Source organism: Nyctereutes procyonoides, unplaced genomic scaffold (genome assembly GCF_905146905.1).
Source record: "Nyctereutes procyonoides isolate TBG_1078 unplaced genomic scaffold, NYPRO_anot_genome, whole genome shotgun sequence".
Classification (NCBI taxonomy): Eukaryota; Metazoa; Chordata; class Mammalia; order Carnivora; family Canidae; genus Nyctereutes; species Nyctereutes procyonoides.
In genome coordinates this window covers 13,795,114-13,920,279 of record NW_026575128.1, presented here as the reverse complement: position 1 = coordinate 13,920,279, position 125,166 = coordinate 13,795,114, and the positions used below count along the sequence as shown (strand labels likewise).

Genomic DNA, 125,166 nt, shown 5'->3' with positions numbered 1-125,166 from the left:
CTGGGCTTTGACCTGCCACTGACCATCTGACAGGTGTTCAGGAGACTCCCTAAGAAGACAACAAGCCTTGCCACCTTCTGCCCGGGCGTGATCCTGAATAGAGTCCTGCGTCGGGCTCCCCGCGTGGAGCCTGCTTCTCCCTCTGCCTGTGTCTCTCATGAATAAGTTAATTAATTAATTAATTAATTAATTCTTTAAAAAAAAAGAAGAGAACACGCCTGGCCTCCTCTCTCACTGTCCAGCGCCCCCCACATGGGCAGAGCGCTCGGATGACCACAGCTAACTTTAAGACAAGGTAGCGCACACGGATGATAAACTCCGCACGTGAAAATCGATTCGCGCTGTTGGGACTATGAGCCAAACAGCCTGGTGGGGACGGAGTTTCAGGCGGGCCATTGACTGAGCTCCGACCCGGGCACCCGTCGCAGACTCATCCTAACCCCAGACACCGGCTGCGCCCGAGCCGGCGACACGCGCCGCGTCCTGAGCTTTGCCGCAGACGCAACCCCGCAGGTCACAGACCCGGTCCCTGACGAGAGCCCTCAGGAGGCGCTCCCGTCGGCCGTACCTCCGCAGCACCATCGGATCGTGACCGCGGGCCGCTCCGAAGGCCCTGACCTACCCCGTCCCGGGCACACCGACTCGTTCACAGCAGCCCCCTCCCCGCCCCGGGTCTCTAGGAGGGATACCTCGCCACGTCGCCTTTACCTCAGCGGCGGCACCAGTCGCGCGCACCCATCTGCAGGTCGCTCCGAGAACGCGGAAGAGGCGGTGCTAGAGCCGAGGGGCGGGCCCGGCCGGAGGGGGCGGGGCCGCGCGTGCGCCCTGGTGGCTACGTCCCGGGAAGGGACGGGGGGAGGGGGGAGGGGGGAGGGGGGGAGGGGAGGGCCAAGTAAACTGGGAAGACGCGCGGGAGCCGGGCGGGGAGGCCGCCGGGGCGGGGTGGTCGCGGGCGGGGTGGTCGCCGGGGCGGGGTGGGCTGGCTGAGTCCGGCTCCGAGCTGGTGGCGTTTTCAAAGTGAAAGTCGGGAAGTCGGGGAAGCGCCAGGCGGGAGGCGGCCTAGCAGCGGCAGGTGTAATTACCATTTACCTAGAGCTTCCGTGACCTAGGATGGAATTTTTAAAGTGCCTTTTGCACGTGGGGAAATGCTTCCAGTCTTTCCTAAAACGGGGGCTAATTCTGTAAACTTTCAGACGTTTGGGGCAGCCCGGGTGGCTCAGCGGTTTAGCGCCGCCTTCAGCCCAGGGCGTGATCCTGGATCGAGTCCGGCATCGGGCTCCCTGCGTGGAGCCTGCTTCTCCCTCTGCCTGTGTCTCTGCCTCTCTGTCTCATGAATAAATAAAGTCAAGCAAGCAAGCGAGAGGAAGGGAAGGGGAGGGGGGGGGGGGGAGGAGAGAGAAGAGAGAAAGAAAGGAAACTTTCAGACGTTTGTGTACCTAGCATTTTACTGTAAAGGGTTTCCTTGAGTAGAGCGTTACTCCCAGTAGTTCAAAATAAAACACTTAAAAGTTCATTTCTTGGGGAAAATTAATATTTTAACTGCATTCACATTACTATTTCAACCAGCCCCCAGCCCTCCCCAGGCTGCAAGTGTAATGAGGGAATGCGAGTGCTGACTTGGGTTTAATTCAGGTCCTGACTCTTCAGTGTGTTTCCTCCTTATTGAAATGGAAGTAAAATCTCCCTTCCCTGTCTCAGGACTGTTGTGTGGGGGTGGTCAGCACCGCTAGTTAAAAGCCTCTTGAGACTTCCATCCCACCATCGTGATAAAGCTTTGTTCCTTTCCTCTTCTGGGCTCAGTCTTCGCATCTGCATGATGGAAGGAGGTTTGCAACAGGAGAGAACAATCAGGGATTTGCTACATTTCTCAGTCTGAGTGAAGGCTGGACAGGGAGCGTTCTCCCAAGCTTCTGTGTTGAGTCACAGAATCCCGCAGTCCAGCCCGAAGGCCCCTGTATATCCTAACCTCTCCCACCCATCACTTTCTAGGCTCCTCAAGCTTCATGTCCTCAGTGGCCATGCCGACCTGTTCCTCTCTCTCTTCCCTGAATATCTCACTAGCCAGCTGGTCCTGATCTCTCAGGCCTTTGTTTCAGTCCAGTTTTTCAAAATTGCTATGTCTCTATGTTCATGGTGACCAAGTTCAGTTAATACTAGGTGAAGGCTCTGAAGGGCTCTGAGAAGGAAGGGCTCCAGGAGCGCTCCCTAGTCAAGTGGACCTCCAGCCACACTGTGGCTCCCTTCCCCACGCACTACAAACAGCTCCCAGGGGTGGGAGAGTGGGCATGGCAGCAGGAAACCTCACAGAAGAAGCTACGGCGTTCACCAGGGCCAATGTCATGCCTCTGCCCCAAAATGGGGAGAGTGCCTTGGTTCCTCCTCATTCCTTGCTCTAAATATTTTTATGGATCTTGAACAGTCAGGAAAACAAAGCCTTCTGCAGTGGCTGCCCAACCAAACTGCCCCTCTACCCCTAACACGTTGCCTCTCACAAGACCCTCTCCTGCTCAGTCCCACCCTGTGCGGTGGGGGAAATGCTCCCTGCTTTCCTCTGGTCTGCATCCTCCTTTTCCCCTACCTCTGTCCAGTCTTCTCTGAGCATCCCTCTCGGAATTCCTCAAAGCAGTTTTGTGATGTCTTCCTGATGTATTCAGACATTCCCATGATAAATGCGGGCCTTGGCCACACAGTCCTGAGATAAATTTACTTTCTCTGCCATGGTGTTTTCCAAAAGAATTAAGAGCCCAGACACTGAACTTTGAGTCTGAGCTGTCCAGTCATTGAGGAGGTAGTGGGTGACCTGTCACAGGAGGTGTGCAAGCAGAGGCACGTTTTAGAATGCTGGCTGGGCCTCCTCTGGTGAGCCCAAAGAAGGAGCAGCAGAGTGGAGGGCCTTCCAGATAGTACAGCAGTGAAAGCAGGGATACTGGGCACCAGGAAGGGAGCCAGGCAGCTAGCCAAAGACAGACTTGATTTGGTAAGCTATTACATGTCATGCATTTAGAACTGTGCCTGGCACTTAGTATTAGCTATTACTCTTATGATTGTGAATGATCCACAGACTGTGAGTAATAAAGGAGCTCAGAGATAAGTCAGTCTCTTACTCCCACACCTGGTCATGAAACAGACTGGGAAATCAAAGTCTAGAGGGAAAAGAGGCCCACCATCATACCTCAGGGACCGGGCTGGGACTGGACTCCAGGCCTCTGCCTCCCAGGAGGGCCACTGCACAGAGCCGGGCTGTCTCCTCTCAGGGAGAGGAAAGAGCTCTAGGTGGCCCTTTGCTGACTAGTCTGGGCAGCTGGTAGGTAAGAGACAGTGGAATGACAGCAAGTCCTTAGCTACAGGCTCAGCTGTCTCCTGAGGAATAAGCTCAGAGGTCAGCCCCATGTCTTTTTTTTTTTTTTTTTATGATAGTCACAGAGAGAGAGAGAGAGAGAGGCAGAGACACAGGCAGAGGGAGAAGCAGGCTCCATGCACCGGGAGCCCGACGTGGGATTCGATCCCGGGTCTCCAGGATCGCACCCTGGGTCAAAGGCAGGCGCCAAACCGCTGCGCCACCCAGGGATCCCTATGTCTTGCCACCCCCACTCTGAGCTCTAGCCAGCAGCCAACAAACAGCCTTTTCTTGAGAAGAGCTTCCTTTTCTATGATTAGGGTTAGGACTGTATTTTTGCTCTGTGCCTTGGCCCATTAGCTCCAATAAACCACCCAGACTAAGAGGGTGAGGTGAGCATAGCCATGCCAGGGAACCTGAACTGAAACAAGACTCCCAAGACACTGAATTCCCTGAAGGCAAGGGCCAGCCCTCCCTACTCCGGGGGTCCTAGACTAGGCCAGAAATTCTTGGTCCAGAATTCCCAGAGCCCTGGGAAAACTTTGGTGTCTCCACCCTGGAGAGCTAAACCAGACATGACCACACCAGCCAGCCCTCCACATGGCCTGGGATCTCAGGACAAAAAGCCCTCCCTTCTCCATTCTGGCCCAGTTCCCTCCATAGCTTGCCAAGGAGCCATGTGGCACCCAGACCACAGCTTCCCACCAATGTCGCTTTAGTTTGCCTCCTTTATTTTACCAAAAATAACAATAATAAACTCTTCCCTCTGTTTCACAAAAATAGATTTCCCGTCTCCCACCCCTTCCCAGTGAGCACTGGCCGCAGCCTAGAACCCATCTTCCAATCTACAGGGAATCTGAGGGAATCTCTGACCCCTGGACCCCACCGCACCCCAAAGCCTCTGGCAAAGCTGCTGGGTCAGTGTTTCCCTTGGGAACTTCTCCAGAGGCAGCGGTCCCAGGTCCAGCTGGCAGGCCCCAGGAGCCCCATCTGCTTCTTCAGAGATCAGCCAGCTGCAGGGCCACGGAGAGGGGCATAATTTTGGAGGCTTGGCTCAGGATACAGCTCCAGCAGACCCGAGGGGCTGTGGGGCACTGTGGCATTCATGAGAAATCCTTGCTCAAAGCAGGAACAGTTGTGCCCTAGAGAGCGGCTGTCAAGCCCTTCTTCCCCATGCAGCTCATATCCCTATGCAGCAATCCACATGCTCTGGGGTGGGAGTCAGGACTCCTGGTTTCTACTCCAGCTCCACAAAAGCCTTGCTGTGTGAGCTTCGGCTTCCTCCTATGTACACAGATTTTTCTGTAAGACTGGATGATCCTCAGGGATCCTCAAGCCCTTTCTGGCTCTCCATCCTGGCTCTCCATCCCCTGCCTCAGTTTCCTCACCTGTGGGTCTGGGCACAGGGCTGCACGTGGCAGTGTGGCGTAATGGAGTGTCAAACGAACATCCTAGGTTCTCTGTGGACAGCTATCCAACCAGCTGGAATGTCTCGGGGATGGCTGGGCAGGAGGCAGGTCCTTGCACAATGGGGGCTTTCCAAGCTTGGAAGAGTCCATTCACTAGCAATACGTCTTCACTGCCCTGGGATGGGAGACAATTCTCTGGGGTTTCTGAATTCAAGTTCACTAGCTCCTTGGTTTGGAGGATTATCTTGTGCTGGGCTTCAGATCCTGAGAGCCAAGTCTATAGATTCCGGGAGCTAGACTGGAGTGTATGATTCCCACTTTAAGGACCAGAGGACCTATGTGGACATAAGGGATAGTCCCCAGCCCTCAAGAGGCTGTCTATAATCAAACTTTCCTGGAGGCAGAAGGATGAGTGAAATGACAGCTCCTGGGCATCTCCGGGTGAGCAAATCAGAATCTCTGTCTGTGGGGGGCCAAGGATTTAGGTACTCAGGGCAAGACTCCCTTCTTATGTTCCTTTGCTCCCCAGAACTCATGCTTATGGAAGATGGTAGCCTGAAAGTTCAAATACAGAGCTACATCTACATCATATTTTGTGCACTTACACACGTGGTCAGACACACTGAGTGGGGGCACTGACCTGTCGTCACTCCTACAGTGGTCATGGTCTGGTGGTCTCAATCCCTACTTCCTTCCTTTCATTCAACCACTGACCTAACACATAGGGAGGGCCTACTATGTACCAGGGAGGGTACAGCAGCCAGCTCTTACACACATACCCCACAGTGAGAATCACACACTCACAGAGAGTCATCTGCACTTATTCACACACAGCTTGCTTCCGCTCTTGTATGTTTCTTGCTAACTCAGCCACATCCACATTCCCCACATAGGCGTGGGAACCACCACCAAAGGGGTAAGTCCTGGAGCAGAACCCTAGCCTATTGCACCCTTGGACATCACGTGGAGATGTAGCTCCTTCTTTCCTTCTGTTTGCCCACCTTTTGCTCTCCCCTTCTCCATCCATAAGCAGTCAGGGGGCATGTGGGCAGATGCCAGAGAACCACAAGTCCAGGGGCTCTGTGTGTGTGGAGGGGTCCCAGGGACTTCAGGGTCCTCTACCACCAGACTCCTGAGGGTCCCCTCCCCAGTGACTCTGTGTTCAGATGGTCCATCTGACAGGCAGCGACTCCAGGCTTGGGCTCAGTGACAGATACGCTCTGTCATCTCCCTCTGCAGAGACATAAGGTAGCAAGGGGTCACTCAGAGCTCAGCCTACCAGGCAGCCCCTTCCCAAACCACAGGGCCTGGCTGTTGCTCTGCCTAAACCTGGCGTCTTCCCACGCAGCCCCCTGCCCACCCCAACTCCAAGCTGTAGATCTGAGTCTCTAAACTGAGACTTGAATGAATTCTCTATTAAAGAATCCACTGTTAAATGAATTGCCTTCCCCTAATTTATCAATTTGGGTATTGGATTTTCTGCAAGTAGGCAGCCTTCGGATCCGGAAGCCCTGAGGTCAGCCCCAGGAGGGGAGGGCAGCAGGGGCCTGGCCTCACCAATGGTTCCAGCTCCCGCTGGTCCACCAGGCTGAACTCGCGGATGAAGTAGTAGAAGTGCTTGTAGCAGGTGTTGACGTGTGCTTCGGCCCCCATGCCGAGGATGCTGTCGAAGTGGTGGATGTAGACGTGGACAAAGACCCGGAAGAGGCGGGTCAGGATCTTGGTGCAGACCTGCTGGAAGTTCTTGGGGAAGGGAACTCCTAGGGGGCAAGGATGGGCAGCAGTGAGGAGATCAGCATCCTGGCGGTGAAACGCTGCCCAACCCTGCCCTCCCCGCCACAGGCAGCCTTCACCCAGGACGGCCACTGCCCCGCAGCAGACAGGGAGACCAAGGTCTGCTTTCTTCCCACTTCCCTCTTTTGTTTGTTTAAAGATTTTATTTATTTATTTACGAGAGAGAGAGAACAAGCAGGGGGAGCAGCAGAGGGAGAGGGAGAAGCGGACTCCCTGCTAAACAGGGAGCTTGATGTGGGCTTTGATCCCAAGACCCTGAGTTCATGACCTGAGCCGAAGGCAACCACCTAACTGAGTGAGCCACCCAGGCACCCCTCCTTGCTTCCCTTTTAAGCAAAGCACAGATCTCACTATGCCTCTCCTCCCCTGCTGAAATACAAATAATCTCCCACATTTTCCTATCACCCAGAGCAGGACTCTGCAACCATGTTGGGGTCACTGACCAACCCTTCTTTGACTTTGATGAAAGTTTTGCCCAAATTCTCCACAGAAATATGTGCATCTGCAGGTGCTGCCCCATGACATCTTGGATATAGTTCTAAGGTGAGTTTATCAACATCTACAGTCCATTTTAAAAAACACAGGTCTGGGATCCCTGGGTGGCACAGCGGTTTGGCGCCTGCCTTTGGCCCAGGGCGCGATCCTGGAGATCCGGGATCGAATCCCACGTCGGGCTCCCGGTGCATGGAGCCTGCTTCTCCCTCTGCCTGTGTCTCTGTCTCTCTCTCTCTCTCTCTGTGACTATCATAAATAATAAAAAAAAAAAATTTAAAAAACACAGGTCTTCAGGATTAAGTTCTAACTTCGCAGCATGGTGGCTGCTCAAAGCCTTTCCATGATCTGACCCCAGCCTCTTCCTCCAGCCCCATCCCAACTCTTTCCTCTTCATAGACTCACACAGCAGGCCCCAGATCCCTAATTCTGAGAATTACAATCTCCTTGAGAACTAGTTCAGGTCCCTCTCATCCCTTCAACTACACAGTAACACAAAGAACCTTCCAAGTTTGAGCCGGGCTCTGTGCTGGATCCTCTGCATCTTTTGCCTCATATGATATGGGATAGCCCTTCCAGATATGATGATAAAATAGAAGTGTATGATGGCAACGCCACTTGCCCAAGGCCATGCTATTAATTAGTACAGACTGGAGGCCAATTCAAATGCTGTTGGCCCTGCACTGCAGCAACCCACAGAGATAACACCACAGCTCCTGCCCAAGGGAAGCTCCAGCATCTGTGAAAAAGGCATAGTTTTTGCACAGTGCCCCACGCTCAGGGTAGAGATCTTGGTGAGTATGCCTTCTTCTCTGCTGTGGCAGAGCCATCCCCAGGATTAAGGCAGACACCTGGGGTCTCCCAGGCCTGGAGGTTAAGACTAGAAGGTAGTAAGAGCCCAGACACAGGCCCACATTTGTGCACCCTGCTCCATATGGGTCCTCACGGCACTCAGATAGGGCTGAGCCCTGCCTCTCTGTGAGCCCTTCCACGCCCAGCTCAGGCTCCTCAAACTTGTCCTGCTCATCTAGACTTGCGGCCCTGGACCCCGACAGACCCACACTGCAGTTCCGAATCTCTGATTCAATGCGCTGTTCCTCTGTTGGCCTCGGTTCCTCCTATGGTTAATGCAGGTGTCCACTGCTGGGCATGATAATGCAGGAAATGGCAGGCCCCTAGATGGGGAGGGGCTGTGAGCACTGAATTGTGAGTCATTGCCCAGCCTCTCTCAGTATTCAGACTTCTCCCCTCTGGGCTTGCCCACTCTGCCCCACCCGTCTCTGATTCCCATAGCCTTAACCTAGAGGAAGAGGAGGCTGGGGGGGGGCAGGGGGAGGGGTGTAGGGGTGGGGGTAGGGATGCCATGATGAATACAGTGTCATGCTCAGCACCTGGGCCCATGCCCCCTCTTGCTGCCCTTGGGTGGGAAGCCAGTGTGCTTTACTCATCTCCTCTTGCCACCCTCGCGGGGCTGCCCAGCTGAGATAAGAGAAGGCCCCACGGCTTGGGCCCGACAAGGAAAAATTCTGCTCTCAGAACCCTCTGAGGTTGAGATACAATCTGGCCCTCCCAATCCCCACCCCCTTCCCTTTCCTGGAGCCAAGAGTCAGAGGTAACGGGGCTGCAAGTCAGTCAACCCAGGAAGGGTGACAGGCTAGGAGGACCTAGAGGCATCTCTTCAAGAAGGTTCCAAGAATCATAGTGGTCTTGCCAGGGTGGCTCCTGGAGGCACATTTAAGCTTCAGATAAGAAGAATCCCAAGTTGAGAGGCAGGCAGTCCTAGCTCAAGATGCCTGATCTTGAGCAGACACTTAACCTCCGAGCCTCAGTTTCCTCTTCTACAAAATGGGGATGAAACCCATGCCCCCCCTCCAACCCCAACCCCAACCCCTTACAGAATCACTATGTTAAACTAAATGCGTCATCTGTGGAATGGGTTCTGGTGGCTCCCTCCCTCCCCGGCTGGCCAGGTGGCACTCACCAACGCGAGTGGGAAAGACGTCCTCGTCGTTGATGAGGCCCTCGATCCAGTCCATGAGCAGGGCCATGTAGCGCGGTGCCGACAGCTTGGCGGGCCGCCGGTACTGGCGCTCGTCCTGCCAGCGGTACTCGTAGCGGGGCCCCCCGGCCATGACAGGGCAGCTGGTTTCGCTGCAGCGCTCGGCCATCGTGCCGTAGATGAGGTTGATGCGATTGAAGAAGTCTACCACGTGCACTGCGATCCAGTCGTCGATGCTCTCCCCCGGCGGCAGCCTCACCACACTGCGCAGGTCCAGGCCCGACTTGAGCGAGGCCTGCGCCTTCTTATATAGCTCAAAGCGCTGTGTGCCTGGCTCGAAGCGCTTCCGAGGCCGGAACGTCTTGTCCTTGGCGAACACCTGCTTCAGGCACAGCGCCATGGCCCGGCTGGGCCGAGGGCCAGGTGTCCAGGGGCAGGACCTATGGATGCCCTGCCAGGGCCAAGGGCACAGAGAGAGCGTGGTGGTCAGGTCCTCACCAAAAGGCTTTGACTGCCCAACACGTCACTTCCCTCACACCCTCAGCTTTGGGCCAGCCTCTGCGGCCTTTGCCCGGAGTCTAGATCCTCCGGAGCCCCTAGGGCCGGGCCCCTGCCCTGCCTCCAGGCCCCCCTGCCTCCCTCTGCCAAGCAGACACAGCCCTTCCATCTCATTTTGTTTCCTCTCCCCTCTCACTGCATCTCACAGAGATCTGGGCCTGGGCTCCAAAGAGGTGCTCATCTGTCTTCTTGTTGACCATTAGAGAGGTGGCGGGAGCTTCCTGCAGGCCTGCCAAGAGGCAGGGGCCTGGATGAAATGACCTCAGGGGCACCCCATGGGCCAGCTGATGCAGCGTGGGAGAGCCTGGCTGCATTGTGCTGGGGGTCGGGGCAGTGGCAAGGCTCCGCCTTCAGCTTCCTATGGGATATCCCGTAGTCCATCCGGCCACCGGGGATTCCCAGGGAGCAAGAGGGACTTTTCTACCAAAAATGTACTTTCCTTTTATTACCCCAAAAGAGGAAAGGGCCCTGATATGGCCAGCTGGGTGGCCTCTGAGTGGGGCTGCAGGCGCTGGAGGAGAGGGGGAGGTGGCAGGTCCAGATGGGTGCCACTTCCTCTGACAGTGGCTAGAGATCCTTCCCCACCAAGCCAGCCTCCTCCAGCCCCAAACCAGAACAAACCACTGGCCTCTCCTCCTGCACCTGATGGTACATGTTCTGAGTACCTACTACGTGCCTGGCACCAGGAGGTGGGAAAAATACAATGAGATCTACCCAGCTGCGCCTATTAGAATTCAGACAAATTTGCTATGCCTCTTAAATGGAGGCATCTCAGAGTCAGAGCAGACTTTGGAACAACAGTCAGAGCCCCAGGCTTGGAGGCAGGAGTCCTGGATTCTAGTTTCACCTCCACCATGGCTGGTGACCACTGTAACAGGCATGAGTCTGGCCCATACAATGTCCTGGGTCATGCAGATAGAGGCCAGGTTTCTGGGACTCATGTGGTAGTCATCTCACCTGCCCTATGGGTGTGTGAGCCCTTGGGAAAGGTGGCCTCAGGTACCCGCTGAGACCAGAATTTAGGGCTAAGCCTGAGTGTAGGCGAAACACTGAGCTGTGGTTCCAAGCTGACCTCTGACCTGGCCCTGACCCTGATCATCTGAGTCCTGACTCTAGTCCTAGACTGAGGCTGAATACAGCCACAAACAAAGCCTTGCCTTAACCTCAGAGCTGACACTGGAGCACTGGAGCACTGAACTTTCTAGAGTCTCTAATAATGCTCAGGGAGGATGGGGGGAGAAGGAGGACAGGAACAAGGTGATAGTTGGAGGAAGGTGACATGTCAGGCAATAAGCCAGGCTGGTAGAAGAGTCTGGAACAAGAATTCTTCCTTGTACTCACAACAAGCAGGCCAGGATGGGGATGGTTAAGTGAATGACAAGTGTTTGGCAAGTAGAGGCAGGTCGCCTAGCAGGATCTTGTCCTCTTGAAAAAAAAATCCCTCAAAGATGTAGAAAGTCATGTCATTCATTCCTTGATCCTCGACTTCTACCCAAGGAAGTCCCTAGTGTGGACACTGAGTTCCCTGACTCCAGAACAGATCTCCACACTTCACATGGCACCTGTATTCCAAATTCTGCTTGGGTTGAATGCTTCCAAAATCACTCCCACTGCGAGAGGGGGGTCCTGGTTGTCCTACTTTACACAGCACCCTCTACTGACACTTACCAACAGACCCCCACCTGGATCACCTCAGCCTATCTTCCCTGCCCACTTCCCTCCACCAACCACAGGGGGCTGCTACTTGATCCCCCAGCCTGTCCCCACACTCTTGCCTCTGTGTGTTTTCTTACACTGGTCTCTCTGACTCTGCAAGGTCAGGTTGAGTGGCATCTCCTCCCACAGCCCCCTCCACTGAACCAAGATGTCTTTTTCTTTGGGTGAAAGGTGCTCTTTTGGCTACTGCTGTCCTCCCCTCCAGCCCAGGTCAGGGACTGGCATACGGTTGATGCTCAGGCTTTAAGTAAAGCTTGGAATCAAGAACTGCAGAGTTGTAAGAGCCCTGAGAAATCAACTGACCAACCCACTTCTTGCACAGATGGGGAAACTGAGGCCCTCTTTCTGAGCAGCCACCGTTCACAAAGCAAGTTACTGGCAGGGGATCTCCAATGGCAGAACTGGGAACTGGGAGAAGGTGGGTTCAGCCTATCACTAAGAGGAAAGGACTATTTTCTTGTGCTGGGTGGTCACTGGTCTGGGGGAGGTAAGGGGGAAAGAGGGAAGCAGAGAGAGAGGGGAAGCAAGATTCCCATCAATTAGACCCACCCCATTCCTGTTCCCCCAACATGCTGAACCTCCCCCAACCCCCCCCCCCCCCAGCACCTTGAGTGTCCAGACCAGTGAGCTAGACTTCGGGAAGGGGAAGGGGAAGGGGAAGGGGAAGGGGGACTTTACACAAGCCGCATGCCACTTGTCTCTTCACTTTCCACTCCCGTGTCCTTACTGGCTTTCCTTCCCTCCCTGAACTACGGCCACTTGGGCCCCTTAGCGCCGGGGCCCTGACTCTGGGCGGCTCTTGCTCCTAAGTGCCCCGGGTGCCTCACTCCCTCGGTGGGCAATCGGCTTCCCAAGCCAGGACCACGGGCGGCCCGGCCCGTTCCAGGGCCACACCTGCCACTCCGCGGGCCGCCCCCCCCTAGGAATCAGGCCGCAGCGTCCCCGCGCGGGGTGCGGGCGCCCCGAGGGCCGAGAGCCAGGAGGAAGGTGGACGTGGGGTCCCACCCCCTCCACCCCCGGCCGCGCCGGGCCCCCGCCCCACTCGCCCAGAGGCCGGCCGGCGGCTCTAGGACCCGGAGGCGCAGGCCCGCTTCCGCTCCGAGTCACGCCCCCCGCCCCCCCCGCCCCCCCGCCCCCCGACGAGCTCGGACCCCGACCGCGCGCCGCCGCCCGCCCGCCTTGGGGCCGCCCTGAGCGTGGCGGCGAGGCCGGGCCGACCGGGCGCGGGCGCTCACCCCGGGGCCGCTCGCTCCTCCTCCGGCCGTGGGGCCGCCGCCTCCTCCGGGTCCTCGGGCCGGTTCTCTCGGCCGCGGGGCCGCGGTCCCCTCCGCCCCCGCGGCGCCGCCGGCCCCGCCCCCCCGCCCCCCGCCCCGCGGCGCCGCGGCCCGGGGGGGCGGGACAAGGGGGCCCCTCCCAGCGCTCGCGCGCCCGCCTTTCCGGGAAGTCGGCGGCGTCCGGCAGCTTCCCTGCGGACGAGGCCCTGAGCCGCCGGCCCCGCCGACCCCGCCGCGCTCCGGCCTCGGCTTCCCGGGCTGTAAAGTGGGCGCGGAGCCGCGCCGCGTGGAGCGCACCGGGGGCCGCCGGTGGGTCCCCGCCCCCAGGCCCCGAGCTCAGCCAGGGTCGGGGCTGCCCTCCACCCGAGCCCCCAGCTCCTGGCGCCTGGCACCAGGACGCACTCGATGCCCACCTGCGCTGGGGCGCGCGGGCGGGGTCCCTCACCCAGCCCGTAAGGACAGGCCCTGAAGAAGGCCAGGTGACCCTTCCGCCCCCGACCACCGACCGGGGCTGGGCTCTTCGCCCAGGCTGCGCGGACTCTCCTCACCCCTCACCCCTCACCCTCACCCCTCACCCCGTTCCCCCCGCCAGGCCTTTGTTCCAGCTCTGCCCAGTTTGGAAGATCTTTTTTACCTCCTTCCTTCCAACCAAAGCCAAACCTTTAAGACCTGGTCTGCTCTCTCTCTACTTTCCAACTTAGGTTCCTCCCCTGAGGGCAGACAGGTGTCCCAAACCAGTACTCAAGGTGCTGTGGCCCCCAGGCCCGGAGACCCGGTGGCTGACTCCGCCCGGGGGTGGGAGGGAAGGCTGGAGGCCGTCTAGGGTGGGAGGAGCGAGATGGGCTCCGGCAGTCCCGGCGGAGGGGGCGGGAGGCGAGCGGGTGGGGTGGGGGCGGGGGCGGGCCCCCCCCCCCCCCCGGAGGTAGGCATCTACAGTGGCCCTGATGCCCCACCCGGCTCCCCTTGTGTCTGGATCTTCTGTTCGCTTGACGGCCTGAGAACAGACTGAATCCTTAAGAATCCCAGCTCAGAACTGAGGATTCAATCTTCTGTTAAGCACCTATATTTGTCCCGGTCTAAAGTCTAAAGTTCTCTCTTCTTGATGTCTGAATCTTCACTCTGCCCCAAATCCCCTATAAGACAATCATATTGCTGACTTAATCAATACCCTGTCTGGGCGCTGAGGGCAGAAGATCAGGTGATGAAGCACGCCCAGCTACTGACCTCAGGTGCTGACAAGTCAGCAGTAGGGACAACGCACAGAGGGAGAACGCAAGGTCGGAGCTCCGTCATCCAGCGGTGAGAACACTGTTCTGGACTGCTGGCCAGCGCTTCGAAAGAGTGGGGTTATCCACGGGAAGTTCGTGGAAACTCAGACTGGGCACTCTGCGGAGAGTTTAAAGAAAGCATCGTTTACAGGTGTAGTCAGGGTGCAGGGCGACCACAGTGGTGGCATATCACCAAGGACTAGCAAGAGCAGCCCTTTGCTAGCTACCCTGGGCGGAATCTGTCAGCCTGACTGAGGGGGTGCTGGGACAGGGTGGTGAAAGTGGGGGCTATGAGGAGGGGGCTACTGACAGCAGCTGCAGCCTATGCTTGCCAAGCACAGCCAGCTCGGAGCAATCATGGTGCCAAGGACTGGGGGGCAAATCCCACGGAAGCCCTGGACAAAGGAACCTCTGTGCAGCCCATAGATGTGGGCATTCCCCTACGGCTGGAGGGAGGAGGATGCAGAGTGTAGCTGGACGGGCAACAGAAGGTAAATGCTTGGCACGTGGGCCCAGAGACTGTGACTTCATAAAGGAAATGGAAACTGCTTATGCTTTCCTTATCATTTCAGTTCTAAATATTTCGAAATTTCATTGTCATTTCCTCTTTAACTCATGGATGATTTACAACTATGGTTTTAGTGTCTCAGCCTATGGGAGGCTTATATTTTTCTTCTTGACTTCTAATTATATTGCATTGTGGTCAGAGATCATGGTCTGTAAGATTCTGTGGAATGTGACATGACTCCTCCTGTGGCTTTGAACATGGTTATTTGCTGTCCCTCTGAGCTGGGTTTTATAGGATGGGCAGGAGCTTGCCTGGTGAAGAGTGGAAAGCACAGGACCTTCTGTTGTGGGAGATATAAATGATCCATTTTGAAGGTATTTCAGAAGTTCCCAGCTTATCCACATTGCTCCCTGGTGTCTGCCTTAATACAAGCTGATAGGCTGGCAGGTGGGATGGGAGGCAGATGGAAGGGCGGAGGAAGCCAGAGATGACCCAAATCCCTCAAACACCTGTATGGCTCTCAGTTTAGGCAAGAGAGACTGTCCTTCCAGAAGGCTCTGCTGGGACTAAGACCCAGACCTTGGGACTCCTGGGTGGCTCAGTGGTTGAGCGTCTCTGCCTTCTGCCTGCCTTCCCCGGGTCCTTATCAAGTGCCGCATAAGCTCCTCGCTGGGAACCTGCTTCTCCCTCTGCCTATGTTTTTGCCCCCCTCTCTCTCTGTGTCTCATGAATTAAAAAAAAAAAAAAAAAAAAAAAAGACCCAGACCTTGGAGAACAAGGTCCTGGCTATACGACACATTAGCTGCCGTCTCTGATGGCATGCTATAACCCTACAGGACAGGCACTGGTCCCTGCCACTGTGTCCTGAGTATAAGTGGTTCAACTAAGGCCCTGTTTTTGAAACCTTAGGAGTCACTAAGGATCTAGTGGAGGATGCACTCTCTTCCATCACACAGCCTGGGTACAGGACTCCTCTATGAGAGCTCCAAGTGGCCGCTGGGTTGTGTCTAGACCTGGGCACCGTCCTGCTGTGTGTGTCTGGGAAAGTCTACTTTCCCCATTTGTACCACAAAATGGTTTCAGCCACACCATTCCAAATACCTTTTCAGGACCAACCCTCTGCTCCTGCCCCCAAAGGCCTGCACCCAGTTACTCTACCGATAGAGTGACCTCTCCCTGGGGACTCCCCAGCCCCTCCTATGCCAGGAAAGCTGCCCTCATTTCTATACTCCTCCCAGACTGAACTACAGTCCCCTGCAGCTCACCCCACCAGGTATCCAGCAGCTCCTGTAGCCTGATGGCACCCACAGTCCCCTCATTCTCCCAAGAAAAAGTTTCTATTTCAGCTTCTGCCCCTCCCTGCCCAGAAGGCAAGATCTCTGATCCTGAGTCTTTCATCCTGGCACAGTGAGGAAAAAAAAGTGAGGGATACGTCATAGCAGTAAGAGGAATTGAGCTTAGACTTCCTTTAGCTTGAGGAAGACAAGGCTCAAGGGAATGTGACAGAGGAAGCCAAGGTTGAAAAGGTGATAGTCCTTGTAAACTGCAGAAAGCTGTAGCCAGTCTTTTGGGGGGTGCTGCTGTCAAGCCTCCAGCAGGCTTTTATGTAGAGGAGGGGTTGCACTTGTCCCTGTGGTCCTGGAAGGCAGGGGGCAGATATCCATCAGAGCTGTCCAACCACACAGGCTGGCCGGGCTCCCCACCCACCCTTGGAGTGGGAGGCATAGTGTGTGCATATGGGCCTTGGGACAATTTCACAGCCCTCTGCCCTGCCCCCCAACATGGATCTGATAGACATAGCCCCCTCCCCTAGGTGCACACTGTCCAACCACTGGGGTTAGTTTCCGGTTAGTTCCCAGGGGAGGTAATAGTAAAGGGGGGGGTGGGGAGTTCACCAGTGTCTTAGGTTCAGCCTTCCATAGAGCCCACCACAAAGCCTGCACAGGAAGTTCTATCCAACCCTACTTGTGATGGACAGCAGATCAGTGGCTGCTAGGAGTTAGAGTTGGGAAGGAGAATGTGACTCTAAAGACATAGCGCAAGGGACTTCCTCTGGGTTACAGACCCGTATCTTGATCGTGGGTTCATAAACCTATATGTGCTGTAAAATCCCATAGAACTATATACAAAAGAAGAAAAGAAAAATGCATTTAAAAAACTGATAAAATCAAAATAAAGTCTGTAGTTTTTTTGTTTTTTAAAGATTTAATTTATTTTATTTGAGGGAAGGGCGAGGCAGAGGGAGAGAATCTCAAGCAGATTCCGAGCTGAGCAGGGAGCCAGATGCGGGTCTGAATCTCAGGACCTGAGATCATGACCTGAGGCAAAACCAAGTCAGCCCCTTAACCTACTATCCATCACCCAGGCGCCCCTAAAGTCTGTGGTTTTAATAGCATTATACTAACATCAATTTCCTGGTTGTGATCCTTAGTGTGGTTACATAAGGTGTTGTCACTGGGGGACATGGGGGTGGGGCATATGGGAACTATCATTTTTGCAACTTCTATGTCAGTCCAAAATTATTTTTTTTTCAAAATTATGTTTTTAATAAAGTTTTAAAAAATATTTTATTTATTTATTCATGAAAGACACAGAGAGAGAGATGCAGAGACACAGACAGAGGGAGAAGCAGGCTCCAAGCAGGAAGCCCGATGTGGGACTCAATCCCAAGACTCCAGGATCACACCCTGGGCCAAAAGCATGCGCCAAACTGCTGAGCCATCCAGGGATCCCCAAGTTTTTTTTTAATTTATTTATTTATTCATGGGAGACACAGTGAGAGAGGCAAAGACATAAGCAGAGAGAAGCAGGTTCCTTGCAGGAAGCCCGATGTGGGACGGGAGCCCTATGCAAGACTCTATCCGGATCCTGGGATCATGCCCTAAACCAAAGGCAGACACTCAACTGCTAACCACCCAGCATCCCTCAGTCCAAAATTATTAAAAATAAGTTTTTAAAAAAACTGACCAAAAGACTTATCTGTTACAAGGTACAGATCTTCTCTAGATCCTGATTTGAACAAATAAACTCTCATAGAGATTTTGTTTCAGTATCTCGGGAGGGTAGGGGTGTCCATGAATCTGCTGCTTAGCAAGCTCACCGGTGACGTTTATTCTGAAGACTGAGGTCTGAAAATATCTGAAAATACCCGTGATAGACTGAATGCTGATACGCCTCCCCTGCACATTCATATGTTGAAACCTAATCCCCAGTGTCATGGTGTTTGGAGGTGGGGCCTTTGGGAGGCGAAGAGGTCTTGAGGATGGAACCCTCAGGAATGAGACTAGTGCCCTTACGAAAGAGACCCCACAGAACACCCTCGCCTCTTCTACCAGATGCGGACACAGCAAAGAGCTGGCTGTCTAGGTAGCGGAAGCAGGTGCTCACCAGATGCTGAAACCGTGGATGCCTTGGCTTTGGACTGCCGAGCCTTCAGAACTGGGAAAAATAAATGTCTGCTGTTTTTAAGCCGCCCAGTCTGTGGCATTCCGTTACAGCAGCCCAAGCAGCCCAAGGCAACCTTCCTGTTCCGGGCTTACCTGTGGCGCAGGGTAAAGCTGGAGGGCCTCTCAGAGGGCGGGCGATGCCTTCTAGTCACAACAGTAGTAAATTAGCGTAGCTTTAACATGTTATGGAGACACTACGCCTGTCTCGTTCATTTGTTCATTTATTCCTTCATTCTGAGTATTTACTGAGGGTTCGCCAGTTGGCAGGCACAGTATGTGGCCCCCATGCAGACCTTGGCCTTGCTTTGTGGGTGATGACAAAAGCCTCGGTCTTCTGCAGATCTTGTGCAGGCCCAGGGCAGATGGGTGGCCCAGGTGGCCCATTTCGCAGCTCATAAAACTGAGGCTGCCCTGTAGCACCTGGTTGACTCAGTTGATAGAGCGCAAGACCCTTGAGCTCAGGGTGGTGACTTTAAGCCCTACTCAGGCAAAGAGCTTATTTTTTAGAATTTATTCATTTATTTATGGAGCTTACTTTCTTTCTTTTTTAAAGATTTTATTTATTTATTCACGAGGAATGCAGAGAGGAGAGAGAGAGAGAGGCAGAGACACAGGCAGAGGGAGAAGCAGGCTCCAGGTAGGGAGCCTCATGTGGGACTCGATCCCGGGTCTCCAGGATCACACCCTGGGCTGAAGGTGGCACTAAACCGCTGAGCCACCGGGGCTGCCCTGGAGCTTACTTGAAACCAAACCAAACCAAACCAAACCAAAAAACCTAAGGCTACAGAAGATCTTCACAACCAACCAGTCACAAAAGGGTTGGCTCTTGAAGGGGAAGGGCCCAGTAACTATCTCAGTTTAACTTCCTCAGAGTAAATGGGTAAAATGAGGCACGGGGAGTGAAAAGGATGGGCCCAAAGATAAAGAAGGACAATAAAAGCCCTTCAGTGAACCTTTTATACACCTGTGCTTGAGATGCATTTTCTCCTTCCTTCCTCTCTTTGACCCTGGGAGGGAGGGAGGTTTATCTTTCCAGAACTGTTAAACTGTCCTTCCCTCTAGAGGGAGGGATGCAGGGGTGGGCAAGAGAACAAGCAGGTACACTAAGGGGGAAAGAAGGCACTGGATGTGTGCAATTAGGATGACCCCCCCAAGTCTGCCCTACAGTTCCCTCCGGGGGGAAGCCCTAGGTCCCATCTTGGCTTCGCTCCCCGGGAGCAAGGAAGCTTGCATCCCCGCCCCGCCCAGCCAGAAAGCAGGGTCCAGGCGCTAACCCCCCCGCACCGCGGAGCCTGAATTCCACAGCCAGCAGGGCTCGTGACTTCCCGCATTTGTTTTCCGTCTCCTCGGGGCGGGGTGGGGGGCCGTGCCGGGTTTAGGGCTTTTTCAAAAAGCAGCTGGAGGAGCGCAGCTTTGCCAAAGGCGGAGAGAAATGAGGGCGCGCTCTCTGCTTCCAGGGAGCCTTCTTCCTACCCCAGCCGCCGGGACGCAGCCTCCTCACGGGGGAGCTCTTGGCACAGTCCTTCGCGCCTGCAGACCGGCTTCCCGGTGACAGGAAACCCTAAAAAGCCGGCTCTTACTTATTTTACCTCCTCCCCTGGAACCCCGTAGCAACAACTGACAGTTGTAAGGAACTTTCTGGTTTACAAAGTGATTTCCCCTCTCTGGTCACTTTTTGAGTCCTGCAACAACCTCAAATACTAGCTCCAGAAGGTGAAAGGACTTGGCCAAGAGGCAGAGCCTGAAAAAACCCAGCAGAGCCAGGACTCACACTCAGGCCTCCTAACTCCAATCACCGGTCTGCCGCTGGCCCACACTGGGCACTTAGCAGATGCGCTGTTGAGGAGCTATCTCATACCACCGACGGGTAAATCAGGGAAGCAGAACAAATCGGCTTGCAAGGCGGCTAGACACTTTCTAAAAATGGCCTCCTGGGAAAGTAGATGAAAACACAGGCATGTGTACTTGGATCCATGTTAAAGCAATTAATAGCATTAAGTTCATCCACCATCCTCAGTAACCTTGGCACCGCCTTAGATTCCCTGTTCACTCTTGATAGCCTTGCAGACTCTGGTGGTGCAGGTCATATTCCATACATCCTACACAAAGCACCCAAGAGAGAAAGTCGTTAGGGTGAGCTGCAGGTAGAAAAGGAGAAAGACACAACAAGGAGACCAAACACAGAGAAGGGGGTCAGGAACAGACAGGCCCATCTGAGGGTCACTTGGTTCCTAGAGTGGAGGGTCTCTGCCTTGGGAAGAAGGTGCGTGGTGGACCACCAGTGAGATACCCAGAGCTTCCCTAACCTTGACAGCAATCCCCTGTCCACAGGGGCGCCCAGAGGAAACAGTGCAGGCTGCTGGCCTGAGACAAACTGAGAAGTTCCAGCCAATCAATCCCAGCTCCAATGGGGTGTGAGTCTCCCAGCCGAGCTCCGTAGCTGAGTTCCCATCCATCCCCCTGCCTTCCCAGCTTCCATACATCATCCCCCTCTGCTCCCTCACCACAGGCAAGAGCAAATATGTATAGGATGGATGGAGAGCTTCAGCCGGCACGGGCAACACACAATTCTCTGTGCAGCTGCAGGGGCCAGGCACAGATAATCCAGCATTTGGCTCCGGGGCTCATGAGCTGGGGAATTCTCAGCTCTCTGCAATCAGACAGGGAAGCCATCTGGATTCCCAGAGTCTGGGAAGACCTCTACTTTCCTCTCTTATCCTCCAAAGTCCTTACCTGGGACATGCTGGAAATAGCTATCTCATCCCAGAAATCTTTCCTGAAGGCAGACAATAAGCCAGCCATTGTTTTTCAGATATTTTACAGTGGGGCTCCCCAGAACCAAAGTGCAGAGAAAATTCACAACAAAGAGATAGAAAGAATGTTGCTACTGACATGCTGTGTGACACTGGGAAAATTATTTCGCCTGGTTTAGAGCCTTCTTCTTCAGGTATAAATAAAATTATTAATTCACTGTAGAAGTCCCCAAACCAGAGACTTTTTTTTTTTTAAATAAATAGTATCCCAGGCCTCACTCCAGACCAAAATAATCCATATTTTTGTGATGGGGCCTAAGGATCAACATCTGTAATGAGTTCCTTAGGTGTTTTTGATGCTCGGCCAGGTGGGAATGATAGGCTTTGGTCTCTTTAACCTGTAAACTGTTTTATCTAGTGAACTAAGAAAGCAGAGATCTGTAATCTGGAGGTAGGATGCTGAGTGAAGTAAGTTGGAGAAGGGCAATCATCATATGGTTTCACTCATACAGGGAATATAAGAAATAGTGAAAGAGACTATGTAAGAGAAAGGAGGGGAACTGAGTGGGAAAAATTAGAGAGAGAGACAAACCATGAGAGACTCCTAACTCTGGGAAACAGAGTTGTGGGAGGGGGGTGCCTGGGTGCCTTAGTAGTTTAGCGCCTGCCTTTGGCCCAGGGAGTGATCCCGGTGTCCTGGGATCGAGTCCCACATTGAGCTCCCTGCATAGAGCCTGCTTCTCCCTCTGCCTGCCTGTGTTTGGCCTCTCTGTGTCTCTCATGAATAAATAAAATCTGAAAAAAAAAAAAAAAAAGAGTCGCGGAATTTGGGGATCTCAAGGCTGGATTCACAAACCAGCAGGTGGGGAGCAAGGAGGGGAAGGCTGGGTAAGCCCAGACCAGAGCATTCAGGTTAGAATGAGCACTATTAATCTCTCCTGATCACCAGCTGGCTGGACCCAGTGCCCATACCTAGGACAGGGTCAGAAACCAGGTGACACTTAGGAGTTTCGGGCCAAGGTGCAAGGCCTGCCTGATTATTTGTGGATGGCTTATCTGAGACCAAGTTCCTCCAGATTTTAATTTGTTTTTATTGAAGTTCGATTTGCTAACATATAGTATAACACCCAGTGTTCATCCCATCCAGCGCCTTCCTCAGTGCCTGTCACCCAGTCACCCAACCCCCCACCCTTGATTGACTCTGCTGCAAAGATCACAAGGCAACTTGAGAGCTGCTGTTGTATGCCCGCAGGAGAGGCTATGGGGTGGAACAGCGAACACTTTCTGGGAGGCTCCAGCTGTGGTGGACAGAACGAAGCCCAGAGAGATGAGGAGTGCCGGGTGGCTAGGTCTCAGTGCCGGGTGGGGGAGAACGTGTTATCACTCAGAGCTGTCTCAGGAGGGCTCAGGTCAGCCAGCAGGGTGGACAGCTCCCAGGCTCTGGGAGTTTTCCAATAGTTGCCCAGTTGGTCAGGGGATGCTGTAGAGAAGGCTGCTGTCATGGCAGGAGGTTAAACCAGACCCGTTTTTTCAGTCTTTCTTGGAAACTGTTTCTTCAAATGACAGTTAGGGGAAGCCCAGTAAATAACATACTGTTTCTCTGGTTGAGTTGGGGTAAGGACCAGGCTCCCAGGATCCCCACCTCTAAGAACTGTTGGCATTTCCTGAAGCACAGTTGAAAACTAGCGACTGGACAGTCTCCAAGGTCTTTTGTAATGTTAAGATTTGGTAAGCTAGGACAGGAGCTCGAACATGCTGGAATAATAATTGTCCTGCTCCAAACTTTTGGACATTGTCTCTGTTTTTCCTGCTTACATATCCCGAACCTGGTTGCCTCCTCTGATGGCCCCATGGTTTTGTTTTCTACATGCAGCCTCCCAGCTGCGGAGCAAGAAAAATGCCCACTGCCCAGGCTGGGACATAATCACAGCGCGTTTTGGTGGCGCTGGATCTCATTATGCAAGGGATGTTTATAGACACAGGTGGTCTGAGTTGAGCATTCATCCAGGAGGAATTTAACATTTGCTGGGTATCTTATCTCTCTCTGTGTAGGCTTCATGCTGGACCCTGGGAAGATAAAGTCCATTAAGATATGATCTCTGTCTCCAAAAAGTGTCCAGTCTATGGGAGAGGCAACCTTATAAAGGTGGAACACCAAATGCTGGGGAAGCACAGAGGAGCACATCCTGGGCAGTAGGGAGGTGGGTAGATGTCAAGGAAGGGTCTGGATGCTTCAGTGAAGATTTGAAAGACATGTAAGAATTAACTTGATGAAGGGAAAGCAGGCATTCAAGGTAGGCAAAAGTATCCCTGAAGACCAGAACAGAGGTAAGAAGAGCACAGTGTATTCAGGGAACTGCTGGTCATCCAGAATGACTGGAGCTAACGGAGTGGGTGGGGGCCTAGCACGAGAGGAGCCTGGAAAAGTTGACCAGATCCTGAAGTTCCTTGTCCTGTGAGCTGATCCAAGGGAACTTGCTTCTGAATGCTCAGGGGAGCCTGGGAGCATTCACAATGGTCCAAACCAATTTTTCTTGAAGCCCTTCTAGTTTCCTGAGGTCTGGAGGGCTAAGAGGTAGTCCTATGAATGTGAGAGATGAGCCTGCTCATTGGAGGTTACAAATGACACCATTAAATCTGGAGCGTGGACAGTCGCCTTCTATTCCTGGCTTGGCTCCTAATGCAGGCAGCGACCTTTAAGTCATCTCTTTCCTTTTTGTGTACCAAGTCTCTCCTTCAGCAGAAAGGGATAAAGAATGCTGCCACCAACCTGCCACATTAGGAGAACTGCCAAGACCAAAGTGCTCCATGCAGCACAAAACACAAAACAAGTTCTCCTTAGTTAGAACACGATGCCTTTTGAAATAAAGTTTGGAGGAATCAGAAATGTCTAACGCATGCATTTTGTTCTTGATTTGACAGCAGGAAAATTGGCACACCTGTGTCTCAGAGCAAGGGCTGATTCAGGGGCCACTGATGACTTCTCAGGGCCTAAGCAGGAGGCCAGAGCTAGGGTTAGGGGTAGCTGCGAGGCTGCCATCTGCTCTGAGCTGGAAGATGAGGACAGGGTTGGCACATGGAGAGCAGCCATGCATCTCACCAACCAGCAGGTTCCTGTTGACCTCACAGGCCTGTGAGGACTGAAATAATCCACATGAAGGGCTTCCACAGCGCCTGGCACACAGTGAGCTTCTAGTAATCAATGCTAGTGTTTACTGCAAATCTGTTATATACTGTGAGGCCAGCTCTGAACTCACCAGGCCTCTCTGCATGGAGCACAAATTCTTTGAGACTTTGATATTATCTACCTGTATTTGTTTTTTTTTTTTTTTTTTAAAGATTTTATTTATTTATTCATCAGAGACACACACAGAGGCAGAGACACAGGCAGAGGGGAGGCAGGCTCCATGCAGGGAGCCCGATGTGGGACTCGATCCCAGACTCCAGTCACGCTCTGAGCCAAAGGCAGACGCTCAACCTCTGAGCCACCCAGGCATCCCTGTATTTGTTTTTAAAACCATACGTGGGCCCCCCCAGTGACTCAGCGGTTTAGCGCCGCCTTCAGTCCAGGGTGTGATCCTGGAGACCCGGGATCGAGTCCCAGGTCGGGCTCCCTGCATGGAGTCTGCTTCTCCCTTTGCCCTTTGTCTCTGCCTCTCTCTCAATGTATCTCTCATAAATAAATAAATAAAATATTTAAAAATAAATACATAATTATCCTGTTAAAAAAAAAAACATATGCACTTCATGGAAGGGGGCGGGTGCAATGGTCTGGCAAGAATGTGCCTCCCCAAAATACCCGGCAGCGCTCCTGAGCCCTCCTTGGCCATCTTCTGAGATGGCACTGGTCAGTGTGCCTTACACTATAATTATTCACATCAATGTTTTGCTGGCTGAGCTGTGAGCTTCTGGAGGGCAAGGAATAAACCTTTAAATCTGTACCTGGAAACGTGTGTTCAGCTGGCCCTGCTTCAAAGGCCTCAGCACTCGCAGTTCGCTCTACCTGGCACTTTTCCTCATGTATCATCTCGCCTCTGCAGAGATGGCTCTCCTGACCACTAAGTTATTGTCTCCACCCCACATTCTAGCACACTATTTTATTTTCATGGCTCTGTAGTACTTCAAACAATCTTACTGGCTTATTCATTTGTTTTCTCCACAAGGACATAACCTCCATGAAAACAGGGGCCTTATTTGTCCTATTCATTGCTGTATTCCCGTTTCCTACAACTGTGCTTGGGATAAAATAGGCGCTCAACAAATATGAATGACTGCTAAATTAATGCTAAACCAAATGGCTGGGGGTGGGCATTTATACCTCTTCTCCAAGACTGAACTAAAGGTCGATATTACAGAGAGTGCAAAAATACCCAAAACATGAAGTTCCCACTTCCAAACTGTTTGAGGAAAGAAGCAGCAGCATAAACATCCTGAGAACAAGACAAGGTAAACTATGACCAGGTGCTAGATGTGAGGTCTGAGGGAAGAGACACATAAGCAGTGGCCAGAACAGACCTTGAGAGCAGGGATCATCTTCCTCATCTTGCTGTGTCAGCACCTAACGTGGGGGGTTGGAGTAAGTGCTTTGTGAGTGACTGCTGACTTGCCCTGAGCCGACAGCCTGCCAAGGTCATGCCAGTGGACTGGAGAGATACAAGATTGTGTATAGCTGGCATTTTGGTTTGCAAATATTACGACTTAGTAAGCTCTAATCTACGCATGTTGAGAGATTCTCTTAAATTCAGAGTATTTAAATATAGGTACATATACAAGATAACGTTTTGGCTAAAATCCATGTCATTTATTTATTCAACAAACAACTGAGTATCTTCTATGTCCAGGCCATTTCCTTGGCCCTGGGAATGAAGATAAACCCTGTCCCTCAAGGAGCTCACAGTCTAGTGGGGAAAGAAGATACATACATACATAATTATACTGTAAAGGGAGACCACTAAGGGAGGCAAGAGCAATGGAATCAATCCTAAGGTTATTTGTCCATAGGAAAGAATGATCTAATGGTTTTTTTTTCCTTCAAGAACAGATCAGGCAATGGTTCGCAAAGTGTGACTAGTGATTGACCCATGTTCAGATCATCTGGAACACATATTAAATGCAAATTCCCAGGACCACCGGAAAAGATTATGATCCAGCAGGTTTGGAGACCTGAGAATCTGCATTTTTAAAGTGCTCTATAAGTAATTCTACAGCAACTTAGTTTGAGAACTTGTGAGATAAAGTCTGCTCTTTAGACAGGAATGAAGAATGATCTGTATGTCCGAAATGCTAATTTGTGTTGGTCTTTAATGAGAGGAGGGGGAATTAGAAAAGAGGAAGGGTGTTGACATTTATTAATTAAGCTCTACCATAGTCTATGTATAAGCCTATTTAATTCTCACAATAATCCTATGAGGTAGCTATTATTATTATTATTATTATCCACATTTTACAGATGGAGGGGAGAAACAGAATCAGAGGGTTTAAGTAACTTGTTCAACATCATAGTTAATGAATCTCAACAGTGACATCTGAATCTAGATTCATTTAACTCTAAAGCTTGTCTACTTTCTATAACACCATGTTGCACCAGGGTACAAATTTACTGATTATTACAATTTTCTTTCAGTTCTCTGTGAAATTGCACCAGGTAAATATAAAGAACATCCAGATGGCATTTTGATCATGTCCAATGTAACTGTCCATGTGTACATCCCTCTCTGGCAAGTGGGGATTTAGGGCAAAGCTGGGAGGAAGGAGAGGCCAATTCTTATTTCTTCTCCCATCATCTTCTCACCCTCTGGTGGAGGTATTATAAAAATGTACTATGACCAAGAACTGGGTCCATCTGGAGAGAAAAGCAAAAATAAGCGTATACCCATGAAAGCAACTCCACCTGATGTCAAAGATTCCTGGGACTCAAAACATCCAGACCTAAGTTTCTTTAAAAAGGACCTGTCAGAACCAGAGGCAGGTCCAGAATTTTCATTAGGAAACAGTCCAACCTTTAAAGAAACTGTGAAAGGCTAGCAGCAATTCCAGGTTAAACACTATCTCATTCTACACACAGACTCAGAAGTACAACAAAATAGACACAGCCCAGAAAGTAATGAGAGGTCCAATCCCATTTAAAGAGCTTGGGGACAGGCCCAACCTATAAATAATCTTCCATAATAAAGAAAATACACAAACACACAAACTGCAACTACTGGTTACCTTCCCACTTACCAATTCAGTGCCAACACAAGCAGACCTTGGGCAGAAGCAGCAAAGTGGAGCACATCAGATCAAGAAAAGGAAAGGCATAGAAATGGGGGTTGACAAAAATACTGGGGGGCTCCAGGGACCTCAGATTCAGAAGGCTAGTTGTAACCACTGCCCTTTTCTATCACTGAACTTGGAACCACAGCAGTGACACTACAAACCAAAAGTGAGTTTTCAGCAATGAAGAACTAACTCTTTTCTTATTTTCGGCATTTTAACCAATTGCTGAGTCCAAAGATGAGTTCTAATCAGTTCACTGATGTGCACTGGCACTAAGGGCAGCACATAGGTTAGATTTCACTGTTTAGTGTAAAAAGACCATAAGCCAGACTTTATTTTAATTTCTACATTTTTCCCACACCCAATCTGAGAACATTTGCTTCTACCTACTTTTTCACATAATACTGGCATGGCTTAGAGTTGTTTAAAACAAATGAAATAAAACCAAACATGCAAATTGGGATGGATCCTCTCCTTAAAAAAGTTGTGATTCATTTACATTGCACTGATCCACCTCCTCCAAATACATAGCTTCTAATAGGCAGAGTTAGAGGGTGAGGCATAATGAACTATGGTTTAAAAGTATGCAGGCACTGTACTTGCATGTTTAACTATACCTGAAATCTACTGACCTTCCAAGCCAGACTCTGGGGACATCTAGAGGAAGTCTCAATTCCGATGGCAATATCTGGCTGACCTAGAGTCTAAACAGGGTATTTTGGCCAGCCAAGAGGCAAACAGGAAGAGTATGCAAAGCCCACATCTAATTACAGCAGGCCTTCAAGCTTACTATCCTTTCACAAGTTTATAAATACGAGGAACTGAACATTTGGGAGCTGTGTGGTCAAAAGGATACATAGCACTACTACACTGTGTAAAGTCAAGTCGCCATCCTGTGGATCCTTAGCTCTCTGGTTATGGCCTCAAACACTTAAAAAGGAAAGCTTAAGTATGCTGGGAGATAATTATCAGAATGTTTGGGTACCTTCACTCCTGAATATCAAGTAATAGGCTCACCTTCATGATTACTTCTTGTAAGCACACAGGGCAACCCATCAGAGACTGCTCCTTATAGCTGCTAAGCTCCCCAAAGTTCAAGGGGGCGGGTGGGCTTTAGAAAGCTATCCAGGGCTAAGCAGACTCTGTAAGCCAACCCTTACAGCTCTAAGTCTTATCCTGGTTCTGGGCACATTTCAGTTCTGCTCCAAGTCCACTTTGCTCCAATTCAGCGATGACCGACATATATTTGAATTCATTCGGTCTGAAGTTAAAAGTCTCCACTAAGCCGTAGGTTTCCTTCCGATCAGTGGCATAGAAGAGCTGAACTTGGTTGGCAATGCACTGTGCCTCAGCAACATTCTGTAAGGAAAAAAAATAGGTCATTCCCTGTGCAGGGCCATAAAGCTCTGGGTCGGAGTCCTGTGGTAAGTGGAGGGGCCTTACCCAGGAGTCACTGCTTCCAGAAGCTCCTCTGACTCCCTGACATCCAAGTCCTGGGCACCTTACCAAATGCACTCAAATTACCCCATGCTGACCTCTACCATAGTGTGTATCATACTATATTGTATCTGTCCTTTTCTTTCTCTTTTGCCTTTTTGTCTGTCCTCCCTAGGATAAATTCCTCCAAGTATGTGCTTGCTTTACATCCCTGCACATGGTCACATCTAGTCAATGTCTGCTGAATAAAGGAACACATATGTCTGAAATTTCTCTCTTCATTTAGTTTCTTAATAACTGGTAAGTATATGTTCAAGGAGAGGGGGAGGGAGAGCAATAGGTACTCAGCTTCTAGAAGCAGTTTGTGAGTCAGTAATAAGCTCTTGACTAACCAGACATACTCTTGAATAAAACCTGTTCCTGATACTACCTCAGGCAGAAAACTAGTGCTAAAGCCAGCTCTGTAGTTCTACAATTTGCCCATAAAGTCTGTGAAACTTCTCTCTTTCTTTGAGGAAAGCTAGTTTCCTTTTCCTTGAATGTAAGCTGTACTTACTTCCTTCTTCCAGATGGACCATGGTGAAATGACGGGAGGATGACTTTTGCTACTAAGTCACAAAAGACACTGTAGCTTGTATTTTGCTATCTCTCTTGAATTACTTGCTCTGGGGAAAGTCAGCTGCCAAAGTTATGAGGACATTCAAGAAGACCTACAAAGAAGCTGATGTGGCAAGGAAATGAAGCTTCCTGCCAATAGCCATGAGAGTAGGGTTGGAAGTGGATCCATGAGCCCAATCAACCTTCTTCAGAGGACTATGGCTTAAGCCAATGTCTTTTTTTATTTTTAAAGATTTTATGTATTTATTCATGAGAGACAGAGAGAGAGAGAGAGAGAGAGAGAGAGAGAGAGAGGCAGAGACACAGGCAGAGGGAGAAGCAGGCTCCATGCAGGGAGCCTGACATGGGACTCAATCCTGGGTCTCCAGGATCAGGCCCTGAGCTGAAGGCGGCGCTAAACCGCTGAGCCACCCGGGCTGCCCTTGAGCCAACATCTTGGCAGCAACTTCATGAGAGACTCTACACCAGAGCCACCCAGCTATGCTGCTCTCGAATTCCTGACCCACATAAACTGGGAGGTAATGTGTTTTTTTGTTTTAAGCCACTAAGTTTAGGAGTAATTTGCTATGCAGCTACTTCTAACTACTCTACCAGCGAAACTCCAGGAAATAGAAGGGTCCACCTTCTCTAAATCTCAGTGACAGAGAAATGGTGCACTCTGTGTAACAGAGGGGTGTCTCAAAACCTTACAAAAGAATGTCCTCAAGTTACTATGACTTTTGCTTCCTATACATTTCACTAGTCCTAGCTGGTCAGAGGCACTTGTTCATTATCACTGTGTTCATATGGCCAAAACCCAACCCCAAAAGATACTGGAAAATTCCCACTAAAACTATCAAAAGTATGCTATGTCTAGCCATAGAATGATGAAAACAGATTTATAAATATCATTGGCTGCTTTACTTCCACTATCTCCCAGAGCGCTTTCAGGTCATTTCTTACAGGCAGAGACTCATCTCTGAAACTGGATTTTCAATCAAAAGCCTTTTCCCAAAATGCTGGCTATTTCAAATTAATAGAATTTTAGACCTAGAAGGGGCCTCAGAGATCACCCAGTCTTCATTTAATAGGCCAGGAAACCAAAGGAGATGAGGTTCAGGGCTGGGCCCAAAGTCATATGGCTAGCAAGTGGCAGACCTATGGATTCCTAGACTGGTACTCTCTCTACTTCATCTTGATACTCCTTCTGGTGGGGCAAAATAATTAAGATTGATCAAGGGCAATAACTCTATCAATTTTACCTTTCCTATACTCTAACATGGCTCAAGAGCAAGTGTACTGCCGTCATTGGAGCAGATACCACTGCTTGCTGGGCCCATGAACTGTAGGGGCCTCTGACAATCAACTTTAATTTGAGGCTCCAGGATAGTGGAGGTAGGGGTAGTTTCAGCTGTATTCATTCTAGAACAGTGCTGTTCAAACTGCAGAGTTCTAGGGGGCTCTGTGGAGGTGCTTCAGGTCCCTCAGCACTGTTTCAGCTGTTATAGCAGAGGATTCACATAATAAGATCTTATTTGGGGGTGCCCAGGTGGCTCAGTTGATTGTTTCTCTTGATTTGGGCTCAAGTCATGATCTCAGGGTTATGAGACTGAGCCCCATATGAGCACACTCTTTTCCTCTTCTGAGATTCTTTCCCTCCCTCCCTCCCTCTACCTCCCCACTCTGATGTTCTCTTTCTCTCAAATAAATAAATTTTTTTAAAAAGGTATTTTATTTGGATAAAGGGTTCTGACCACTAGTTTAAAGACCACTAGTATAGTGGGTAGGGAGACATGTGTATTTGTCTCTCATAGAGGGTTATGTTAAGCCCCCTTCCCCCAACTTAGTTCTCAACATGAAGCAGTAGTTTCCACCCTTTCTAGGACCTGAGAAGATGAATATATTAATTCCTATGCTGCTCAGTAAGGAGGTATACTAACAACCCTGATTCCTCCCTTTTTTTTCAATCTTCATAAATCACTATCACCTTACCAAGTCCTGCCCATTTTACTCCCTGTATATTTCTGGGGTCATTCTCTATCGTTCTTACTACTCTACTTCAGGTCTCCACTCTCTCTTGCTCACACTATTGCAAATGTCTTCTATTTTTTTTTAAAGATTTTATTTATTTATTCATGAGAGACATGGGGAGAGGGGGAGAGAGAGAGAGAGACAGAGACACAGAGACACAGGCAGAGGGAGAAGCAGGCTCTATTCAGGGAGCCTGACGTGGGACTCGATCCTGGGTCTCCAGGATCAGGCCCTGGGCTGAAGGCAGCACTAAACCTCTGAGCCACCTGGGCTGACCTGCAAATGTCTTCTAAATGTTCACACTTACCAGGCTAAAACTAAAAAGCATTTAGGAAGCAAACAATTAAGGTTAATGGCTTTGAAGTTCAACTCTTTCTAGGTCACTTCCTGTTCAAAACCCTTTCATGTCCTCAGGATAAAGCCAAACCTCTAGACATAACCCACCAAACCACCTTTTTAATACATTAGTGAAACAAAACTGTTTAGAATATCTCAAGTCATTTTATGTCTCTTAACATGTACTTCTGCTATTCCCTCTGTCTGGAACATTCTTCTTCCCCTCCCTTTCTTTATCCGGCTAAACTCCTGCTCGTCTTTGAGATTCAGCCCAGGTGTCATCTTTACAATCTCTCTTCTTCCTCTTTATGGGGTAGGGACACCTCCTGCAAGAGCATCCTAGCACCCTATCTGAGCACTGACTGCATTCCAATGAAATCATCTACTGACACAGAGGTGGAACCACATAAGGTTTTCAAATATTCTCCTAAATTTCAGCATTAAAGTTATTAGTTCAGAAGAAACCTCTAGTTTCTATATATTTCTATTCATTTGCTTTAGTGTATTTGGAAGTACTATGCCAAAGTATAAATTCATGCATGAGTAGCAAGGGATCATATATTAATTACATTTCTACGTTTCCCATCTCTGAATCATGTACCCCTGCAATAAATTCTAACATATCTAGTTAGAATTTATTCTAAGAATGAAGAAACTCACAGTCAAATTAATTTTTATAAGGCAAATGTATGTTGTTTGGTATGTTGTCTGATATTATAAGGCCAGGAAGCAAATTTTCACATTGATGAGGCCTGTGCAGCAGATTGAGACCACTAGAGTAAGGTGGTAAAAATGCCAGAGCAGAAGGGCCTTCTGTGACCTCCAGAGTCCACTTTCATTACAGTTAGATGCTGGGTTTCGCTGAAGATCAGAAAATAAAGTTTCTGTGTTATGCCCTCCTTCCTCTGGGCCAATCCTAAACCTTGTCATTACTCGTAACTATATCCCTCCAAATCTCAATTTGAAACAGCTATACTTGGTCTATTTATTTCCTATCTTTCTAAAAAAATAATTAATTAATTAATTAATTAAAGTTGGGGCTTGAATTCACAACCCTGAAATCATGAGTGACCTGAGCTGAGATAAAGAGTCAAATGGAACCATCCAGGCACCCTAGTTATTTCCTATCTTTTAAGTTCACTCTCAACTTCAAAAATCCTTTAACTCCCCCAGGACTCACAATTCTTCTGGTCCCTAACCTTCCTTATGTTTTCACTTCCCTATTTATCCAGCTTGCATTCCATGGTTGGGAATTATCAGCATTCTTCTGCACTCACCTTTAATTTTCTGGTCCCAACTCACTTCATTAGGCCACTCACTGAACCATAACCCCAGTTAAACCCAAATCTTAGCCCCCACCTCTCTCTGCACCTATACCCAGATAGCCATTCTCCCATTTTCCTAGATGACATGTTGACAAACACTTTTTGTAAAGGGACAGTAAATATTTTAGGTTCTACTAACCCTGCAGTCTCTGTTGCAACTTGTTAACTCTGGTGTGGACCTAAAGGAGCCATAGATAATATGTAAATAATAAGCATGGCTGTGTTCCAATAAAACTTTATTTATAGACATTGAAACTTGAATTTTGAACACTACACAGGCCATGAAATATTATTCTTCTTTAGTTCTGCTTCTCCTCCTCCAACCATTTAAAGATATAGAACTCATGGGCCTTCTAAAAGCAGATAATGGATTGAATTTGGTCCCAGGCCGTGGTTTGCTGACTCTGTCCTAAAAAATCATTTCACACCTTCTCTTTCTATTCCACTCAATTATCCAACACTTATTCCTCCATCTTCACTCTCAGCTGATGGCCTTCCACTAAGATAAAGTCTTAGCCTTCTCACTAAGCAATCTGGAGAGAACTTCTACAAGATACCACCATCTCTATCTATTTAAACTGTATTTGTGTCCTTATATTTTTGGCTTCTCTCCTATTGTTATATTTCTGGCAAAGATCGATCCCTCATTTCCAGGCTTAACCATTCAAAAATACTTCAAAAATTCTCTCCTCCTTCTCCCGCATTATCAGTATTTCTCTCTCTACTGAATCTTTCCATCTGCATACAAATATAATGTTATTTCTCTCATATTTAAAACAAAAAAACATTTTTGTCCCTACTTGTCTCTCTCTAGCTACTGCCCCATTCTCTCCTTCCTTTCACAGAAATATCCTTGTAAGACTTGTTTATGCTTACTCTTTGTAAGTTTTCTTCCCAACCTCTCATAAATGTACTCCAATGATGCTTTTGTCCCACCACTCCTCTGACACTGTCCTGAGAAAGCTCGCTAATGACTTCCATGTTGTGACATCTAGTAAACAAATTCTCAGTCTTCATCTCATCTGCCCTACCAGCAAGTGAGACTTGACCAGTTGAGCACTCCCAATTCCTTGAAACATTTTATCTTAGCTTTCAGGGCATTTTATCGTCCTAGTTTTCCTTCTATCTCACTAAATATTCCTTTTTAATTTACTTTGCTGATGCTTTCTCAGGTCTCCAGGCTATTCTTAGACCTATTTTCTTTTTATTCATTTTTATTTTTTATTTTTTTAAAGATTTTATTTATTTATTCATAGAGACACAGAGCGAGAAAGGCAGAGACACAGGCAGAGGGAGGAGCAGGCTCCATGCAGAGAGCCTGACACGGGACTCGATCCCAGGTCTCCAGGATCACATCTCGGGCTGCAGGCGGTGCTAAACTGCTGCACCACCGGGGCTGCCCCCTATTTTCTTTTTATCTTCATTTACTTCCTTAGCGATTTTTATTTAGTCTTATGGGTTTTTTTAATTTTTAATTTTTATTTTTTTAAAGACTTTATTCATGAGAGACACACAGAGAGAGAGGCAGAGATGTAGACAGAGGAAGAAGAAGGCTCCATGCAGGGAGCCCGATGTGGGACTCATCCCGGGACTCCAGGATCATGCCCTGGGCCAAAGGCAAGCACTAAACCGCTGAGCCACCCAGGGATCCCCTAGTCTTATGTTTTTTTTGTTTTTTTTTTTAGTCTTATGGTTTTAAATAACAATCTGTATGCTGACAGCTCCTACATTTATCTCTCTCCTGAACTCCAGGCTCATACATCTAACTGCCTACTGCCTATCTAATAGGAATCTCAGATTTAACATGCCCAAGATTGAGCTCCTGATCTTCCTCTCAAATCTGTTCCTCCTGCAATCTTGTCTACCTCAGTTAATAGCAATTCCATTCTCTTTGATAGGATTCTGGTGACTTCCAGTTGCGTGTGATAGTGGAAAGAAGAGTTCCAATTCTGTCCCAGACTTGGGACTTACTGCTACTTTGAGATACTAGCTGAGAGTCAGTCGCTTTTTCCCTCTCTGTAAGTAGCTGGTAAGAGAGAGAAGAAAAAGAGTGGGTACTGTAATGAAGATTCTCAGGAGAAGAAGCACTATAGTATTCACTATCTTGACATCCTGAACTTAAATCCTGACAGACAATGAGACGGAAACAAGCAAAGTCTAGACAAACCAGTTGTATAATAACCATAACACTGCTCCTGGCCCTGGATATACAGGGAGAACAAATACAGTGGACATCATTACCTATGGACATATGGTCAATGCTCTATACCAGGGAATGGGAAAAGGAGGAAGAGTGGGACAACTGGGTGGCTCAGGGGTTGAGTGTCTGCCTCTGGCTCAGGGCATGATCCTGGGATCCGGGATCGAGTCTCGCACTGGGCTCCCTTCGAAGAGCCTGCTTCTCCCTCAGCCTCTGTCTCTGCCTCTCTCTCTTTCTCTGTGTCTCTCTCATGAATAAATAAATAAATCTTAAAAAAAAAAAAAGGTGGGGATCCCTGGGTGGCTCAGCGGTTTTGCTCCTGCCTTCGGCCCAGGGCGTGATCCTGGAGTCTCGAGATCAAGTCCCACATCAGGCTCCCTGCAGGGACCCTGCTTCTCCCTCTGCCTATGTCTGCCCCTCTCTCTCTCTCTCTCTCTTTCTCTCTCTCTCGTATCTCTCATAAATAAATAAAATCTTTTTTTTTTAATTTTTTTCTTAATTTTTATTTATTTATGATAGTCACAGAGAGAGAGAGAGAGAGAGAGAGAGAGAGAGACAGAGGGGCAGAGACACAGGCAGAGGGAGAAGCAGGCTCCATGCACCGGGAGCCCGACGTGGGATTCGATCCAGGGTCTCCTGGATCGCGCCCTGGGCCAAAGGCAGGCGCCAAACCGCTGCGCCACCCAGGGATCCCCTAAATAAATAAAATCTTAAAAAAAAAAAAAAAAAAAAGAAAGAAAAGGAGGAAAAGAAATCACTACATATGATGAATGTAGTACATGTGAACAGTGTGGAGGAAGAAAAAAGATTAACAACTATTCCGGACTTTGAACTGGGCCTTACGCTTAAGAAACCATTTGCTTGCTTATTCATAGTCTCTTACTTGAAACCCCTAGGACCGGATGTGTTTCAGAGTCAGAATTACTGTATTCTAGAAAGGCGACAGATCTATTACGTAACTCCCCATAATCAAACTCATTAATATTTCCTTAGTAAAATGCATGAATATTCCACACCAAGTGGGATTAATAAGGATTACAAATGGCCTTATATCAGTTTCTTTCTTTCTTTAAGATTTTATTTATTTATTTGAAAGAGTAAGTGAGAGAGAGACAGAGAGAGCACGAGCAGGGGAGGTAGAGGGAGAAGCAGGCTCTCCAATGAGCAGGGAGCCCGAAATGGGACTTGATCCCAGGACCCTGGGATCATGACCTGAGCTGAAGGCTGATGCTTAACCAACTGAGCCACCCAGACACCCCTTTATATCAGTTTCAATGAAGATTTAGCTACAAAGTAAGTTCAAGTCAGATAAGGTCTTGTGACCAAATGAATTATGAGAAAACTTTGTTTTCAGAGCTTTTGGACTTCAAAATTGTGAATGAGTGACTGAGTTAATGATTGTACTACCTTCAACTTGGAAGAGCTTGTGCAAGACCAAATCATTGTCAACTTTACAAAACAAGTACATATAGGTCTCTGGGATTTTACCTCTCATGATCTTTGGCAAAATAATAGTACCTTCAGGGCCACCAGGTAAATCCGAAGAGGTAAAAATTAATTCTTACCAGAAATGTGGGATCCATTTCTGCTGTCATCAGCACTATGCCCTTTTCCTCCTTAAGTTCAGGATAGTGATATAAAACCAGCTGGCTGGCTGCAGCATCCCCTCGGGTCTGTAACAAGAAACACTTATCAAGGCTCAATAAGGTACCACCACACAAAACTGCAATTTCAGAGCAATAGAGAGTCTAGAGGAAATTCCGGCTCTTAACAGCCCCTTGGGTGGCTAGTGAGTCAGAGGATTGGTAGGTGGGGGATGGTCAGGCTTGCCAAGGCACAGTGAAACTGACAGTTTGCACAGTGTTATTTGTGTCTTCAATTGAAAAAGGTTTGGCATTTTTCCCAGAAAATGTTTACAGTAGGCAGTGAATCCTTCATCATGGCCATATATTTAAAAACAAAATGGCACAAGCAGCTACCAAATCAAGTTCTAAAGAAAGCAATATGCCTGTGTAATTGCCACTTTTATGGACTAGTGCATTTCACAGTTGAAATCTACTCCCCTTGGCTGGCTCTGAAGACTGAGCTCTTTTAAGCTGTAGCAAATAGCTGGAGAGTTTGCACATGGGCCAGATTTGTAATGTGCAGTTTTAAAATATAATCTGGGTGGGAGATAGGGGGGAAAAGAAGAATGGGAACATCATAATTTCATGAAGAATGGACAGGGCAGTGGTTATCAGACCTCAGTCCAGACTAGGAAAAGAGGCTGGGTTCAAAGTGAAAGTCCTCATATAGTATAGGAGGAAAGAACTACACATTCAAAAAAGATCTTGGAGTTTCATCTCTAAATTTCAGCAAAGGTCCTTTTAATTATCAATACCTAACTACTGCTAGGGTTCAGTCTCTCAATTCTCCCCCATATACTTCAAATATAGTGATCATTTTGATCATAATTATGTTTCTGGATCTTCTTCCCATACTTGTCTATGAGCTTCAGGAGGGCAGGGACCTTGTCTCACAGGTTTCTAAGTCCTAGCATTGTCTCTAACGCAGCTGCATAAGGGCTCAGTTCAGACTTTGGAATCAATCAAATCCAGCTAGGCCACCTATTACCTCTCTCCTCTACATTAGGAACTAACTTTTCTGAGCCCATGCTCTTCTCTAGAAATAGAAATTATAACAGTAACTATCTCATGGGACATGTGTGAGGATTCAATGACATAATGTTTATAAAGCACTTGGCATATAGTAAGTACATCAAATGCTAGATATTATGGGATGTACTCAATAAATGTTCTTTTATAATGCATCCAATCAAAGTAAAAACTGCCCCCTCATTCTGCTTTTTCTTTTTTTTCTATCCTATTCCTCCCTCTTTTTTTAAGTATAGTACAATTTTAGGATACAAGCACATGGGATATAGTCATGAACAAATTCTCATTCTATTTTGCACTTCCTTTACCCTCACCTTCAAAGCCATGGTAACACATGCTTGTTTTTTGGGCAGATTTGGCCTCTAAACATGAAATGTCAATCTATGACATTCTATGATGATTTAAAGTTATGATCTAGTTATGATCTGATTTAAAATATTGACTTCATTTTTAAGAGCTTCAAATGCTTTGGATTGAATTTCTTAATCCAATATTTGGGAATAAAAGAAAAGGAAAAGAAAGCAAACAAAACAACATCTATGGAATGGAAACTATGCATGTAGCATCTTGGAAAGTGCTGACTCTGTTCATAAAATACAAGGAAGACATGGAGCCTACCTTAGGGTTAAAAAGATAACCATCATAACTGACTCATGTTAGTTAAGTGGGGCATAAGCAGTAAATGTTATAGAGGTCTGGGGAAGAAACAGGAGGTACCAGATGTAGTCACAGAATATATTTTGGGGTCTTTTCCAATTTATAGGTATTGAGTAGGGCCTAGAAAGCTAGCCCTATATACAAATCGATCAACACCAAAGCAAATACTGCTGGGAGTTAGTAGATACTCTGTGTCCTCAAGCCTCAGCAAGGGCTCATGGTCCCACAGAAGAGTAGCCTCTTTTTTCTAGGGAATGAGCACAAGCCACCTACCTGAATATTTATAAGTGCAGTGAAGTGGAGTTCAGTACCCGTCCACTGTCCTACAAAGAACTCATAACCTTCCCTTCTTGGTAGTGCACATAGAAACTGTGAGAAACAAATACATGAGGAGACAGATGAATAAATAAAATCATTTGCTCCATGTCCAACTGCCTGTATCATTTACTCCATTTTTTATCTGTCTGGCTTTTAAATATTTTTTTAAATTATGAAATTCCTAAGTGATAATTTAACTCATATATTTTCCATCCCACCTAAGAAAGAAAGTACTAGTGATCCAATAGAAGCTTTCTCTGTAACCCATTCTAATCCCATCCCAGAGTAACATATATCCTGCATTTGGTGTCTGTTTTGGGTTTTTATACTTTAAGTGTGCATGCACATACACATATCCATAAACCACAAATACTACAAGATTAAAAACATAAATCTTATCAAACTATATGTCCATTTTGCAACTTGTTTTCACTTCACATTATACTTTTTTATTTATTTATTTATTTATGATAGGCACACAGTGAGAGAGAGAGAGGCAGAGACACAGGCAGAGGGAGAAACAGGCTCCATGCACCGGGAGCCCGACGTGGGATTCGATCCCGGGTCTCCAGGATCGCGCCCTGGGCCAAAGGCAGGCGCCAAACCGCTGCGCCACCTAGGGATCCCTTCACATTATACTTTTGAGATTTATCTAAGTTGATAAGTATAACTCTAATTCATTAATTTTCATTGTTGTATGGAATGCTACTATAGAAATTTATCACAATTTATTTCTTCTTCTATTGATGAACATTTGAGTTTTTCAATTTCTATACTTTCTAATGCCACTGAGTTAACTTCTGTTCCAATTATAATCACCTCCTATTCTATCATCCAAGGCTGATACTGAAGGATGGTTGTAAACACGAATAAATGATTAATTTTATGCTTAAGATGTTTGGGAATGAGTGGTGAAGAGAATGGTGTCAGGACAAAACAAAGCATCATCAGTCTGGTATGTGTTAGTCATGGAATTATCTCCTTATGGCCAACCACTCAGGCTCTATTTTATTTTTCTCAGATGACATGACCTCAGTGCCTAGCTAACAGAAAACTGAATTGATTTTGTCACTCTTAGTCACAGTGCATTTTCTACAAGTTTGTATAAATGAAGCCAAAGAAGCTATACTTCTTTTTGGTATGATTTCTTTCATTTAGTGTAATTGTTTTGTGATCTATCCATGTTGTTGCATGTATCAATAGATTATTGCTTCTTATTGCTGAATATTATTCCACTGTATATGTTTATGTACACACAATCTCCTCTCCCCCCATAATATCTTTATTTACCTGTGATAGATATCTTTTAGTATTTGGTTATTACAAATAAAGCCACTATGAACAGTTGTGTTGTCTGAACATATGCTTTCAATTCTTGGGAAAACATCTAGGGAAAAGAATAACTGGGTAGTATGGCAGGCATATGCTTAACTTTTAAAGAAACTTTTGTTGTTTTCTAAAGTGCTTATACTGTTTTACATTATTATGTCAGCAGTATGTGGGACTTCCAGTTATTCCATGCCTTCACCAGCACTTATTCCAATTCCAGCACTACACCAGTCTAATTCTAGTCATTTTAGTGGTATCTCATCATGGTTTTAACTTGTAATTCACATTATGACTAATATTATTGAGCATTTTTTCAGGTGCTTATCTGCCATTCCACTTAATTGGTGATTTGTCTGAATCTTTTGCCCATTTTTTTTAAAGATTTATTTATTTATTCATGAGAGATACAGAGAGAGAGGCAGAGATACAGGCAGAGGGAGAAGCAGGCTCTTCGCAGGAGACTGATGTGGAACTCGATCCCGGATCCTGGGATCATGGCCTGAGCTGAAGGCAGCCACCCAACCACTGAGACACCCAGGCGTTCCCCCCACCCCTTTTTAAAAATATTTTATTTATTTATTCCTGAGAGACACAGAGAGAGAGGCAGAGACATAGGCAGAGGGAGAAGCAGGCTCCATGCAGGGAGCCCGATGTGGGACTCGATCCCAGAATTCCAGGATCACGCCCTGAGCCAAAGGAAGATGCTCAACCGCTGAGCCACCCAGGCGTCTCTTTTGCCCATTTTTTAATTGGGTTGCCTATCTCCTTAAATTGTAAGAGTTTTTAATATATTCTAGATATAAGTCACTTATCAATGTGTGTCTTGCAAATATCTTCTCCCAGTCTGTGCGTTGTCTTTTCATTTTCATAACAATGTTTTTTGAAAAGTAGAAAGTTTTACTTTTTATTTATTGTGGTAAAATATGCATAAGTTATTATTTTAACTATTTTTAAATGTACAATCCAGTGACGTTAAGTACATTCACACTGTTGTGCAACCATCGCCACCATCCATCTCCAAAACTTTTTTAATCTTCTGAAACTGAAACTGAAACTCCATGTCCATTAAAAAATAACTCCTCATTCCCTCATTTCTCCATCCCCTAGCAACCATCGTTCTACTTTCTGTCCATGAATTTGGCTATTCTAGGTACTTAAACCTATTCTAGATATGTAAGTGGGATCATGCAGTTTTGTCATTTTGTGGCTGGCTTATTTCACTTAGTATAATGTCTTCAAGGTTCATCCATGTTGTAGCATCTGTCAGAATTTTCTTCTTTTTTAGGGCTGAATACTCTATTAGGTGTATATACCACAATTTGCTTATCTATTCCTCTATTCACGGATACTTGGGTTGCTTCCATCTTTTGGCTATTGTGACTAATGCTGCTATAAACATGAGAATACAAATAGAAAAGCTTAATTTGGATGAAATCTAATTTACTGATTTTGATTTTTTCTTTTACAGTTTGTGTTTTTTGTGATATACTTGAGAAATCTTTGCGAAACCCAAGATCACTAACATTCAACCTAAGATTTTTTTTTCTTTTTTTTTTTTTAAAGATTTTATTTATTTATTCATAGAAACACAGAGAGGCAGAGACACAGGCAGAGGGAGAAGCAAGCAGGCTCCATGCAGAGAGCCCGACGTGGGACTCGATCCAGGGTCACCAGGATCATGCCCTGGGCTGCAGGCGGTGCTAAACTGCTGCGCCACTAGGGCTGCCCAAGATTGTTTTTTCTAAAAGTTACATTTACATCTAGGATCTATTTTGAGTTAATTTTTAGATACAGCGTGAGGTAAGAGTAGAGGTTCATTTTTTACATATGGATATCTCAACTGAAGAGATTATCCTTTCCCCATTTAATTACCTTGGCACCTTTGGTAACAAATAACTGACCGACCATGTTGGTCTATTTTTGGATTCTCTGTTCTGTTCTATTGATCTATATGACACAACCATATTGTCTTCATTATTGTAGTTTTATTTTTTAAATATTTTATTTTAAAAAATAAAGATGTTATTTATTTATTCATGAGAGAGACACAGAGAGAGGCAGAGACATAGGCAGAGGGAGAAGTGGGCTCCATGCAGGGAGCCTGACACGGGACTTGATCCTGGGTCTCCAGGATTCTGCCCTGGGCTGAAGGCAGTGCTAAACTGTTGAGCCACCCAGGCTGCCCTATTACTGTAGTTTTAAAATAAGCCTTGAAATCCTGAAACCTAAGTCCTCTAACTTTGTTCATTTTTCAAAACTGCTTTAGGACAACCCTCGTGGGTCTCCTTCCTCTTTGGGAGCTTCATATTATCACTCACTTAACTTTGCTTCACTATCACTCAATAAACCTTGCTTTGCTGTTCAAAAACAAAAGCAAAAATGCCCAAAAAACAAAACTTGTTTTGTTATTCTATTCTAGGTCCTTAGGATATCCAAACAATTCTTTTTTAATTGGCTTGTCAATTTCTTTAAAGAAAAAAAAAGCCTACTGTGATTTTGATTGGGATATTTACTCTATAGAAATCAACTTGGAGAGAAATGATGACAATACCAAGTCATTCAATCCATGATCATAGCCCATCTCTCCATTTACTTAGATACTTTTTATTTTCTCTCAGTGATATTTGGAAAATCTTTTTGAAAAATCCTAGAAATTATTACTGACACCAAGTCAGCTAGCTGGTCCACCTCATCAATTCCCTTTCCCTTAGGTCTTCTGGCAGTGCAGGACTCCAACAAGCTCATAATTCCTTAGGCACACACAAGCAGAATAGCAGGGCCAAAATGGAAAAGAAACTGGCAATAAAACAGAAGCTTGAAGGAGGGTGAAAATGTTATGGGCTCAGGTGTTGCCTCCCATGTTCACTTATAATGACAGAGATCCAAATCAGAAAGGGGCTGCACCATGCCAGGGAGCTAGAGATCCTGAGATACTTACTGTGAGACAAACCCACATGACTCCTTACAGCTGAAAATCTCTTATCAGTACAGTTAACACGTGAGCATCTTGGTTAAATAAGCAGAGCACTATAACATGAGATAGTATGGAGTATGAAGGGATAGGCTAGAAAACATCCTTGTTTGCCAGCACTGATAAGCAATCCTCATCTGGCCACTGGAAACTTACTGTTGGACAGGACTGAGCCCGGGTCCAGATCAGGTCAAACTTCTCTTCCTGTAGGTTAGAAAAGAATTAAATTCAAAACCAAGAAAATATAAGGCTGCAATCATATTTAAATTCACCAAGACTGAATTCTAGAAGTAAAATACAACTAAAAAGATCTCTTAAGTTCTATCATTTACAAATCCCTCTTACGATAAAGAGAAAAACTGGATATATGTTTGGCTGCTCAAGGTCAGAATTACACGTGAAGAGTGGATACTCCAAATGCTCCAAATTCGGCAAGGGACTCTGCCAAGTGTCAGAGACTTCAGGTCCCTGAGGCTATCTGAGGGAGAGCCAAGAAGGCCTGTTTAAAACAATGAGTCAGTATTAGAGATCTCAAATATCACAGAAAGTGCAGATCCTTTGGTCGTTGAACTCTTGAACAACAGTCTGTGTGTGTAAGAGGTGGGGTAGCAACACTCTTAGAGCAAACAAAAGACCCGACTTTACCTTTTTGTCTCTAAGTTTTCCTCCTTAATCTCAAACTAATACATGTAAACTCAGTGCTTGATGTAAATTTAACCTAAATGACTTCCTTTTCAGGGAAGAAGAGCAATTACAGAACTAGCTGATAAAATGCTTTATGCAAAAGTTAGTATAAGGACGTTAAAGTAGAAGAAGCCAGCAGCACCCCTTCCTAGTCATAAACCTCAATGGCCAAGCAGTGGCCAGTGACTATCTCCAAGACAGCAATTTCAAGAAGGGAGAAAATAAAGAAAATGCCACTTGCTAATGGGAAATGCCAGAAAAAGCCTAGAGGAGGCTCTAAGTCAGCTCAGTAATAGGCCATTTACAGATGAAAGGGGAAGAAAGCTATGTTAGGGTCCTTGTCTGAAATTCCAACACTATGGTTGGAAAACACCAAAAAGTAGTAAAACACATTTGGAAATTGCTCAGCAACATGAGCTTATACCATGCTCCCTTGTCAGAGACTTGAGTCAAAGAGACATTTCTAAACCAGAAAGACGGAAAACAAGAGCCATAAATATACCATATGGAGTTTCCAATATTTGGTGCTTAGGGCATAATAAAAACCCTCAGAGCTATAAATGTAAGTTCTCGAGAGGCAATAAACATAGAAAAAGTAAAGGCAACTGCCCGCTAAGGTTAGATCGCTGACCTTCATGCTATAACACTTTCATTTTCCCCTCCAAACTACTTACAGGAATAACTGCATAGACTGTATCTTTTGCTGCAAAATACTGCTGCCAAATCTGTACAAAAAAGAGAGGGTGTCTGTGACATGTAGATAATCTTTTCAACCTATGCCAAGAAATGGTGACAGCTTTCATTGGTCAGAGTAACATGCTATTTGATAACAAGGAAGAAAACCCAACATAATACTTTTATTACTAATATATGATTACAAAAATATTTAATACCATCTACTCGCTAGATGATTAAACTGTAACTCTTAATAACAAATTCCTTTCAGAAAAATAGATTTCATGGCCTTGTTAATCAGTTCTCTCAAGATGTGCCTGTATGTAACAGACACGTTCTCATATCTTCTCTTTTCCTTTGCAAAACCAGTATTCCCCAGCCAACTGTGGGCTTCTCAGACAGCCAGGGCATCAGTCATTCAGAACCGAGTTTCTGGACTCAGGTAGACCCGGATGGAAATCCCAGGTCCAATCATCTGCTGGTCATGCTACTTAGGACAAATTATTGAAAATCACTAAATAACACCAATATAATCATCAGTAAAATAGCAATAATATCAACCTGAGAGGATTACTGTGAAGACTAGGTGAAATAATATGTTTGTGCTTAATACAACAGAATTACAATGCAAACCAGAGCCAAGGTACTCTGAGGGCAACAAAAAGGCACTTTTTTTTTTTAAATTTTTATTTATTTTATGATAGTCACAGAGAGAGAAAGAGAGAGAGAGAGAGAGGCAGAGACACAGGTAGAGGGAGAAGCAGGCTCCATGCACTGGGAGCCTGACGTGGGATTCGATCCCGGGTCTCCAGGATCGCGCCCTGGGCCAAAGGCAGGCGCCAAACTGCTGCGCCACCCAGGGATCCCCAAAAAGGCACTTAATCCAAGTTAGGTAATGAGTGCCAGAGAAGGGCAATACTTGAGCAATATTGTGAGGAATGATTAGGAGCTAGCCAGGTGAACAAGGAGGCTGGGAAGAAAACAGGAAGGATAGAAGACACACATTCTAAGCAGAGAATGACAGCATTAGCAAAGGCAGAGGAGTTGGGGAAGGCATCACAGCCAAGGTGACACCTGAGTGAACTTTTGAAGGAGGCCACCCTCCTTTAGAGATGCTTTGCTTTGTCACTATTTTCATTAAGAATGGAGGGCCCCCTAACTGAAGATACCAATCAAAGTAAGATCTAACTAACACAGGATAGAGAACTATTACCTCCCAGGACCTGACCACTGTCAATACAGCCAAAGGTTGCTTTGCCTTATTTTTTTTTTCCATGTCAGACACTGTCTTTTCATTTTAAGGAGATCATATCCTGCTATTTTTATTTAATTTATATTGATAGATAGTTCATGATCAACACCGAAATTTATAAGACAGACAAATGTTTCCTAACATAACTGACATTGGTTACTCAAAATTATAATGAACACAAATTTGTGTCTAAAATTATAGACCTGAATGATATTTATATGCTCAAGCATCCTGGGCCTGGCTTCTCTCTCCCCTAAAGGACATGCTTGGTGTCCACTTTCTATTGGCATCTCTTCCCGAGGACATAGTTTGAGGTCTCCTAGAGACTTTGCATAAGCCTCTATTAACACAAGTTAGAACCCTGTGCTATTCTCATCTGTTTTTGTGTTTGTCCTTCTACTAGGCTAAAAATTCTTGAGAGTAGGGGATTCTCTCATTTATTTCTGTGTCTGGCATACAACTTGACATTTAATAGGTATTCAATAAATGTTTTTGTTGAAACAAAAAACAGCACCCAAAGGAAACTCATGGCAATTGGCACAACTTCCCACCAGGGAATAGGATGCAGAGTCAAACAGACATGGGTTTGAGTCCCAGCTCTACCCTTATGTTACTTAATCTCTTTAAACCATAGTTTCTTCACTTGTAAATTGGAAATAATAGCACCTACACTTCCAGGTAGTTATGAGAATTTAATGCAATAGTGCATATGAAGCACTCAGTACCTGACACATAGTTTACTGCTTTCCTTATTATTTTTTCCTCAATATACCTAAAATACTTCATGGAATTACAAGGAATGTCAATAAATAGTTTATTATAGTCTAATTAGAGAAAGAAGAATCATAGAAATCAAAATTAAATAGCAATGCAAGGTGTATGGAATGACTAAAGAGGTAGGATAGATTATGAGTACTTAGAAGGAAGGTATCCAGAAAGCTTCCTGAAGCAGGTCCCATAATAAGAGGACTCTGCATGGCAAGCAAAGGAATACAGGAAGTCACTGAATATTTGCAAGCAGGTCACTGACATAGTGTTTATTTTCATTCATTTACTTAAAAACACAAATGCAGTACTTTACTCTGTGCCAGGCATGGTTCTATATGTTTTACAAATATGAGCTCACTTAATTCCCCAAAAGCTCTATGAGATAAGTACTATAGTTATCTCCACTCTGCAGATAGGGAAATGAAGGCCCAGAGAGGTTAACTAGCTTATCAAAGTCATTCACTTAGTAAGTGGCAGAGCTAGGACTTAAAACTGGTGGCCTGACTCTAGAGTCTGTGTTCTTAACCAATACACTATGCCTTCCCATAACGAAAGCAGAACTTTAAGAAGATTCAGCTAGTAAGGCTATGAGAGGTGGAGGAGCAGGGAAACCTATTTAGACAGGCCATATAGTAAGCCAGGAATGCAATACTGATGATTTTAAATAAGATCTGGGCAACAGGAATGAAACAGAAGGGGGTAATGTGAGTTGATTAGACATATAGGAGTAAAATCAAGAAGGACAAGCTTTCTTATGCCATCACATTTCATGTAACTTATCACTTTTGCTTTCTATGGCCACCTTTCATTTTGGCTAGAAAGAGGTGTCAAGAAGTGTACACTCCTTTCTACTTTCAGATCTGGCTCAAAGAGCACATGTTTTCACAAAGTGTGCCAACCCATTTTCATTCATTACCTGTCTTATTTCTTCTGCGGTTTTGTCTTTTACCATCTCAATGTTAAAGATTGAACTGAGAGTCTGAATGAGAAAATAAAAGGCAATTAATATCCACAATTAAAAAAATAAAACAGCTTAACTATCTGTAAGCCTTGTGGGAAGCAATAGGTCAGGACAGTGGAGGAGATCTTCAATAAGTACAGAATGTGTAGAAGAAAACCTGCGTGCTCAGAGTAAACCCCTAAACTCAGGCAGGTTTTTACAGTGCTATTCCTGGGGCATATCTGTAAGTACTTTCCAAATGCTTTATCCTCACTAATGAGCACTGCAGCACTTTGTAGCTGGTTAAGAGGAGAAAATCTGATTGTCACCATCAATTGCTATTCTACTAGGGGTGGCTCCTTATTTGCAAATTAAATGAGTAAACATGCTTTGATCTTTTAAAACTACTTCCTATAGGAAGGAAGTATATCACTAGGATTTCCTTCATATTTCCTCTAGCACCCCCAGGACACATAATATGCTAGAGGTTGTAACAAGGACATAAAAATTTTTAGAAATATTTCTCATCTTCACAGTTGGAAAAAAATCACAAAATCACTGAACCACAGTAAATATGTTCAAATCTGCAGTCTCTTGTTACAGATGTTCCGACTTCAGACTTAGATCTTTCATCTTTCAACCTACCTTGTCCTTAGTGAATCCTCTGCTCACAGGCTGTTTCCCCAAGGTGTCTGTCTGAAATACATGATGAGACAGGATATTTATCCATACCTTACTCATAAGAAAAAGACCACTACATGTGTGCAATATCTCATTTAGTAACGTGACACTTGAAAACTCACTTTTCTCCATCCTATACAGTAACTGTACACACACTGTTCTAGGAGTTATTGTTTGTGAGCCTTTTCTATGACTCAGCTTTTGAGATACAGATGACAGAAGATTTCTTTGTTAGTAACTACCATATACTGGTATTGAGAGTCCATTCTATACCTGCCACTATGGATATGAAGTACTCCTTCCCAGAGTGAGGCCTGCTACATCCTTCCAGAATGAGGGTTTTCTGTGCTCTGCTCTCTGATCTGCTCAATGGTGTGCCACAAAGGAGGTGAGCAATGGAAAAATGAATTTTCGAAGGTGGCTTCTCACCTGTGACACACTTCTGATGGAAAGCATCCTCACCAGACTAGTCTTTTCAACTTACTCTTAATATTCCCTCTATCTAATTAGTGATTATTTCTTCCTCTAGGCCACTATCTCTGATAAAGGCCACAGCCAGGAAATTCTATTATGAGGTTTCTGACAGTAGGGATGGGTTGTTCTAAGTCTTTCATTCAATTTCTCAGTTCAAGTCCAAGCCTTTCCAGAGAAGTACAATCTACAGCTGGGATTCTGAGACTGAAAAACTTGCCCATATAAAGTCCTGTCTTTCGTTATTCTGTGCCTTAAGGAATCGAAACTTTTCCTAAATGATGCCCACAGAATTGGTACCTATACATTAGACAAAAGTCTGGTGTAGAAAAATCTGTTGGATATACCCTCGTCTTTTTGGTCATATCCTTATGTAGTGGCAGCATCGTAATGCACTCTGTCCTTCACACATAAACTTTGCAGAAAAAAGAAAATTGATTTCATTTTCATATCACTCACCTTCAGGTGCATTGTGAAAATAAAACAAATGAAACTCTCCATTTGCATAGCTGCCTTCACCTTTTAATCTCTAAGCCCGGTGTATTCTTTTCCCACAATGTCCCTCCAATCCATTCTTTTTTTTTTTTTTTTAAATATTTTTTTATTTTTATTTATTTATTTATGACAGTCACACAGATAGAGAGAGAGAGGCAGAGACACAGGCAGAGGGAGAAGCAGGCTCCATGCACCGGGAGCCTGACGTGGGATTCGATCCCGGGTCTCCAGGATCGCGCCCTGGGCCAAAGGCAGGCGCTAAACCGCTGCGCCACCCAGGGATCCCCTCCAATCCATTCTTTATTCCCATTTGCGCTTATACAAATAACAAATTTAAGCTCCAAGTATAAACTTATTGCATTTTATTTTGACCTAAGACACTACTTAAGAAGCAGCATTTTATGTATCAGAAAATTATGCCAATTAAATAATAAAACAAAATATCTTCATATCACATTAATTTTAAGACAACTCTGGAAATGTTAAAATGCAAAAAAAAAATGTAGGCTTTAAAACCAATTAACTATAATAATTAAAATTATAGTTCAAAGTATGTGCCAAAAGTCTCAAGAGCACTTAATAAGACATTTAAATGGGTACTACTTCCCTCCAGATGCTTTGGAAATCTGTGTGAACCAACTTTTCTGTTACCACAACAAGAGTTGACTAGATAAGGACATCTATATTTATGGGAGGGGAAGTGGTACCAGGACCTACAATCTTAAAAATAATTCCACATAATGAAGAATTTTACCCCACCCTGCACAACTTTTCAGTGTCTGGCCAGATGTCCTTGTAATTGAAAAACCTTTTCAAGTTATCTGGGTTTACATTCTAACTCTGTTTTACTTTCCCTTTCTTTTCTTCTTTTTTAAAATATGGCTTTAATAAACACTGAGTTTTTAATTTATATTTTTTATTATGTTTTTAAAAAGATTTTATTTTTTTATTCATAAGAGACACAGAGAAGCAGAGACACAGACAGAGGGAGAAGCAGACTGCCTGTGGGGAGCCTGATGCAAAACTCAATCCCAGGACCCTGGGATCACAACCTGAGCCAAAGGCAGATGTCAACCACTGAGTCACCCAGGTGCCCCAAACACTGAGGTTTTTTTAGAAATGCAACTACTATATAACTTGAAAGAAGTTGCACATTGTGGAATCTCATGAGGAGCACTGACAACACTGCTCATGGTTTAGGAATTTTAATTTTTCTTATTTTTAATTTTTTAAAAAGATTTTATTTATTTATTCATGAGACACAAAGAGAGGCAAAGACACAGGCAGAGGGAGAAACAGGCTCCCTGCAGGGAACCCAATGTGGGACTCGATCCCACGACCCTGGGATCACGACTTGAGCCAAAGGCTCAAGGCTCAACCACTGAGCTACCCAAGCATCCTGTCCCGGTTTAGGCATTTTTTTTTTTTTTAATTTATGATAGTCATACACAGAGAGAGAGAGAGGCAGAGACACAGGCAGAGGGAGAAGCAGGCTCCATGCACTGGGAGCCCGACGTGGGATTCGATCCTGGGTCTCCAGGATCGCGCCCTGGGTCAAAGGCAGGCGCCAAACCATTTTTAAAAGTAATAACACAACACCCCTAAAACCAGTCAGCATTTGCTGTCTATGTATTTACGATAATTTCACATATAGGTGAGAGAGCCTCTGATGACTGCATTAGGTTTCACAGAATAGTTGTGCTCAAGAACTTTATATATTAAAGTTCACTTATAAAAATTTCACTTATAGAGAAATTTCACTCATACCATCTACAAAATAAGTATTTTATTAAAAAGTTCTTTCCTTGGGGCATCTGGGTAGCTCAGTTGGTTAAGCATCTAACTCTTGGTTTCAGCTCAGATCATGACCTCATGGGTCCTGAGATGGAGCTCCACATCAACCCTCCGCACTCAGCAGGGAATCTCCTTGAAGATTCTCTTCCTCTGGGGACACCTGGGTCGCTCAGCGGTTGAGTGTCTGCCTTTGGCTCAGGGCATGATCAAGTCCCACCTCGGGCTTCCTGCATAGAGCCTGCTTCTCCCTCTGCCTGTGTCTCTGCCTCTCTCTCTCTGTGTCGTTCATGAATAAATAAAATAAAAAAAAAAAAAGATTCTCTTCCTCTGCCCCTCCCTCCATTCTCATGTGCACTCAAGTGCACGCACTCTCTTTCAGGGTCCTGGGATCCGATCCTGCATGGGGTTCCCTGCTCAGTGGGGAGTCTGCCTCTCCCTCTCCGTCTGGACCTGTCCCACCAGTGCTAGTGTTCTTTCTAGTAAATAAATAAAGAAATCTTAAAAAAAAAAAAACCCTAAAAGTTCTTTCCTTTATATTACAGCTAGGGCATTATATTGATTTTTTTCCCCCCTGAAATTATGTGTACTAGTGGGTTACATTGTCTACTTTTCACTTGAGGGTACAAAATGGAGAATTAAGAAATTTTTTTATAAGAAAGGCTCATGTGGTAGGGAGCCAATGACTCAGAGTAAAGAAAAGGATTTGCAAATGGAGTCATTAGCAGCCTTCTATCTAGCTAGGTAAGAAACACAGTAAGTCATTATTTACCCAAGAGTTGCCATAATTTAAGTTACATCTTGATTTATGTTTGCATTTTGTCATTATGAAGTTGAATTGCTAAGTCTGTTTACAAAAGGGGGCAAAAGGCTTTCCCATGTCATACTGAAAGTTTGTAATACAGTAATACTTCCAAGAGCCACGGATTGTAACATTGGCACTATAAATGTTTATTATAGGAAATTACATTTATTAAAATATTTGTAGTAGAGGCTTGTTTGTTCACATAAAGTTCTAAACTATGTTTGTCATAGGAGGTTGAACTTGCTCCTCAAATTAAGTGACTTGCTTTTGTTCTAATGAACTTAATCAGTTATTAAAAGATTGAGTGGATACTCTTTTTTTTTTTTTTTAAATTGAGTGGATACTCTTAAATTTAGAATACTCAAGGCAAAAAAACTTACTGTCCAAATTAAATAGACCTCTCTCTTTCTAAAACATAGTGCAGAATCCCAATTTTACACTGTATGTTATTTCAGGCCCAAATTGCCCATACCTGGATTATTACATATACTTCCTGGTTTTAGCCTCTCCCACTCCAATTCGTTCTGTGTACCAGAACAAATGTGTACTAACCAATACTAAGTATTTTTCAAATTATAGATTGTGAAATCAATTTACTGGATTGTGGCCAAAGATTTTTAAGGGAAAAAAAAGTGCATTGCATGTAGTAAAAGCATTGTTTTATAAAAACTCTGCTTCAGCTACAGTCATATACAATTGTGTGTACTGAACTGCAGTGTAAAATACATTTCTTACTGTGTATCATGATCAAAAGTTTGAAAAGCACTGTACAAAAAAAAGCACCATGCTTTTCCCCAGCTCTGATTCTTGTCTAAGGATAAGAATAGCTATTAAGCACTTTTTTCCCCCTAATCCCTAGAACCCACTGCCATGTGTGCTTTGCCTTGACCTACTGCACCCCCCCGGAGCTTGGATTGCCTTTTTCATCCCTCTAGATCTCTACCATGATTACAGTACCTGGCCAGAAAGAGCAGGATACCATTTATGGATGGAGACTGAGCTGTGTAGAGAGAGGCTACGTTCAGTTCATCCAGCTGGCCCATCAGTGAGTCCACTCCCAGGATAGGGTTGAGGGATGGGGATGCAGTACACTGGTGAGCCAATAAACACAAAGAGGGTCTTACCTTCTGTTCTACACATCTGATAAAGTCACCTTGCTTGGAGTGTCCCACTGGCTGCTTCCGAAACTCAATGCGCTTTTCTAGTCGGGATTCAAAAGCAGCTGGGTCAGACCTGATTAAAGGTAAACCAAAAGTGAAACCACTTGGGACATTTTGAATTTGGAAATAACAAAGCATCATGTTCCACTTCCAGAGAGAGAAAGAGAGAGAGAGAGAGAGAGAGAGAGAGAGAGAGAGAGAGAAGACACGGGCATTCAATAGCAAAGGATTTGATCCTTTGATCTTCCAGATCAAGAAACTGGACAAGGAAATTCAGTTATTTACTATTAATCTTTAAGGGGCCTGTGTAACATTCTTCTCTTGCAGGTTATTTCCTAGAGTGATGCAGAGCTTGGCCCCTTAGGTACTTATACTCTGGGTCCTTGGAATTCAAATCCTCAAGATGGGAAGGGGCCTTTGAAGTTATCTTGCTTGCTCATCCTACTCAAGCAGGAATCCAATAGCATTCCTACTAGGTGTCAAGCTTTTACTTTAACGCATCTAGCTCTTAGACATCTTCACCCCATTCAGAGGTTCAACATCTGTTAATCCAGATCCAGATGATTTAGGGGCTTTAAAAACAGTGAATTCTGGGGCAGCCCTGGTGGCACAGCGGTTTGGTGCTGCCTGCAGCCTGGGGTGTGATCCTGGAGACCCCGGATCGAGTCCCATGTCGGGCTCCCTGCATGGAGCCTGCTTCTCCCTCTGCCTGTGTCTCTGCCTCTCTCTCTGTGTCTATGAATAAATAAATAAAATCTTAAAAAAAAATAAAAAACAGTGAATTCTGTAGGATAAGATTTAGCACCTGAGTTTCTTCCTAACTCTCTCTCCAAAGAATTTGCTCCGGCAGATGAATTATCAGAGCTTGTCCTTTATGTTAAAATGAAGCTGGTCTTCAAGCCTAACGTGTAGTTGGGCTGCCATACTTAAGAATTCTTCAATGTGATATTTGGCCCTGTACACTTTGGGGAAGACATCAAACAGGGATTACAGCTCCATGAGACCTGTAGTGTCATAGGTCTGCAGGATCCAAGGACATCCTGATCACTTCTCTGGTGGACTGCTTCCTGATGAAGGCATCGTATGGAGCCCCTCTTCCATAAAACTCAGTTCCAGAGGTGACATCAAGCACTACTCCCTTCATACCATTACATGGGCAGATCTTCTTCCTCCCCTCCGTTGCAGGCCACCAACTCAGTGCAAAGTCACTCCAGGGATCCTGTCCTGTGGGGTGTGGCACCTGCTCCACTAGGGCTGTAAATGCTAGGACCAGGATTAGTGCTGCAAGCATCCACAGCCACACCTGGGCCTGCCATGGTGAGTGGACAGAGTGAGGAGTGGCCTAAGTCTGTGCATTCCTACCTTGGACATCTTTTATCATTAAAAATGTTCTGAGCCTAAATCTATCCAATCATATCTTCACACTCAGGACAAGAAAAAATGTATAATCCCTTTCATCTGAGTACTTGAAAATTGCTCTTGTCGCCCCCTAAATTTTTCTCTAGGTCAAATTTCCTTAGTTCTTTTGGCCTCTCTTCATATACGTGATTTGTGAATATTTCCTCACTATAAAGCTGCTCTCTGGACACCCTCCAGTTTGTCCATACTCTAGATACAGTAGGTCTACAGGTAGATCAAATACTCCCAATTCACTGGTGCAAAGTGTGACGCAAAAATCCAGATACTAGGCTTAAGGGGTCAACAGGGCACATAGCCTTATCCCACTGTTGGTTCACACCAAACTTGTGGCTGGTGCTCCAAGAGCCCAGGTTTTAGTGAATATAGAGAGACTGACAGACTCTGCAGGATTAAGAACCTTGTATGGAAACTAAGGAAGATGGACATTATCTAGTCAGTGAGGGTGCTTTGGAAAGCTCACTCTTTAGAAGATAAGAGTATGTGTAAATATTGATGGGAATGATCTGGTGGAGGAGTAAAGCCATTCCATTCATTGGTTCATGAGTAAGAGTGAATGGGAAGTATTCAGAGTCTGAGTAGACAATTCTCCTAAGATGCCTGCCTGTGAAAGGGAAGAAAAGCCTGGAGGGGAATGTAGGTCAAGAAAAGGCTTTCAAGAAGGAAATCCTTGAGTGTATTTGAATACTGCTGGAAAGAGCGCAAAAAACGTTCATGCCTTTACTGACATTTTTCAGAAAGGGAAGAAAGATCACCACAGCAGCAGTGAGATGGACTGGGGTGAAGTGGGGCAGGCTCGCTAAGGGACGACTGCAAGAGTCCAGAAGATGATGGAGGAGTAAATGAAGGCCATGGAAGTAGAGAGGAGACAAAACTCAAAGTTACAGGGCACAGTTCCCGGTTTTCTTCCTAAGACAGCTGCCCGCCTACCTGCCAGATTGTCGCCCAGGCCCCTCTAATCCCCTTTCACTCCTTCAGCTCTGTCCACCTCCACTATTCAGACCCTCCCTGGGCCCCCTTACACCCGCCCACCTCGAGCCTCTGGATCTCCAAGTCCTTTTATCTGGAAGCTGAGGGGTAGTGTAAGGAACCCTGGATCCCAAATCAGATGAATCCCAAACAGCCCTGTGGCCTCTGGCAGGTCTCGGACTCTGTTTCCTCCTCTTAAAGACAGGGTTCAAGGGCCGGTCCAACTGTGAGCCCAGTAGTCCGGGAGCCCTGCTCCCTCCCCCAGCTTCTTTCCCTGCAGTCGGGGCTGCGGCCTGAGGCCTGGAAGCGGAGCTCCCGGCCAGGCCTCAGGGACTCAGCATGCGACCCCGCCTACGTCGCGCCCCGCTAGGGAAGCTTCACGCTCCCATTCTACAAGCAGGGCAGGTGTCCTGGAAACGGCGGTTCCATCCCGGCTGACGCAGGATCCCGCCGCGGCGCCTGGAGAACTTGGGCGCGGGGCAGGGCGCGGGGCAGGGCGCGGGGCAAGGCGGGAGCCTGGGCCCCGCAGGGACGCCGAGGGCCGAGCCGAGCCGCAGCGCGACGTCAGCCGGCCGCGCCGCTCCTCCGCGCGCGCAGCTCCCCTCCGGGCGCCGGCACAGGGCCGCACGGGGTCCCCGAAGCGCCGCAGGCGTCGGACGCGGCCGCCCCTTCCTTTCCCTTCCCTTCCCTTCCCTTCCCTTCTCTTCCCTTCCCGCCCGCCGCCCGCACCTGCGCAGCTGCTGGATCTTGTCCCGGTAGCGGTCGTAGAAGGGGTTGGCCTCGAGCTCCGCCCCGACCCCGCCGCCGTCGGCCCGGCCGGAGCCGCGGCGCACCGGGAACACGCGCAGCTGCGCGGCGGACACGAGCCCCAGGCCCAGGGCGCGGCTGCGCACGGCGCACAGGCCCCGGTACCGCCCGGCCACCTGCAGCACGGCCGGGCCCGTGCCAGCCGCCGCCGCCATGGCCGCCATTGCCGCCGCCTCCTCCGCCTCCTCGTCCGCGGGCGCGGCGGCCTCAGCTTGCTCGCGCGCCTGCTCCATCGCGCTCCGGGTCCGCCGCGCCCGCGCTCCGGCCCCGAGGTTCCGCGCGCGCAGGGTTCCGGGGCCCCGGCCCCCCGCCCGGTTGCAGCGCGCCTGGAAGCCGTCTCCCGGCGCTCTGGGTGCCCTTCAGCATCTGGAACCCTGCGAGATGCCAGCCTTGTCTCCGGACAAGCCTTTATTTCGGCTGGTTTCTCTAGATTTATGTATTCGTCTGAGAGAGAGAGAGAGAGAGAGAGAGAGAGAGAGAGCGCGAGCACAGGCGGGGCAAGGGAGGGGGAGAAGCAACTCCTCTCGCGGAGCTGGGAGCCCGATGTGGGACTCCATCCCAGCACCCTGGGATCATCACCCGAGCCACCCCAGGCGCCCCTCTTTTGGCTGCTTTTGATTCTTGTAATGCTCTTTCCTTCACCTCTGTTGACCCAATACCACCATCTTCTTCATCCCCTTGAACCAAGTAGGATTTCTCGGTGTCAGACACAGAGACCTCAACATCTGTGTCTCACCTGCTGCCAGCCCTGGGGCAAGCCCACTGCAGTGGCAACGACCAGTTTGCCTTCGTGGAAGTCCTTGTCTGGGTCTTACTGGTAGAAACCCCGCCTGAATGGTGGACTCCCCCCTGGGGGCAGGGCCAGGGCCAGGGCCTCCAGCGTTTCTCAGGCCACCCTGCACTCATAGGCCCTGGCCTGTGCTGGAAGTAGTGTGGTGGACTCTGAGACTAGGAAGTCCTTCCAGTGTGCTCACCTATACCTGCCTCAGGATCCTTGCACTGGTTGATGATCCCTCTGCTCAGATCTGCATCAGCCATTTATGATTCAGTTCATGAGTCAGCACCTCAAAGCTATTTTTCTTGATGGACACTGTCCCTTTATATTCTTTATCCCATTACGTTATTTTATCTTCTTCATAGCAGTTATGACCATCTGAAATGCTTAGGTATTTATTTTCTTGTTTACTAATTCATGGATCTTACATTCTAGTGGGATGAGGGACAAAAAATAAAGTTGACCCTTGAGCAACATGGGTTTGAATTGCACAGATCCACATACACGTGGACTTTTAACAACACTGTAAATGTGTTTTGTCTTATGATTTCTTTTTTTTAATTTTTATTTATTTTTTGTCTTATGATTCCTTTAACATTTTTCTTTTATCTAGCTTATTTTATTTGTAAGAATATAGTATATAAGAGATGCCTGGGTACCTCAGTCAGTTCAGCATCAGACTCTTGACCTTGGCTCAGCTCATGATCTCGAGGTCCTGGGATTGAGCCCTTTGACGGGCTCCATGCTCAGCACAGATCTGCCTGAGTCTCTCTGTTCCTCCCCACTGCTTATGTGCACGTGCTTTCTCTCTCTCTCTCAAAAATAAACCTTAAAAAAGAATACAATATATAATACATATACATAATATGTGTTAATCAATAGCTTGTGTTATTGGTAAGGTTTCTGGTCAACAGTAGGCTATTAGTAGATAAGTTTGAGGGAGTCAGAAGTTGCACATGGATTTTCAACTGTGCAGAGGTCATAGTCCCTAATCCCCATGTTGTTCAAGGGTAAGTTGTAATGTTAGATAATGATACATGTTATGGCAAAAAAACGAAGCAGGCTGAGAGAGATGGAGACAAGAGGACACTTGAGCAGAATGCTGACGGAAATGAGGGAATCATCTGTCTGGATATCTGGGAGAAGAGCCTTTCGGATTGAAGGAACAGCAAATGCCTTGATGCAGGAGCATGCTTGCCCTATTTGTGGAATAGCTAGGAGGTTCTTTTTTTTTTAAGATTTTATTTATTTAATCATGAGAGAAAAGAGAGAGAGAGAGAGAGAGAGAGAGAGAGAGAGAGAGAGGCACAGACACCAGCAGGGGGAGAAGCAGGCTCCATGCAGGGAGCCCGATGTGGGACTCGATCCCGGGACTCCAGGTCCAGGATCATGCCCTGTGGCAAAGGCAGACACACAACCCTGAGCCACCCAGGCATCCCTAGCAAAGAGGTTCTTATGTGAAGAGGTATGGGGAGGGGTAGTTAGATCACTTCGGGCTCTGTAGACCTTGCTTAAGGATTTTGGTTTTTATTCTGAGTAAGGGGAAAAGGCACTGTAGGTTTTGAGCAGAGAAGTAACATGTTCTTCTTATTTTTAACCTACTTGTTAAAAGGATCATTCTGGCTTCTGACAAAATACAGGGTTGGGGGAGCAAGGATGGAAGCTCTCCCAAGGTGACCAGTTTGTCCTAGTTTACTCAAGACTTTCCTGGTTTTAGCGTAGAAAATAATATGTCCTGGAAAACCTCCTCAGTCCCAGGCAACCGGGTCTCCCTGTAGGGTGACCAGTACTCCAAGCAGGGGAGGGTGGTGCATAGAATGCAGTAGTAGTGGTAGGAAAGTAGTCACATTCCAGATGTGTGTTGAAGGCAATGCCTAATGATTGTGCTAACAGAGTGAACGTGGCTGTGAGCAAATGAAAGGAGCTGAGGGTGACATCCAGGCTTTTGGTCTGAACAACTGGAAAGGCAGAGTTGCCATTTACAGAGAGGAGGAAGGCTGGGGTAGATTTTGGAGGATGGATGATTGGGAGTCTGGCTTTGGGCATGTTCATCTGAGATAACTTGATAGACTTAATCCCCTTAAAGGTAGGCATGTCAACCTGGCTGTGAGGTGAATGAGTCCAAAGTCCTGAGGAGCAGTTTGGGCTGGAGATAGAAGGCGTGAGCTGTTAGTGCCTGTGTAACACTTAAAGCCATGAGTCTGGATGAGACCACTGACGGAATGAAAGTGGACGGAGGGCTGAGGCCTGAGCACGCTGGCATTTAGAGAGCAGGGAAAAGAGAAATCAGCAATGAGACTGAAAAGCAGGAGCCAAGGAGATAGGAGAGCCAAGCAAGCAGAACCTGGAGGAAAATCCACACTGAATAGTGCCCCACATCACATGCCGGGGGTGGGGGGCTACAGAGAATAAGTAATAAAATGGTGCCAGTAGCTGAACTGGCCCAGGGGTGCAACTCAGGGCTTCACTAGGGAAGGGCTTTCTAACTGGACCACCTCAGGATGTGCCGCGAGTCTCCCACTCAGGGGAGTCTTGTGGTGCCGGCTGCTGAGGAGGGGAGATCTACCCCCGGGGTTCAAGCTCCTGACAGAGCTGGACTACACAACTCTCAAAGTCCCTTCAAACTGGAGATGATGGGATTTGGGGAGGCCAGTAGAAACAACTGTCCCAGAGTAAGGGGACTGAGCTGGGCTTGGAAGACAAGCAGGTGTACACCCAGGGGGTAGCGGGGAGGGCACTTCTAAGTAGAGGAGCGGTGTGAGCAAAACGCCAGAGATGTAAATAGGCCAGGTATGTTCAAGAGTCTGGCTGGGTCAGAGCATAAGGTATATGAAGGATAGGGAGGAAGGTGAGGCTGGAAAGAGATGTAGGGCTGGCTGGCAGGGAGCTCCCACAGGGCCTGAGGCCCAGGAAACATTGGCTAACACCTATTGAAGGAAGGTAACTAAACAAGAGATTCTAAGAGTGAAGGACGGAGGCGCTGATCACTTAGTTGCCTTGAGCAGATTTTCTCCTGTAGCTTGGTTATAGAAGTCTTGAAGGCAAGGCTGCCCAAAGTTGTGTATGCTCCCTGCCCTGCTCCCCACTGGTGACAGGTGTCCATCAACTGTTTCTTAAAGCCCAGCAACATGGATAGACCTCTAAGACACATGGGGGCCTCTCTAAGAGTTCACCATAAGGGGTGGAGGGCAGACAATTCGGTGGGGGGATCAGTCCCAGGCAGTAGAGACACACTAGGCCTAGGAGACACCATTGGATGGAATCTCTTCCTTCTGTTAACCCAAGACCTCATAAGCACTGCCCCTAGAATGTTTAATGCTCAGAACCCAGTGACCTCAGCTTTAGGGAACAATGGAACTAAGCACTCCAGGGCCTTCTATTGGCTGGGCAGATGGGTAAGTGAGCTCCTTCTCCCCAGAGCCATCAACTGGGTACCAAGGCTCGACCTTATGGATTCCCAGCAGGAGGATCTGAGCCTCCCTGGTGGTAAATGCCCCTTCAGTCTCTGTCCCTTACCCTGTACCTTAGCTTGGGGCAGATACTCAGGGAAGACCTTTTACATGGATGGGGTGGTGGCTGCCTGCGTGGAGGAGTGCTAAGCAGTTAGGATATTGTTTCCTCTAGGAAACTAGGGATCGGTGGCAGAGAATCATTGTTTCTCCACTGAACCAGAAGGGGGTTACTATGAATACCCCAGGCCATCACGGCTGAATGGGTATGTGGGTATGATGGAATAGGATGGGTCACCGGTGTCCCTGTCACCTGTAAACTCTTGCTTCCTTGATGGGCTCTGCCATTAGTAAGGTTTCTCAAATCGGATTGGATGGGTCCAGGGTTGGGAGCAAGAGGCTCGACTGAGTCTGGGCAGGTCATGCTTTCCCTAGACCTAGCTTTCCTTATCTTGCCTTGCCTCTTTTTCTTTCTTGCCTTAGTGTGGGTCTCATTGTACTTTGGATTCCTGGGGCTGTGTTCTGTGGTAACTGGTGGCTGCATTCTCTTTCTGCACTGGAGGAAGAACTTGAGGCGGGAAGAGCGTGCCCAGGCGTGGGTGGAGGTGATGAGAGCTGCCACGTTCACCTACAGCCCACTGTTGTACTGGATTAACAAGCATCGGTATTATGGCATGAACACAGCCATCAACATGGGGCCTCCCCCTGCTGCCACCAAGACTGAGACTGAGGTCCAGAATTCAGATCCTCTATGGGAGTTGGACATCTCTGAGAGCAGGAGCTCTGTTGCAGAAGACAGCAGCCCCAAGGTGGAGGGCCCTGCCCTGCTACAACCTGCATTGCAGCCCCTACTTTCCCCAATGCTGCGGTCCCAGACCAGCTCCCCACTTCCAGTTCCCATCTTTCAGGAGGTGCCCTTTTCCATTTCCCTGTGCAACCTGCCTCCAGTGATGAACCACTCAGTTTCCTACCCTTTGGACACCTGTCCTGAAAGGAACATCCACTTCCATTCCCTACCCACGATGGCCCATGGAGACCACTGCTTCAATGCCAAGCCTTTTGCTTCAGAGTTGTAGCCTGCTCTGATGGCGGGAGCTGGAGGTATCAGGCGCAGAGCTGGAAAATGGAGCTAACCCAAGGGAGGTGGTATTAACAGAGGCCAGAGCCCATCTGGATGTCACATTATGAAAGACTGAAAAAAAAGCTGAAAGCTCCCTTGTGTCTCATTTGTTGTTAGAAGGCAATGTCCCTCCCCTGTTGGATGGGGGCACTTTGCAAACTGAGCTGAAGTTCACCAAGTCATAAACAGGAACCAGAGGGTTGGCTGTGGGAAAAGAGTGAATCAGCAACATCCCTCTATTCAGTATTTAAGACCAAAAAAACCCCACATTCCAGACTGTGGGCCAGGTATCCAGCCAGGGGCACTGCTATTCTGTGGGACATTAAAAATTGCTGCCACCAGAGAGCTGCTGGGGGTGCATGAGCTATGGCAATTCAGTGGCCACGTCACACGCAAAACAAGTCATGAGATCCACGAGCCACATTGCATTGCTGGCTGAACTGCATTCTTTACTGATGATGCACTGAGATCTTTTATGGTTGTCTCTACATTAATACAAGAAAACTGCCAAATGGACCTCACAATCCTCCTCTTATAAGGGGAGAGACAGGTTCCAAGGGCATTTGCTATATTGCTTTTATGTTGCAGAGCCAGGTCTCAATTTTATATCTGTCTAGCACCAAAGTTCTTGGTCTTCTCAGCAAACACCATGGTGTCCCCTCCCTAAAGATAAGTCGTTAGAAAACACTTGGCAAATGATTGTGTTTGTGTGTGTGTGTCTGCAGGGTGTAATTAATGTGGTTGATAGACTGGCTTAGGAGAAGGGCTGGCCACTGAACCCTCTAAAATTACATATAAAATGTTTTTTTTCTTTTTAAATTATCAAAGGGATCCATGGACCTTCCGAAAATTAATATCCACTATATGGGGATATTAATTTCTGTGCAGTTTGGAAACAATCCTAAAAGCAGAGACAAAGAGAATATTGGCTATTTGGTTCCACCTTTTTTTTTTTTTATGATAGTCACACACACACACACACACAGAGAGGCAGAGACATAGGCAGAGGGAGAAGCAGGCTCCATGCACCGGGAGCCTGATGTGGGATTCGATCCCGGGTCTCCAGGATCACGCCTTAGGCCAAAGGCAGGCGCCAAACCGCTGCGCCACCCAGGGATCCCTGGTTCCACTTTAAAGGAAGCCCAGCTCCACCCAGGATATAACCCCAGGATATAAATTTTCCCCATGAAGAAATGAAAATGAAGAAATCATCTCACCATATTTGTAAATGAGATAAGCTTTATGTAGTCACCCCTGAAGGGAAAGGCCCCCCCAGATCATGTATGTTTGCTTATGTGTGTGTAATCCCAGAATCCTAGTAAATATGAAGAATTTTTATTATTTTTTTCCCCCTGTGTGAAAAAGTCCTAGCCCCTATATGACCTCTCTCTTGTAATGGATTTCATTCTCCGCCCTGCCACCTGTATAAAAGACAGTGGAACATTCCTTGTAAACATGCTTTTCCACTGAACCTTAAAAAAAAAACAACAAAAACTCCAAGAACCAACCAAACAAAAAAACCCAACCAAGCAACCAACCAGACGAAAAAAAAAACAAAAACAAAAACAAAAAACAAAAACCTAAAACACAAAACACTAACAGAGACCAAGTGGAGTTTGGCTGATACAGAGAGACGAAGGGACTCCCTCTCCCTTTATCCCACTGCCTCTAGCCCGGCAGATGCCCAAGCAGCAGCCTTCACTTCTTCAGGCTAGATGATGCAGTTCTTAAGGCAGATTCTTCACCATCTGTTAGTTCTTGCTTTTGAAAGGATAAAGGAGTCTATAAAAATAGGGATCAAAGCAGATTTTTGTTTTCTTAGTAATTGAAGGTATGAGGTGGGGGGAACCTTTAGTCACAGACACAGTAGGAGAAAAAGGAAATGTTTTATTTAGATAAATTAAAATAGCTGTATTACTGATATGAAATAAGCAAAGCGTAAGTCATAGAGACTTTGAATTCATTCACTCCCCAAAGGGAACCAAAATTGCTCATACATTACCAAAATAGCTCCACTAAAGCAAAGTAGATTTACGTCTCTTAATATGAGAAAACAACAAGGTAGGTTAGGTTCGTATAACAAACAATACACACTCTATAAAGTCTCAGGAATACCCAAATGCATTCTGGTTTGGATATGAAAGAAGGGACCACATCTAGCTGGTGTTGGTAAGTAAGCCAATGAGGTGTGTAGCAAACAAAAGCTGTCACTAAAAACAACTCAACAGCAAGCCATTATGAGTATGAGCCCATCACAGTCAAAGTCTTCAACTGTGACCGGCAAGACCAGCAGTGGAAGTGGGGGCAACAGAGTAATGTCCAGCAAAGCAACGTAAAGTGAGGAAACACCAATGGAAGGAAAAGTAGCAGGTGAGGGGTGTCCTCTTCAGCTTTGCTGTACCAGACACATCCCTAAGTGCCAGGTCCCTCTCTGCCTTAAGATGACAATACACTTACCCCTAAGCCAGGTTCTTTATTCCTTTGATTCTTCTCTTCCTGTAACACCTTTTTGGTCCTCTGATTTTTAGGGAGGCTAAGTAATAAACATTATCCCAGATAATAAAGGCAAAAGAAAAGGACCAAGAAGCACTGCTTTGGGTAACAGGAAAGTAGCAATAGGAGCTGCCAAGGTGAAAAGGTAAAAGTATTTGAAACAAACCCCAAAATCCAATCTTCCTCTTAGAGCTGAGACTAGGGAGGCTTGAGTACAGCTCAAGTCACACGTCGGGTAAGACAACTTCCAAATAAAACACCCAAATTAACACTGAAAAACAAGCTCATCAAACTCAAGCCAATGAATCTCCTCAACCTGGAACAAAAGAGTTCCAGATACCCTCGTTCTGCCTGGGAGATAGGACAGCAGCACAGCAAGGGTATTCACAGTCTGAGAGTGTAGCAGGAATACCTGCCAAATGTGGTAGGGGAGAGGTACCAATACAGCTGGGATGGGAGCCACGTGAGCTTGAGGCGGGACGAAAGGTGATAAACTGAAAAACAAAACTGACTTCTCCAGGTATAGCTATATGATATGAAAGAAAAGTACAGACAACAAAGAGTTAAGGGGTCCTCAGAGTATCTGCCTGTGAATAAGAATTTGAAACTCAAAAGGACAAGCTACATTACCCTCAAGTATATTTCATATAAATCAGTTCTTAAAAAAATACCTTCCAGGTACAGACACGCTATTTATGGTATAGTATATATAAATATAGCAGTATAATTCAGGTTTATTGCTAGAATTTTATTTGGTTGTTACAAAATCTGTAAGGGTATATAGATTTCAAAAGGGGGGGGCAGCATGGAAGGTAGCTAGAAGAAAAAGAGTTGTCTTCAAGTTACCTAAAGTGCCAGGTGAATTTTATGCTATATTTTAACCTTTCCAAGAAAGAAAAAAAGTTCAGATAGGTGAAGGAAGTATTGTCTTAAAACAAAAGAGAGAGAAGCATAAGCCATAATGAGGTAAATAGACACATTAGTAGGAAAAGACCTCATCTTGTTTTAACTAAATTTGAATACTTTCAGAAAAAAACAAATCAGCCAGTGGCCGAACTGAATATCACGTAAAGAAAAAACCAGCCCTTAAATGTTTAAGGGTGCTTGACGGTATCCCTGGGTAACCGGGTAACCTGGACAAAGTTAAAATGTGAACGAGCTCCACTAACGATGTCTGTGCCATGAAAGCTCTAGTTTCTCCCTGACTTGGCCTACAAAACAGTTACATTTCAGTTTTTCCTTTCATGTTGCCCAAAACCTTCTTCGAAGAATAGTATGTGCCCGCATGCGCGTGCGCGCACACGTAACATGGGTGTGTGATTCCTTCCAGTCTGGGGACCTTTTGTACCAGGTCTACAAAGTCTTTAAGGGGAAGAGTATTGTGCTTGTTTATTATGAACTATGAAAAAAACTTGCTGCCATCATGTGATGCCCCCTGCTCCAGGCCTGCCTGATACTGTTTGGCATCCTCTGGACAGAATGCCTCTGGCTGCTTCTGAGCTGACAACTGTGAGGGAACCTGATATAATTTCAGGTGCTGCACTTTACCACCTTTTTGGCGTCAGCCCACAGAGGAATGTACTAGGTACTTTTTGGTAAGCCTTCCGGTAAAATCTCAAGGAGTTCCTCGGGTCAAAATGAGGGGCCAAGCCATCCCTTGCAGCTCCTCCTGGGTAGCTGGGCTGGCATAGCAGAGGATGCAGCCCTGCCATGCAGAATGGAACCTGGACCACAGCTGAGAGTTGGCTACAGTTCTAAGAGAGGCTTGGGTCGGCGAGTGGGGGAAGACAACCTAGCTCACCTGGTGGAGAAAATGTAGCTCCCCACTGGATAACTCTAGGCTCATAAACCCTGAAATAGGATTAAAAGTGAGAAAGGCCCCACCAAGACTTCTCTGATTCACAGGTTGGGACCAGCTGAGTTGGACAGGAACCTTTGTTCCTTTGCCAGAATCTTACTTTCCTGAGCCTGGAGGTAGCACGTGAAGGAGGTGCCTTAAGGAGACATGGACATAGTTTCAGCTGTTAACACGTTAGTGATTTTTAATAACAAGTCATTTGTTCACAGCCTGTTTCAAACCATTCTTCCGACTTCCCACAAAATATGCACAATTCTTTCTTTCATTTTAAATATTTACAAACAGAAAAGGTCTAGCTTTTAAAGGAAAGACATTTTCTGAGTCTGTATAAAGTGCAGCTAATTTAAGGCAAATTTACGTGAAATATAAAAGGTGGCTTACTCTCTATATACATTTTCCAGTTTTAAAAGATAAGGTCTCCTTCCCTTAAAAAAAAAAAAAAAAAAAAAAAAAAATGAGGGCTTGACTTTTTTTCTAGTTTTTGAAATTAAGATCTTTCTGGTTTTAGGAAATCATAGATTTCTGAATATAAGTAAAATGGCCTTCTTTTTTAAAAAAATAACTTTTTTTTTTATAGCTTTTTCAAACAAGTTAAAAGATGGCAATGTGTCTGCTACAGTAGTTTGGAGGACCAGAGGATTGATGGGTAAGTAAAAGGATTGTTTTTGTTAGATGAGTAGGTATTAGGTAGTCCTAGGTATATTATATACCCATTTCTAAAAATATGCCTGATGAGCCTAGACACCTAAAGCTACCCTTAGCTCCAGGAAAGAATATCTTCCATCGCCATCAGAATCAAATGGTCTCAAGGTCTCTAGTCTTGGCATAGCAGAACCTAAGGAATTCCAGATTTCCTGGTAGGTCAGCTTCCCATTCATGTCCTGGCCAGTCTTGTGGAACAAATCCTGAAGATCTGTCGAAAAGGAAATATAAAAAAATGTGTAAGTCCATACATAAAGCTAAATTTACTCAACAGTTTAAAAACACCAGAAAATCAGCACCGCCGGCCCCTCCCCCAGAGGACCAGCTAGACGGACAAGTTCCAGGGGAAGTCAAGGGACTTAAAGTCTACAGAATCAGAAGATACTCCCCCGTGGTATTTTTTTTTTTTCTTTTAGATTTCTGTTTGCTTCTCCCACCTTTTTTTTCCTCTCTTTTTCTTTCTTTCTCTTTTTTCTTCCTTTTTTCTTTTTCTCTTTTCTTTCCTTCTTTCTCTCCTCTCTTTTTCTCATTTTCCCAATACAACTTGTTTTTGGCCACTCTGCACTGACTAGAAGGAAAACCTCACCTCAAAAGAATCAGAAACAGTCCTCTCTCCCACAGAGTTACAAAATCTGGATTACAATTCAATGTCAGAAAGCCAATTCAGAAGCACTATTATACAGCTACTGGTGGCTCTAGAAAAAAGCATAAGGGACTCAAAAGACTTCATGACTGCAGAATTTAGATCCAATCAGGCAGAAATTAAAAATCAGTTGAATGAGATGCAATCCAAACTAGAAGTCCTAACGATGAGGGTTAATGAGGAGGAAGAACCAGTGAGTGACAGAGAGGACAAGTTGATGGCAAAGAGGGAAACTGAGGAAAAAAGAGACAAACAATTAAAAGACCATGAGGATAGATTAAGGGAAATAAACGACAGCCTGAGGAAGAAAAACCTACGTTTAATTGGGATTCCTGAGGGCGCCGAAAGGGACAGAGGGCCAGAATATGTATTTGAACAAATCATAGCTGAAAACTTTCCTAATCTGGGAAGGGAAACAGGCATTCAGATCCAGGAAATAGAGAGATTCCCCCCTAAAATCAATAAAAACTGTTCAACACCTCGACATCTAATAGTTAAGTTTGCAAATTCCAAAGATAAAGAGAAGATCCTTAAAGCAGCAGGAGACAAGAAATCCCTGACTTTTATGGGGAGGAGTATTAGGGTAACAGCAGACTTCTCCACAGAGACGTGGCAGGCCAGAAAGGGCTGGCAGGATATATTCAGGGTCCTAAATGAGAAGAACATGCAACCAAGACTACTTTATCCAGCAAGGCTCTCATTCAAAATGGAAGGAGAGATAAAGAGCTTCCAAGACAGGCAGGAACTGAAAGAATATGTGACCTCCAAACCAGCTCTGCAAGAAATTTTAAGGGGGACTCTTAAAATTCCCCTTTAAGAAGAAGTTCAGTGGAACAATCCACAAAAACAAGGACTGAATAGATATCATGGTGACACTAAACTCATATCTCTCAATAGTAACTCTGAACGTGAACGGGCTTAATGACCCCATCAAAAGGCGCAGGGTTTCAGACTGGATAAAAAAACAGGACCCATCTATTTGCTGTCTACAAGAGACTCATTTTAGACATAAGGACACCTACAGCCTGAAAATAAAAGGTTGGAGAACCATTTACCATTCAAATGGTCCTCAAAAGAAAGCTGGGGTAGCCATCCTTATATCAGATAAACTAAAATTACCCCGAAGACCACTACAGTGAGAGATGAAGAGGGACACTATATCATACTTAAAGGATCTATCCAACAAGAGGACTTAACAATCCTCAATATATATGCCCCGAATGTGGGAGCTCCCAAATATTTAAATCAATTAATAACCAATGTGAAGAAATACTTAGATAATAATACACTTATACTTGGTGACTTCGATCTAGCTCTTTCTATACTCGATAGGTCTTCTAAGCACAACATCTCCAAAGAAACGAGAGCTTTAAATGATACACTGGACCAGATGGATTTCACAGATATCTACAGAACTTTACATCCAAACTCAACTGAATACACATTCTTCTCAAGTGCACATGGAACTTTCTCCATAATAGACCACATACTGGGTCACAAATTGGGTCTGCACCGATACCAAAAGACTGGGATCGTCCCCTGCATATTCTCAGACCATAATGCCTTGAAATTAGAACTAAATCACAACAAGAAGTTTGGAAGGACCTCAAACACGTGGAGGTTAAGGACCATCCTGCTAAAAGATGAAAGGGTCAACCAGGAAATTAAGGAAGAATTAAAAAGATACATGGAAACTAATGAGAATGAAGATACAACCATTCAAAATCCTTGGGACGCAGCAAAAGCAGTCCTAAGGGGGAAATACATCACAATACAAGCATCCATTCAAAAACTGGAAAGAACTCAAATACAAAAGCTAACCTTACACATAAAGGAGCTAGAGAAAAAACAGCAGATAGATCCTACACCCAGCAGAAGAAGAGAGTTAATTAAGATTCGAGCAGAACTCAACGAAATCGAGACCAGAAGAACTGTGGAACAGATCAACAAAACCAGGAGTTGGTTCTTTGAAAGAATTAATAAGACAGATAAACCATTAGCCAGCCTTATTAAAAAGAAGAGAGAGAAGACTCAAATTAATAAAATCATGAATGAGAAAGGAGAGATCACTACCAACACCAAGGAAATAAAAACGATTTTAAAAACATACTATGAACAGCTATATGCCAATAAATTAGGCAATCTAGAAGAAACGGACACATTCTTGGAAAGCCACAAACTACCAAAACTGGAACAGGAAGAAATAGAAAACCTGAACAGGCCAATAACCAGGGAGGAAATTGAAGCAGTCATCAAAACCTTCCAAGACACAAAAGTCCAGGGTAAGATGGCTTCCCAGGGGAATTCTATCAAACGTTTAAAGAAGAAACCATACCTATTCTACTAAAGCTGTTTGGAAAGATAGAAAGAGATGGAGTACTTCCAAATCCGTTCTATGAGGCCAGCATCACCTTAGTTCCAAAACCAGACAAAGACCCCACCAAAAAGGAGAATTATAGACCAATATCCCTGATGAACATGGATGCAAAAATTCTCAACAAGATACTAGCCAATAGGATCCAACAATAAATTAAGAAAATTATTCACCATGACCAAGTAGGATTTATCCCCGGGACACAAGGCTGGTTCAACACTCGTGAAACAATCAATGTGATTCACCATATCAGCAAGAGAAAAACCAAGAACCATATGATCCTCTTGTTAGATTCAGAGAAAGCCTTTGACAAAATACAGCATCCATTCCTGATCAAAACTCTTCAGAGTGTAGGGATAGAGGGAACATTCCTCGACATCTTAAAAGCCATCTACGAAAAGCCCACAGCAAATATCATTCTCAATGGGGAAGCACTGGGAGCCTTTCCCCTAAGATCAGGAACAAGACAGGGATGTCCACTCTCACCACTGCTATTCAACATAGTACTGGAAATCCTAGCCTCAGCAATCAGACAACAAAAAGACATAAAAAGGCATTCAAATTGGCAAAGAAGAAGTCAAACTCTCCCTCTTCGCTGATGACAGGATACTCTACATAGAAAACCCAAGAGCCTCCACCCCAAGATTGCTGGAACTCATACGGCAATTTGGCAGCGTGGCAGGATACAAAATCAATGCCCAGAAATCAATGGCATTTCTATACACTGACAATGAGACTGAAGAAAGAGAAATTAAGGAGTCAATCCCATTTACAATTGCACCCAAAAGCATAAGATACCGAGGAATAAACCTAACCAAATAGGCAAAGGATCTACACCCTAAAAACTATAGAACACTTCTGAAAGAAACTGAGGAAGACACAAAGAGATGGAAAAATATTCCATGCTCATGGATTGGCAGAATTAATATTGTGAAAATGTCAATGTTATCCAGGGCAATTTACACGTTTAATGCAATCCCTATCAAAATACCATGGACTTTCTTCAGAGAGTTAGAACAAATTATGTTAAGATTTGTGTGGAATCAGAAAAGATCCCGAATAACCAGGGGAATTTTAAAAAAGAAAATCATAGCTGGGGGCATCACAATGCCAGATTTCAGGTTGTAGTACAAAGCTGTGGTCATCAAGACAGTGTGGTACTGGCACAAAAACAGACACATAGATCAATGGAACAGAATAGAGAACCCAGAAGTGGACCCTGAACTTTATGGTCAACTAATATTCGATAAAGGAGGAAAGACGATCCACTGGAAGAAAGACAGTCTCTTCAATAAATGGTGCTGGGAAAATTGGACATCCACATGCAGAAGAATGAAACTAGACCACTCTCTTGCACCATACACAAAGATAAACTCAAAATGGATGAAAGATCTAAATGTGAGACAAGATTCCATCAAAATCCTAGAGGAGAACACAGGCAACACCCTTTTTGAACTCAGCCACAGTAACTTCTTGCAAGATACATCCACGAAGGCAAAAGAAACAAAAGCAAAAATGAACTATTGGGACTTCATCAAGATAAGAAGCTTTTGCACAGCAAAGGATACAGTCAACAAAACTAAAAGACGACCTACAGAATGGGAGAAGATATTTGCAAATGACGTATCAGATAAAGGGCTAGTTTCCAAGATCTATAAAGAACTTATTAAACTCAACACCAAAGAAACAAACAATCCAATCATGAAATGGGCAAAAGACATGAAGAGAAATCTCACAGAGGAAGACATAGACATGGCCAACAAGCACATGAGAAAATGCTCTGCATCACTTGCCATCAGGGAAATATAAATCAAAACCACGATGAGATACCACCTCACACCAGTGAGAATGGGGAAAATTAACAAGGCAGGAAACCACAAATGTTGGAGAGGATGAGGAGAAAAGGGAACCAACCCTCTTACACTGTTGGTGGGAATGTGAACTGGTGCAGCCACTCTGGAAAACTGTGTGGAGGTTCCTCAAAGAGTTAAAAATAGATCTGCCCTATGACCCAGCAATTGCACTGTTGGGGATTTACCCCAAAGATTCAGATGCAATGAAACGCTGGGACACCTGCACCCCAATGTTTCTAGCAGCAATGTCCACAATAGCCAAACTGTGGAAGGAGCCTCGGTGTCCATCGAAAGATGAATGGATAAAGAAGATGTGGTTTACGTATACAATGGAATATTACTCAGCCATTAGAAATGACAAATACCCACCATTTGCTTCAATATGGATGGAACTGGAGGGTATTATGCTGAGTGAAGTAAATCAATCGGAGAAGGACAAACATTGTATGTTCTCATTCATTTGGGGAATATAAATAATAGTGAAAGGGAATATAAGGGAAGGGAGAAGAAATGTGTGGGAAATATCAGGAAGGGAGACAGAACATAAAGACTCCTAACTCTGGGAAACGAACTAGGGGTGATGGAAGGGGAGGAGGGAGGGGGGTGAGGGTGAATGGGTGACGGGCACTGAGGGGGGCACTTGATGGGATGAGCACTGGGTGTTATTCTGTATGTTGGTAAATTGAACATCAATAAAAAATTTATTATTAAAAAAAATAAAAATAAAAAAAAGCAGACTACAGATCTCCTTAAAGTGATATATATATATATAATATCACATATAGTATATATAAAACATCAGGCACCTATGTGCTCTCTCTCCCAGTTAAGAGAGAGTAGTAATATTTCTCTGATATTATTTGAGCCAATAGGATTGGCGAGTTTCTATCATCAGTCTCTTCTGGTATTTCTTCAAAGGCCCTGTAATGAACACCTAGGAGGGCTGATTACTTACATAATATTCTAAAAGGACTTGATTGTGTCCCCCCACAGAAGAACTTCATAGATTTAGTATCTAATAGCTGAAGACAGTCATTGGGCTTCAGTTTCTTTAGAAGTCTTCCTAAATCCTCTTCCTCTCTTCATTTAGTCAACTCTACATCTAGACTCTATGGGCCTCCTGCTGCCTGGTACTTGGGAAGAAAGGAAATTCCCTGAAGGGGAAGCGGTGCAATACAAGGTGCATCAAGGAATTTTGCAGATGAGCTTCTGAAGAAGGTCCTACTTTGAGTCCTGAGACAGATCCAGTGAAGCAGCTAAAGTCTCAAAAGCTCTGAAAGCCAGAAAAAGCAGGTGGGACACTTGCTCTCAATGCCTGCCACCAAGTGGCTAGCTGGAAAATGTTTTTTGTTTGTATATGGGGCATGAGCTTATAAAATGTGCTATGAATTTGGCAGCAGTATTTAAATAAAGATCTTACTGCTGCTTTGGATCATTTCTAAAGTGTAGTCATCCAAAGTGTGTAAGGCCTATGTTAAAGACTGAAGTACAAATGTTAAGATGGCCATTTCTTAATTTGCTCTAATAGTCGTTCCTATGTTAATTCTCATCAATTCTTGATGTAATAAATGGGAAGTGGGAGAAGGCAGTGGTGTTGCCAATAAATAATTTAAGACTCTCCTGTCTCCCCAGAAAATAGAAAGAAAAAAAAAAACTGGGGGTAAGGGGAAAAAATAACTGCATTTATATGGCAATATAAATTTAAGTCTTCTATGCTTTAAGCATTTATTACAGCCTGCAGATAACTCATTCACTTAACAAATATTCATGTACCAGGCACTATGCTAGGCTTGGAAGTAAAGTTACTTTTCTATCTTCCCAAGAAATTACAACAGAGTGACGTGCTAAACAGGGGCAAATATAAATTATTAAAGAGCACACATAGGAAGCACCTTAATCCAGTCCTAGGAGGTAAGAAACTGTTTCCTAGTGGAATAGTTTCTAAGTTAAGGTAGAGAGCCAGGCAAGGATGGGGGGATGGCAATGGTGATTTTACAGGCAGTTAGCGAAAGCAAAATCAGAAGATTCTAAACTTCACAATGAAACATAGCATATACACTGCTGGGAGCAAGGAAAACATGTTTTTACTGTGACTCATATCCTTCTTACTAATGTTTATCTTGCTGATTTTCAGCCAAAGGACCCCTTATTTTTGGAAGGCCTTAGCAAACAGGGTCAACTTCCATTTTGCTAATCTCACAGTATTATGGTTGCTTGTTTGCCTTCTCCACTGGACGGTCACATCTTTGAGGAAAGTGAGATGGTATCTTATGCTGTATTTTTACTGCTTAGTACTGGGTCTAATTAGGCACTCACTCAATGAATGAAGACTCTCTAGTGCATTGGTTAGGAGTACAAACTTTGGTGTCAGACTACCTCAGTGTAAATTCTCTCTCAGCCCAGTATTTGCCGTGTGGACTTAGGCAGTTTCCCTATCGATAAAGTGGGTATAATACACAAATATTTATGTTCCCAGGATTGTTAACAGGACTATATGATGTAATGCATATCATGTCAAATTTCTGGCTCACAGGAAGTGCTCAATGTTATGACAGAATTCTTTTTCTTTTAAGTTAAAGAAACGAAGAAGTTTCAGCTTTAAACCTGTTCCTTATTACTCAATGTTATAAAAATTTACCTTCGATGCTAGAAATTCCTGGTAGGGCAACAGGTCTTAGCTGGGAAGCTTTCTCAATTTGATCTCCAAGAGACTGTGGAAATTTTGGCAATGCTGATGGCTTTGATGTGAAACTCTGTACATGCTCTGCAACAAACACATACCATTGTAGTATTATCAAAACTGACACCAAATTCAACCAGTACCAAAGGTCACGTTTTAGGGCAATTGCATATGTACTTAATTTAAGAGAAACAGTTGAGAATTAAGCAGCACAGTGACTATATGAAGTTAAAAGCATGGTCTGAGATATGTAGTGTGGGTAAGTGAAGATCAATCTATATGATGTAACATTAAGGTTTAAGCTGTGGGAAGCCAGCCCATGGGAAGCTCTTATAGTACAAGTTAGCATTATATAGATTTAGATGTTAAGAGTTTAAGCTGGAAGTAAGAAGAAAATTGGATATTTGACATCCTACGGGCCACCCTATAAGCCTGATCTGGGGTATGCGTCACCAGATCAACTGGTGCTGAAAGAGGGCTTCCATACAATTATGCAGCATGATGTTAGGACAAGGCTTCCCACTGTAGTCTGTTCCCTATCCAAAAGAGAGTAAGAAAGGTTGTAATGCTTTCCCCAAAATGAGAAATATTTGTGGGGAATAGGGGTCAAAGCCAACCCAATCCAGTGCTTTGGTAATGTCCTTAAGACATTCGCTAATATTGATTAGGTATGTCCCTACCTAGAACCAATAGCCTTTCTAACTCAATGATCCTATTATTATTTGTTAATGGCTTTTCAGAAGGACTAATATTTATTTTTAAGTAAATTTTATGCACTTAGAGTAATGAAAAGACTCCCGTAAACAACATTTAGGGCTGGTTTAATATACACTATGACAGTTACATTTTTGCCTATAATTGGATGCAGACAGCATGGAGAAGTCTATTTCAAGCTAAACATTACCCATTCTTTCCTTAATAGACTGGAATACAAATCATGTACAAAATGGGCTTTTTCTAAATGAAACCAAAGTGTATCAGCTTCATCTCGGTGCACTCAGGCATCATTCCCTCAGTTTGATCAGTCCTGCTGGAACACCTTTCCCCACTCTCTGTGTGGGAGGCAAGCTGCCCAAGCCTGCGTGAAATATTCAGAAGCCAGCCCTGAGTATCTCACCTTTGTTAACGGTGTCTGGAGGCCTGTTGCTCTCAGGTTTGTTTGTGAGAGCACTGATCAGCTGCAGTTTCTCTCTTAGCTTGGATACTTGAGTATCTGAACTATCTTCTTTCTGTCCAAAACAAAGATCACATAAGGCTTAAGGTGGAAGTTAAGACCTTATCTGATTCTTCATTATATTTCTAGAGCCTATTTAGCATGTAGTGTTTGACTTCCAGTAGGTTCCCTATTACAGGCAATGAAGGAATGAATCAACGAATACTAGAGATACCTCTGGTACTCAGGCCTGATAAGGGTCTAGAGGGATTTGAAGCTGGACCATTAGGGGAACATTATGCGACAGATGACCTGATTCACTGAGAACATTTGACTGATGCCGGAAGGCACGTATGTGTCAGCAGTAAAGGAAATGTACCCTTGCTCAGGTGCCCATGCAACACCCATTTCCTAAATGAGTAGATATTATTTTCTAGTAACTATTTCACACTAAATAATTTTCCTGATATCTTACTTCACCTTGTGACTAAACAAATTTAGAGAGAGTGTTATACTCTTATCACTTAAAAAAAAAAAAAAAAAAGGAACCAACCCTGGCTTTTCCTTCTCTCTTCCCACGATGAGGACTCAACTGGTGGCAGGAACTGTTGGGAACACGCAGAAGGAGCTGTAAAATTTCTAATTTGTTTACTTGCTTATATCTTTTTGAAAAGTTTCTTCTCTATGGCCTTCTTCATTCCCAGGATGACCCAGAGTGGCATATAAAAAATACATTTAATTGTAAAAAGAGAGAAGTCTGGTTTCTATGAGGCTTACTATTTTCTAACTGTGTAGCCAGTGTGAAAGGTCCTGATCCTATGTTCAATTAGAATACCAAGTTATTACATGTTTCTTTTATTCAATTATTTCTCTCTGATCTTTAAATAGTTACCATATAAATCACTCTTGGTTTATTAAGGAGCTAATATATGGACACAGGTGACTAAAGCTAAGTACTACACACTTGAAGAATTTATGAAGAAATTAGGGAGAAATTACATATGGTTAGGATGCTTAGATGAAGTGGAATAAAGGGAACAATACACCAGGATGACAGTAAAAACACAAAGGGTCTGAAAGCAAAACCAGGAAGCTTAGGCCAAAATGTGCATGAGCTGCATTTGATTCTGATGTTTACTGTTAAAATCTGGATTGTTGCTGAAAACACCACAAATCTCTAGCAGTAACCATCTGTCACTTTTTGGGCTCAACATTTATATCCGGATCTTTGGTTTTTCTTGTCGTTCCTCAGGTGGGGTATTTATGTATTTATTTTGCAGAAGCACTTAGAAAAGTCAACAGAAGTCTAGCTCACAAAGCATTAAAATCTTAACATATCTAGACTATACGAAACAATTAAGGAAGAACAAATATAGGTGGAAAGTATTACAATTGAAAACTGCCTATACTATGGTTCATTTCTAAGTGCATTTCCTCTGAACCTCACACCCTTGAGCTCCTCACACACATTGGGCATCTGAGATGGTATTTTAGCCACTGAGCCACAATCTTCCTTGCTTTATCTTAACCCAGATCTTATAATATTAAACAACACTCTAGTCACAGAGAATGTTGCAAATAAACTATCTTTCTTGGAATATCAAAGCATATTACAGACTGTCTTACCGTGACAATATGTCAGGGAAGAACTTAAAAAAAAAAAAAAAACAAAACAGGGAAAGGGACAAGGTGAAAGGAACAGGCTGGGACTTAAATGGACCATGTATGTACAGAGACTGTGATCTAAAAAAATAAATGCTGATTACACACCAGTTTTCAATGATCTCTGCCTCTGTTCACTATCATTAGTACAGATAACTTACTGTCTTACCTTAAAAGTCATTTCCTTAGGGAAGCTCTCCTGATCTTTGGTAACATCCTCATCATACCCTATACTCTTCCTTTGTAGCACTTATCATACTCATACTTAACTATCTGTTCAATTATGTATTAACGATTTTCTGACTTTGAGCTCCACCAGAATAAGGGTCACCTGTCTGTCCTGCTCACTGTGGTCACCCCAACTCCTTGCAAAGGGCCTGGCACAGGGTAGGTACTCTCTTATTCACTATTAATTTACTAATCACTTTGTCTTGAAGTCGCAGCAAATGGGAACCAAAATGCTCCTTTTGAGAAAGAAACAGTAGCTCAAAAGCACAAAGGTGCTGTTGTGATTGGTTGGTTTGTTTTTAAGTAATCTCTACCTCCAACATGGGGCTTGGACTTGCAACCCTAAGATCGAGAGCTGCATGCTCTACCCACCGAGCCAGCCAGGCACCCCTCAAAAGCACAAAGATGCGGATGCATTATTTTTGCTTCAAAATCAGCCCTCTATTATTTACCTTTATGCTTTGGGTTTTTAATGTATCTGTTCTGTTGGTCACTTGATGTAGGGACTCTCTTTTCAGAGTGGCAGCTCTATTATCCATCTTAAAGGGTAAAAACAACAAGATTAAAGGTAAATATTAAAGCCTAAACAACACTTTCTTTTTTTTTTTTTTTTTAAACAACACTTTCAAGACAAATTGGTCAAACTTATTTAAAGGTTCTCAGAGCACCTTCAACAGAAATACCAGTGGGAGAACAAGAGGAGAGGGAGAAAGGCTGCTGAGATACAAAGCTGAAACTGGTGCCTCAGAAACCTTAAAACTTCTGAAGTATAGATGGCGAGAGGACTTACACCCAGAAGCATGGTAGGGAGGATGCTGCTGCAAGAAACAGCAGGACAGAGGGTTCTACTAACAATTTCCTCTTCTGGAGGAAAAAGATGGGGAGAGGAGGGACGGTACGGGGAGTTTGGGGCAGTAAGTTTTCACTAAAACCTTCAAGGCCTACAACTCCTCAAATCACCCCAAATTTCTAGCCCCTACTTAGCAAGTTCAAAAGGGTTTTTTTTTTAAAACAAGGCTCCTTTAATCTTCACAGCTTTGTAGTAAATCACCCGTCCTTGTAAAGCGGGAGGGGGAACTGGTCTTCTGATTCTACCGTCCAAGCCGTGTCAGGCAAGCTGCCAAGGCTCCACTGTGGCAGAGCCGGTTCAAAATCTGACTTCCAGGGATCCCTGGGTGGCGCAGCGGTTTGGCGCCTGCCTTTGGCCCAGGGCGCGATCCTGGAGACCCGGGATCGAATCCCACGTCGGGCTCCCGGTGCATGGAGCCTGCTTCTCCCTCTGCCTGTGTCTCTGCCTCTCTCTCTCTCTGTGTGTGACTATCATAAAATAAAAAATAAAATAAAAATTAAAAAAAAAAAAAAAAAAACAAAAAAACAAAAAAACAAAATCTGACTTCCAGGTGCTGGAGTTCAACCTTACTTGTGCGCTTGCTTCTGGTCCTGCTGTTTACTTGAATTTATGATACAAATTCCTGTTTTAGGCTTCCATTTCTTACATATGCCTGTGTCTTTGTTATATGAAATCGTTAAGGATGGGGCTTGCTGCTATTAAAATATTTCCCCATGGATCCCAGCACAACGTATATATGAAGGGGATTTAAAAACACAAATTTTGGGGATCCCTGGGTGGCGCAGCGGTTTAGCGCCTGCCTTTGGCCCAGGGCACGATCCTGGAGACCCGGGATCGAGTCCCACGTCGGGCTCCCGGTGCATGGAGCCTGCTTCTCCCTCTGCCTGTGTGTGTCTCTGCCTCTCTCTCTCTCTGTGTGACTGTCATAAATAAATACAAATTAAAAAAAAAATAAAAAAAAATAAAAAAGATAAAAACACAAATTTTATTGACAATAACATGCAAACCAGTAAAACACATAGTCTGCAAGCTTCAAAGACTTAGGTCACTCAGTATCCTCACGTAAAATGAGAGGATGGACTCAATGATCTCTCAAGTTGAGGAGCTGGTCTGGCTGGTCTGTTTTAAATGGCTTTCTTGCATTAGATGAAAAAGGATCACTCTAACATGCAGACATAGCAGGATAAATCTGAAAGTCAAGCTCAGGGTTAAAGAAACAGCACAAGATTCTTCAGTTATTTTCATTGTCATTGCTCCACTCTTAACAACTTAAAAAAGAGCAAGAAGACCTCCCTCGGAAATACGTGCCAGAGCTTCCCTACCAGATGGGTCACTGGTAATATGATAGAAAGCTTGTCACTTCTGCCAACCACTTGTGGGGAAGGCCAGGCAAGCAAATGAACTCCTCTACGTCTCCCTTTCCAGATCAGAGCTAACTGTGCCCATGGCATTCACATCACAAAGCTAGTGTGAAGCTTGGTACAAACAGCCCCTCCAATATGCCGGGGACTGGATCCAAAAAGTCTACGGAATGTCATCCACGTAGAGACAAAACACACTGCAACACAGAACATACCACAAAAGATTTGAAAAGGCTTACCACACTGAGGGACAGGTTCGCTTGCTTTTCTACCTTGCTCACAGCAACCAGATCTGTTTCCATCAAGTTGACCCTCTGGGTAAGGTTACTGACTGTTTCATTCATTCCCTCAAATTTAAGATCATTCTGTCTCTGGTACCCCACTAGGGCACTGTTTACCTCCTCTAAGGAGTTGTGAAGGTACAGGATATCCTGGAGTGGAAATAAATCAAATTGTGGAATCCAGCTAAAGACATACACTAGACAAGCCGGCCAGCAGCACTAAACAACCATTACTATGTCACGTTACTGAAGTAAACTCTTCCTGGTTTAGACCATTGATTGTCTGTCTTGGCTTTGTCCCTCCACTCTAAATTGCTCCAAGTTTGCTCCCTCTGGAATTGTTTGATCTCAGCTAGACAAGAGAGGAAAGGGGTCTACCTACATGATTCACTCTCTGGTTCCAGAAAGCTGAGCTTGGGAATTGATTTCCCAATGTTTACCTCACCTGCTGGCGGGAAAGCTTGCTGGGTTATTAACTGAAACGCCTATTAACCTAATTTGTCAGGACAAAACTACCTTAGGAACAATACCAATTACTGAATTGGCTCATGTAGCAAAACCATAACAAGTAGTGCATTATTTAGTACAAGATTCAATTATTTTTATTGACATCCTCTAGTACTGATTGCTACTTAAAAACGAATGATGACTACAGGTTTTAGAGGGCATTAAACTCAGGACAGGAATTCCACTCCATGGAGGTTTCCTTTATTTTTTTTAATGTGATTCTGAATTTGATAGCCTTTTTCCTCCTCCTGTCTTTAGAACATCTTGACTTCTAGGGATACGCTTTCCAACATTTTAGAAATGTTAATTTGCCCAGATTGCTATTTCTCATGAATATCTTCTTCAGGATAATCTGGCTATTCTATGCCTTCCAAGATGTGAAAAGGAATTTGCTTCACTGATTGACATACAGGGAAAAAAAAGGAGAGTGCCAAAGAGCCAAGATGGCATCTTGGATTCCTAAGATAGTAATACATATTGCTCTCTGCTCAGCTCTCAGGCAGGCATGGGATGAGGCACCACAACACTAAGCCCAGCTATTCAGGCAGCCCCCAGAGTCCATTGTGGGCACAGGGAGTTAAGCCAGTACCTGTTTCAAATTCTCACTGTGAGTTTTATTGTCAAATTCTGATGTAGCCGAAGGTGATGGAACAATCTGGTTACTTCCACTGGTCTCTTTCAAGAAGTGTTGATTCTGTTAACAGAAATGGAGATTAGTATAGGCAACAACTAATTACCAGGTCTACCTAACCATCTGGGATGGTCCTAAAACATTCTAGCTTCCCACAGGGGGTATCCACAGATTAATCAATAATCATTTCCCAGGAGGGACGTCTGGGAGGCTCAGCGGTTGAGTGCCTGCCTTCAGCTCAGGTTGTGATCACAGGGTCCCAGGATTGAGTCTCGCATCGGGGTCCATGTATGGAGCCTGCTTCTCCCTCTGCCTATGTCTCTGCCTCTTTCTCTCTCTCTCTCTCTCTCATGAATAAATAAAATCTTAAAAACAAACAAAAAAACCCAATTATTTCCCAGGAGCTTACAGTGTGACCAGTCTTGTGCTTGGCCCTGAGGGCACCAGGTGCTTTTGGGGAAGCATGAACTGGACCAACGGCACCCAGACACATCAGGGAGCTGAGGTCCTCCCAGTCTGTTTCTCAGTCTCTGAATGGAAAGGAATGAACTCCCCAGAAACCAGTTCTCTCCTCCATTACCTGTACTCCCAGAGAAACTATAGGATCACTTTAACTTCTCAGGGGCCAACTCAGTCTGGACCTGGCTAGTGTCATAATTTCCCCAGGACTAAAGAGGTCTGTACACTCAAAGAGTAGCCAGTCATGTGACCGCTAGCCTTATTTTAAGTACAACCAATCATGCACATTACTTATTTTTCAGTTTTAACAGCATATGCCAAGATTTATGTCTAAAGGTTACTCTTCCTTTTCCCATCCCCTTCCCACTGGCTCAAGTCTCTTTGCAGAGACTGAAGTATAACACATTTACATAAACTTTTTCCCTCTAGTGGAAAAACTATGCACGGGTTAATCTTTCAGAGCCTATACCTATGACTTAGTATAAAATGTTCCAATGGGGAGGATTACCATTGGCAACCATGGAAGTTTAAAAGAGGCAGATTTAATTATAACAGAATGCAATTAGGGAAAATAACCAGTTTTCCCTGAAATCTGAAATCCCAGACATTTATAACCTGCTTTTATAAGAAACAAAAGGCAACAATAAAGAAAAAGAGAGGTGGGAGAAAAAAGCCCCATGGTTCTCTAAAGCATGAATTTTTGACTTAGGAAACAGGTATTTTGGAAAATACTTATTATTTTGAGAAAATGCTCAAGATATTAACATAGCAGTAATGGAAAAACTGCTGAGTTAGAGGTCTTTATTATTATGGATCCCACAGACACTCAGCAGCAGAAGTGAAACTGGAATCCAGGGTGTCTGAACACCTAGCTCAATATCTCTCCAGAACAGCCACATTAAACACCAGTGAGGGGTATTTGTTTTGAAGAAAAGAAAAACTGTCCTTTTCTAGAACTCTAACATAGCCCAAGTCTCCTAGGTACAAATTGCCCAATTTAAACTCAAAACTCCAAGGCTGGAAAAGAGCATGCAGGATAGACCTAGAAATTAGTGAAGCAGCTGGGGTACTGTTGTGTGCCTTGAATAGTCCTGATTTGTACATATAACTCCTCTCCCCAGCAAGACAGGGAGGACTGTGCCATCCTGTTCACCCTTCGTAAATCTTTGATGGAGTGGAGTACTCACTAGGTAATTAATTATGGCCTCTGACTAGAGACTGTTTACACTCACATAACACTAAGAGACATTTGAAAACATTTTTTGATCACTGCAGGGGTTTGCTTCTGTCTCAGTTATCTGCAGCCGCATAACATATCATCTCCAAACTTTGTGGCTAAAACAATTTTCATTTCCCAAGATTCTGTGGGTTGACTTGGCTCAGTGGGGTGGCGGTATTTTTCTGTTTCACGTGGTGCCGAAGTTTGTCTGTTTCTGTCTGTCTGTCTGTCTCTCTCTCTCTTTCTCACTCACTCACTCACACACACACACACACACGGCTGCATTCAACTGGGAGTCTGGCTGGAGCTGGAACATCCCAGTTGGCCTTGTATTTCTAAAGTCCTCTTTACTTGGCTTCTCTTCGCTACAAAGTCTGAGAGTCTGTCCAAATTCCTGACCTACAGAAGAGTGAGAAATAACGTGTTGCTTTAAGCCACTAAGTTTAGGGTGATTGTTATCAATCCTATGACACTTCCCTTTTCTTTTCTTTTTTTTAAAGATTTTATTTATTTATTTATTCACGATAGTCACACACACACATTCATATTTATTTATTTATTTATTCATGATAGTCACACACACACACACACACACACACACAGAGAGAGAGAGAGAGAGAGAGAGAGAGAGAGAGAGAGAGAGAGAGAGAGGCAGGGGGAGAAGCAGGCTCCATGCAGGGAGCCCGACGTGGGATTCGATCCCGGGTCTCCAGGATTGCGCCCTGGGCCAAAGGCAGGCGCTAAACCGCTGCGCCACCCAGGGATCCCACACTTCCCTTTTCTTCTCCATTTCCTTCCTATCCATTCCATCCAGGAACTGTATCTTACTGCTGTTATTTCCTCCACTATAAAAGGTGCATGGTAGGGTCTGTTCAGATGAATGGGAAGATGGCATTACTCCTACTGCAGAGAAGAGGATAGGCGGAATGCAGATTTCCTGCAGCATTTGTAGATTTCCTTACCATGTCACTCTGCAGTGACTCCATGGTTTTCTTGTGTTCGTCCACAGTCTTCTGTATTGCCTCCACAGCAAGATGGACACTGTTTAAAGTGTTGCCAATGGTAGCTACACTCTGAAAAGAAACATGTCATAAGACCAGTGTCTTTTCCTTTTTAAGATTTGTAATAGCTTTACTAAGATATAATTGACACAGTGAAGGGGCACATATTCAAAAGTTACAGCTTGGTAAGATTTGACATATATACCTAGGAAACCATTAGCAAAATTTAGATAATAAACGTCCATCACCCCAAGTTTCCTCAGACCCCTTTGTGATTTTTCCCTCCCTTGCCCCCAGGCAGCCACCGATCCACTACATATCTGTTTGCATGTTCTAGAATTTTGTATAAATAGGATCAGTGAATGAGTATGTGGAGGTTTTTTGTTTTCTTTTTTTTGGGGGTATAGCTTCTTTCACTTGGCTTCATCTTTTAAGATTTATACAGGCTGTAGCCACTTAGCTTGTTGCTGAGAAGCATTCCATTATATGGATACATCACAGTTTTAACTACTCACCTGTTGATGGACATTTAGGTTGTTCCCAGTATTTGATTAGTACAAATAAAGCTGCTATCAACACTCATGTCATTCATGTACAAGTATTTATGTGGGCATATGTTTTCACTTCCCTTCATTGCATGCTTTTTCATCAGCATAACGTCTAGGATGTGAATGGCTGATCATACGGTAGATATGTGCTTAACTTTTTTTTTTTTTAAGATTTTTACTTATTTATTCATGAGAGACACAGGGAGAGGTAGAGACATAGGCAGAGGGAGAAGCAGGCTCCCTGCAGGGAGCCCGATGTGGGACTTGATCTCGGAACTCCAGGATCACACCCTGAGCTGAAGGCAGACACTCAACCACTGAGCCACCTAGGAGTCCCAATGCTTAATTTTTTAAAAGCTGCCAAGATGTGTTCCAAAATGGTTGTACCATTTTACATTCCTACCGGCAGTGTAGAATTCCAGTTCCTTCATATCCTCATCAAAACTCCTCAGTCTTTTTAATTTTAGCCATTCTTTTAGGAGTACAGTGGTTTATCACTGTGTTTTATTTTATAGTAAACACTGACCTAATGAAGGTCAGTTTTTTAATTATTTCAAGTTCCTTCAAATTGAATTTCACATAGCTTATGCAGACACAATTAACAGGAAACTATACATGTTTATGGTTATATACAGTTGACCCTTCAATAATACAGTTATTCGATTTTGCAGTCAAAAATCTACATATAACTTCTAACTCACCAAACACTTTAATAGCCTGTTGATGAGAAGCCTACCAATAGCATAAACATTTAACACATATTTTGTGTATGTATTATATACTGTATTCTTACCAAAAAGTAAACTAAAGAAAATGTTAAGAAAATCATAAGAGAAAATACATTTACAGTTTGTACTGTATTTCAAAAAAAAAAAAAGCAACAACAACAACCAAAAAACACATATGTGGACCACATAATTCAAACCTATCATGTTCAAGGGTCACCTGTATATATAAAATTATATATAACAAATAATTTTCTGAATTTAAAGGATTTTCCTAGAGAAAAAACAAATTTTCTTAAAAAAGAAACAAACAAACAAAAAAATTAGTTCCTAAGTTTGGGACCCAGAGATAAGGGTCTCCCACAACTGCCCTTACCAAGCCCTATGGTAGACAAGCAGAAGGCCACAGCTAACACTAGACCGTCATCACGTCAGGAACAAATGATGATTTCTGAATGACAATGAGTGGAACCATTTTTGGCTTTGAGAAGCCCAGTGTTTCAGAGATGAAGGAAAAATTACATTTGGCAGCATTTGTTACTCTTTTGCTTTAGAATCCCACCAGCAACTGCTGAGTGGAATGAGATGCCAGTAGTGACTTACTTTGTCTTCAATTAGGCTTAAGGAGTCCAACTGGACTAGGGACTGGGGAAATATGATTTAGATACCATCATTTTAAAAAGGCCTGCCCTAAGGGATGACATCTAAAAGAGTGTTACTATTTGGTGGGTGCTGGCCTCTCATTAAGATCTACTGACGGTTTTATAGTTTTATACTAAATACATTAGTATTTTTAACCTAGGTTGTTTCTATTATAGTGACAGCTAAGAACCCAAAAGACCAAGAGATGACATTTTCAACACTTAAAAAAAATCATGAGATACACTGAGATCAGGTATTTGGGATGATCTTCCACTTCAAAATGGAGCCACTTGTATTAAAAGTAGAATCTGACATATAAGCACACAGTTTTGCAAAGTGAAAACATACACTCTTAGAAGTCTCTAAACTGGGATGTTATCTATGCGAGCTCTGTTGCTACAGAAGCTACAGGCATTCAAAGACATCTACTGTTAGATGATCCTCGCTTGCTGGATGTATGAGCCCATTAGGATGCAAGATAGTAAGCTCTTGTTCAAGATTTTTTTTTTTTAAGGAAGCAGCTGACAGAGCCATGTGAACTCTAGAGCAAAACCCTGAAACTAGTATTCTCACCAACTGCAAAGTGCCTGGCACAAACTGGAGGAAGTGCCACAAATGTTTACTGAATTAATTAATGCAATAAACCAATGTCCTTTTCTAATGCTAGACTGCCAGAGTTGCTTCTGCATTAAAGACCACAGATGCCTACCTTTTTTCCATTTGACCCTTGGGAATAATGGCAAGAAGACTTTGCCTCATCATAGTTATCTCTCTGCCTCCTCAGGCCACCCCCCCAGCCCCGCCCCCGCCGTTTAAGTTGTAAGCATATGACGATCTTGGATAAACAGCAAACTATGGAGACTGACACACACAGATGGTGTGGCTACAAAATACCAAGTTCTGTTTCTGCAAGTGGCACAGGAGTTCTTTACTCCTTTGTGGAAACAATTTATATGTTTATAGAACCTGGTATACAGTCAAATCAAACTTTTTATACACTAAATTTGAAAAGTCAAAGACCTTAGATTTGACACCCAGTTTTTAGGGTTCCTTTCCTCCAACATCCCTTTTTCCATTTCCTGCTGCAGGGGTTAATGTTGCTTGTGTCCCAATTAGGCATCTTTTTATTCCTTCCTACCCCTATCCACTCTCCCCATCCAGCTCTACATATTGCTGCATATTATTTGGTTGGTCACTGCCTCCTGCTTTGGTCCAGAATCTTAGGGATCAAGTAAATGGAAATTCCAAATTATTTCTTGCCTAGGCCCTAGAGTTTAGGGTACATAAAAGTGAACTGCTCAGAGAATGTACACCTTTACCTTTATAAAATAATATATATTGTTTTCCAAAATGCTTTTTACCAATTTATGCTCCCAGGAGGAGTGTTTGAAAGTTTCTTTCTTTTTCTCCACATCCTTGCCAACACTTATCATATCCTAAACTTTTAATTTTTGCACTTCCCCCAATTATTATTTTTTTAAAAACCTCTTTCTCAAACATGAAAAAAATAGCAATTTAGAGCAACTCTCTTCTATAGTTGGTCTGCTTTCATGAAGACATTTTTTTTTTAAAAGATTATTTATTCATGAGACACACAGAGAGAGAGAGAGAGGCAGAGACACAACACAGGCAGAGGGAGAAGCAGGCTCCATGCAGGGAGTCTGATATAGGACTTGATCCCGGATCTCAGGATCAGGCCCTGGGCTGAAGGTGGCTCTAAACCGTTGAGCCACCCAGGCTGCCCTCATGAAGACATTTTGGATGATGAATTGAGAAGGCAAATGATGAGAAGCAAACCCATGTATGTTAACCTAAGAGTCTTAGTAGAGAAATTCGGGGATTCAGAGAGCCAAATAAAAAGATGTAAATCCATAAAAACCACAACTAAACTCACCTGTTGCAAATTAAAGGCCCAATTTAACCAAACCAAAACAGGTTCTGAACTGCTTAGAACAAAATGATATATTCTATTACTGCCTTCTTGGAGCAGCTAATTTCAAATGCCATGCTTTCAGAAAAAAACTTGTTAGAAGCTAAAATGACAGCAACAGGTTAATCTTAGTGCCCACATGCAGCACTTACCTTCTGAAGTCCCTCTACAGTAGCAGGCAGACTAATTAAGTCTGCGGCTGACTTAACGTTGGCTTTCAGGTGGTTTACCGCAGAAGTCAACAGAGAAATCTGAAAGAGATTAATAATGAAAAGAGGATTTGGAGAATGAATGCTTACTGCACAGACTCTAGCTGATGATATCAAGGCGCCCTTGGCTTTTATGGTTTCTGTGATCCAGACATTATACCCTGTCAGCTCAAAGAGTAGAGAACTACAATACTCTTGGACTTGGGATGCCTGGGTGGCTCAGAGGTTGAGCATCTGCCTTTGGCTCTGATTGTGATCCCGGGGTCTTAGGATCGAGTTCTGCATTGGGCTCGCTGCAGGGAACCTGCTTCTCCCTCTGTCTATGTCTCTGCCTCTCTCTGTGTGTCTCTCATGAATAAACGAATAAGATCTTTAAAAAAAAAAAAAACACCCTTGGACAGAACCGAGATCTGGAAGACAGCAGTAATACCTCTTCTTTCCCTGCCCCATTTTTAAAAATTTATTTATTTATTTATTTGAGAGAGGGGGAGAGAAAGAGAGAAAAAATGGGAGGAGAGGGACAAAGGGAGAGGGAAAGAGAAACCCAAACAGCTTCTGTGCTGAGCACGGAGCCCGATGACCTTAGGACCCTGAGATCATGACCTAAGCCGAAACCAAGAGTTGGACACTTAACCAACTGTGCTACTCAGGCGCCCCTTTCCCTGCCCAAATTAAACACCAGTGCCAAAGACAGAAAGGCAAGTATCATTCTTTACCTTACTTCTGACAGCTACCAGATTCAAAATCTTAAGTTACAGAGATTACAACACAATCCTTCAACAATTGGACAGGGAGAAACCTAATGATCAAGGACCCCTGAAAGATTTCATTTTGATAAAAAATAACACCTTGGTTATTTACTGAACTTTTGTTCCTGACCAAGTGGGAAAATACATTAAGTAAAAGCCCATCATCACAAAATATAGTCTACAGGAACTTGTACAACACTTTAGATTACTTGGGGATTCAGTTTCGGTTTAACAATGTGATTAATATTTCAAACTCAATAGCTCAACCAAAGTATTACTCTGTACTGAAGGGGCCCAATAAATACCCACTGATGTGCTGACTGATGTAGTACATGTATTAAAATAGGACCTGAATAAAAATAAAACATATCTTCCCTTCTGCTACTTAGGGGTAGAATTCTAAAAAGCCTGACTTCTCTCTGGAATGAGGACTGAGGAAACCTATATAATACACAATTTCAGGCTGCAGAGATCATATTCTAACACCTTTGTAGTATGGCTCAAAACAGTCTTGAAAGATTCTTAGTTCCAAACTGCTTTCCTGTCCTGAATTCTAGGATGGGACACAAATCTACCAGTAGCAGTTATATTCAGAATGGCCTCATACAGTAACCACTAAAGTTTCTGGCATTCTGTTATGTGCCTAACATCATGACAGGTGGCAGATGGATAGCACATAAAGTAAACCTGATCCCTTATTCTTTCCTTCAACCAGTGCTGGGCATCTCTGTGCTAGGCACTGCTGCAGGCATTGTGGAGACAGTGGCAAACAAGACCATGAGGTTTTGCTCTTAAGGAGCTTACATCCTAGTAGAAGGTGAAAGAAAAACAAAGAAAAGTATTGGATTAAGCACTAGCAAAGAAGTTCAACAGAGTTCCTGGAGCAAAAAGCAGAGTGTTCTGAACCAGGAAGTCTAGTAAGGAGCCCAGGAACTCAGTCCTCTTTCCCTCTTTCCTGTTAGGAAGAGTATATTCAGAGGCTTCAGGACATTTTTTCATTCATTCATTACTGCAACAAATGAGACCTATTCCATACCAGTGGTGAATTAATACAGATGTCAATGATCTTGTGGTATTTACATTTTAGTGCAAGGAGAAAGACAATTTCATATAAGAAATATACTGGATAATTGGGTGCACTAGAAGAAAATTAAAATAAGGTGACCTGATGAGTGACCAGGTAGCTACTCCCCCCCCCCCAAGAAGGCTTTATTACACGGGGGGAACTACTAGGGCAAATGCCCCAGTGCAAAGAAGAGCTTGGCATATTTAAAGAATGGGAAGAAGGTTGGGTGGTAGGAACATATAATGGGAGTGAGAAAGGGAGAAGAGGAGGGAGAGACCAGGAGAGGGGGGTAGAGAGGGAGGTAGAGATAGGTAACATTAAAGAAATAATTATGTACTAGATGTGATGCTGAAAAAAAGTTCAGAGGAAAGAATATTTGTGTAGGCTGAATGGGACAGGCTTCACTGAAGTAGGACTCGAATAGATAGAGAAGTAAGTAAGCTTTATACATATAAAAAGTAAAACAGGTTTTCTTTCTAGGTTAAATAGGTGAGTGTGGCATTAGGAAATAAGAAGGGAACAAAGCATGAACAGGCCCAAGAATATTTTATCTTCATGACCTTTCTCCAAGTGACAATGATTTATTTATTTGTGTGATTACTTGATTAAGGATTTCTCTCTTCCACTAGACCATAAGCTCCATGACATCACGGACCTTGTCTGTTTAAACATCTTCCATCATCTACCTGGCATACAGACATACACCAGTTAAGTATTCACTGAATGAATGTATGCCTGAGAAAGAACACTGTCTAGGAGGGACAGTGAGAAGACTAGTCCAAGCAGAGTAGAGGGTAGACGCCAGGAAGGAGGAGAAAAGCATAAATAAGCAGTCAACGCATTTTTCTCCCCAGTAAAATGGCTTAAACAATAAAAACTGTTTAACAACAATCATCCATAGGGATGTTTTAAAATATGTCTACAAATTCTTTGATAGTCTTCCCTTCAATAGCTGGAACCTAACCCCCCTTCCCTTGAGTGTGGTCTGTCCCTACATAATAAAGTGGAAGTGACAATGGGCAACTCGGGAAACTAAGTCATTTTTTTTTTTTTAAGATTTTATTTATTTATTCATGAGAGACACAGAGAGAGAGAAAGGCAGAGACACAGGCAGAGGGAGAAGCAGGCTCCATGCAGGGAGCCTGATGTGGGGCTCGATCCCGGGACTCCAGGATCAGGCCCTGGACTGAAGGTGGCACTAAACTGCTGAGCCACCTGGGCTGCCAGAGACTAGGTCATTAAAAGCACCAGGGCTTCCCTCCTGGATTCCTTTTGGATCACTCACTTGTAGAAGCCAGCTGCTGTGTTATGAGAACACTCAAGCAGCCCCATGGAGAAGCCCACATTGTGAGGAACTAAGATCTGGTGCCAATACCCATGTGGGTGAAGATTCTCTAGTCCCAGGAAAGCCTTCAGTTGATGCGGCCTTGGCCTAGACCTTAAAGAGATCCTAGCCAGAACCACTCTAAGCAGCATTCAGGTTCCTGACCCACAGAAACTGTGAGGCAATAAATGTTTGTTGTGTTAAGTTACAAAGTTCTGGGATAAATGTAATATGGTGACAGATGACTCATACAGGCCATAAGGATTAAATGAGATATATAATTAAAGCTCTTGGCACAGTACGTGGTACAAACAAAAATACCAATTAGTGTTAGTTTCTTAATAGTGAAATTTAATAAGCACTTAAACATGTAAATTCTCCAAAATCTTCAGACTAATTTTCAACATTCCAACTCTGAATTTAAAAACAAAATGGGTGGGATCCCTGGGTGGCGCAGCGGTTTGGCGCCTGCCTTTGGCCCGGGGCGCGATCCTGGAGACGCTGGATCGAATCCCACATCGGGCTCCCGGTGCATGGAGCCTGCTTCTCCCTCTGCCTGTGTCTCTGCCTCTCTCTCTTTCTCTCTCTGTGACTATCATAAATAAATAAAAAAATAAATAAAAATAAAAATTTAAAAACAAAATGGGTGAGAAATCTCACCCCACAGAGAGATACTCTCAGCAAACTATAAGCCTCTTAAGAGTAGCAATTGTATCACGAAGGTTGTTTTAATCCATATCTTTAAAAAGATACAATACTGAGGTTCTGAAAAGGACTCAAAGGAAATAGGCATTCTTATGCACTGTTAATGGGAATGCAAATTGGAGAAGACCTGTTATCTAGGAGTATCTGTCAAAATTTGAGTGTTTATATTCTTTAATTTAGCAATTTCATTTCTAGAAATCTATCTACATATTACTTGCTCAAGTGCACAAAGATATATACACAAGAGTATCTACTGTTTCCCTATTTGTAACAGCAAAACACTAGAAACCATCTAAGTGTCTATTGCTAAGGATGTGGAGATATATTCAGAGTGAACAAAGCATCTTGTGGAACAATATATACTGAATGACTCTATCCATTTGGTCTCTCTCTCTCTCTCTCTCTCTCTCTCTCTCTCTCTCTCACACACACACACACACACACACACACACACACACACTTACCCATAAGCTAATTCTTATGAAAAGCTATTATGATTTTGATAGAAAATCATGGAAGAATGCAGCCCAGACTCATGGCAGTGGACACCTATGGGGACCAGAAATGTCTGTGTGTGTTGGGGGAACATACAGAGATGAGGTTGAAGGGGAATTTTCATAAGAGTTCGTTATATATTTTATTGTTTAAATCTTATATAAGAATACATTCACATATTATTCACAAAATTTCAAAGACAAAAGATGGGAAAGAAATATACATACAGGAAAAAGACAAGACTCTGGAGGCTTTAATAGATTTCCTAGGCTGGCCTTTTCTTCCACGCCCTTCACTGGGCCTTCCAAGACTATCTTAACATGCTCAATCATAAAGTGTGAGGAAGGAGGCCTTCCCTCAGGTATGTTTTAACTCAGTGCCCCGAAGTATGTATACGAATGACTCAATACCAACTTGATGGCCAAGAATATGGTTATTCCAAAAAAAAAAAGAATATGGTTATTCCAAATGCCCTATCAATTGTGTGATTACCTTTAGGCCACCTAAGGGAGTAAACTCTTTCCACTGATAACTGGCCGTTCCTAAAAGGTGCAAGCCATGTTTTGGGTGGAGTGATCTAGGTAGAAACTATTCTCTCAGGTACTACAATATCCTGAGGCTAATCAGAAGCATCTCAAGAATGGTAATGGCCATTGTGGCTGGAGGCAGCTACCACTTCCACCCAAAACCAGAGGAGCAGATGAAAGTAATGCAAGTAGGATAAAGTGAAATACCGGTCCACTTCTCCCCATGCCCCAAACACTCCAGGGAGGGGATAAGCTGCCTCCATGAAAGAGTATGCCCTGGATAGCTGACAATTAGCTCTCCAATTACCAAACATAACTTAGGCCTTCTTACTCATTTACAAGACCTGAACTCCACACTGGTCACTAGGACTCAGCTACATTCCCATAAAACTGCAAAACTGGATTCCATCTTTCGGCATTCCTCTTTGAGAGTAAAGTAATGTCAATATCTATGGAAAAGTACAGCAAAGCTACATATGGAACTAGAATGGAGAGACAAGGGGCACTCTCCTTTTACTATCTCTGGCACTGCTCTAGTCTCTGGGTAGACATTCTAGAATGTCAGATCAGATTCAAGCATTACAGAATTTATCTCTAAAAGTCACACAATGTAGTTCAAAGAGTCTAAAAAGTTGAATTAAGTAGAAATCATTAGGAAAAAAACCTACATTCCAGCCAAAAGATGAATCATGACTTTTATGCATATTACATGACTTTTCATTAGCAGAATTAAAAATAACCACTGTAGACCGTTTGCTTATTAGACCATTTTATACTATAAAGTCTGAAATGCTGCTTTTTTTTTTTACTTTGGGGTTAAAATTAAGGATTCTTTAAATAGTAAGTAAAAGAGTTACTAAAACAGCTAATCATTAATGATGAATGATTACAAGCCTTAGTAGGGACCTGACATCGCAGCCTTTCAACTTGATCTACTGAGCAACTACTGCATCCGATAGAGGATACAAAGATTTAAGGCAGAATAGAAAAAAAAAAAAAAAAGATTTAAGGCAGAATAGAAAACTGAAAAGAAAACAGGCTCCTATGCCTCAAATATTTTAATATTAGCAATGCCACACAGCTGTGCAACCTTGAGCTAACTACTTAACCTCTTTGAGCCTCAGTTTTCTTATCTGTAAAATGGAGATACCATTTCCTATTTCATAGGGTTATAGAAGCAAAAAAGGAGATCTCACATGTAAGTGCATCTAACAGTGGCCTACACAAAGAAAACATTTAATGAATGGCAGTTATCACCATCATCATCATGCTTAAAGCTCACAAGTACAGTATATAACCTTCTAGTAAAATTAGATGTATATACAAATAACTATAAAGTATCAGGACTAAAAAAAAAAAAAGGGTATCAGGACTGAGAGCCACGAGATAGAGAGCATACTATAGAAGGTCACTCAAGATCCTTCTTGATATGGCTCTTGTTGACATATCCGTATTTCTAGCCTCTTTTCACCAAACTATAACTATAATGAACTACTAAAATTCCCTGAACACACTGTTTTTCATTTTTCTATCCTTTTGGACATACAGTAAATTCTCATTATTCACAATAGTTATGCTCTAGAAAGTTGCAGCAAACACTGAATTAGTGAATACTGAACCACTACTCCTAAGGGAAGTATAGGCTTAGGTTCTTGAGAACTGTCTGGTCACATTTTTGTCAACTGATCAATATAATATATAACCTTGTTTTATATGTGTTTCTGTTTAAAGACATCTTATTAAGTGTGCATTGCTGAACTCATGCCTGAAGCTTATCTAACACACATATTTTCTATATAAGGCACATCACAGCCTTCTTGCACTTAGGAATACTAACCAGTACTTCAGCATTACGCTTGAGGGACATTTCAAGCAGTAGAATCATAAATAAATAAATAAATAAATAAATAAATAAATAAATAAATAAACCCACAAAAGTATGAAAACATGACACTAAATATAATTTGAAAAGGAAACCTGTTTATACTAGGAGAGTCGAAACAAGGCAGAGTGTCACCTTGCTTGACATCCATTGGAAATGTCTGTGTTGAGTGACTCAAATATTCTGTCATTGTACACCTGTCAGTGAATGACTATGAAAGCACCACAGATATAGATTTGGGGGTTGCAGACAAATTTTAGCAAATAGGCAAATTCACAAATATGGAATCTGCAAATGAGGATCAATTCTATTGATGCTTTAACGATGATGCACTCCCTCTTTCTGCAGAATTCACCTGGCCAACACTATGTGCCGGTCAGGACTCAGCTCAAGATATCTGAGAAGCTTGTCTGACCTCTGGTTAAAAACATCCTTAAAAATGCCCCATAGCACTCATCTGGACCTGACTCTTATTGCTCATCAAGCTATTTTACAATTGTTTACTTTTCTGTCTCCTCTATTTGGCTGTAAGAGCCTTGGGGGCAGGAATTATCATTTTTGGCTTTGAATCCAAGGCCCATACAAGTAGCTCATTAAACAACTGTTGAGTTACAGTCTTCAAAGAAGGGAGAAGAGACTCCCTATAGTGGTTGAGAATGGCTACAGGTATGAAATCAGAGGTTTCATGAGTAAAACAGAAAAGTGAGATTTTAGCTATTAAAGGTTTTCAATGCAAAATTGGATTTTAACTTATTTCAAACTAATGGCTTCCCCCCCCAGGTGGCATTAATTTCAACTTTACATTGGGATAAGGAAGTTCTCATTAAGTGATATAATCCATTTTCTTATTGTTTAAGCCACTTTTTTTTTTAAGATTTTTAAAATTTATTCATGAGAGACAGAGACAGAGACAGAGAGAGAGAGAGAGAGAGGCAGAGGGAGAAGCAGGCTCCATACAGGGAGCCTGACATGGGATTTGATCCCAGGTCTCCAGGATCAGGCCCTGGGCTGAAGGCGGTGCTAAACTGCTGAGCCACCCGGGCTGCCCTAAGCCACTTAAAAAAAAAAAAAAAAGATTTTATTTATTTATTCACGAGAGAGAGAGAGAGAGAGAGAGAGAGAGGCAGAGACATAGGCAGAGGAAGAAGCAGGCTCCTTGCGGGAAGCCCGATGTGAATCTCGATCCGGGGAATCCGGGATCATGCCCTGAGCCAAAGGCAGACACTCAACCACTGAGCCACCCAGGCATCCCTGTTTAAGTCACTTTTTTGTTTGTTTGTTTGTTTAAGTCACTTTTGAATTACTCTTTAAAACATAATTTGCCAATCCATTGTCAAAAAAAAAATTAAACATAATTTGCCAATAAAAGCCATCTTAGCTGACAGTTACCCTTAGACATAGTAACATAGTTAAATACCAATTTTATTTTTATAGCTATTCTAATTTAGAACATATCCCTTTTCCTTGAACAGACCATCAGATATACACAGACATTAATTTCAGAAAATCATTCACAGAGTGATGAGCTCCCCCCTTGGAACAATATAAAGTTTACTTCACTACCACCACCCTCCTGTGCCCACACTAGCAGAGAATTCCTCTGTTTCAGGCTGGTCTCAGCAGTCAGTCCCCTCATCTGTGAAGATATACGGAGACTAAAATGGTAAGAGTTTCAGTTCAATGTCTCCCTGTTATATATAAGAAGTCCTGGAACTAGAGTAAACTTTTCTTGTATACCTGCTTTCCCATGTACTTCTTGCACTAAAAGAGCCAGGCCAAGAACAAAATGATTCCTTTGTTGTTAGATTCCTGGTTAATAAGATCTCAAAAGCCAAAATATGTAGCAAAGACTTGAAAACCTGTGTGTCCTCTCACACCGAGTACCCATTTCCCCTTTTGATTCTTTCCACAATGCTGATTTACACAAACAAGATGAGACAGAGCTGACATTGACTCTTCATCTTGAAAGATTTCATCCTTGCCTCAGAACAGCATTCTCCATGACAGACTCAATGGAATCCACGGCTTGCCCCAGTGAGGTTATGCTAATAAATTACTTCTCAGTGCTTCACTGTGGTCTGTTTTCACTTAATATAATCTCTGACCAAACTGCTAATTTGCTGTCAATAAAAGCAAGTTCACAATTTATCCTATTCTTTTTATAAAAAGGGAGTGACTACTCGCTTTTCTCTAATTACTTGGAGTTCAAAGATAAGTGATAATGAGCAGATACTGAGTGCTACAACCTGTCAGTTATTCTTTGAATAATATTAAAAGGAAATAGAACTTAATAGAAGATATCATAAGACATACTAAGGGTAAGTTATTGTTTTCAGAAACTTTTATTTCAGTTATACATGTATGTATGTAGGTATGTGTTTAGTGGGTAATGACATAAAACATTTCTTTTTGTGGGTTGCAGGCAAAATCTGAAAGCGATTGTTGCAGGCCACTGTTGCACACCACTGACCCCTGGACTTAAGTGCTGACCTGCCCCACTCCCACACTGCTGCTGAAAGCTGGCAGTAGCTTCAGAAATGTGGGTAAGCACTTTATTAGAGCACAGTGCTCCCTGCCAATGGCTGATTCTGAACTTTGGCACTCCATTCTGAAGAGAATACCTTCTTAGCCCCAATGAAGATGGTGCATCTATTTTTAAGCACTCTGCAGCTGTACCATTCTTTCTGTACTCGAGTTTTCTTGCCAACACACATATTTTTTTTTAAGATTTTATTTATTTATTCATGAGAGACACACACAGAGAGAGAGAGAGAGAGAGAGAGAGAGAGAGAGAGAGAGGCAGAGACACAGGCAGAGGGAGAAGCAGGCTTCCATGCAGAGAGCCTGATGTGGGACTCAATCCTGGGTCTCCAGGATCAGGCCTGGGCTGAAGGCGGTGCTAAACCGCTGAGCCACCTGGGCTGCCCCCAACACACATCTTTTTTTAACTAAACTGCAAAAACCGAGAACAGCGGCTACAGTACCTCATGGCAACTCTGGCACCTTTTACACAGGAGATGCTTGATCAATCTCCTTTGCATTAGCCCTTTCCCTCTGGGAGAATCCCTCTTTTGGAATCAATGCCTACTGAGATCTGGCCAATTTGGGGACTGGAAAAGTTTTTGCTCTAGGCTTGCTTGCCTGGCCAAGGTATTTAACCAACTCTGCTCCTCCTGCTGTGGTACTCTAGAATAACTATCATTAGCTATGGATGGTTTACAGATTTGTGTTACTCCAGTGTATAGCATTGTACCCAAGGCTGTAAGTTTGTGAACTCTATTAAACAAAGTAAGCTCTCATTATCTAATACAAAGAGACTACCCATTTTTCCTCGAGGTTAGAATGACACTCTTTCTCTTATTTTATCCCACACTGCTCCTAAGGAAAAGGTGACTCAAGAATCTCCAACTCCTTCCAAACTACTCTACTTGATAAGACCATTTCTTTGCAGAAAGGGCTAACATCTTATATATCTGGTAAATGTACAACTATTACCCATTTTACCTGACCTTAATGTGCTGGGATCACAGTATGCAAAACATGATTTCAAAAAGTAAAACAATCAGGAGTGCTCTGTAACTACAAACGCATACTAAACAAACAAAATTAAACATTCACAGCTTACGCAGAAATAAAATCACACATATGCTACCTGCTTATTCATTTCTGTGATGTTGATCCAGACTTTGTTCAGGCCCAGCTCCCCAGATTCAATCTTCTCAACTTGCTTTTGATTGCTGAGTAGTTCTTCATTAAGTTTGGGAATTTCTTGGAATGAGCTTTTCTGATTAGATTCCACTAAAAGCAAAAACAAGAATGATAATAGCCATCTTGACTCCAAGATGAAAAAATTATCTTACAGTATGAAGGAAGACAGATTAATAGAAGTGATCCTGGTAGGATGGCTGAATTCCTATCTACCAGCTACATGGTTTATGTAAATGTACATTTTTAATACTAAAGCACCATTTTTACTGGGGCTATTTCACTACTGGCAGTACAACTTTTAAAAGTCAGATGGCTAAAAATGATAAGTATTAGCAGAAAGAAGTGAGCTTGTATCTCAACTCTGTAACTTACTGTGATCCTGAGTAAATTACTCAAATTCTTTGAGATCAGTTTCCTCATCTATAATAGAGATAAAATATACTTTACAGGATTTTTAGAATTAAGTGAAAGAATGGTTGTAAAGTACTAAAAGGGCTCAGTAGGCATACATGTGATAAATAAATACTAAGTAATAACCAGAGCAATTAAGGAGCTTTTTGATTAGTCAGTGAAGATTTATAAACTTCACTCCATTAATGCTCAAGGTGACATCAACAGTTCTCTCTCTAAATGCTTAAATATACTTTTTTTCCTATCTCAAACTGGTCATATGCAAGATGAGTTCTTAACCACCTTTCAAGTGCTATTATGTGGACTATGATTTTAAATCTTTTTCATAAGCAGCAAACGGTGTTTTCCTAAGTCTTAAATCAACTCAAAAGCTCAAAGTGAAATAGAAGATAAAGGAACATGTCAGGTGAAGTATAAGGTGATATTTGGCTTTTCCTTTGGGAAACTATCTCCTGGCTGGTTTAGAGATTTGCCAACCTGAAGGCAGAGGCCTGAAAGAATGCTTTCTCTTCCGTCTTTAAAGAGTATTTTTCCTTTTCATGAAAAATAAAATATTGATCGTGCTTGGTCCTCCAGAATAAAACCCACAAATAATTTTTATTTAAAGCCACAGATTGTCTAATTAGTTATTATATACTTTGTTTAAAATTAAAAAAAAACTGGCATACAGGGCAGATATGAAACAATTTACTAAAATTGAAGTGCTATGACTTTTTTTGTTCCTCTCTGTGGGGTCAGCACTTGGAATACACCTGGCACATTATAGGCACTTGGTAAGTATCACTGAGTAAATCTGGCCTTTGCTTACCTCTCAACCGCATTTCTCATAATCTTCCTCTTCAATCTATTTTCTAGACAAGTGGAGTTTCCAGACACACCAATCTCTTTAAGCCTCAGTGACTCTGTACACACTATTCTTTCTGCCCTGATGCCCTTGGCTTGCCTCTTCTCCATTTCTGTTACCTTAGCCTAGTTAGTTCCTTTCAACTCACCACAAATAGTTGGGCTCCCAGCTTGGACCCCCACCACTTCACCACTCCAAACTCTACCAAGCATTTAATACACTGTCCTTTAACTATTTACTCATCTGTCTCCTCTACCAGATTAAGTGAGAGACAGTTGCTTAAGGATGGGGACCAGATCTTTTGTCATGTATTTCCAACACAGTGTCAGCAGTCTAATGCTTCTCCAGGGAAATAATTGTAGGGTATGAAATGGAGTTAATGTTGTCCTATTAAGTTAAACAAAGAAAATTCAATCAAACAAACTCAACAACAAAAAATCCCCACAAAAATCAAAGAGTAGGGTGGAGGTGGTGGTACCCCTACTACAAACAAGCCCACTCTCTCAAAATTCAGAATTATTTTTTTTTAAAAATGAGATATAAAATATGTGCGAGGGATCCCTGTGTAGCTCAGTGGTTTAGCGCCTGCCTTCGGCCCAGGGCTTGATCCTGGAGTCCTGGGATCGAGTCCCAGGTCAGGCTCCCAGCAGGGAGCCTACTTCTCTCTGCCTATGTCTCTGCCTCTCTCTCTCTGTCTCTCATGAATGAATAAATAAAATCTTAAAAATAAATAAATAAAATAAGTGTGAAAGGATCTCTTTATAAATGAAAGATTTCCCTCAGTGCTTTTACTTTAACATTTGATTTTCTTCAGTTTACAGGAATACATCCATCTCAAACAGTAAGAACATTATGTCAGTCTAAAATAATACAGCATTTAGATGATTTTCTTTTACATTTTCAGTGAGGTTGTAAAGTAAGACCTATCCCACACATGTCTACCATTCTCAGGTGGTTGTGTATGTGTGTGTGTGGGGGGGGGTCTCTGTCCTACAGTGTATATGAAAGAAGTAGAAAGTAGAGGTCGAAGAGGAAATAAGACGAATACATAAATAACCTGGGTTACAGTTATTAACTAACAAACATATAAAGCTGACAAGCCCTGAAAACCTTCTGGATACTTAGGATTGTGTGAGCTAAGGGAGGATCATTTTCATTATCTTATTTGGGGCTTTTTAGGAGAGAGTAGCCTGTGTCAAGGCACTTTGGCTACTTATAAATGGGACAAGTAAGGGCACTTAGGTGGCTCAGACAGTTAAGTGTCTGCCTTTGGCTCAGGTCATGATCCTGGGGTCCTGGGATCGAGTACTGAGTCAGGCTCCCTGCTCAGCAGGGTGTCCGCTTCCCCCTCTCCATCTGCCTCCTTCCCGCTGCTTATGCTCGGTCTCTCTCTCTCTCAAATAAATAAAATCTTAAAAAACAAAAACAAAAACAAAAACAAAAAAACAAGAGAGGAAGTACAGCAAACAACTTACGATTACTGTTTACATTCTTTCAAAACAACTCATTTAAAATTTAGTATATTAATACTTAAAAGAACTTACCTAGCTCTCTTCCTGGTCTCTAAGATCAGGAAGTAGAGATTTCTGCATACACTCTTTAGATAGAACACATATAATGCTAACAGCAATGTATTTTATATTTAAATATCTTTTCAGTTTGCAATAAACTTTTATGTAATCACTCAACTTGTTATTGGGTACCTATCATGTGCCCAGCCCTGCACTTAGCACCAGTGTACAAAGAAGACCCTGAAGCTCTCACTTGGGGGTGGGGGCAGTGGGGGACGGCAAGATGTCGTCACAGATTCACTACACAGTGTGATGGATGGTATGACAGAGATGACCAAAGTGCTCTGGTAGCATAAATATGTCTTTGGGTTTTGTGGATGGGAAAATGAAGGCACAGAAAGAATAAGTGACTTATCCACATTTTCCTGCTAGTAATGAGCAACCCAGGATTCGACAGTCAAACCTTCTGCTCCTAGGACCAACACTCTCTCTAGTATACTACAGCCATCAGATGCTTACACCCCAATGCCCTCATTACCACAAGACCATTTTTAAGTTCTGTAGTAAATGACCAAACTGTTACCCTGCCTGTGTGACCAAAAAAGAAACAGCCTGATTTATTCTTTCCTTCTCTTCCAAATTCTCTTCCTTCACTCTTGTGTTCCATTGTTGAGTGACAGGGAAAGATGGTTTGAGAACAGAATTTTCCTTAAAATAATTGTGCAGTCTTCTGAAGTACCCAGTTTTGGAAAGAATACTGAACTAAGTTTCAATGCCACTCAGTACCTTCAGTGTAAGGACCAAGTTGTTCCTTGACTGCAAGAAAAAATACCAAGTCTATCTGCTTTGCTTTCTATTTCAGATATTTCAGGAATCCTGCCTCCTTTTTTGATGAGTGTCTTTGAAAATTTATCGAAATAAAGAACAAGAGCTCTGAATTTCTCGAAAAGGTATTAAAGCCAGACCAGCAGAGGTGGTCTTATTTGAATCAGTGACTTCCACTATCCTCTTGAAAAACAGGAAATAAAAATAAACTTATTGAAATATGTCTAAGGGAAAGAAGATGTAATTCAAAGAAAGGCTATTTAAGCTTAACAAGACTGACCTCATTTACTCAAGATAATGGTTTTCACAAAAAACTCTTGGGCAAGTGGTCCACAATGGTTCAGCCAATGGACAGACTATGCCCCAGGCTCCACCCTCTAGAAATACCATTTAGACATTACAGGGCTGGCATTTCTACTGCAGCAAACCAAAGACAACAAAGCAGCTAGACTGACATTTCCAAATCTGCTTCATTCAGCTGGCTGACAAATGCAGTCAGAGTCCCAGGGGACTGTTGCTCAGTGGTAGAAAGCAGGTCTCATAGTTCAGGGTATAAATCTTGGCATCTCTTGAATATAGTATTTCCAGGGATTGGTATTAACAAATGTTCAACAAAGTTTTGTTGACTGATTGATTGTTAGGTCTATTACCTGTATACACTTCAAATGTACATTTATAAGAAAAGAAATTCCCTGAAAAGCTCAGCTAAGGTGTAAATTACATGGGTGTCCTGTAAACACAGGTACAGAGCAGTCAGAGAAAGGAGTCCCTGGAGGGTAGAAGTGAGCAATGTTTTGAGATGTGTAAATAAATAACTACTATATGTGATCAAAACATGCTGCAGCACAAACTTAGGAGGCCCAGTTAATTACAGAGAGATGAGGGCACAGATGGGTATCTTTAGTGGTTACCTATAGTTAAGCATTGTTTCTTAGAACCTCATTTCCAAGTTATGATTACCACTTACAAAGAAAACACTGGCCTTAAAAACATTTTCCAATACTGGGATAGACAACCACTAAGAAAGGAAATTAACTAGAATACAAAATCTCCTTCTTTCTTATACTGTACTCTGATTCCACCAATTGATTAAACATACAAATCAAGATGATTCAGACACAGAATTATGGTTTACCCAATTCCTTCCCTTGATTCAAAAGAAAACCAAAATTAGTATTTCAACATTTTTTTTCAACAACATCCCTAAGAACATCATTAACACAGTAACCAAGGATTAGCTGTTCCTAGGCCAAGTTCAGAACCTGAATAACTACAGAGAGCAAAAAGAAGCTGGGGTGAAGGAACACTTGGAAGTTGTGATCTCCGAAGGCTTAAGGTGAGAAGTAAGAACCTAACTCTAATTCCAGTTCTGGGGTCAGGTTTTGTTATGACCTTGAGAAAGCTTAGTGGTCAGTTTGCCCATGTGCTAATGCTGCTAAGCTTAAGCCATTTGTGATTAACTTGAAACTGGTTCTTTAGCTTAGAAAATTAACCCTTGAAACCTAGAACCAAAGATCTGCATTGCTAAAGGAAGATATTTAGGTCAAATCTGGTTGAAGCTACGATGCAAACACACTGTTCAGATAAAGTACTTTGGATATGATACAATACAACTTTGTAATTTAGAACATAGAAAACTCTTCAACTTAGTAAGTCTCAAACTTTAAAACTCATTCGTGAGACAAATATTTATTTGTGATCAGGTACATGGTAAGCACTCCATAAATGCTAGCTATTATTACTGCTCATTCCATACAGATTTTCTTTTTTTTTTTAAATTTTATTTTAAAATTTATTTATGATAGTCACAGAGAGAGAGAGAGGCAGAGACACAGGCAGAGGGAGAAGCAGGCTCCATGCACCGGAAGCCCGATGTGGGATTTGATCCCGGGTCTCCAGGATCGCGCCCTGGGCCAAAGGCAGGCGCCAAACCGCTGCGCCACCCAGGGATCCCCCATACAGATTTTCTTAAGGAGGAAATTGACAAATGCGCCCACATTCTTTCTCAAATGGCCCCGTGAGAAGGAAGAAAATAGCCCAGTGTTGCTACTGCCACTTTATACTTCCGTAAGTATAAAGTGGAGGTTGGCAATAGTGGAGGTTAACCAAGGTTCCAGTCTCCTGGACCTTAGCACTTTCTTCCTGCACCTTAAGTGTCGACCAGAGAGCCATTATTTCAGATGGTGTTTGTCCTGATGATGCATAAGCACTATTTTTTATTTGCAGGTTTAAAAACAAGCAAACAAACAATTGTTCCCACATTCAAGACAGCTAAGAAAGAGTTATAAGGCTGGAAGGAATATATAATTGCTTCATCTGAGTGGGCAAAACTCTTAACTCAGTATGGTCCAATTTGTGGATCCAGAACCCAGAAACAACATAACACTCTGAAAAGGGCAACACTTACTTGTTCTAAATTTTTCCTTGAGGGCATCCAGATCTTCCTTCAGGGCAACTTGCATCCACACCAAGCCAACGCAGGCCACAACACAGGCGGCAAGGATGACAAAAGCACAGAGGGGATAACAGATCTTGCAGCATCGTAAATAGTCTCCCCTGATCATAAGAACAAATTCAACCAGGAGTACAAAAGTGATTATGAGTACAGCTGTATTAAAAATAGCACATGTGTCACCATATAGTTATTTACCAGGAACCACTGGGCAACACATTCTTAACTGTGAACAACAGGTTGAAAGTGACTAAATAACATGACCTGTGAAGAGTTCATCTTTTGGACACAAAGGTTTCAGAACTTCACATACACAACACAGATTTTTTTTTCCCCCCCACAACACAGATCTTATGGGCACTGCAGCCCACAGAAGTCATCAAGGATTCAGGTCTTTGGGGACAAGCTCGGGTTAGCAAAGAGTCAGGACTAGAGCTTCTGCAAAAGACCATTACAGCACTGTAATTTACCTATTTCTCACTCCCCCACCCTCCCAGGGGACCCTGTTTCAGACTACTGAAACTTCATAAACCTTTGAGCAAGTTTTACTGCAAATAGAATGGAAGAAATAGGAACTGTAGGTTTAAGTGGACACCTGGTGTGCCTTCTAGCTTATTGGCTCAGAAGCCAGGAAACATGGAAAGGGGTTAGATTTCACACCAAACTTCAACACTCAATGTCTAAACTCCCTCAACAGGGCAACTATTCCAGTGGAACTGCTCCATTTCATCAGACCTTCATTTCCCAAATCTAAGATTGCCCTTAACTACTTAATCTGACAAAGCTCATTAGAATACCAAATTTCTTTAACAAAATAAAAGGACAAAGACACTCTAAACAAACAAAATCTCAAAGGATTTAAACTCTTTCAGCACCCCAACCTTCTGCCTAGCCAGCCCTTGCTTCCACATCTTCAGCACAATATTATTTTCCTTCAGTGTGCTCCCTGAGAGGGTCCAAGGACACTTTCAAGGTTCCCTTCAGCCTTTTCCCACCCTGAGCCCCAATTTCCAAGGTCCTCAGAGCTCACTCTTGGATTTTGCCTCGTGGCTTCACCACCTAAAGTGGTCTGGGGAGAAGCTGTCTCTTTTTGTTTCCCACCCTCCACCTACTTGGGAGGCTCATACTTTGTAAGTTCGTCACCACATCCCCCCACCTCCAAGATTCGGACTCATTGAGAGTGCAAAGAATAATCTACAGTCTTAAAGTCCCTGTCTCTACTGCACTTTTTAAAAAGGTCTAGCTCCAAAGGCTTGTTTGCCCCCATATACCTATTCTTAGCTTTTCTGCCACTCCCAACTTGGTGGCTCTGGGCTCTTGGCACATTCCCCAAGTCTGTGAATTTCCACCCTGAATTCAGAGTTCTTTATACACTTAGAGACAACCCTTCACTCAGAACCTGAGCTCATCTCCCTAACACCTTTTCTTCCTGTTTGCCGTCCAAGGTCTACATCCTTTTCCTTCCTAGGAACACCCTTCTCCTTCCTTTAAATTTTTTTTTTAAATTTTTATTTATTTTATGATAGTCACACACACACACACACACACACACACACAGAGAGAGAGAGAGAGAGAGAGAGAGAGAGAGAGAGAGAGGCAGAGACACAGGCAGAGGGAGAAGCAGGCTCCATGCACCGGGAGCCTGATGTGGGATTCGATCCGGAGTCTCCAGATCGCGCCCTGGGCCAAAGGCAGGCGCCAAACCGCTGCGCCACCCAGGGATCCCGCTTCTCCTTCCTTTAAAATGTCCCCATTGCTAAGTGCAAGGAAATGCCTTTTTCACATCCCACCAACTGCATCACTCACTTGACAAAACGAGAGCGATTTCCAACTAAACCAAATTCCTCTTCTTCCTCCGAGCTGGATTCAGTGTCTGAGTCAGGAGGCTCAGTGCGAAGGAGGCGGTGGCCTGAGCCTTTCTTGGGCTTCTTTCTCCGACTGTCCCCAGCCAAGCCGATCAATGCATTGAGCTCTTTGCGCTTCTTCATCTTTTTGTGTGGGGTGAGCGGAGCACCCACTGCTGAGCTGCCAGGTTCGTACCCAACGCCCAATTCTCTCGCTGCCTTGGAGCTGCCTTCCAGGGTGGGGAATCTGGGCCAGAGCCCTGGGTCACTCCCACCCAGGGTGGGACTGACCCGATCCGCTGGGGGCTAGGGATCGGAGCTCAGAGGAAAGTGGAACTCGGAGCGGTGAGGAAAGTCACATAGAGACGGCCAGGGAGCTGGTGATCAAAACGGGTAAGGCTCGGGGCATGGAGTCCCAGGTAAGGGAGTGGGAAAGGGAGCAACCTTCACCTCCCGGTAAGTAGGTAATATTTCTAAGTGCGCTCCCGGAGCTGGGGAAGGACTCACAGATGGGTGTTTTGCCCTTCCGGGGCAGGACTCCCAAGAGAGAGCGAAAAGAAACTTGTTCCTGAATGGGAGAGGCGGCGGAGGTGCAGAGCCAGCCGGGGGGAAGGCGCCAGTCGCTCCCCAGCTGGAGGCGGCAGCAGCAGGGGCCGCGGCCGCTACTACCCCGACACAGCCTGGGCGCCAAGGCGGCCCGAGAGCGAGGGAGGCCCAGAGCCCGGCTCGGAGGGCTCAGCCTGCCAGGTGCCAGCGCCGCACCTGGGAGCCCCCAGCCCCGCTGTCTCGGCCGCGGGTCTGGGGGGTGCGGAGGGGCGACCGCGGCTCAGCCCACCTGAAGCGCTCCCGCCCGGAGTCTGAGGTGTTCCGGCGACACTCGGCAACTCACACGCGCCGCCTCCACTCCAGCCGCGACTCCGGCCCCCACTCCGGCTGCAGCCGCAGCTGCTCCCAACGCGCTGGCGGTGGCGGAGGCGGCGGCGGCAGCGGCCGCGGGCTCCAGACCCGGGCCATCTCTCCAGCCCCAGCTCACTTCCCCTTTGGCAGCAGCCGCCGGCGCCGCCTGCCAGTAACCCGCGCTCCCATTGGCCGCCCGCCGCGTGACGTCACACCAGGGACGCCAGTGGCGGCGGGAGGCGGGGCGTTAAAGGGGCCGGGGCTCCGGCGGGGGCGGGGTCCCGCCTGCGGTTGCGGAGGCCCCGCCCCCAGGACGGCCCCCTGGGACCCGCCGCTTGCCAGTCGCGGGGCGGAGTTTTCTCTCGCCGGGGGCGGGGCTACCAGCCGAGGAGACGCGCGGCTGCCGGACCTGCCTGGACCTCCGGGTGTGCTCTGGGCTGCGCCCCCCGGCTCGCCGGCTGCACCTAGACTAGGCGTGTTGCAGAGAAACGATCTAGTTGAAGACAGTCATTCATCCCATAAATATGTATTGAGAGCTACTTGCCAGGAGCAGCTCTGGCCCTGGGGACACAGCGATGAGCTAAATAACCACCTGCCTTAGGGTTACCAGATAAAACAAAATAAAAATAATACAGGACACCAGGAAAGCTTGAATTTCAGATCCAACAACGAGGTTTTTTTTCAACGTATAATTATATCCCGAGGTTTGTATTCAAAGTATATATTACATCGGGGCCATCTTCATACTGAAAAGTTCATTCTTTTTTTTAATCTGAAATTCAAACTTAACTGGGTGTGCCATATTTTATCTGTCAACCCCATTTCTGCAGCTTATACTCTAGTGAAGGAGAGCAGTGATAGGCAAGTATATTAAATGTCAGGAGGTGATGAATGTTATGAGGAAAATTGAAATATGATAAGAGGATAGGGAGCGGCTCCTGATAAGGGGACATTTCTTCGTTAGGTCCTGGAAGAGAGGGAGGGACTTGTGCAATGGCCTTGAGGAAGAAGTGACCTGGAAGATCTGGTGTGGCTGGACCTAAAGAACAAGGAGGCTAGCGGTAGGAAATGAAGGCCGACAAGCATCAGGGGCCAGATCTTGTAGGGCTTTATGGAGCATGGGCGAGATGTGAAACCATTGGTGCTGAAGGCTATGTCAAAATTTCAGAAATAACAGAAGTAAAACCAATGGATCCTACAAGTCGTAATTAGTAAAAATGTATTATGCATACACCAAAAAGACAGTTTGCAAACTGGGAGCTCTCAAACCAAAACTTGGACTGAGGCTCAGGGGTATATTGTTATAAAGAAGCTCGCATAATGACCCAGTGGTGACTGTTTATTCTTCACAGTGATTGGTTATAAATATTAGAATTTTCTTAAGTGATAGGGAATTGGTCAGTGGTTGCCTCATGTCAATCTTGGAAACAGCTTAAGTTTTGCTTATGATTTCCAGAGGCACAAGCAAGGAATAACCCAGATTAAGTTAACCTTGCTAACTTAAAGCTCAATGAAGCTTTGTTTGTATGATTAAACTGGTTTTGTCTGCTCAGGGAATTTTCAAGTCTGGTCTCCATTTGTTCTTTATTTTAATAACATCCCCCCCCCAAGCCCCCCATTGCCTTGGTCATTGTTTCAGCATGCTGAGAGTATGACCAAACAGTATAGCAATATTCTTGGTTACCACCATTGTTGTAGTCAGGCCAAAGAATCACATGTTCCATGTTTCCACTAGTTGAGTCATCAGGCTGGAGGGCCATGTAGTTACCACCTTCATCATTTATGTGATTATTGCTGATTTCATCCAGTTTTCTGATCCTGGTGGCTACCGTTTGGCATGCGAGTGGCTGCTGGCAGGCACTGAAAACCCTCTAGCATGTACAACACACTAGGGAGGCTGGTATGTTGACTATAAGGAAAACAAAACCCAGACTGAGAAATTTCCCAGAGCAGAGGTTCCCAGGAGTGAAGATTTAACTAACTAAATAATTCAGATGGGTTATAATCAATTCATATTTTACTTAAGCCAATCTACACTTTTTAAAAATAATGTGCAGTTGGGTTTCTATTTTTTTGAGTTATTTATTTATATAGGCACAACATGACATATTAGCAAACACATACCATCATGATTAGTTAGGACAGGTTGAACTTTAGGATGTTGTATTTCAGAAGGCAATGTTACAGGTGAACTTCCACCTAATTTTGGCTTCTATTGATGTGAAGAATCAGGTAATTTAATGAGAGAGATTTCTATGGAAACAAAAGAAAAACAAAGGTTACTCAAATTTACTCAAGTAAATTATAAATACTGAGTCTGGAGAGCAGCCAGTTGAGAAAATTTCTAGATACCAAATTTGAAGCATCTTTAGGTGGAGTGCGGGCAAGCATGGCAATCAGATAGATTTTCCTGGTTTGCAGTGTAAATGTCTCTGGTGATTTTTCTGAGTGGACACATAGTTTTAGTTCCATAGTGATTCCAAGTCAAAAGAGTAGGAGAAAATGGAAAATGTTTGTTTGGAGAGTTCGCCAAATATTGGAGGAAAATGGAAGAATTCAAGATCCAGTCCAGTTCAGAGGTAGAAAACAAAACTTCCAAAACAATTAACAGCACTAGAATCTGATAACACCAAAGATGTATGACTAGAACATAATTTTTCTCCCTATAGTCATTCCCATTTCTATCAAGGATAACCATAGTAAGACTAGTTTGTTTACAAATTAAGTAGTTTCAATAAACTGGGCCTGATTATTTATATAAGTGCTGCAATACAGGCACCTAGGTAGGTGACTCAGTCAATTAAGTATCAGCCTTTGGTCAGGTCATGATCTCAGGTTCCTGGAATCAACCAGGGAGTCTGCTTCTCCCTCTCACTACCCCTCTGCCTCCTCCGCTCATGTTCTCTCTCAAATAAATAAAATCTTAAAAAATTATAAGTGCAGCAAGAATAGTAATTGACCATATAGGCTCTTTTAAATCTGCTTTGTAGAACTTGTCACAAGGCATCTCAGATTGAACTTTCCAAAGCCTCCGGAGACTAGGAAGCCAAGCCAAGGACTTATTCACTTGTGTCCTGTTACAAGGAGAACAGGTTCTTATTGAAGTTATGCAAATATATATTTTATCATAAAAATAAGAATATTTAATAAGAGTTTCTGAATACTGGAGGGATCAGGTAAGAAGAAAAAAGATAAATGTCTTAACATTTGTCACATTTTACCAAATTGCTATAAGTTATAAATAGCATAAAAGAGAGGAGGAAAAAAAGGGCTCATTAAAGTGGAAAATAAAACATTAAAGAATTAGCAATGTTTTAACTGAAATCATAAAAATTATAATCTCATCAGTACATTTTGTGTTATGTAATTAATCCTAATTTTGCTTCATCCTGAGTTAGCGGCTTTAGGAATCAATCAATTTTCCACTGGAGCTTTAGAAATCCTTACTTTATATTGTGTTATGATCTTAAAAATGTCAGAAACCGGGCAGCCCCGGTCATGATCCTGGGGTCCTGGGATCGAGTCCTGTATCCGGCTCCCTGCGTGGAGCCTGCTTCTCCCTCTGCCTGTGTCTCTGCCTCTTTCTCTCTCTCTCTCTGTGTGTCTCTCATTAATAAATAAAAATTTTTAAAAAGTCAGAAACCTGAATTTTAGAGTACTTCTCAGGGTCTTTTCCATAAATCTCTTTGAAGATGAAACATTTTTGCAGGAATACTTTTGCAAAAGCATCAGAGTAAAACAATAACTGTCTATAAGTGACAAAAGACTTTAAAAGAAAGATCTGTTCACATAAACATGCAAAGAGAGTGATGAAATTGACAACTAGCTTTGGTTATTTTTGTGACATGGATTTTAAAATCATGTCTGATAACATTATACCAGGACATAGATTTTTAGGAATTTCATACCATCCCTGGAACACTTATGTTAACATATATAAGAATAAACTAAAGAAAGTTTAGAATTACTTCTCATTTGGCAATGCTTCCCATGTAATTTAACCTTCAAATGACCCTAAATAAATTAACATTTCTCTTATTACTTTATTCAGAATTTCATTTGGGGAAGTTTGTTAAAAATGTCAAAAGACTTAAAACATTTGACAAAATACAATCATCGATTACTGTGGAACAATACTTAGTTATCCACTAAACCAAAGTGACATTTGAAAGATTTAAAAAACAAATACAGAGGCACCTGGATGGCTCAGCGGTTGAGCATCTGCCTTTGGCTCAGGTCATGGTCCCAGGGTCCTGGGAGTAAGTCCCACATCGGGCTCCCTGCAGGAAGCCTGCTTCTCCCTCTGCCTATGTCTCTGCCTTTCTCTCTGTGTGTCACTCATGAATAAATAAAATATTTAAAAAAAAGAAAATTTTAAAAAAATTAAAAGATAAAAAACAAATACAGAAAGTTATATAGTTAAAAAAAAAACAAACCTTAGCTTTTTAATAGATAAGACTTAGATTTCTTTCTAAATAATCAAAGAATTGATAAAGACAAAACACAGACTCTTTTTTAGGCCAGTTATATTAAAGGTAAAGAAAAACCTTTATAATTTTTTATTAAGACCCAGCTAATGATCTAGGAAGCCTTTGTCCTTTTAACAGAGAGAAAACAAAATTCTAATTTTGTATCGGTGTACTTTTGATATTAAAACTCTCCTTTTTTAAAAACATAAATAAATCCATTTCAGTCTTAATCAGCTTGACCAAAATTACCTTCTCAAGATTCCTTTTTCACACACCTTATAAAACTTTCTGTTATCTATTCAGGTTTTGTCTTATCTTTTACCTTTCTTAATTAGGAATAATGGTTTTACTTTAGGACAAAATTACATTCTTTTTTCTCTTAAAAAACAAAACAACCCAAACCCAAAAAACCCTATGTCCTTCATACCTTTCCTAATTGAAAAAATACATTCTACTTTGCATAGACAGTTGTTTTTTTTAACTCATTATTTCTAGTAGTTGTTATTACATATATTAATTAAAATTCTTAGCCCTTAAGATCCTTAACTCCTAGTAAAAACCGAGAAGTTAGTATTGTTGGAATAGTAAATTTATAAACACATTTTATAAATTTCTAGAAGTATATTCTTTTTCATAATAAATTTTTAAATGTGGCACAAAACATGGTTAATAAACCCAAGTATTTTTGCCTCTGAAAAAATTAAAAAGTCAAAAGTAGATAAACTTACATCTGGCATTTAATGCTTATTTGCAGATGACTTATATATTCAATGAATATCCATTATTTAGTTTAATTTTATATAAACTTTTATTTATATTTACTTAACAATTGCTTTTAACAGTTATGCTTGGATTAGACATTAAACAACTAATCATCCTAAGTTATTTTTCTTGTTGACAAGCTTTGAGGACAGGCCTGCTTTTGTTAAACCCACAAATTAAACCAGCTTTTATTTATCAAAGATTATCTCAAATCACATGAACTTGAAAAACATTTGGATTAGTTTCTATATTTCTGAGAGTATACTTGATTTGTATAAATGCTTAGTTTTCTTTAAGCCAATTAAATAGAACTCTCTACATATTAATTTTGGCAGTATCATCTGGAGTTTGAAAAATATCACAAAATAGATACAAACACAAACAGAGATCTTATTGCTTTTGTTTTAAATATTTTAGCCATGTTTCAGGTACAGAACTCAAATGAATAGTTGGGTCCAAATTGTGTTTCTGGGAGATGGACCAAGTTAAGGCTATCTGTTCAGATGACAAAAGAGTTTTTACTACAGGTTTTTATTTGCATGCTGAAAGAATCCTTTTAGAGTTGTTTTCGGAGTCTTCGTCTTTTAGAAGTTTCTACATATCAATTAAAGAATGCATCCTACCATCTTTAAGAGGTTTGGAATCATTTCTTTTTAAGGGTACCCTCTTTTTTAATTTTTTTTATTTTTTAATTTTTTTATTTATTTATGATAGTCACAGAGAGAGAGAGAGAGAGAGAGAGAGAGAGAGAGAGAGGCAGAGACACAGGCAGAGGGAGAAGCAGGCTCCATGCACCGGGAACCCGACATGGGATTCGATCCCGGATCTCCAGGATCGTGCCCTGGGTCAAAGGCAGGCGCCAAACCGCTGCGCCACCCAGGGATCCCTTAAGGGTACCCTCTTAAGATGGACTTAGCGAAAGATTTCACAAGGATTCCAAAAGTTCACCCTTTTTTCAAAATGGCACAAGACTGTGGTCCATAGATCAGGTGGAAATCATCTTTGCTTTCGATTCTTGAAGATGTCCTAACGACGAGGTGCCATATTTTCCAACAGTTGTTGTAAAACACAGAGAATCATGTATTCCCCCCCTCACCTTTGAACACAATAGGGTGACTTACCAAGAAGCTCCAACAAATGAAACACAGGTATGTACAATAAAGTTGAAGAGCTCAAAGCACAGAGTGGAGCTTGGATGCAAGACAGACTCACTGTCAAGCTCCAGGGTTGGTGAGAAAACATTGAGCACAGTGGGCTCTATGGGTACCAGCACCTGTTGGGTCACCAGCTTTGGCATTGCTGGAGGTCTTCTTTGGGACCCCCTTCTGATGTCAGAAGATCAAAAATAACAGAAGTAAAACCAATGGATCCTAGAAGTCATAATTAGTAAAAGTATACTGTGCATACACCAAAAAGACAATTTGCAAATTGGGGCACTCAAACCAAAATATGGAATGAGGCTCAGGGTTATGTTGTCATAAGGCAGTTTAAATAGTAGGAAAGCAGCGACTATTGTTCACAGTGATTGGTTATAATATTAGAATTTCCTTAAGTGATTGGGAATTGGCCAGTGGTAACCTCATGCCAACCTTGGGAAACAGTTTAATTTTGCTTATGGTTTCCAGAGGCACAAGCAAGAAATAACCCAGATCAAATTAATCTTGCTAACTTAAAGCTAAATGAAGCTTTGTTTGTATGATTAAACTGGTTTTGTCTACTCAGGGAATTTTCAAGGCTGGTCTCTGTTTTTGATTCTAAAAACTTAAGAGGAATCATGCTCTGGCTCATATTTTGAAAAGAGCACTCTGGCTTTTTGAAGTCAGAGCTAACAATATTTGCTGATGGATTACATAAAAAGTATGAAAAAAAAAAGGAGTAATAGATGACTCCAGAATCTTAATGTGGAACAAATGGAAGAAGGAAATCGCTGTTTACTGAGAAGGGAAAGAGCTGTTTGGGGGTAAACTTGAGAAGCCAATTCAACATTCAAATGAGCTGCTTGGTATATAGGCCTGCCTTGGAGATACTGTTGGCTCGGTTCCACACCACCACAATAAAGCAAATTTCTCAATAAAGTGACTCATGAATTTTTTGGTTTCCCAGTGCATATAAAAGTTATGTTTACCCTATACTATCAGCTCCTAAGTGTAATAGAATGTCTAAAAACCAATCTCGCTTTAATTAAAAATACTTTATTCCTAAAAAATGCTAACCATCATCTGAGTTTTCAGTGATTGTAACTACTGATCATGATCGCCATAACAAATATAATAATGACAAAGTTTGAAATACTGTGAAAGACTTACCAAAATGTGACACAGAGCGAACAAATGCTGTCAGAAAAATTGTGCCAGTAGTCTTGCTTGACTCAGAGTTGCCACAAAACTTCAGCTTGTAAAAAAATGCACTATCTGTGAAGTGCAATAAAATGAAACACAATAAAATGAGGTATACCTCTGTCTGTTTGGAGTTCTGGGCAGAGGCTGGGGCTTGAAATAAAAATGTGAGAGCTATCAAATGTAGGTGATTTTAAACCAAAGTGCTGGAGTGCCTGGGTGTCTCAGTCAGTTAAGCATCTATCTTCAGCTCAGGTCATAATCCCAGGGTCCTGGGATTGAGCCCCTTTGTCTGGCTCCCTGCTTAGTGGGGAGTCTGCTTCTTCCTCTGCCCCTCCCCCTGCTCATGCTCTCTCTTTCTCAAATAAATAACATCTTTTTTAAAAAAGAATAAAGCAAAGTTCTTTGAACTACTTGGAAAAAAGTCACTTGAAGTCATTTTTATGCCCACATTTTATTGTGGTAACTATTCTGTCTTTATCTGAAATACCCACCCAAAGCCTGGGCCTGTCTATTATTTGTCTGTTTATGTCCAGCCCAGGACTAGGCATCTAATAACAATGACCCAATTAATATTCAATGCATACATAAATAGGCAGTGTTGAATAGAGGTACTAGCAGAGTTTGGAATCAAGAGATGTGGGATGAAATCATGCTTCTAGTACTAGCTCTGTCAGCACAAAAGCTATTTACTTTGAGCTTTAGTTTTCCCCTCTGCAAAATGGGGATTAACATCTGTTTCACAGGGACACCTGGGTGGCTCAGTGGTTGAGCATCTGCCTTTGGCTCAGGGCATGATCCTGGAGACCTGGGATCAAGTCCCACATCGGGCTCCTTGCATGGAGCCTGCTTATCCTCTCTGCCTGTGTCTCTGCCTTTCTCTCTGTGTCTCTCATGAATAAATAAATAAAATCTTTAAAAAAATTTAAAAAAAGGACATCTGTTTCACAGATCAGACAAATGAGAAGATGCTTGTGAAAGCATTTGAAACCTCAATTATTGTGCAGTTATTGTTTTTTGCTGCTTCCTTTTGTTTCTAGAACCGTACTGCCCAATATGGTAGCCACTAGCCACACATGGCAATTTACACTGACATTTAACTTAATTAAAATGAAATTAAAAGTTTAAATTAGGGCAGCCCGGGTGGCTCAGTGGTTTAGCGCTGCCTTCAGCCCAGGGCCTGATCCTGGAGACCCGAGATCGAGTCCCATGTCAGGCTCCCTGCACGGAGCCTGCTTCTCTCTCTGCCGCTCTCTCTCCCTCTCTCTCTCATTAATAAATTAATAATAAAAAAAAGTTTAAATTAGCTCCTTCATCTCACTGGCCACTGTGTTCTGTAGCCATATGTTGCTAGTGGCTGTCAGGCACCACAGAACATTTCCATCACTATTGAATGTTTTATTGGACAGCTCCATTCTAGTGCCTCCTGGAAGGTCTGAGGATGGACAGGAAAGGGGTCCTGACTTCAGGAACCACTTCACAAACACATTCTGGGGCCATGTGAAGCCTCAGGGAAGAGAAGTATATAGCCCAGGATAGCCCTGGACAGGCCTTCCTGCATTGTAGATGTCATATCCTCACCCAGGGAACCAGGGGCTGAGGAACCCAGGGAAGTGAGGCAGAGCCGAGGATGCATGACCTAGCTGCAATGACTTCTGGTGGTCAGATGCCACCCTCTCTGCAGATGGGGCCCTCCCCCAGGACCAGCCAGTGGACTGACTAGTCATGGGTAGGGAGGCTTGAGGAATGGAGCTGAGAGCTAAGGGGATACTTCTGCTGCATCTGTCATTTGGTCCCTCTGTCCACCTGTGGGATGATCTATGGATAACAGCTGTCCTGTGTGTCTTTTGATCTATGGATAACAGCTGTCCTGTGTTGGGGAGACAACCCAAAGGATTCTGAGGACCTTTGAAAGTTGCTGGCCATGTGTCTTCTTTCAGGAGTTCTTAGTACCTCTCTGGCCTCCTTACCCATACCTGGGTCTCTCAAAGCCAGGGATTAAGCCAACCTCCTCAGAGCAAGGGTTCCTGCACCAAGAAGTCCATGGTGCACTCTGCAGCTCTGGTCCTTCAACTTTCCTGTCTGTAAAATGGGAATAAGAATAGTCCTGGTCCTGCTTTCTGCTCAGTACTTTTCAGAGGAGGGAGTGGAATGAAAGCGCTTTATATGCTGTGAAGTATCATGCTGGATGGGTGATGCCTACTGAATCCTCTTAGTAGCTCTGTCAGAAAGGTGGGCAAAGATGACATTTTGATCACTTATACAAGTTGTGATCAAAATCCCAACTTGTATAAGTGACAATGCCAAATCTTGAGACCCTTTCTGTGTTCTGGCTCTTTAAGACCTCAGAATCTTCTCCTCTAGGATCTAAGTCCATGCCTGAACTTTGTCACTTGGTAGCCATGTGATCTTGGGGACATTACTGAGCCTCTCTGAGCCTCCATTTTTGCAAAATGGTGATGGTAATATACCCAGGACCAGTTACATAATTTATGGGGCTCAGTGCAAATGAAAATGCAGAGCTCCTTGTTCAAAAAGCAGGAAAAGAGCTTATTTCCTTTCTTCTGTGATTTCTCACTCAACTTGTTTATTATTCACCATTTAATGTTGCATTCCTTTGGGCATGGGGATACTCACAGGGGCATGGGGCCCTGCCTCACGACTTGGCAGGCATCCTCAACCCAATTTTCCCTATGCCTGCATCCAAGCCCCTGCCTGGGCCAGAGGCCAGGAAATAGGCAGCCAAGAACCCATTCTGGGGAGAGACTGGGGGGAGACAACCAGAGACAATCAGCTGTTTCCAAGTCCCCAGTGCCCCATTATGTCACCAGACTTCACTTACAAAACACAAATTCAAAGATAAAATTGTTAAGAATTTCAATTTTAATCACAGCGCATTGAACCCCAGTTATGGAGCACCTTTCTGAGTGGAGGGCTCTGTACAACTGCAGTGCTTACACATCCATGAGGCTCAGAGTAGCTGTGAAGAATATGCCTGTCCATAGTAAATGTCAATAAATGTCTCAATAAATGTCAGCTGTCCCATTAAGGTCATTATTAATTATTAAATGTGACTTATTACAGATTCTTAAAATTTGATTTTGATGATGACTCAGTTGGCAATACATCTTCATTTACTTAATAGAAAGCACTGCTGCCATCTGCTATAAGAAGCTTCTTTGCCATCATCACATTTCTTGGTGGTTTGCTAGGGTTAAAGTGGGGAGAAGGAAGATAAATGAACATTTAAAAATACTTGGGGGGGGGCAGCCCTGGTGGCTCAGCGGTTTAGTGCTGCCTTCAGCCCAGGGCCTGATCCTGGAGACCCGGGATCAAGTCCCATGTCAGGCTCCCTGCATGGGGCCTGCTTCTCCCTCTGCCTGTGTCTCTGCGCCTCTATCTATTTATCATGAATAAATAAATAAAACCTTAAAAAAAATACTTAAGGGGGCGCCTGGGTGGCTCAGTCAGTTAAGGTTCCGACTCTTGATTTTGGCTTGAGTCATGGTCTCAGGGTTGTAAGATCAAGCCCCATGCTGGGTGTGGAACCTGCTTGAGATTCTCTCTCTCTCTCTCTCCCCCTCTCCCTCTTCCCTTCCTCCCTCACATGCTATTTCTCTGTCTCTCTTTCAAATAAATACATACATACATACATACATACATACATGCATACTTAGTTATTAGGGATTTAAAAAAAATTTTATTTATTTATTTATGATGGTCACACACAGAGAAAGAGGGGCAGAGACACAGGCAGAGGGAGAAGCAGGCTCCATGCACCGGGAGCCCGACATGGGATTTGATCCCAGGTCTCCAGGATCGCGCCCTGGGCCAAAGGCAGGCGCCAAACCGCTGCGCCACCCAGGAATCCCCATTAGGGATTTTTTTGTGTTAGTCCTCACCACAATAAGCCAATCCTTGCTAGGCAAGCATCTTCCCCTGCTCTAAGAAGGAAATCAATGCCCAGAAAAAGAGTCTTGCTCAGAGACACATAGCACATCAGTGGCAGATGCTGGGTCCTGAATCTGGATCTGTCTGCCTCTGAAGCCTGAGTTCTGCACCCAGGGAGCCTGCTGCCTGAGGCCTTTGTCTGCAGCTCATCTGGAAAGGGACCACCAGTAAGTATCTTTCCTCTCCTGGGATGGCCTCATCTGCTTTCCCCAACCCTTTCCACTATTCTTTTTGCTGATTTGCTAGCAGCTGCATCCTGTACCCTGATGAGAGGCCTCAGGACAATGGGAAGGGGAAGGATTGGGTAGTAGGAAAGAGGCCAAGCTCCAAGCTAAACAATGGTTTCTCTCCCGGTGGATCCCAGGCAGCCGGAAACAGCAACTGGTTCCCAGCATTATTGTGGGCAGGGGTGAGAGCTGCCCCCACTGGGATTCTCCTTCTATTCTGGGCACAGCCTCCTTTGAGTTGCTGCCAGCTTTGGTGTCTTGGCTGTGTAATAGCCTCAGTTTCCCCATCTATCAACTGTGTCTTAGCCCCCAGAACAGGACCCAGTGCTGAGAGGACCTCAGGGACTATTTGCTGAATTAAATTATTAGAGGAGCAGATGAAATCCTAGAGTTTTCGGTCCTTGTCCTTTTTTGGTTCCTTTATCCATCTAGCCATCCATCCAGCAACGCTGCTCTGAGGGAGCCCCTGCAGCCTGCTGCCTAAAGCTCTGGAGTACACGCCCAGCCCTGCAAGAGTTCCCAGGAAGGAGGAAATGGCCCTGGGGGCAAATGCCACAAAAGAAGTCTATGGGGGGGGGGGCAGCAAGTGTGGAGTGACTGGGTTTATTTTTAGGATGAGAACAATAATCCTGAGAGGAAAGAACCTGCATTGTGGTCTCCAGTGCACCTGCCCCTTATCCCTGGGGCTTGAGCTGAACAAGGGGCTGCGAGTAGCCCCAGGAGGCCTGGACTAGCACAGCTGGGGTCAGGTCTCACCCTTTCCCCCCACTAGCTGTGTGATCTTAGGCAAGTTGCTTTTCCTCTCTGAGCCTGTTTCCTCATTAATAAATTGGAACTAACAAAACTTACCTCCTGACAGTGCCTGTGGTAAGGATTAAATTTAAATGGTATGCATTAACAGGCTTCAAGGGAATTGCTAAGTGCAATAAGTGAACAGGGAGACCAAGAAACAGACCTCTGAGAAATCCCATTTGAACCATGAAACTTAAATAGCACACAGGCTGGGAGAGAAGGTGATGGGATCATGAAAGGAGGGTGCTTTGTGTGTGTGTGTGTGTGTGTGTGTGTGTGTGTTTATGCTTCCTCAATAGAGGCAGGATGTTTATGGATGAAGGAGTAGATGATGGGAGATGCTGAGCCAGCAAAGCCATGTGGCAGGACTGTCTAGGGGAGGCTTCCTGGCCCCCCCAGGGTCCTTTTTGGGGGAATAGCACTAGCTCCGAGCGAGAGCGAGTGTCTCCGGTAAAGCTGAAAGTCCAGGTCCATCTGAGACCAATCCCTGCTTAGGCGGGAGACAGTAAAGACATGCGTGGCCCTGTGCTGCCCTCTGCTGGTTTCCTGAAAACTGCACTTTTAAGATGGGAAGAATTTCCATTCACGCAAATGGTAATTATTTCTCGTGACCAGCCCCTTGTTGGGAGATGGGAACTCCTTTTTTTTTTTTGTAACTTGTTTATCTATTTTTTTAAAATAAATTAATTTTTATTGGTGTTCAATTTACCAACATACAGAATAACACCCAGTGCTCATCCCGTCAAGTGCCCCCCTCAGTGCCCGTCACCCATTCACCCTCACCCCCGTCCTCCTCCCCTTCCACCACCCCTAGTTCATTTCCCAGAGTTAGGAGTCTTTATGTTCTGTCTCCCTTTCTGATATTTCCCACACATTTCTTCTCCCTTCTCTTATATTCCCTTTCACTATTAATCATATTCCCCAAATGAATGGGAACATACACTGTCTGTCCTTCTCCGATTGACTTACTTCACTCAGCATAATACCCTCCAGTTCCATCCACGTCGAAGCAAATGGTGGGTATTTGTCGTTTCTAATGGCTGAGTAATATTCCATTGTATACATAAACCACATCTTCTTTATCCATTCATCTTCCGATGGACACCGAGGCTCCTTCCACAGTTTGGCTATTGTGGACATTGCTGCTAGAAACATCGGGGTGCAGGTGTCCCGGCGTTTCATTGCATCTGAATCTTTGGGGTAAATCCTAAATAGACGAAATCATATCCTGCTAGTCAAGAATTCCTGATGTGTGTGTGTGTGTGGTGTGTGTGTGTGTGTAAGAGAGAGACAGACACACGCAGTGAGAAAGAGAGGGAGAGAGAAACAGATACGTAAACAATAAAAGTGTATCAGCACCATGATACAAGATGCAGAAAGGGTAGAAATGTCATTAAGGAAAGTTTTTGAAAAGAGGTGATTTTTCATCTATCCATCCATCCATTATGTATTTGTTGAGTTCTTAATGTCTTATAAAAACTAGTCTTTGTGCTTAAGCTACAACTGGTAACAGAATACACAAAAGTCCCTGCCTTCATGGAGCTTACAGTCCAATGAAGGGAAATAATGCAAAAATAAGACAGGTAAATATATATAGTGTTGCAAGGTGGTACTAAAAGGGAAAAATGAAAAAAAAAAAGGAAAAATGAAGCAGGAAAAGAGGACAGGGAGCATCGTTGGAGTGATTGCAACTTTTGAAGTAACACCTGCATATGGACCTAAGGGAAATAAAATTTCACTTCTGAATATGATTAAGTTGAAAAGGACTTTCTCTCCTGCATAAATAACTATAAGACTGGACAAATATATGAAACAATTGTTCAGACATTGGACAATGCTAGCACAGGACCATGATTCCCTGAAAGAAAGAAAGCAAACAAGGAGAGTCTAATGATCACCCTAGCTCTATGACTGAAGGCAATTTCTGGCAGACCCGGGGGAGGAAACTCAAGTAGAGTGTGAGGGTAGAATATCTGAGAGGAAGAAGCCACTCAGAAAAGAGCTCCAGAAAGCTATGTAGGAGTCTTCCTTGAGTCTTTGTCTAAATCCTAAGTTGTACACGCATAGGCTGAAACTCCATGAAGATGGGCAGATCATAACTACTGGAGAGGTATAGCTGAGCCAGGCTGAGAAACATTCAAATTCTGGCTGGCTACAGGGGAGAGAACTTGTTGAGCACCTGGGCATTCAGTAGAGACCTCAAAAGGATCATGTAGTAGGCTAACATAGCCTCAAAGTAAGGGCTACTCTAAGGCTACTTTAATAAAGCTTAAAAAAGGATAAAACTGATCCACAAGTAACTTAAGTGCCTGTCCAAACAACAACAAAAAAAAAACTTCAACATTCTTTTAACATCCTTTAAAGGAAGGAAACAAAATTCAGACCTTCCACAATGGAACATTCACAATATCTAACATTCAATAAAAGTGATCAGAAATGAAAGGACACAGGAAAGTATGACCTATAACCAGGAAAGAAATTAATCTATAGAAATAGACCCAGAAACAACAAAGATGATGGAATTAACAGACATAGACTTTGAAGTAGCTAATGTAAATATATATATTTATAAAGATATATATATCTTTATCTATCTATCTATCTATCTATATCTATATCTATATCTATATCTATATCTATATCTATCTATCTATCTATCTATCTATCTATCTATCTATCTATATAGGAGAGAGAGAGAGAGAGAGAGAGAGAGAGAGAGAGAGAGATTTAAGTGAAAACATGAATGTATGAGGAAAGAAGTGGAAGTTACCAAATGGAACTTTAAGAGTTTACAAGTATAATATCTGAACTAAATTATATTGTATAACTTAAAAACTAGATTAGATAAGGAAGAAGAAAACATCCGTGATCTTAAAGACACAGCAATAAAAAAATCCAAACCATAGCAGAGAAAGAAAAAAAAATACTTGACTTTAAAAAGTGAATAGAGCCTCATTACTGGTGGAAAACTGCAAGTGATATAATAAATGTGTAAACAGGGCCTCAGGAGTGTAGGGGCAAAAAAATATTTGAAGAAATAGGAGCCAAACTTTTTTAAAAATGTGAAGGCTATAAACAATAGACCCAAGAAATTCAATAAACTCTAGCAGGATAACCACAGCAAGGTACACCATAACAAATTTACTAAAAACCTAGTTAAAGAGAAAATGTTTGAGGCAGACAGAAAATAAGACATATATACAGGAGAATAAAGATAAGAATTATCATCGATTTCTCACTAGGAACAATGCAAGCTAAAAGACAAAGAGATAATCTCTTTTACAAACAGAAAGAGCAGGAAAAAAGATGCCAATCTTTTTATACATCAGTGAAAATACTCTACACAAGTGAAAGGAAGTGAAGACATTTTCAGACAAACAAAAAGTGAGAGAATTCATACAGTTTTTCACTATAAAAAGACTAAAGGAAATTGTAAAATAATACCAGCTGAAAATTTGGACCTTTACAAAGGAACAAAGAGCACCAGGAATGTTAAATATAGAAATTTTTTCTTAGCTAAAAAAATTTAAATTGACTGTTTAATGCAAAAAATAACAATGTATTATGATGTTTATAACATATGTAGAAGTAAAATGTGTGACAACAAAGGATAGGAAGAAGACAGAAGCATATTATTACGTTTCTTTCAATATGAATGAAGCAGCATAATATTATTTGATTGTGGTAAGTTACTATTAAACGATGTGTGGCTAACAGGCTAATGGTGGAAATATGATGAAATAATAAAACAAACAAAAACTTTACTGAAAGGAAGGCAGGAAAAGAGAACAAAGGGCACTAAAATTTGAGAGTTGTGGCTAATACTATATAGAAGAAAATTTATAATTTAAATTCTTATGTTAGAAAAGAAAAAGGGTTAGAAGTTAATTATATAAACGTCTACCTTAACATACTAGGAAAAGAAAGGCAAATTAAATTTAAAATAAATAGAAGAAAAGAAATAATAAAGATAGGAATGGAAATCATTTAATAGAAAACAAACAATAGAAAAAAATTAAACCAAAGGCTGGTTCTTTGAAAATATCAATAAAATGAGATCTATCTATAGTTAGACTGGTCAAGAGAAAAGAGAGAACATAGCTACACATCTTTTAGATATGGAGAGGATAATAAGGTAATATTTTGAAAGACTTCATGTCAATAAGTTTGACAATTTAGATAAAATGAACTAATTTCTTGAAAAGTACAAACTACAGGGACACCTGGGTGGCTCAGCAGTTGAGCGTCTGCCTTTGGCTCAGGACGTGATCCTGGATTCCCGAGATCAGATCCCTCACTGGGCTCCTCTCGGGGAGCCTGCTTCTCCCTCTGCCTATGTCTCTGCCTCTCTCTCTCTCTTATGAATAAATAAATAAATAAATAAATAAATAAATAAATAAATAAATAAATAAATCTTAAAGTACAAACTACAAAGCTTACTCAAGAAAAAAAAGGAATGTCCTGAGTAGCCCTCTATCATAAAAGAAATGAAATTTATAATTAAAATCTCTTCCCTCTCTCCCCGCCAAAGAATAATAAAGAAGAAGAAAATCCAGACCTAAATAAACTAGTGTAATTTACCATATTATACAGTAAGTAGAGAAAAGCTGTACAATTATCATAATACATGCAAAAATATTCACTATCTATTCTTAAGAAAAACTCTGATAGAAAATTAAGAGTAAAAGAAGTTTCTTAATGTGATAAAGGGCATCTATGAAAAACCTATAGCTACTATAGTTAATGATAAAAGATGGAATACTTTTACTATCAGATTAGGGAGAAGTCAAGGATACCTGCTCTCATTGCTTCTACTTAATATTGTACTAAGGTCCTAGTCAGTGCTATAAGCAAAGAGAAAAAAAAAAGACAAGGAAGGAACATAGATAGACATAAAAAAGTAAAACTTTTTTATTTACACGTGATATGATCATAGCCTATAAATAAGAAATCATAGGGAATATACAAAAGAACTATTAGAGATAATTATTAATTTAGCAAAGTCACAAGATAAAAGGTCACAGTTGTAGGGTTTTTAAAAAGATTTATTTATTTATTTATTTATTTATTTATTTATTTATTTATTTATTCATGAAAGACACACAGAGAGAGAGGCAGAGACACAGGCAGAGGGAGAAAGAGGCTCCATACAGGGAGCCCAATGTGGGACCGGATCCTGGGACTTCAGGATCACGCCCTGAACCGATGGCAGACGCTCAACTGCTGAGTCACCCATGCATCCCACAACTGTAGTTTTAAAAGAGATTTTATTTATTTCAGAGAGAGAGAGAGAAAGCGAGAGAGAGAGCACAAGTAGGAGGAGGAGCAGAGAGAGAGAGATGCAGATTTCCCTCTGAGCAGGGATCCTGGCCTGGGGCTCCATCCCAGGACTCCAAGATCATGACCTGAGTGGAAGGCAGCTGCCTAACTGACTGAGCCACCCAGGTGCCCTGATGATTGTATTTTTATATACTACGAACAAACAATTAGAAAATATAACTAAAAAACCCAACAACACAATACATGGAATATTTATAAATGAGCCTAAGTTATGTGTAAAATCTGTACACTAAAACCACAAATTATTGCTGAAATCAAAATAAGACCTAAATAAATTAAGACATGAACCATGTTCAGTGGTTGAAAGATAATACTGTTACTATGTCAGTTTTCCTCAAATTGAGTATAGATTCAGTGCAGACTTAAGCAAAATACCAGTAGCCTTTTTTTTTTGGTAGAAATTGATGAGCTGATTCTAAAATATACATGGAAATGCAAAGAACTTGGAATAGCCAAAAACTTTTTGAAGGGCAAGTTGAAAGATTTACACTATTGATTCTAAGACAATAGAATGCAGCAGTAACAGAGACCTGGGGGAGAAGTGAGAATGAGCCATGTGAAAATCTGGGGATAAAGTATTCAAGCAGAGAGATGAGAAAGTGCAAAAGCTGTAAGGTAGGAGCATGTGTGTCACCTTTGAGGAACAGTGAAAGATACTGCTATGGCTATAGCAGAATTATCCATGCAAGAGTAGCAGGAGATGAGATCAGACAGGTAGTAGGAGGCTAGATAACTTAGGGCTGGGTACGCTGTTGAAAAGACTATAAATTTTACTTTAAGTGAATTAGGGAGCCATTAGAAGATTTTGATAAAAGAAATTGTATGTTCCCACTTAATGTTTTAACTGGATCACTCCAGGTGACATGATCAGAATAGAATGAAAGGGGCAAGGGCAGAAACAGGGAGTCAGTTTAGAGGCTACTACAATAATACAGAGGTCATGGTGATTTGGGTCAAGGTGGAGGTAGGGAGAAATGATTGATTTATGGACACATTTTGCAGGTAGAGCTGACTAAATTTGTTGATAGATTAGCTATGGGAAATGAATGGGGGAAAAGGGGGGGGAGAATTTAAGGCCCGAGAAACTGGAAGACAAAGTTGCTAATTATTGCAGT

At 43.6% G+C, this 125,166-nt stretch overlaps 4 protein-coding genes across 11 annotated transcripts; 1 reads left to right on the top strand and 3 right to left on the bottom strand.

The window, feature by feature from the left end:
- Nucleotides 1-4,051: 4,051 nt before the first annotated feature.
- On the bottom strand, nucleotides 4,052-15,068 carry MOB3C (MOB kinase activator 3C). 6 transcript variants are annotated; one of them, XM_055341537.1, is made up of 4 exons: nucleotides 13,804-15,068; nucleotides 9,014-9,482; nucleotides 6,304-6,506; nucleotides 4,052-5,979 (listed from the first exon to the last, which is right to left on the bottom strand). In XM_055341537.1, exons 1-4 carry the CDS (start codon nucleotides 13,870-13,872, stop codon nucleotides 5,950-5,952), a joined length of 771 nt encoding a protein of 256 aa, XP_055197512.1. In that variant the 5' UTR covers nucleotides 13,873-15,068; the 3' UTR covers nucleotides 4,052-5,949. The 6 variants fall into 6 exon arrangements, with proteins under 6 accessions (XP_055197512.1, XP_055197515.1, XP_055197514.1 ...); XM_055341540.1 differs by lacking the exon at nucleotides 13,804-15,068 and adding an exon at nucleotides 13,214-13,404; XM_055341539.1 differs by lacking the exon at nucleotides 13,804-15,068 and adding an exon at nucleotides 12,541-12,637.
- Nucleotides 15,069-25,333: 10,265 nt separating this feature from the next.
- On the bottom strand, nucleotides 25,334-55,814 carry ATPAF1 (ATP synthase mitochondrial F1 complex assembly factor 1). 2 transcript variants are annotated; one of them, XM_055341566.1, is made up of 9 exons: nucleotides 55,504-55,814; nucleotides 52,354-52,462; nucleotides 47,632-47,682; nucleotides 46,963-47,025; nucleotides 44,026-44,076; nucleotides 42,824-42,871; nucleotides 38,323-38,418; nucleotides 36,304-36,411; nucleotides 25,334-28,171 (listed from the first exon to the last, which is right to left on the bottom strand). In XM_055341566.1, the coding sequence occupies exons 1-9, from the start codon at nucleotides 55,812-55,814 to the stop codon at nucleotides 27,977-27,979; spliced, it is 1,032 nt and encodes a 343-aa protein (XP_055197541.1). In that variant the 3' UTR covers nucleotides 25,334-27,976. The 2 variants fall into 2 exon arrangements, with proteins under 2 accessions (XP_055197541.1, XP_055197542.1); XM_055341567.1 differs by lacking the exon at nucleotides 44,026-44,076 and having other exon boundaries at nucleotides 55,504-55,790.
- A 3,991-nt stretch (nucleotides 55,815-59,805) lies between these two features.
- On the top strand, nucleotides 59,806-60,881 carry TEX38 (testis expressed 38). Its single transcript, XM_055341565.1, has 2 exons — nucleotides 59,806-59,842; nucleotides 60,289-60,881. Exons 1-2 carry the CDS (start codon nucleotides 59,806-59,808, stop codon nucleotides 60,879-60,881), a joined length of 630 nt encoding a protein of 209 aa, XP_055197540.1.
- A 3,264-nt stretch (nucleotides 60,882-64,145) lies between these two features.
- Nucleotides 64,146-106,326, bottom strand: EFCAB14 (EF-hand calcium binding domain 14). Of its 2 annotated transcripts, XM_055341563.1 has the most exons (11): nucleotides 105,240-106,326; nucleotides 103,389-103,537; nucleotides 97,335-97,480; nucleotides 86,878-86,976; nucleotides 82,842-82,952; nucleotides 80,160-80,264; nucleotides 79,022-79,213; nucleotides 77,024-77,110; nucleotides 74,646-74,757; nucleotides 73,487-73,612; nucleotides 64,146-66,189 (listed from the first exon to the last, which is right to left on the bottom strand). In XM_055341563.1, exons 1-11 carry the CDS (start codon nucleotides 105,419-105,421, stop codon nucleotides 66,014-66,016), a joined length of 1,485 nt encoding a protein of 494 aa, XP_055197538.1. In that variant the 5' UTR covers nucleotides 105,422-106,326; the 3' UTR covers nucleotides 64,146-66,013. The 2 variants fall into 2 exon arrangements, with proteins under 2 accessions (XP_055197538.1, XP_055197539.1); XM_055341564.1 differs by lacking the exon at nucleotides 79,022-79,213.
- Nucleotides 106,327-125,166: the final 18,840 nt, after the last annotated feature.

What these genes read in the sequence shown, in the direction of transcription:
- MOB3C (XM_055341536.1), bottom strand. Translation starts at nt 9,903, where the DNA reads ATGCAGCCAGGCTCTCCCACGCTGCATCAGCTGGCCCATGGGGTGCCC. An exon ending in GAGCCCAGGCCCAGATCTCT is followed by an intron (nt 9,483 to 9,735) that starts GTGAGATGCAGT and finishes TGGCCCTGGCAG; the next exon opens with GGCATCCATAGGTCCTGCCC. An exon ending in CGTCTTTCCCACTCGCGTTG is followed by an intron (nt 6,507 to 9,013) that starts GTGAGTGCCACC and finishes CTTGCCCCCTAG; the next exon opens with GAGTTCCCTTCCCCAAGAAC.
- ATPAF1 (XM_055341566.1), bottom strand. Translation starts at nt 55,814, where the DNA reads ATGGAGCAGGCGCGCGAGCAAGCTGAGGCCGCCGCGCCCGCGGACGAG. An exon ending in GAGGATTCACTAAGGACAAG is followed by an intron (nt 47,026 to 47,631) that starts GTAGGTTGAAAG and finishes TTTCTCATTCAG; the next exon opens with ACTCTCAGTTCAATCTTTAA. An exon ending in GGGCTCAGTCCTGTCCAACA is followed by an intron (nt 38,419 to 42,823) that starts GTAAGTTTCCAG and finishes TGTTTCTCACAG; the next exon opens with TTTCTATGTGCACTACCAAG.
- TEX38 (XM_055341565.1), top strand. Translation starts at nt 59,806, where the DNA reads ATGGATTCCCAGCAGGAGGATCTGAGCCTCCCTGGTG. An exon ending in GGATCTGAGCCTCCCTGGTG is followed by an intron (nt 59,843 to 60,288) that starts GTAAATGCCCCT and finishes TTCTTGCCTTAG; the next exon opens with TGTGGGTCTCATTGTACTTT.
- EFCAB14 (XM_055341563.1), bottom strand. Translation starts at nt 105,421, where the DNA reads ATGAAGAAGCGCAAAGAGCTCAATGCATTGATCGGCTTGGCTGGGGAC. An exon ending in AATCGCTCTCGTTTTGTCAA is followed by an intron (nt 103,538 to 105,239) that starts GTGAGTGATGCA and finishes TCTTATGATCAG; the next exon opens with GGGAGACTATTTACGATGCT. An exon ending in AGTCACTGCAGAGTGACATG is followed by an intron (nt 80,265 to 82,841) that starts GTAAGGAAATCT and finishes TTCTGTTAACAG; the next exon opens with AATCAACACTTCTTGAAAGA.